Source organism: Leuciscus leuciscus (genome assembly GCF_965113295.1).
Source record: "Leuciscus leuciscus genome assembly, chromosome: 6".
Classification (NCBI taxonomy): Eukaryota; Metazoa; Chordata; class Actinopteri; order Cypriniformes; family Leuciscidae; genus Leuciscus; species Leuciscus leuciscus.
The window spans coordinates 11362024-11506202 of NC_138730.1; the positions used below are offsets into that span (position 1 = coordinate 11362024).

At 38.8% G+C, this 144179-nt stretch overlaps 4 protein-coding genes and 2 pseudogenes across 14 annotated transcripts in view; 3 read left to right on the plus strand and 3 right to left on the minus strand.

Moving 5' to 3' along the window:
- Window positions 1–15769: 15769 nt before the first annotated feature.
- On the minus strand, window positions 15770–17946 carry LOC309501769 (putative inhibitor of apoptosis; annotated as a pseudogene). The gene has a single exon. The product of its transcript is annotated as a putative inhibitor of apoptosis (transcript).
- Window positions 17947–22239: 4293 nt separating this feature from the next.
- Window positions 22240–24489, plus strand: LOC309501358 (putative inhibitor of apoptosis; annotated as a pseudogene). Its single transcript has 2 exons — window positions 22240–24372; window positions 24455–24489. The product of its transcript is annotated as a putative inhibitor of apoptosis (transcript).
- A 2144-nt stretch (window positions 24490–26633) lies between these two features.
- dhx30 (DEAH (Asp-Glu-Ala-His) box helicase 30) lies at window positions 26634–60723 on the minus strand. Its single transcript, XM_082173926.1, has 20 exons — window positions 60536–60723; window positions 60322–60449; window positions 58476–58586; window positions 55522–55664; window positions 54506–54614; window positions 53664–53813; window positions 50008–50160; window positions 47757–48227; window positions 45765–46148; window positions 45580–45655; window positions 39842–39946; window positions 34905–35080; window positions 34273–34479; window positions 34010–34091; window positions 31113–31306; window positions 30877–31027; window positions 29599–29756; window positions 29152–29255; window positions 28470–28609; window positions 26634–27911 (listed from the first exon to the last, which is right to left on the minus strand). Exons 1-20 carry the CDS (start codon window positions 60708–60710, stop codon window positions 27619–27621), a joined length of 3510 nt encoding a protein of 1169 aa, XP_082030052.1. The 5' UTR covers window positions 60711–60723; the 3' UTR covers window positions 26634–27618.
- A 1028-nt stretch (window positions 60724–61751) lies between these two features.
- Window positions 61752–80243, minus strand: LOC309501819 (SLAM family member 5). 3 transcript variants are annotated; one of them, XM_082174102.1, is made up of 6 exons: window positions 65876–66077; window positions 65470–65516; window positions 65172–65319; window positions 64679–64975; window positions 62937–63050; window positions 61752–62162 (listed from the first exon to the last, which is right to left on the minus strand). In XM_082174102.1, the coding sequence occupies exons 1-6, from the start codon at window positions 65913–65915 to the stop codon at window positions 62146–62148; spliced, it is 663 nt and encodes a 220-aa protein (XP_082030228.1). In that variant the 5' UTR covers window positions 65916–66077; the 3' UTR covers window positions 61752–62145. The 3 variants fall into 3 exon arrangements, with proteins under 3 accessions (XP_082030228.1, XP_082030227.1, XP_082030226.1); XM_082174101.1 differs by lacking the exon at window positions 65876–66077 and adding an exon at window positions 79545–80243 and having other exon boundaries at window positions 65172–65516; XM_082174100.1 differs by having other exon boundaries at window positions 65172–65516.
- On the plus strand, window positions 78872–86601 carry LOC309501803 (uncharacterized protein). 3 transcript variants are annotated; one of them, XM_082174076.1, is made up of 3 exons: window positions 78872–78930; window positions 83589–83815; window positions 84047–86601. In XM_082174076.1, the coding sequence occupies exons 2-3, from the start codon at window positions 83731–83733 to the stop codon at window positions 85012–85014; spliced, it is 1053 nt and encodes a 350-aa protein (XP_082030202.1). In that variant the 5' UTR covers window positions 78872–78930; window positions 83589–83730; the 3' UTR covers window positions 85015–86601. The 3 variants fall into 3 exon arrangements, with proteins under 3 accessions (XP_082030202.1, XP_082030203.1, XP_082030204.1); XM_082174077.1 differs by having other exon boundaries at window positions 78899–79019; XM_082174078.1 differs by having other exon boundaries at window positions 78904–78954; window positions 83586–83815.
- A 22352-nt stretch (window positions 86602–108953) lies between these two features.
- The window catches only part of LOC309501618 (uncharacterized protein), a 46951-nt gene continuing 11725 nt past the window's right edge, over window positions 108954–144179 (plus strand). For 2 of the 5 annotated variants that reach the window (XR_014206963.1, XM_082173757.1), the window contains exon 1: window positions 143590–143696. Coding sequence is in view for 1 of the 5 variants with exons in the window: in XM_082173756.1 (XP_082029882.1) it covers window positions 109192–109279; window positions 125169–125294; window positions 125452–126377 (1140 nt within the window). In the remaining 4 variants the exon portion in view is untranslated. Of the gene's footprint in view, window positions 109280–125168; window positions 125295–125451; window positions 126594–143589; window positions 143697–144179 lie in introns of those variants that run through there. The other 3 variants (XM_082173756.1, XM_082173758.1, XM_082173759.1) reach the window with 3 other exon arrangements.

Here is a 144179-nt window from a genome sequence, read left to right on the forward strand (position 1 = left end):
ACCCCCTGCTCTAAATTATTTGCTTTCTTGAGACTTCAGACAGACATCTTGAGACGTTGTGGATTGCGAGCAAAGAAAGCATTGTATTTGTGTGTATTTCGGTGCATGAATTTGTTGCTCGCATTTGTTTCAAAGAAACAGTTGGAAGCCCCTCATAAAAAAAACATAAAAAATTTAAAACACTATGCATTGCAACTTAACTCATTTGTATTAATGAATTTTTAGATCAGATTTCACTGGACAATTTAATTCGATTCCATTTCATTTAATTCAATTTCAAAACATATTATATCTACCATTAACCTTTAATAATGATGGTTCTTTAACCAGAACTATTGTTGTTACAAAAAGATTCAAGAACGAAAATAAAACCAGCATTCAATCATCACTGATTGGGTCACAGGGGTAAGATTTTATAGGAATTACAAATACAATATGAATACGGAAATGTTTTTTGTCCATGTGGGATTTTGTAATTTGTCTGTGCGTTGTCATTGGATAATATAAGAAAAACAAAAGCTTTAGTTATTAATAAATTGAACAGTATTTACATTTGTTCTTTTCAGGATCCCTGAAAATACACGAGTGAGTGCATATCGGACAGAAACCGAACCACTGCCCTTCATGTGGGAAGAGGTTCACCTGATCAATTCATCTACTGATTAATCGAGAAAAGTATTGCACAAACCAGTGCGTAAAAGACAAAAAGAGACATTTCACATCAGTCTAAGGGCGTTTTTAGACCTGTTGATCATTTGCTTTGTTCTGAAACAGGGACTTAATTTCTTATAATGTTGTATTTTCTTATTGGTACGGTTCGCTTTCACAAGGCAACCTTTTAAAGCGTACCAAAATGTGTTTATGCAAGTCACATGCGAGTACAACTGTCCTCTTATTGGTCAGACTCTGATAGCACACCGACATCACAGAAACGTCTATTTGATGTCTGCATTTACATCTGCTAAATGTATTTTCAAGAGTGTTTGCTCATCTGCAATACATATCTGAGACGTCTCCTGTCACATGTCATATAGATATCTAAAAGATGTCTCTAAGATGTTTATGGTTTAGAATGTATGTAAAACTGCTCTTTCTAAAGCCAGGGACACACTTAACGACTGTAAGTCCAATTATAAATGTAATTTGATATCGTTGGAAACCGTCTGTAAGTGTGTTCAGTTCTCTTAGAATGTTTCAGCTAGTCATTAAGTTTGTCCCCGGTGTTGTAAAGTTTTCTTTTATCGAAGCAGAGACCAGGAGACAGTTGGGATCACGTTCAACCAGAAGAGTTTCTTTATTTGAGCGCGGCTGCGGTTTCGTCCAACATAATCTAAAGTATGTAACGGTACATGGTATTTTATTGGCATTTTAGGAGGAGGGACTTTTGAAGGTGGAGACAAATTCAAACAAAGCATGTAAATGAGTATACAGGTTAAGGTAACACCCTAGACTGTGAGGGTCTGGCCAATCCTAATTCAATCAGCATAAGGCTCCAAGAGCCATTTGGGTCCGAAAGCCATTTGCAGAACAAAAGGTGAGATTCTCAGTGAATCATTCGTGTGCTAATCCCATCAGTCTGAGTGAACAGGAATTGCAACTTTGCTGAGATCTTAACCTTAAAAGATTCTTTACCATGATGTTATGTACGGAAGCATATTTGAAATAGATTCTTAAATTTGTAACCCTTCAGTCCCCCGTTTGAGAGTTCTTAAAAAAACTCCATGGCGCCTGAATAGCTGTGAAATCTGTTTCCTGTAGAAAACAAAGAAACGGCAGAACAGCAATATTCATGCATAGACTTCATTCTTCCATAAGTCATTTGATCGTATAGTGGTTTTAAGTCTAACTTTTATCAAAGTACACTTAAAAGTTCATTCTTGTAACTTGAAAAAGTTACAGGCACAAGCATGATCTGTGTTGTTCATCTGTAATTGCATGCTGACACAGAAACAAAACATGCAATTAGGGTCCGCGTTGTGTATTTTTTTCTTTTTTCTTTTGTGATAGTTCGTTCAGCAGTGGGTCTAGTTGTCTTCTTGAGGTTGTGGCTTCATATGCAGGTGAGACGTCGTTGCATATGGATTTTTGGAACCAGCCATCAAGTGGTATCTGTACAGAGGAAGAAAGAAAACAGAAAACAGAGCAGTATTTCTTCAAACACTAGGGTTGTATGGTTTTTATAGTCTGCTGTTGTTGTTTCATTCTTTCCCTATTTCTTAATTGTTTTGACACCTATGGACCAGTGAGGTAAGGATGGACTAAATGGGGAAAGGCCTATGAGGTAGTGTCTTCACCCTGGGTTCACCCCTGAAGCCTGTTGCGTTCAGTTCTTCCCAGGGCCACCGCACTGGTCTGTGTCCTATTCTGTCCCTGTTGTGTGCACACTGTACAGTGTGTGAGAAAATTGGCACATTTCCATTCTCCAGTGAAACATCAGTCCTAGTAGGCATCATAACAGAGGATGGTGTCTGATTGTAATGTTCTGCAGTATAACATTTGAGGCTGTGAGTATACTGAATGTCCCCCAAACAAAGGATGTGACAGTCAATAAGTCTTTCATCTTTGTTGTAAGTCACTGGGGAGATTAAGCAATCACAGCCTAAATGGTTAACACCTTATCAAGTTGCCCAATGAGTTTAATGAGGAGGGGAGGGGCTGCTTCAGAGTAGCAAGCAAGCTGAGCAGAAGCTGAGTAACCTTGTTAACTTCTTTAAAGTTCTTTTTGTTTTTCCTACATTCTTTTCCAAAATGTCCGTGCTTACCACAGTAAGAACAACTGGCTTCTCAAGGACTTTTGCGTTTCTTTGGCTTCTCTGAGTTGACCATAACAGAAACTGCTGCAATTCTTACTCTCTCTTTGACATCAGAATCTGTTTCCCAAATAGCTAAACTGTCCAAGTTGTCTTGCAGGGTTCTCGTACACCATGTGATGTTTAAGTAAGGCAACGACTTTCTGTGTTCTGGCCAAAGACAATGAAACCATGTGCGAACCAAAGGGCCATTATCACCTAACACCTTTTCTGGAGTGTCTGCAATTCCACTGTAAACTGCAGCTACCTGACAGAACCTCTCAGTATATTCACTCACAGTTTCTTCTTTCTCTTGTACACAGCTAGTAACTCTCGACCAATCGATTTTGGGTCCTAAGATATTCTTTAGGATTTTCAAAACACCTTCTCTCAAATCGCCTTTACTGACATGTTGCAGTTCGGAAGTAACAGCAGACTCAAAATTGTTGAATTCAGATTCAGTTAGAATTTGTGACATCAGCTGTGTGACTTCCGGCAACGACATGTCGTAAAGATGCATTTTACTGAACAATGCTCTTCTAAATTCAGAAAAATTTGTGCATGCTGAGGGTAAACTCTGGGAGAGTCTATCTATATCCTTAGGACCTAAAGATGTTTTGGCAACCGTTTGTTTTTGGACAACAGAAGAGTTCGGAGTAACACTTTTAGTTCCCTGAGATCTTCTCCTAGCCCCACAAACCTGCACTGAATCTACAGGCTGATCAGTTACTGATTGGATGGCTACATCTGTTTCAAAGAAAGCTTTTAAGTCAGGATAATTGTTATCAGGCTGACTAACTTCTTCCACATCAGTTTTTTCTGCATCTTTGTTGCGGTTTACTTTCTTAGTCAACGAAGATATTCTAGCACGGAGCTCTTTGATCTGTTTCTCTAGCTCTGAGTTGCGCTTAGACTGTTCTGTAGCTAGTGTTAAACCAAATTCTCTGTGACAACAGATAAAACTTTTCACACTGTTCTTGCGAATACTTTCTCCTAGTACCTTCTTACAATCTTCAATTGACCACACTTTCTCTGGATCAATGCCAAATTTCTTTGTTAAATTCAATCTGACTGGCTCAGTCACGATGGAGTCCATGTGCTCTGATAACAAAGACTTGAATTCACTATCTGTTAAAGGTGTAGCTAGTCCAGCTTTCTCAGTTGTGGGAATCAGTCTAGTACTTTTCCTAAACATTTTGTGAATTTCTATGTTACCACACAAACAAACACTAAACTTCTCTCTACTGTCTTACAAACAGAGGGTACAATCTTATTAGCACATGACGCTAATCTTCTCTAGCTTACAAAGGACAGGCCTTCTCTAGCAAGAGGATACACACAATATTAACATGTAACTGTTAAACTTCCCTGCCTGAACAACAAAGGATAAAGTTAATCTCTAAAAGACACCTTCCACCTTCCAAAACCCTGCAGCTGTTTGTTAACTTCTTCTCTGTCGTCGCAGAGGAAAACTATTTTGTACTGGTCTGCAAAGGTTCTTTAAATGGAGTGAAAACTCACCAGGTCTTTCGTTTGTAGAGAAAGATTCCGTCTGGAAAAAATTCAGTCTTTGAGATCTTTTTGGAGCTTGAAGTTTTCAATCTGGATTCAGAAGATTCAGTCTGGAACTTAGTCAGGCTTTGTTGAGATCTTTGAGCTTGAAGTTTCAAGATTCAGTTTCCTTTTTTTCTCCATCCGGGTCACACGGCACCATCTGTTGTAAAGTTTTCTTTTATCGAAGCAGAGACCAGGAGACAGTTGGGATCACGTTCAAACAGAAGAGTTTCTTTATTTGAGCGCAGCTGCGGTTTCGTCCAACATAATCTAAAGTATGTAACGGTACATGGTATTTTATTGGCATTTTAGGAGGAGGGACTTTTGAAGGTGGAGACAAATTCAAACAAAGCATGTAAATGAGTATACAGGTTAAGGTAACACCCTAGACTGTGAGGGTCTGGCCAATCCTAATTCAATCAGCATAAGGCTCCAAGAGCCATTTGGGTCCGAAAGCCATTTGCAGAACAAAAGGTGAGATTCTCAGTGAATCATTCGTGTGCTAATCCCATCAGTCTGAGTGAACAGGAATTGCAACTTTGCTGAGATCTTAACCTTAAAAGATTCTTTACCATGATGTTATGTACGGAAGCATATTTGAAATAGATTCTTAAATTTGTAACCCTTCACCGGCTTAATATGTTTATCAGATGTATTTACACAGCAGATGTTTTCCAGATCTCTAGCAGACATCTTACCTGTGCTATCTGGGGACCCAGGTAGCAAACAGACGTTGGCCCAACGTTGGCCCGACGTCTGTTGTTGTGTTGGGCCAACGTTGGGTGCTGACGTTGGCCCAATGTAATTTTGTCCGTTGGGTCAACGTTGGGCCAACCATGTTATTGGACGGCCAGCAGACCTTCTGCCAACCTAAAAATACCTTACCAACCTTCTGCCAACTTAAAAAACACTAAAACAACATTGGGCCAACGTTGGGCCAACCATGTCATTGGACAGCCAGCAGACCTTCTAACAAATAAAAAAATATAGCCTATTTTAACCATCTGCCAACTTAATAAATAGTAAATCTGCAAACTTATAAATAAATAGGCTTTACCTACCTTACACTAAAATTTTAAGATTGTGACATGGCCTATTCATTGTTGAATTGCATTAAGAGACGGCACAACAGACAAACTGAATTGGTTATAGAACCTATTTATTGGTAACAAAATGAACTTACTTATTGCAGTTTAATGCAGTTAACAACGTGTTGTGGTGCTGTTGTTGGAAAAACTACAGCAGTTAATAGATAAATAACACTCAGAAAACAAAAACAAAAATGTTAAAACATCTCCACAGTCCATTATATAGACATTATATACAGATACATTCTGAAGATTTTCATTCTGGATTTGCAACGAGTCGATCGACAAAAAAGTAGAAACAAACTACACAAAGGCAGCGGAAAAAATGCAAAGAAAAGTAAAACAAAGTCAAAGAAATCAACAAGGAACCAAAAAGTGACAAAAAAGGCGGCAAAGAAAATGCGGAAGAAGGCCAAAAAAAAACCCAGCTGAAAACTGAGAAAATGTGCAGATTCTCTTCCGTATTCTGCAGTTATTTTGCAGATTTGAAGCGAATTAGAGATTGTGTGTGGCTCTGATGATGAAGATGGAGCGGAGGAGGAGAAGTAGCAGCATATACTCCTGTAAAAAACAAACAAACATACAAACAACTTTTTAGAACATTTAAGATGTGTCGTTCTATTTTAATTACACAACCCAAAACAGAAAAAAAAGTTTTCTGCAAGAAATTTTCATCATGTTTGGGTAGCAAATTTTTATACATCTTAATGCAGTGTATGCCTAGTAAAGATGAAATACACCTCTGTTTAGTGGTGGGGGTTAGACAGAGGAAGAAAAAACAATCATTGGAAGACACTTATTCACTTTCACAGCTGCTGGAATCTGCTTGAGGCATCTGCTTTTCTGTGTTAAAGGGGTCATATAATGGTACATGCACTTTTACAAGTTGATTGTACTGAAGTGTGTGTTGGCAGTGCCTGTACACAACCATCATAAAATGATAAAAATCCATCCAGTGTTTTTTTAAAAATCTTCTTATATGTTTTCCCCTGTCTCAAATCAAGCCGTCACACGGTCGGACGCCCCTCCCACGATTGTTGATTGACAGCAGCGTTTCAACACAGATCCGCCCTCGCTCGTGAGCGAGCTGTCTGTCATCATAGCCCGCGTGTCATTGTTGATACTGGAGCACTGTCTATGAGCAGAATGGCTTCTAAGCGATTGTGGTGTTCTGTTCTTGGGTGTAATAAGGAACACAGCATCATTTTGATGTTCCTAAATCCAAACCGCTGAAGACGCAGTGGCTGAGTTTTGTTTTCAAAGGGAATATTCCCCACGATCAACAGCAATGCTTTCATGTTTGCGCGAATCATTTCACACACCAGACTGCTTTACAAACTAGGTCAGTATAAAGCTGGTTTTGCTAAGAAGCTGCTCCTGAAAAAAGGATCGGTACCAACTATTCGTGTTCCTGCTGCACCTCCAGAAGAAGAAGTGAGTGTAACGTTTTATTAACCTTTATATTAATATTAATCTTTGCAAATTGCTTGCAGCACGCTTCACGATGAATTTTACACTCATGGTACATTACATGGTACATGGCTGTTTACACTCAGGGTACATTACGGCATGTTTTCTATGTACGACATTCTCAATAATTCATAATCCCACGTTTATAATGAAAAACGCGTTATGGTTATTGTGTTATGGTTATAACAAACTGTGTACGCACAGAACAGAGGGGCGGGGTGAGCAAAGCTCATTATCATTTAAAGACACATGCACTTAAACGGCGTGCTGAAAACAGAGCTGTTTTTGACCAGGTAAAATTAGTGTTTTCTTACAATAATAATGAGAATTTTTAATTAAAGTATATTACAAACTTTTAATTTAGACCCTAAAGAATCATATTAGCTTGTACAAAAATGGCATTATGACCCCTTTAAAGAAAAAATATAGTAATTATCAAAATGTAAATTACTTAAAACTTATATATGAATATATATAATAATTAATAACATATTTGATCAGCCTTAACCCTAAAGGGCTTGTGTACCTTTTTCTGTTGCTCATTTTTTTCTTCCTCCATTTCTGTCTCCACTATACTTCAGCCAGGTTTTTATTTTTTCCTCGGCTTCCACCACTTTTGTTCCTTGTTTTTTGGCTGCATCTGTCAGCATGAAATTAAAGAAAATTTAACAGAGAAAGGGTTAGCAGACAGATCATATCTGAGGTGTATTTTGTTGAGTTCTGTATGATTAGTGGATTAATTGGCATTCTTTCATTGACTTGCATTGTATTTCATTCAATGACACATTATGTGAGACCGTAAATGGTTGTTTCCTCTTTTGCTATTTCAAAGGAATGTTTGAATGTTTTTTAAAACATATCACCTATGACAACTTTTGCTACTAAGAGTGTAGAAAATGGGCTCTTCTGTCCTCTCCCTTGCCAATTAAAATTGTTGGCCAACTCATTGGTTATTATTTCCCTCATGATTCTGTGGACAATGTCTTTGGCAGATGTTCCACCCAAGCTGGTAAGATATCTTGTCTATGAAAAAATGTGTTAAGCAGCAGTAAATCAGGTCTAGATCTCTACATATGTTAGTATTCTTTTACCAGAGAACGTTGTGTGTCTCTGTTTGACAGCCTATCCTCCAGATCTTTTATGCCTGTCATGCTCCTTAATGGAAACTGAAACTCCTCATTTACAACTTCAGCTGCATTCTCTCTTCGCATATTGGCCTGAAGGAGGAGTGTATTCTGCCTGACTTGACCCTTTATCTCTTCCAGCATCTGGTAGAGCCGGAGTTCTCTTGCTGAATCAGACAAACATACGATGAAACATTATAACTACACAGAATTGAACATATAAAGAGAGAGAGACTGCATCTCTTCTTTTATTGTCTTTATCATAACATAACTTTTCCAGCCTTTTGTTGAATCCATCCAAGCTTTTTTTTGAGATCTGTTGCTGGCATTAAATTCAAAATGTGCTTACATTTACCATAAAATAGTAAAATTTGACATTTTCAACATTTGATATGTTGTCCATGTCCTTTTTTCAGCTTTGGAATTTTGTTTTAATTTTGCATTTTACATAACGTCCCCAACATTTTTTTTTTAATTGTGGTTGTAAATCAAAGCACATTGATATTAAGGCTAATTGTTAAAAGCAGGGCTTAAAAGGGTGTATCATTTGAAAATAGTACAACTTAGCCAGCCGAAGTTGGTTTTATTCTCTTTTGGTTACATACATTTTATTTTGTTCCTTGAACAGTTTCTAATCCATGTTAGAGACTAAAAAGGTAATTACTAAAAACTCCTGTAAAAAAAAAAAAAAAAAATATTGTAAAAGGTTTGGAATAATTCTACGTACCATCTTGTCTTGGTTCAGGGACTGTCACAGCAGGTGCTGATGGTGCAAACTCGAGTTTCCTCTGCGTCATCCATCAATATGATTGACAAGTTCGCTCCACAAGCTTACTGTGGTTTATTTTTTAACCCTCGATAGACTACTATACGAATGTAGCCTTCAATCCTGCATTATAGGCTAATATAGCCTATACAATGCCGTTAAAGCGTTTGCAGTTGCTTCGTCGGGACAACATTCTTGCAATGAATCAGAATCAGAATCAGAATCAGAAAGAGCTTTATTGCCAAGTGTGCTTGCACCCACAAGGAATTTTTCTTGGTACTGAAGCTTCCAGTGCACATATACAAATACAAATACAACAAGAAACATAGTAATACAAATTCTAAGAATAAAATATATAAAAAAATAAAATAAAATAAAATAGTATAAAAAGTAAAAAAAAGGGGTCACAGTTGGGTTTAGTCTGAATAAACATTTACAGATTATGAACATATTTACAGTATTTTGAGAAGTATGAATAATATAAATATAAATATCACCTGAGTTAGAGAATATTACACTAGACAGTGGGAGTCTAGTGCATGTTACAGATTATGAACATATTTACAGTATTTTGAGTAGTATGAATAATATAAATATAAATATCACCTGAGTTAAGAGAATATTGCACTAGACAGTGGGAGTATTGCACTTGCAGGCATATGCCTTGGGGGGCATGTTAAGTGTTCAGAAGGGAAATGGCCTGTGGAAAGAAACTGTTCCTGTGCCTGGATGTTCTTGTGGCCAGTGATCTGTGTCACCGTCCTGACGGTAACAGTTCAAACAGGGGGTGTCCAGGGTGAGTGGAGTCTGTGATGATTTTACCTGCTCTCTTCCTCACTCTGGAAGAGTACAGGTCCTGGAGGGTTGGCAGGGGGGCACCAATAATCCTCTCTGCTGTCCGGACTGTCCGTTGTAGTCTCCTGATGTCCGATTTGGTAGCTGAACCAAACCAGACAGTGATGGAAGTGCTTAAAACAGACTCAATGACGGCTGAGTAGAACTGGATCAGCAGCTCCTGTGGCAGATTGAACTTCTTCAGCTGGCGAAGGAAGTACAGTCTCTGCTGGGCCTTTTTCACAATGGAGTCAATGTGATTTGCCCACTTCAGGTCCTGAGAGATGGTAGAGCCCAGGAACCTGAATGACTCCACTGCTTCCACAGTGCTGTTCATGATGGTGAGAGGGGGGAGTGCTGGGGATTTTCTCCTGAAATCCACAATCATCTCCACTGTTTTGAGCGTGTTCAGCTCAAGGTTGTTATAGCTGCACCAGACAGCCAGCTGTTCAACCCCCAGTCTGTAAGCAGACTCGTCACCATTTTGGATGAGACCGATGACGGTGGTGTCGTCTGCAAATTTCAGGAGCTTGACAGAGGGGTCTTTAGAAGTGCAGTCATTAGTGTACAGGGAGAAGAGCAGTGGGGAGAGAACGCACCCTTGGGGGGCGCCAGTGCTGATGGTGAGGGTCCTGGATGTGAGCTTCCCCAGTCTCACTCGCTGCTGCCGGTCTGTCAGGAAGCTGGAGATCCACTGACAGATTGAGGATGGCATGGAGAGCTGAGTCAGTTTGGCTGTGAGAAGATCAGGGATGATGGTATTGAAGGCCGAACTGAAGTCCACAAATAAGATCCGTGCATAAGTCCCAGGTCTGTCAAGATGTTGCAGGATATAGTGCAGTCCCATGTTGACTGCATCATCCACAGACCTGTTTGCTCTGTAAGCAAACTGAAAGGGATCCAGAAGGGGTCCAGTGATGTCCTTCAGATAGGCCAACACCAGTCTTTCAAACGACTTCATGACCACAGACGTGAGAGCGACAGGTCTGTAGTCATTAAGTCCAGTGATTTTAGGTTTTTTGGGAACCGGAATGATAGTGGAGCGTTTGAAGCAGCAGGGAACTTCACACTGCTCCAATGATCTGTTGAAGATCTGCGTGAAGACTGGGGCCAGTTGGTCAGCGCAGGCTTTTAGACAAGCAGATGAGATGCCGTCTGGGCCTGAAGCTTTCCTAGTCTTCTGTTTTTTGAAGACTCGGCTCACGTCCTCCACACAGACCTTAAGCTCAGGTTGGATGGCAGAAGGGGGGAGGAGAGGGGTTGCAGGAGGTGATGGTGGATGTGTGAAGTGCACATCAGAGCGGGTGTGAGGTGTGAGTCTGGGCTTCTCAAACCTGCAATAGAATGCATTGAGAGTGTCAGCCAGTTGTTGATTCTCCACAGATCGGGGGGATGGTGATTTGTAGTTGGTGATGTTCCTCAGGCCTCTCCAGACTGATGCCGGGTCGTTGGCTGAAAACTGGTTTTTCAGCTTTTCAGAGTAGCTTCTTTTAGCAACTCTGATCTCCTTTGTCAGTCTGTTTCTGGCCTGGTTATACAAGATTTTATCCCCACTTCTGTAAGCATCCTCTTTGGCATGACGAAGCTGTTTGAGTTTCCCAGTAAACCATGGTTTATCATTAGTGAATGATAAGAATGTCCTGGTAGGAATGCATGTATCCTCACAGAAACTGATATATGATGTTACAGTATCTGTGAGCTCATCCAGATCGGTGGCTGCAGCTTCAAAAACAGTCCAATCAGTGCAATCGAAGCAGGCCTGTAGATCCTGCTCTGCTTCGTTGGTCCATCTTTTTACAGTCCTTATTACAGGTTTAGCTGATTTCAGTTTCTGCCTGTAGGTCGGTATAAGATGAACCAAACAATGATCAGAGAGCCCCAAAGCTGCCCGTGGGACGGAGTGATACGCATTCTTTATCGTGGTGTAACAGTGGTCCAATATATTACTGTCTCTGGTAGGACATGTAACATGCTGTCTGTATTTTGGCAGTTCACGGGAGAGATTTGCTTTGTTAAAATCCCCAAGAATGATTAAAAGAGAGTCTGGGTACCTTTGTTCCATTTCAGCTATATGTTCAGCCAGCTGTTGTATCGCCGCGCTCACACACGCGTCTGGAGGAATGTAAACATTCGCGAGAATGAATGAGGAAAACTCCCGCGGCGAGTAGAAAGGTTTACAGTTTATGAAATGTGCCTCTAAATTAGGAGAGCACATCTTCTTCAGTGTTGTTACATCTGAACACCAACTTTCGTTAATGTAGAAACACAATCCACCACCTCTCGTTTTCCCCGTTAGTTCCGCGATGCGATCCGCTCGGAACAGCTGAAAGCCCGGCAGATGTAGTGCGTTGTCCGGTATGGCTTCACTCAGCCAGGTTTCAGTGAAGCACAGAGCAGCGGAGTTTAAAAAATCCTTGTTAGTGCGGGTGAGGAGAAGAAGTTCGTCCATTTTGTTAGGAAGAGATCGGAGATTCGCAAGATGAATACTGGGGAGTGCAGTACGGAGGCCGCGCTCGCGGAGTTTAACCAGCGCGCCAGCGCGCTTCCCGCGTTTGCGTCTGACCGCGCGTTTGAACAACACCGCTGCCCCTCCGACGAGAATGTCCAGTAAAACGTCTGAGTAATCAAAATCTGTAAAAAAAGTTGTCTGGTGTGTGTTTCCTAATGTCCAGTAGTTCGTCTTTGGTGAAACTGATAGGAAAAGAATGACTAAACGCAGAACAAACCAACAAAAACAACACAATAACTGGAGAGCTCCACACCGAGGCAGCCATCCGCGGCGCCATCTTGGATATTAGCAACGATGCAACGAATGCAATTACATAAAGAAACTCTTTTTAGTTTTCAACTGCGTTAACTAATGTGCTCACTCACAGAATCAGACACTGCTGTTTTTTATAAAACACATTTGCCATTGTGAATTGATACCGCTTGATTCAATGGTCCAGATTGCTTTCTCACCTCAACCGAACCGCTCCAGAGTTCTCTTGCAATCGGGCCGAGACCAGCTCGCTCAGGTTGTCTCAGAGCGATTGTTTTGGTGTGGATCCTAGCGCGATTGACATGTTCATAAATGCCCAAACAAACTGAAATAAGCGAGAAACGTACCAGGTTTCAAAAACACACGCTCCAAACGAACCAGGTGTGAAAGCGCCCTAAAATAATGTTTTTCATAGTAATGACGTTTGGGCTTGCTCCACAAAGACATACAGAAACCTTGTTTGTTACTGTAAAAAAAAAAAATTGTATAGGTTCTTTTTAATTTTGTAAGGTGCAATCTTACAGCATCATACATTTCTACATAGTTACAACATTGCAATGGTAGAAACAAATCTGTTGGGTCCTGAGTAGTTGATATGACGGACCACCTGTCAAAAAATGATTGATTGACAGGTACCACGCCCCTTCCGGTGACAGGTCCCGCCCCTTCCGGTGACATGTCCCGCCCCTTCCGGTGTCCCGCCCCTTCCGGTGACAGGTGTCCCGCCCCTTTTGACTTTTGATTGACAGTTTGACAGCTAGTTTTGACTTTTGATTGACAGGTTGACAGTTAGTATGACTTTTGATCATGTTTTGACAGCTAGTTTTGACTTTTGATTGACAGTTTGACAGCTTTTGATCATGTGGTTATTGACAGCTAGTTTTGACTTTTGATGTCTTTTGAAGGCTTTTGAAGCCTTTTGATATTGACAGAAAGTGTTATAACAATATGTGATGGTATCTGACAGCTAGTTTGATGCCTTTTGAACATGACAGTTAGTGTTTTTGAAGCCTTTTGATCGTTTGAAGACACTGTGATTAAATAATACGTCATGGCTATATGACAGCTAGTTTTAATTGTTTGAAGCCTATTGAAGCCTTTTGAACATGACAGTTAGTGTCTGTGAGTGTGTGTGTGTTTTTGAAGTTGGTATCACACACACACGATCCTCCCTACATATTCCTGAGCGTATCCGGGCTGTACTGTGAAACTGATAAGGGGAAAACTGTGTAAGTTTATCTCACACAAATGTTGAAAAACCATTCAGTTCTTTTAAAAGAATATAAATGAAATGTTTATAAAGATCTTACTAAAACCTCACTCAAAAAGTTTAAATAAAATGGAGTCACAAAAACAATTGCAATCAGTTAAATGTTTATAGAGTTAAAAAAAACAACAACAAAAAAAACATATAGGTTATGAAACAATCAGTTAAATGTTTAGAGAGTTGAAGAAAAAAACATATAGCTTATGAAACAACGCAATAAAATAAACGGGTTCACGAAAATAAAAAAATAAAAAATCATCTCACATGTTTAGATAACTAAAGCGCCTCTCCAGCACAGCCCCGGCCTGAGTGGTGCGCGCGCCCTCCGCATTCTGACATCCCCCTCCTTCTGCTCCTCCACATTCCAGAGCACAGTGATAGTGAGAAACAGAGATTTTATAAAATAATGTATATTTCACACAAATAATATAATATACAATAATATAAAATATCATCTTACATAAAACATTCTGTTCTTTAAAAGAATATAAATGATTATAAATAATATAAAATAAAGATCTTACTAAAACCTCACACAAAAAGTTGAAATAAATGTAGAACTATCCAGTTTAAATAAAATGGATTCACAAAAAATTGCAATGAGTTAAATGTTTATAGAGTTGAAGAAAAAAACAAAACAAACAAAACAAAAACAACATAGGCCTACATGTTATGAAACAATCAGTTAAATGTTTAGAGAGTTGAAGAAAAAACATACAGCTTATGAAACAACGCAATAAATGAAACGGGTTCACAAAAATAAAAAAATATCTTTATTAGAAATCAGGGCCCTCTGGCCTCTTTACACCAGCGTTTGACCTGCGGAGCTTTCAAAAAGCACCAGCCAAAGGGTGTGTGTGTGTGTGTGTGTGTGTGTGTGTGTGTGTGTGTGTGTGTGTGTGTGTGTGTGTGTGTGTGTCAGAGAGTCACACAAATTCAGTGATCAGGATATCAGGTGCTGAGTTTATAAGAAGTATAATCTTAAAAGTTTAAATTATATCTTTTAAAAATACAAGATTGTTTAAATGAAATCTTTAAAGTTTGAATAAATACACATCTTCTATTTATCTTTTAGAAGATTACTGTAATGATTTTGTTTAACGGTTATTAAACAATGTCTGTTCAAAAACTGTACTTAGTCGTCTTAAATCTCATTTATATGAAAAGATTTTGTCCGTGTGGAGTTTCAATTTTGATGGCTTTCCATAGCCATGATGATTTTTGTACCGTAACTGCATATTCGATCATGTACACCTAAACACGCTGATCTTTCTCAATTTATTTCAAAGTATAATCTTAAAAGTTTAAATGAAATCTTTAAAGTTTGAATAAATACACATCTTCTATTTATCTTTTAGAAGATTACTGTGACCTAAAGTATTATTGTTATTAATTAAACAATGTCTGTTCAAAAACTTTAGATGGTTGAAAAACCGTACTTAGTCGTCTTAAATCTCATTTCAATTCAATCATTCAATGAAACATTTCAAGATTCAATCAGCATTTTTTGTCCATGCGGAGTTTCAATTTTTGTGGCTTTCCACAGCCATAATTGATTTGTGTACCTTAACTGCATATTCTATCATCCCTTACACCTAAACACGCTGATCTTTTTGAATTTATTTCTAAGCATAATCGTAAAAGTTTAAATATGATCTTTTAAAAATGAAAGATTGTTTTAGTTTGAAGTTTAAATTTCTTAACTTTCTTGCTTGAAAAAATCTTTAAAGTTTGAATACATTCATATCTTCTATTTATCTTTTAGAAGATTACTGTAATGATTTTGTTTAAATTGAACCTAAGGTATAATTGTTATTAAACAATGTCTGTTCAAAAACTTTAGATGGTTGAAAAACTGTACTTAGTCGTCTTAAATCTCATTTATATGTAAAGATTCAATCATAATTTTTTGTCCATGCGGGGTTTCAATTTTTATGGCTTTCCATAGCCACAATGATTTTTGTACCGTAACTGCATATTCTATCCCTTACACCTAAACACGACCATCACAGAAAACTACATTTTCAAAAATGTAAAAAAAAAGTTTTAGCTAAATAAATATATAAATAAAAACACCTTACATTTCCAGAGAGGTGAAGTACTTCTTTATGCAACGATAAAAAACAATCCAAAAAGCAAATAGTTTAAGTTGTCAAACAAAACACCCCCAGATCCTTCAGAGATAAACTACAGTGTGAACTGAAGCTTCAGGATATAGGGTAACAGACCAGATGAGTCTCGGGGGACAATGTCACAGTAAATCTAGTCCGCGTTCCAGAGTACATCCAGAGTTTTATACTAAATTCATTTAAAAGCATAACCTTAAAAGTTTAAATTAGATATTTATATATGTCAATAAAAGTTTTATTAAAATCATATCTTCTATTTATCTTCTTAGAAGACTTATGTATTATTTTTACTAAACAGCGTCTGTTCAAAAACTTTAGATGGTTGAAAAACTGTACTTAGGCGTCTTAGATCTTATTTATACAAAAATATTTCAAACAGTATTTTGTCCATACAACATGTTGTCAAAGTTTGTCACAATGTTTTGTTGTTGCGTTATTTTTAAGAAATCCGAGGACTCTACGTTGCTCTTATTTAGACTAAGTTGTATCATCAAGTTAAATGTAAATTTGCAAATCCAAATGATAGGAAAACTTTATGATAGGAAAGTACGGACAGCGCCTTTGACCAAGCCTCTACATATGGGGCACTTGCGTAGAGAAGGCGCACATTCTTTGCACACAACTAGGTGACCACAGGGGATGAAGACAATGTTCACTTCCTTATCCATGCAAACTTTGCATGTGCGCTCCTCTTGAAGTCTTCTTAACTGTTCCTCCATAGGCAAGTCTGAAAGATCTTGACTCGGTGATGCAGCTTCATTTGTCTGGGCCATCAGTTCTCTCAGCAGGCAGACATCATTCTTCTTGATCCAGTTGCGGAAGACCTCTGCTGCTGCATTTCCTTTCGACAGGACTAACTCAATGAGCTGCCCTGTCTGCTGCTTGACTGTAGTGTAGTTACGAATAATGTCATACTCTTAATGTCTGGTCCATTAAGCACTGCACACTTTTTAGCCGCTGTGACACGGCAAGATGATGTTTCTTAAGAAAAGTAAGAAACTTACTTTCTCGCTCCTCCTCTCTCTTCTCATCTTCCGCACGTAGTAAATCAGACACCAATTCTTGAACGGTTTTGTAATTTTCTCCACTTGCGAGAATTTTGCTTTGAACGGTTTGCTTCACCACAGGATTGTTCATCATCACTGCATCTTCTCCAGGACCCAGGTGTACAGCAGCTGGATCAACAAATTCTCTTGAGTCGCTGTCTCCATTAGTCAATAGCTGTTCAAATAGTCTTGGAAATCTTGCTTGAATCTGATGAACAAACTCTTGGCCCTTTTCTTGCAACAGGTATTCACATCTTGGAAACCACTTAGCATGTTCTCTCCATGGATCATCACCAGACTCCCAACATCTGAGTCCACCATCACAACAAAAGCACTTCACGTCATCATTACGACCAACATAGTAAAAACCAGCCTTAGCCAATTGGTCTGGTCGAACAGTTATTCTTGAGGGCCAGTTGACAAATGTGAGCAACCTTTCTTCACACTGTTGCATTGCCGATCCATTGGAAAGGCCGCCACCAGATAAAGGTACATTATCTGCACGGTCACCTTGAACAAAGCGGCAGTTGGGGTAATGCCTCTGGTGCTCTGATGCTGCCCGATCTCCCGGTTCCCAGTTGCTAAGCTGGCCTCCACAACTGAAGCAAGCCACTCTGTCGCCCTGGCCAACGTAGTAGAAACCACTTTTGGCAAGCTCAGCTGGAGCTAATGTAGCAAGAGTCCAATTCTGAAAGGTGTCAAGGCGTTCCAGTTCCCGACGCATGCCAGGATTGTGACAAGTCGGAGGTCGCTGGTGAGACATATCCTCAACTCCACGGGAGGAAATGGGGCTGGAGAGGGCCAGGTTGCTGAATGCCGTGTTTAAGTAACCCACCTGCTCCTCCATTTGGCTTGAAAAAGATGCCGTGGCGGTTGATGTTACGGCTGTCGCAGGGTTGGAAAGCTGTAAGATGGCTACGTTGCGAAGCGGGGGAAAAGGCAGAGTGAGAGGACGACAGGAGGTTTGCTGTGGCGGGTAAAAATGTGACCACAGGGTGTGTCCACTCAAGCCCTTCTCTCTGCTGGACATCCCATGACTAGTGTCTAGTCGTCCATGACAGAACACATAATCTTATTAAACTTATTAAATACCCTCTATGATGCAGGAACCGATGCTAAAAACAAAATCAAACACCACAATTTCAAAAATTTAAAAATCACCACACAATTTCAGGTATTCACATCTTGGAAATGGTTGCCACCTCGGGAATACAGTCATTTAAATGCAGAAATCAAATATTTAAATATTTAATCTTTTAAATCATGTAGTATTTTTAATTATTCTAAATATTATTATTCTAAATATTATCATGTATACTATTATAATACTATTATTATGAGCTCAGACATTTTTTAACCAGATTTTTTTTTATTTCAACATTATACTTTCGAGTATACATTGAAGTAGTGAAGAAAATGATAGATCGGCAGTACATAAAGTAAAACGACGTTTACAGATGGTCTAACCAGAATAGAAAATCTCTGCAGGCTATCATGTTTTGCTCTAGGGTATAGTTGACCAGACTTGCAACTATTTCACCAACGTCAGTTTTTGCATTTTTTGACACCAGTGACATGCAGAGATCTGTTACAAAAGTCCATATAGCGAGTATCTCTGTGATTTCGAATTCGTCACAACATTCACGCAGCACATCCAGAACTTGTTTGAGGATTACGCCGTTCGGCTCTTTGCCGTTAAAAAACATGGGTGTTACATCAGGCCATGGCTTTGTCAAGCCTCTTACGACATCCATTTCATTTTTGAGATGTGTCACACGTTTGGTATCCTGCGCACAATCGTTTTTCATACCACACGCAGCATCGATGATCCTGTGCATCAAGCCAACCATCTGACCTCTAAAATGATCTTTAAACATAGAGTCTAGCGTAGCTCTTAAAGAACACTCTTTGCCCGTGGCGCACTCACACGCCGGATGATACTTGTTCTCCATCCGTTTTTGCGTCGCCATTTTTTCAACTTTTCGAATAGTCCACTATTCGATGATGAAAGATGCTTTTCGTTCCTGGAATGTTCCTGGAATCTCCTGAGCGAGTCCTTGCGGCACAGTCGTCCAGGGTTTGTGCGTTAATGCTCGGAAGTTTGTGTTTTGGGGTCAGAAGCGTAGTTTACGTCAGGTTCAGGCAAACAGGACTTTCAACTTTTTCCTTCAACCTTTGATCAATGAGATGATGTAGTAGCACAGCAGTCCGAGGCTAGTAGAGCTAGAAGTAGAGCTAGAGTGTGCAATGTCCTGAAATATTTATCAGGACAACGATTGGGGTCCGCCCCCTCGCCCCACTGGAGGGGTTGAATAGGGTGTCGTCATCAGGAAAGCCATAAATAACTATGTAAATTATAGTCACGATGCAACAGAAGTAGCATCATGGAGAAGTTATGCATATGCCACCAGAGAGAAGTTTATTATCTTCACTCATTCCAGTTACAAAATCTGATTAAACACTGTATTCAGTTGGCTTTAAGTTAATTTTACCGACTATGAAGATATTAAAGTTCATAGACCTTTAGCGCATTCAAATGTATTGAGTTAAAATCAATATCGCATTAAACACATCATTACTGTGTTTAATAACTTCAATAGTTATCAAGCACCAGCTGATTTAAGTTTTTCTTCAAACAAAAGTAATTTTCTGATAAATCATCGTACACCTACATGTGTGTTTTGTTGTATGCACAGATTTTGAGGGTCGCTTATAGAAAGATGCGTCCTTGTCTTTGTTTCGCGGTATTTTTAAAAACATAGAACCAGAGAACAGAGAACCTTGTGCGGAATTCTATATCCGCATAAAGGGTTAAAATATAAAATATACATTTTAGCGCTATTTAAAAACTAGGACGGTATAATAATAATATAATGTAAATGTCTCACGTGAAGATGATGGTTTAAACCATCATTTTATCAAATCAAGCCAATTCATGTGAATACTGTCGTATATGAACAAAGAGAAGACCTAGAGTTCACTAACACTACAGCTACAGTAACAGTAGGAAACCGATATCCGGGGGAAGGTGTAAAGAAAACGCCATACAAAACATTACAATCACACCCGGCAATACGATAAGTGTTACGCTAGTGATGTTAAAATTTTTTAAACAATTTCAAAACAGGGTGTTTCAGAAGAAATGCAAATAAATGTTACGCGTTAATATTTGGTCTTGTTTCAGAGTCGGTATGGTCCGGTGAAACTTTGATGAGGCCGAGAATAATAACTAGCGACAGTTAAGCTAATGAATCACAGTTGATACATGGTATTTTTATGTGAAAGGAGGGTTGATTCATTTTTTTATTCTGTACCCACCAATACTTTGAGTTTTAGGCATCTGTCTTTTAGGCCCGATCCAGAAAACAGCCGTTGTGTTTTATGTCTTAATAATTGTTCTGTTTTTTATGATCTTCTTTTTATTCGGCATAATTCCGAATGTTTTAATATATCGTAAATTTCAATGGTTAGATAAATCATCTAACTATTATTATATTTATATAATGCGCTGTGCAGTTTCCTACTGTTACTGTAGCTGTAGTGTTAGTGAACTCTAGGTCTTCTCTTTGTTCATATACGACAGTATTCACATGAATTGGCTTGATTTGATAAAATGATGGTTTAAACCATCATCTTCACGTGAGACATTTACATTATATTATTATTATACCGTCCTAGTTTTTAAATAGCGCTAAAATGTATATTTTATATTTTAACCCTTTATGCGGATATAGAATTCCGCACAAGGTTCTCTGTTCTCTGGTTCTATGTTTTTAAAAATACCGCGAAACAAAGACAAGGACGCATCTTTCTATAAGCGACCCTCAAAATCTGTGCATTCAACAAAACACACATGTAGGTGTACGATGATTTATCAGAAAATTACTTTTGTTTGAAGAAAAACTTAAATCAGCTGGTGCTTGATAACTATTGAAGTTATTAAACACAGTAATGATGTGTTTAATGCGATATTGATTTTAACTCAATACATTTGAATGCGCTAAAGGTCTATGAACTTTAATATCTTCATAGTCGGTAAAATTAACTTAAAGCCAACTGAATACAGTGTTTAATCAGATTTTGTAACTGGAATGAGTGAAGATAATAAACTTCTCTCTGGTGGCATATGCATAACTTCTCCATGACGCTACTTCTGTTGCATCGTGACTATAATTTACATAGTTATTTATGGCTTTCCTGATGACGACACCCTATTCAACCCCTCCAGTGGGGCGAGGGGGCGGACCCCAATCGTTGTCCTGATAAATATTTCAGGACATTGCACACTCTAGCTCTACTTCTAGCTCTACTAGCCTCGGACTGCTGTGCTACTACATCATCTCATTGATCAAAGGTTGAAGGAAAAAGTTGAAAGTCCTGTTTGCCTGAACCTGACGTAAACTACGCTTCTGACCCCAAAACACAAACTTCCGAGCATTAACGCACAAACCCTGGACGACTGTGCCGCAAGGACTCGCTCAGGAGATTCCAGGAACATTCCAGGAACGAAAAGCATCTTTCATCATCGAATAGTGGACTATTCGAAAAGTTGAAAAAATGGCGACGCAAAAACGGATGGAGAACAAGTATCATCCGGCGTGTGAGTGCGCCACGGGCAAAGAGTGTTCTTTAAGAGCTACGCTAGACTCTATGTTTAAAGATCATTTTAGAGGTCAGATGGTTGGCTTGATGCACAGGATCATCGATGCTGCGTGTGGTATGAAAAACGATTGTGCGCAGGATACCAAACGTGTGACACATCTCAAAAATGAAATGGATGTCGTAAGAGGCTTGACAAAGCCATGGCCTGATGTAACACCCATGTTTTTTAACGGCAAAGAGCCGAACGGCGTAATCCTCAAACAAGTTCTGGATGTGCTGCGTGAATGTTGTGACGAATTCGAAATCACAGAGATACTCGCTATATGGACTTTTGTAACAGATCTCTGCATGTCACTGGTGTCAAAAAATGCAAAAACTGACGTTGGTGAAATAGTTGCAAGTCTGGTCAACTATACCCTAGAGCAAAACATGATAGCCTGCAGAGATTTTCTATTCTGGTTAGACCATCTGTAAACGTCGTTTTACTTTATGTACTGCCGATCTATCATTTTCTTCACTACTTCAATGTATACTCGAAAGTATAATGTTGAAATAAAAAAAAATCTGGTTAAAAAATGTCTGAGCTCATAATAATAGTATTATAATAGTATACATGATAATATTTAGAATAATAATATTTAGAATAATTAAAAATACTACATGATTTAAAAGATTAAATATTTAAATATTTGATTTCTGCATTTAAATGACTGTATTCCCGAGGTGGCAACCATTTCCAAGATGTGAATACCTGAAATTGTGTGGTGATTTTTAAATTTTTGAAATTGTGGTGTTTGATTTTGTTTTTAGCATCGGTTCCTGCATCATAGAGGGTATTTAATAAGTTTAATAAGATTATGTGTTCTGTCATGGACGACTAGACACTAGTCATGGGATGTCCAGCAGAGAGAAGGGCTTGAGTGGACACACCCTGTGGTCACATTTTTACCCGCCACAGCAAACCTCCTGTCGTCCTCTCACTCTGCCTTTTCCCCCGCTTCGCAACGTAGCCATCTTACAGCTTTCCAACCCTGCGACAGCCGTAACATCAACCGCCACGGCATCTTTTTCAAGCCAAATGGAGGAGCAGGTGGGTTACTTAAACACGGCATTCAGCAACCTGGCCCTCTCCAGCCCCATTTCCTCCCGTGGAGTTGAGGATATGTCTCACCAGCGACCTCCGACTTGTCACAATCCTGGCATGCGTCGGGAACTGGAACGCCTTGACACCTTTCAGAATTGGACTCTTGCTACATTAGCTCCAGCTGAGCTTGCCAAAAGTGGTTTCTACTACGTTGGCCAGGGCGACAGAGTGGCTTGCTTCAGTTGTGGAGGCCAGCTTAGCAACTGGGAACCGGGAGATCGGGCAGCATCAGAGCACCAGAGGCATTACCCCAACTGCCGCTTTGTTCAAGGTGACCGTGCAGATAATGTACCTTTATCTGGTGGCGGCCTTTCCAATGGATCGGCAATGCAACAGTGTGAAGAAAGGTTGCTCACATTTGTCAACTGGCCCTCAAGAATAACTGTTCGACCAGACCAATTGGCTAAGGCTGGTTTTTACTATGTTGGTCGTAATGATGACGTGAAGTGCTTTTGTTGTGATGGTGGACTCAGATGTTGGGAGTCTGGTGATGATCCATGGAGAGAACATGCTAAGTGGTTTCCAAGATGTGAATACCTGTTGCAAGAAAAGGGCCAAGAGTTTGTTCATCAGATTCAAGCAAGATTTCCAAGACTATTTGAACAGCTATTGACTAATGGAGACAGCGACTCAAGAGAATTTGTTGATCCAGCTGCTGTACACCTGGGTCCTGGAGAAGATGCAGTGATGATGAACAATCCTGTGGTGAAGCAAACCGTTCAAAGCAAAATTCTCGCAAGTGGAGAAAATTACAAAACCGTTCAAGAATTGGTGTCTGATTTACTACGTGCGGAAGATGAGAAGAGAGAGGAGGAGCGAGAAAGTAAGTTTCTTACTTTTCTTAAGAAACATCATCTTGCCGTGTCACAGCGGCTAAAAAGTGTGCAGTGCTTAATGGACCAGACATTAAGAGTATGACATTATTCGTAACTACACTACAGTCAAGCAGCAGACAGGGCAGCTCATTGAGTTAGTCCTGTCGAAAGGAAATGCAGCAGCAGAGGTCTTCCGCAACTGGATCAAGAAGAATGATGTCTGCCTGCTGAGAGAACTGATGGCCCAGACAAATGAAGCTGCATCACCGAGTCAAGATCTTTCAGACTTGCCTATGGAGGAACAGTTAAGAAGACTTCAAGAGGAGCGCACATGCAAAGTTTGCATGGATAAGGAAGTGAACATTGTCTTCATCCCCTGTGGTCACCTAGTTGTGTGCAAAGAATGTGCGCCTTCTCTACGCAAGTGCCCCATATGTAGAGGCTTGGTCAAAGGCGCTGTCCGTACTTTCCTATCATAAAGTTTTCCTATCATTTGGATTTGCAAATTTACATTTAACTTGATGATACAACTTAGTCTAAATAAGAGCAACGTAGAGTCCTCGGATTTCTTAAAAATAACGCAACAACAAAACATTGTGACAAACTTTGACAACATGTTGTATGGACAAAATACTGTTTGAAATATTTTTGTATAAATAAGATCTAAGACGCCTAAGTACAGTTTTTCAACCATCTAAAGTTTTTGAACAGACGCTGTTTAGTAAAAATAATACATAAGTCTTCTAAGAAGATAAATAGAAGATATGATTTTAATAAAACTTTTATTGACATATATAAATATCTAATTTAAACTTTTAAGGTTATGCTTTTAAATGAATTTAGTATAAAACTCTGGATGTACTCTGGAACGCGGACTAGATTTACTGTGACATTGTCCCCCGAGACTCATCTGGTCTGTTACCCTATATCCTGAAGCTTCAGTTCACACTGTAGTTTATCTCTGAAGGATCTGGGGGTGTTTTGTTTGACAACTTAAACTATTTGCTTTTTGGATTGTTTTTTATCGTTGCATAAAGAAGTACTTCACCTCTCTGGAAATGTAAGGTGTTTTTATTTATATATTTATTTAGCTAAAACTTTTTTTTTACATTTTTGAAAATGTAGTTTTCTGTGATGGTCGTGTTTAGGTGTAAGGGATAGAATATGCAGTTACGGTACAAAAATCATTGTGGCTATGGAAAGCCATAAAAATTGAAACCCCGCATGGACAAAAAATTATGATTGAATCTTTACATATAAATGAGATTTAAGACGACTAAGTACAGTTTTTCAACCATCTAAAGTTTTTGAACAGACATTGTTTAATAACAATTATACCTTAGGTTCAATTTAAACAAAATCATTACAGTAATCTTCTAAAAGATAAATAGAAGATATGAATGTATTCAAACTTTAAAGATTTTTTCAAGCAAGAAAGTTAAGAAATTTAAACTTCAAACTAAAACAATCTTTCATTTTTAAAAGATCATATTTAAACTTTTACGATTATGCTTAGAAATAAATTCAAAAAGATCAGCGTGTTTAGGTGTAAGGGATGATAGAATATGCAGTTAAGGTACACAAATCAATTATGGCTGTGGAAAGCCACAAAAATTGAAACTCCGCATGGACAAAAAATGCTGATTGAATCTTGAAATGTTTCATTGAATGATTGAATTGAAATGAGATTTAAGACGACTAAGTACGGTTTTTCAACCATCTAAAGTTTTTGAACAGACATTGTTTAATTAATAACAATAATACTTTAGGTCACAGTAATCTTCTAAAAGATAAATAGAAGATGTGTATTTATTCAAACTTTAAAGATTTCATTTAAACTTTTAAGATTATACTTTGAAATAAATTGAGAAAGATCAGCGTGTTTAGGTGTACATGATCGAATATGCAGTTACGGTACAAAAATCATCATGGCTATGGAAAGCCATCAAAATTGAAACTCCACACGGACAAAATCTTTTCATATAAATGAGATTTAAGACGACTAAGTACAGTTTTTGAACAGACATTGTTTAATAACCGTTAAACAAAATCATTACAGTAATCTTCTAAAAGATAAATAGAAGATGTGTATTTATTCAAACTTTAAAGATTTCATTTAAACAATCTTGTATTTTTAAAAGATATAATTTAAACTTTTAAGATTATACTTCTTATAAACTCAGCACCTGATATCCTGATCACTGAATTTGTGTGACTCTCTGACACACACACACACACACACACACACACACACACACACACACACACACACACACACCCTTTGGCTGGTGCTTTTTGAAAGCTCCGCAGGTCAAACGCTGGTGTAAAGAGGCCAGAGGGCCCTGATTTCTAATAAAGATATTTTTTTATTTTTGTGAACCCGTTTCATTTATTGCGTTGTTTCATAAGCTGTATGTTTTTTCTTCAACTCTCTAAACATTTAACTGATTGTTTCATAACATGTAGGCCTATGTTGTTTTTGTTTTGTTTTTTTCTTCAACTCTATAAACATTTAACTCATTGCAATTTTTTGTGAATCCATTTTATTTAAACTGGATAGTTCTACATTTATTTCAACTTTTTGTGTGAGGTTTTAGTAAGATCTTTATTTTATATTATTTATAATCATTTATATTCTTTTAAAGAACAGAATGTTTTATGTAAGATGATATTTTATATTATTGTATATTATATTATTTGTGTGAAATATACATTATTTTATAAAATCTCTGTTTCTCACTATCACTGTGCTCTGGAATGTGGAGGAGCAGAAGGAGGGGGATGTCAGAATGCGGAGGGCGCGCGCACCACTCAGGCCGGGGCTGTGCTGGAGAGGCGCTTTAGTTATCTAAACATGTGAGATGATTTTTTATTTTTTTATTTTCGTGAACCCGTTTATTTTATTGCGTTGTTTCATAAGCTATATGTTTTTTTCTTCAACTCTCTAAACATTTAACTGATTGTTTCATAACCTATATGTTTTTTTTGTTGTTGTTTTTTTTAACTCTATAAACATTTAACTGATTGCAATTGTTTTTGTGACTCCATTTTATTTAAACTTTTTGAGTGAGGTTTTAGTAAGATCTTTATAAACATTTCATTTATATTCTTTTAAAAGAACTGAATGGTTTTTCAACATTTGTGTGAGATAAACTTACACAGTTTTCCCCTTATCAGTTTCACAGTACAGCCCGGATACGCTCAGGAATATGTAGGGAGGATCGTGTGTGTGTGATACCAACTTCAAAAACACACACACACTCACAGACACTAACTGTCATGTTCAAAAGGCTTCAATAGGCTTCAAACAATTAAAACTAGCTGTCATATAGCCATGACGTATTATTTAATCACAGTGTCTTCAAACGATCAAAAGGCTTCAAAAACACTAACTGTCATGTTCAAAAGGCATCAAACTAGCTGTCAGATACCATCACATATTGTTATAACACTTTCTGTCAATATCAAAAGGCTTCAAAAGCCTTCAAAAGACATCAAAAGTCAAAACTAGCTGTCAATAACCACATGATCAAAAGCTGTCAAACTGTCAATCAAAAGTCAAAACTAGCTGTCAAAACATGATCAAAAGTCATACTAACTGTCAACCTGTCAATCAAAAGTCAAAACTAGCTGTCAAACTGTCAATCAAAAGTCAAAAGGGGCGGGACACCTGTCACCGGAAGGGGCGGGACACCGGAAGGGGCGGGACATGTCACCGGAAGGGGCGGGACCTGTCACCGGAAGGGGCGTGGCACCTGTCAATCAATCATTTTTTGACAGGTGGTCCGTCATATCAACTACTGTCCTGATTTTGCAAAACAAGATTGTCTGTTGAGTTCAGTGCTGCAGGATGGTCTCTGTACATCTTTCATTGCTTAACTGACAAGAAATTAAGCAAAGTATTTTAGTATTATAGCGGCTTGATCGTATTTCCGTCTCTCAAACATTCAGCTTTTATTCTTCATGAAAAGACCTTTGTGCAAAGATGTTTTACATAGTATACTAGTGAGAAATGTCACTGTTCTTTTAACTTAAATAAGTTACTTAAATTAGTGCTATTCAAACAGTTTGAGTCAACATGCCCCGACGTGACCCGTATGGTTGTGTTCTGACAGGAGAGAGTTTGATTCATACTACACAATCTTTACCCAGACCGTCTTCATATGTACAGCTGTTTGGCTGGAATGGAAAAACATCTTTCTCAATTTATTTACAGTACCACGTGTCCATTAAAAACTGTCAGCCTTAACATCGTCTGTGGAGTTCAGACTGTTGTTGAAGTCGTCCAGATCACTGCTAGCTTCTGAGTCGGTGTTATTCAGAAGGTCCACTAATAAGCCAATAAGCTCACTGTCCTTCCGGCTGTCTGAGCTGGATTCACATTCAGACGGTCGAAGATTGCGGTGGATCATGGCCTGTAGGGAAGTGCGCAGGTCCCACAGCAACTCCCAGACTTGAGGGGAAAACTCCCATCGTATGAGTGTATGACCTGGTAGTGCCACCTCTACCCGATCTCCATGAACTAAAAAATAAATACAAATAATTATATATATATATATATATATATATATATATTACCACTGTATACACACAACTTTTCAGAGCAAACATGAATTGATAAATGAGCTTACATTATATTTCAGTATGAAGTGAATAATAAGGAAGATTGTTTCCACCATGGAATAAAGAAATATAGGTATTGAAACATCACTTAACTTACATCACTGTGACGCTATTTTCTTCTGGTAACAAACATTGCTGCATTATTTTCCTGTTATCTCTGTAAAGCTGCTTTGAAACAATCTCAAAATTATTATTTTCTCAGAATTGCGAGGTTGGAGAAAAAAACCCCCTCAGAATTGTGGGATATGAACACGCAATTGTTAAATATATACTTGGAAATGTGAGTTCTAAAGTTAAAATTGTGAGATATAAAATTGCAATTGCAAGAAAAAAAGGTTAGAAAGAAAAGTCGCAATTACAGTTTTTTTTTCTTTTTATCCGTGACGGAAACAATCTTCCATGGAATAATGATCAGAATCCTAAATCCAACTCTGTGGTGATGGCAGGCATTCATTACCTCTCTCGCTGAGGTCACAGTCTGTGAGGAGCAACAACGCTAGTGGATGAACCACCGAAGAGTCTCTGATGAAGACTTGATCATTTGATTTCATAGCAGAGAAGAACGTGAGCCAGCGACTCGGGAGATTCTGATTTCCTCTAAACGACACACAACACATGACTTCAAATGAACAGAACACGAATCATGTTTCTTAAACTCGGGCAAATTAATCTGCAATGTAGATTGTGATGCACATTTTCACCAGCACAGGCAAGGTGGTGACGTAATGAGGAAAGATAACTACTCTAAGCACGCGCTGCAGTTGTGTCGCGTGCCGCCTTAAATGCCCAAGATATTTAAAGCAGGATGGATTCTGATTGGCTGCCGTCGTTTTTTTCTTATATAACTAGAACATTTTTTGGGGGGAAAATGAATCCAAATATGTTGTTTCTCTGTGTTTTTTATCTTTATAGTTGTGGTGTGGACTCCTTGCCGTGAACAGGCCTTTCCTAATTTGGAATTGGTCAGAATTCAGGATAGGACATTAATTACAGAATAATAAATCTCTGCTGTAATGCCCAAAAAGAAATTTCCTGTAGAAATTCATATTACAACAATACAAACAATAAACCATCAATGTCAATCCATCCATTTAGCAATTTTATTAATATCTCTATCTGACTTTAAACGTTATATTCACCTGTTGACAGAGGAGCGGTGCAGCAGCACAGGGCTGCTTTCCATACGGTAGGAAAGACTTTCTGGACGAAATCTTCCACCTTTGGTCACTGTGCCTCTTTTCACCTTGGTAAAGTTCAGATATTGTATTAATAGATATGCACCTATGCAGATATTGTGCCAGATGCAGAAAGCCAGGGGTTATAATACAAATATTATTTACAAGTAATTACAAATATGTAATCCTTTGTCTGTTTTATAAGGAAATACAATTCACACAGTGAAACCATAAGCTTTGGGCTTGTCCACAAAAAATCAGGCATCAAAACGCAGTACTTTTCATACAATACTTTTCATGAATCTTAAAAAAAAAAAAAAAGTTTTTGAAATTATCTTCTTAGAAAATAAATGTCACATATGTCCTGCATATATTGAGTATCTGGAAGTGTATATGAACGGTGTGTGGTACCTGTATGAGGTTAGGATAAAGGCCAGCAACCAGCACTGCTTTAAGGAGCTGCTCCTGCTGACTGTACTGGTTCAGAGGAGACGAGAGACGCAGACATTCAGCAGAATGATCCAACAGTCCAGCATCAGCCAAATTTTCACTGAACTGTTGCATCAGGCCTGTTTAAGAGACAAAGGAACGTTTTTTTTTTTTTTTACGTTTTTCTTCTTACTATTGCTCCAAAATGACTAAAAGCAGCATCAAACTGACTGAGCATTTTACACTTGGTCTTCAAACATACCATTTATGGCCACTGCACAATTTATAAAGGCAGTGAAGAAATGCAAATTTACATTAAAGACATGTCTGTGAAGGTTTTTACTCATCTAGGACACTTCTGGCAAAATTTGGCTGAAAGCAAAACATGTTTTCGTTCTGCCCCAGGTTCATGATTACGTTTTCTTATTTTCTAATTGATTTTACGTTATGGTTTTGATTTCAACAATGGTTTTTGAGGTTTCGTGTTTTTTTTTTTTGTGGACCCTTTTCTATTTTGTTATATTGTAGTTTCAGTAACTATAGCCAAATAATTGGTTGAAGAATCAACAGTAAATTGCCAGAGTTTAGATTTATATCTAAAATGTCATTTAAATCACACTTATTCATTCAGCAGCCGCTTTTATCCACAGTGACTTACGACAAAGCGATTCATCGTAAGGAGGCAATAAGGAAGCCACATCTGTACAAATCATCTCACTCGTGGACAACATTGTATCATATCTACATATCTGTAGAAAACAAGACATGCCCTGATTCACAGAACAACAGCAAAGTTTAAGATGACGCTTGTGTATGTTCTGGTTTTGCGTCACATTAATGTACGAGGAAACATGATTCCTTACATGGACTCAGCATGCTCATAATGACAAATGAATTGACCAAAGCAAGTCCACCAACGTTACTCTATTAACTCTTCTGTCTGGTTTGCTTGTTGGACAAAATTGTGGATTCTTTGTTTTGATTGGTCAGATCGCCTGTCAATCAAACTACCAGCGAAGGGTGAATTGAGGAACTCATACACAACTATTGCGAAAGCTGCAAATATTCACTGATGCTCAAGAAGGAAGATGATGCATTAAGAGCCAGGGGTGTAAACTTATGAACACTTTTTTTTTCCATTTAGTACTGCCCTTCAGTACAATTTACCCTGATCATCCAATTTAAAAAAAGTATTAACATTTTGCAGATTCTGCGAGGGGAATGTAAACTTTTGAGCACTGTAGATGAATTATGTCTCACCATGTATAAACCGCAGACTGGCTCCAGACAGAGTATATTTGTTCAGAAACTCCTGTTTATTCTCCTTGCCTTGTTGCTCTTTCCACCTCTGAACAACTCGACTGAAGACCAGATAATCACTGCAGCTGGACCCACTCAGAGCGGTCTTGGCCTACAGAGAGGAACACTATACATTAGCACAGAAAAGAGAACTCGTACATGTGTGAATGCTACTACAGACAAACAGACTCTCTGACCTTAGAGACGAGGGCCCGGTTCTGCATGCTGTTATAGAAGGGATCTCGAGTCAAACAGGCTGCCACAGACAAAATAGGAAGAACGCAAGAAAACAGAGCCGAGAGAACCAAGACTTTCCCCAAGCGCGGGTCACAGGACATGCAGGCCACGCGCTGTCCCAGAGGAGTCAGATTCTCTGAGCCGTCCAGCACGCCTGACAGACACAGAGAGTGTGTGAGAGAGAGTCAGCTTAGCAAAGTCAAAGAGATTCAAATGTTCATTTGTACCATGTACTATAACTTTGCTTAGTTTAAATAGAAAAAGGAAAAGTTAGGTTAAGTTAAGGTAGTGTTTTTTTTTATGTACCATAGATGTGTATTTGTCTATCTTGTATGTGATGGTAATCTGCATTTCTATGCAATAGAACAAAGTGCCCCAAGGGGGACAATAAAATACTTTAGTATAAAAAAAAAAAATTTTTTAAAAAAAAAGTACTGCTAAAAGTACTGTTAAGATCAACAATTATACAAATGTGATGAGGTGTTGAATTGTGTGTGTGTGTGTGTGTGTGTGTGTGTGTATATCATTTATAGCATTGGGATTTATGGTTTTAACATGCACTTCAGCATTTCAAGCAAGGTTATTATCGATAACTAAAACCTAAACTAAAGCCATTAGTTAAATAAAATGTCTCATTTTTGTTTAAAGTTGAAGTACTAAAATGACTTACATTTTAAATGAAAACAAAAATGATCATTAGTAATACATACATACAATCCAAAAAGTAATATTTAAGAAATAAAATATATTAAGAAATAAACAAGAAAACTTATTTTGAATCTTTTTAAATAAAAAAATAAAAAAATCATTTATAAAAAATATTTCTACTAGGGAAACACTGTTACATTATCCTTAAAAATTTGATGTGGTCCACAGGAAATCATTTTCGGGTTGTCTATTTACACCATTGTTGGCAGAAGCTATTTGCTCTAACTCCGCCCACCATTGTGTGTTTGAGGCAGACAACATTAACAAAAGAAACCTGTCTGATAACAGGAGCAGTGGAGAGTAAGGCAAGTGACTACTATTTACACTCAGTGCAAAGAAAATACTTTTTGTTGCCATTTACACCGTGCAACTGCAAACAGCCGCTGCCGATCTTATTTTATTGTCCATATGAGCTGTGAACTAAAGTGTTTAAATCGGTTTAAATCTGCAAGTCAATGTAACACTGTCACACTGTAAAAGGCCAAATACAAACACATGAATCTAGAAACACCTCAGTATCAGAGCATGTGAGCGGAGTGGAGTGGGAGCGAGCGGGGAGCGCGAGCGGGCGGATCTTGGACAGAGCGGCAATTTCAAAAGGACGGAGCGTCGCACTATTTCCCGCTCCAATTCCGCTCCGCTCACGCCACGCATCAGTCAAAAAATGCGCCATGAAGAACAAAAAACATATATAGGCATAGCCGTCGCACTGGACTATAAGTCGCATTTATTTAGAAATTTGTTTCACACAAAAAAAACTAAAACAATGTTACAGATGGGACAGTTCTCCATTACGGACGTGAGCGCTCTGACAGCGGCACTAAAAGACTGCTTTAAAACTTTCACTGAGACCTCAAACAGAAAGCACAAAGCCTGTCTTTAAATTTAATTTCGTTTTGTATTAATTGTATCTTAATTTTGATCAGTGCTTCATCAACCAATTTTCTGGATTTAATAAATAAGTAAATATATTAGAAAATAGATAATCACGACACGAAGGCGCCGGCGGGTGAACCTGGAGTTTGTCTCATAAATGAACCGAAACTCAGCGTATAGCCTACTTGCCTGACAGACCTGAGACATATATATAAAGCCTGAAATGTCTACTTTTAAACAGAACAATTCAAAACGAAAGAAAACAGACTGCTCTCTTGAATCCGTATGAAATGTGCATTTCTCTCTGGGGCGTTCAATACTGCGAAGATCGCGAGTCAGCATCTTTCCAGCCACAGACATAAAAAAAAAGGTTTATTAGTAAACAATTAAAATGTCTCCTGCTATATTTTACATATACATAATCATTAATTTTGCCGGTTCGTTGTGACAGCTTTTAGGTGCGTTATTGACAGCGCCACCCTTATGTTACATGAACGCATCAGCACCGAAAACATGGAGATTTTTTTTCTTTTGGGGGCATTTTGTTTGTGTTCAGACTTTCAGTTGTCTTTAGGCGCGATGTTAGAGGACGCTGCTAATAAAGTTGCTAGTATGGCCTACACATATTGGATTCACGTTTATTATTATAGGCTATTTAAAAAAAATACCCCATTATTTATGCTGTGCGTATCATTTTATTTTGTTGTATTTATCCGCCACACCTTGGCCGGTCCGTGAAAATATTGTCTGATATTAAACCGGTCCGTGACGCAAAAAAGGTTGGGGACCGCTACAAGTGATATACATGTAGATTTTTTTTCCTTTTTTGGAGCGAGCGGGGGGCGATTTGAGTGGAGCGCGAAGCAAACTGCGTTGAGCGCTGAGCGAAAAATGAGCGGAGCGGCCTGATGTAGCTTTGAGCGGGGGAGCGGAGGGGTGAACAGTTCCGTGAGCGATGAGCGGAGATTCTCACCGCTCCACTCCGCTCATATGCTCTGCTCAGTATATCAGTCTATTGAGATGAAATATGATCATGCTGTAACTAACATGAATGGGGTTTCTCCATATTTTATTATTCCATATTATCTCCATATTTTGAGTATGAATCAAGTGTGTGTATGTGAATTAGACAGTCACACTGTTGTTGATCTTGAAAATATTGCATTCGTTTGGACCAGTCTTCTACAAATGCCGTTCAACAAAATGAACGAATTGCATGATTTAACAGATTCACTTTGACAGCTCTACTTTCAGCAACATTTAAAACCATTACCAATTTCCATTAGGTTCTTCACAGCAGCTTTCACTGCCTGCCTGTCTGGGGAGTCGAGCACTTGTGACAGGAAGTCCACAGCCTGCATGAGGAAGAATGACAATGTTTTCAATCCAATCCAACGATCTGATCTTGACTATGTCGAGAACTGACAAAATTAAGAGAACTTTACTGAATTTTAAAGCAAGTAGATCAAAACAGTTATTCTACAAACTGTAAACAGTGACAAGAAAGCAGATTTTAACATGGGTTTGCTCCCTCACTTTGCTGTCTGGACAGTGGATTTTGGCTTGTATGACCACGCTTTCCAGAGGGGTGCGCAGGATTTCAGGGATGGGAAACGTGTCCATGCTGTCGAGCTGTTTTCGTGGGTAGAGGTGGTAAGCATGTCCAGGTTGGCAGCGGCCTGCCCTTCCTCTTCGCTGAGTAACGTTTGCTTGTGAAATCCAGACCGTGTTCAGACCAGAGACCTGAGAGCACAAAGCAACAATCAGCTTTCAACGGCTTTACTTTTATTGCTCTCATAACTTTAAAGTCACATTGAAATCAAAATGGACAAATCTTGTTTTTTTGTTTTGTTTTTTTGTTTAATGGAATATTGCAGATTATTATAAATGATTTATCCGTGCACATCATTATCGTTTTAAATTTATGTGCATCAATCTTTAATCAAAATAACTTGCAGCTTCTCTGATAACGAGGGCGGAGCAACCTGTCACTCACATGAGATCAGCCAATAGCAAACCACAACCATCCAATCAATTCCCCACAGACAATATCAAGCCCCGCCCTACATTTGTTCTTGTTTGAGAAGCCGTTTTACTCGGATATACGGCACAACAGGGAAGGAAAGACGACTTCCGCTTCATGCTGACTTTAAAGCAGTGGGAAGGACCTTTGTTCTGGGGTCGTAGTTCTGCTCTTTCTGAGAGCCGGCGTCCACCACGTGCACGATGTCGTCTATGGTGATGGACGTCTCAGCGATGTTGGTGGCCAGGACGATCTTTCGCAGGCCCTTCGGAGGCCGCTGGAACACAGCTTGCTGATCCGCTACAGCCATACTGGAGTGCACTGCAGGAGAAACAGTCAAAGCGAGTCCTCAAAATGACTGGCATGCATTTCATTCACAGATGAATGGGTAGTCAAAGACAAATTTTAAGTAATGATTTGATTTAGTGATCAATCAATATACCAGCTACGGCAAATAACCAGACGACTATGGCTATGTTCAGATAGCAGGCAAAACAGATTTTTTCTCAAATCAGATATTTTCAGGCAGTGTCCGCACTATTAATTGCAAGTGATCAAATAAGATTTGTGTGTCCAGACATGTACATTTAAATAATAAAAGCAAACGCTATATTTTTTCACATATAATTTTCTTTCTTTGTTTAACAGTTACATATAATAACATATTAGATATGACTGTTAAACAAAGACCGTAAAGTTTAAACTAATGAAGAAGACAGATAATAACATATTAGATATGACTGTTAAACAAAGACCGTAAAGTTTAAACTAATGAAGAAGACAGATAATAACATATTAGATATGACTGTTAAACAAAGACCGTAAAGTTTAAACTAATGAAGAAGACAGATAATGTGAGTGCTGTGTGATCAGGCGCTGCCGTTCTCAGCGCCACCCGTCAAAATAAAAGTCCCGTTTCTAACATATCGGCCGATAAGAAAAACGTATCGGCCGATGCTGATATTTTAAGTTAACTTGAAAAACGTATCGGCTGAGGCGATATATCGGTCGACCACTAGAGGAGATATATATTATTATGTTCCGTGTTCTGTGCTGTAATCACGGGCAAAATCTTTGGACATGCTTGAATACCGTACGAGTACTTCCGAAATTTCCGTCACCAGTTTTGACGTTATCGTTATGTGTTTTGTTAAGAGTGACGCAAAAGACCATTTGAGATCCGATTTGAGCAGTCAGAGCGTCCAGAGTGAAAAGCATCTGTAAAAATCTGATTGGAATCGCATTTCAAACCACCTCCAAATGTGGTTTGAATCAGAATGTGGTTTGCTGTTCAGACTTTCAAAAACACATTGATGATTGATTGAACATGACTGATTGATATCATAGCCATAGAGTGCTGTAGAGATGACGTCTTTGGTAACACCATTTTACAGTGTCTGTTACGTTGCATGTACTTACAGTAATAATAACTGTAAATTATGCTAACCCTAACATGCAACTACCCCTAAACCAAACCCTAACCGCATGTTGTTATATCACTCAGTATATAAATAAATAATTACACTGTAGCTAAGACACCTTAAAGGGATACTTCACCTCTGGAAAGATGAATGTGTATTTAAAATAGATCATTTATGAAGAAGAAATGTGAAATTATTTTTGAATTTGGAGCTTTCTAGACTGAGAAAAGCCAGAAAATGTATTTTTGGCTTATGTGGATGAAAGACAACAACTCCCAGAATGCACTTGCTTCGCTGCCCTAGGGGGCCACTCCCAAGCCACACCTACCGGTAAGAGAGCGCAGTTGAAAACAACAAGGCTAGGCTACTAGTGAGACTCTGACGAGTTTGCCCGGGATTTCTAGATCGCCCACAATGTCCACGATTCGGTTTTTGCGTTCTACAGTCGCCATTCATCATGTTTACTGTGGCGAGCAGGACGAGGCTGAGGGCCGCGGGAGAATGGCGTGAGGCCGGTGGCGAGATTACTGAGACGCACCGATCTCCTATCTCTCACGGAGGTGTGGGAATTTTCTTAGCAATGTTAAAACGCACATCAACCGATCACTTGTTTAGCGTTCATGTAAACACTACAGTCAGATAAACCAATCGGAATGAATTCAGTTAGATTGAAACAAAAGGTGTGCATGTAAACAATGAATGGCGACTGCAGAAAGCAAAAGCCGAATCCCGGACATTTTGGACGATCTCGACGGCCGGACATGTCCGGGAAAAAGAGGATGGTAACCCCTACTACTCAGTTTTCTCCACAGAACAAGAGCCTGCTAGCTTAGCTTCCAAAGAAAGACTGCTGATACTATGTGTACATTCTGTGAGTGAGATCCCACCTCCTATGGGAAGGTTGAGAACATGCGGGACAGCCCCTCCTACTGGCTGTAGTCTTTAGCCTCTGGCCAAAAAATCCTCAGATGACGCAAAATTACGATTTTTGCGTCATCGGAGGATTTTTTTCAGATAAAAAAATACATATATCTCTCATCTCAGGGGGATATGAGGGTGGAAAGCACGGTAATTCGAAAATACTACAGGTTTTCTACTAATACAAAGCTTAATGCTAAATCCTGAAGTATCCCTTTAAAATAAAGCGAAATCACATATTTTTGTAGGCCGAAACCTAGAAACAAATTCACATTTTAACATTTCCGATTCCATCATTCTGAAGTCAATGTTTTTTTTTAATGGGTTTTTGGTTAAATGTCTGAAATAAGGTCTGTGGTGAACACAAGCTCAAGCTCAAGATATTTAAATTTTTTATTCATCAGTAATACTCCCTGGTGATATTTTTAAAGATTTTACTTGCCTTGAAAAAGGTGGTTGCTAACAAGAGGCTAAGAGACTATGGACCCTATCATAACACCCGGCGCAATGCAGCGTCACGCGCCGGAAGTGTTTTTTGCTAGTTTCAGCCTGAAGCAGTTATCATTTTCACGTCCTGCGCCCCGTTGTTTAAAGGGATAGTTCACTTTGAAATTAAATTTTAGTATGTTTTAGCTTACCTCAAGGGCATCCAAGATGTAGGTGTCTTTTTTTCCGCAGTAGTTTCAATTTTGATATTTTTAGGTCAAACCGTTCTTGTCTGTCAGTCATATAATGCAGGTCTATGGTCACTGTCTCAAAGAGCATGCACAGAGTCCAAATTAAAACAATTCCCCATCGTCCAAATTAAACAATTCCCCATCGTAAGTACACATTGATGGCCTAAGACACGAAACGAGCGGTTTGTGTGAGAAAACGAACAGTATTTATATCGTTTTTACCTCTTGTACACAGCCACGCCCAAGTGATCTGAGAGCGCGGGCGGGTATAGATATATACAATACGGCAACCGTAGCCAAGGCGACATCTAGTGTATATATCTATATATATAATGTGTACTTACCATGGGGAATTGTTTAATTTGGACGATGGGGAATTGTTTTAATTTGGACTCTGTGCATGCTCTTTGAGGTGGTGACCATCGACCTGCATTATATGACTGACAGACAAGAACGGTTTGACCTAAAAATATCAAAATTGAAACTACTGCGGAAAAAAAGACACCTACATCATGGATGCCCTTGAGGTAAGCTAAAACATACCAAACATTTATTTCAAAGTGAACTATCCCTTTAAATAGCAAATGCATTTGCGCCTATTTGTGCGTCCATGGGCTGGTCTGAAAACGAGGTGTGTTCTGGCGCATTGTTGGCGCGTTGCTATTTTGAGGCAACTGAAATAGACTGAGCCATTGACCAACAAAAACCTGGTCTAAAGACAATGGTGCAATATTTTTATTTTTATTTCAAGAGCGTGTTAGTAAGGTGCGCCTATAGGTGGGTCCACTACGCGCATACACTCTGCTTATTACACACACAGGGTTGTCAGCAACACACAAACATGCCAAATATTAAAAATAAAAGGATTACAATGTAAAAGATTAATAGTGTGTACACAAAGATATGGTGGAATGCGGCTTGTCCCATAGATGGTCTGCTTGTGCGGTTTCACCTCGCGCACGAGCATATCCGTTTGCGCTCTGGAGAAGCGTTCAGTCTTTCCACTTGTAAATTTCATCATGTAAATAGCAATCCACCAAGGAGCGAGCACAACTGGCATTTAAAGGTAGACTCTGGTTGGTTTATTTCACGTTATGCCCAAAACACACCCATTACTCATTAGGGACAACCCTTTAGACCATGCGTGCCGACCATTTTGGCCATCGTTAAACTAGCAAAAGTGGATTCGGACACACCCTAAGTGCAATTGCGCCCTGCACTTTAGACCATGCGCTTAGATCGTTAAAATAGGGCCCTATGTGTTCATTTGTGAAGATTATCATGATGGACAAAACGTGTAAGAATAAGAAGCTTTTGTTATGCCGGGTTCAGACTACACGATTTTGGCACGATCAGTTTGACGTAGGGTGTCATGGGTATTCGTAAACTACAATGGCCGTCGGGACTCAAGAATTGATCATTACATCTCGTATAGCGAGTCATAGTGGACGACAACTGATGCCACATCTGCGATGCTTCACGACGCCCAGACAAAAAGACTAGCATTTTTATTTATTTTTTTGGCCCTCCACGGCAGGTTCCGTCACATCTGTGACTTTGACCAATAGGAGCACAGAAGCTCCGTACACAGCTTTCAAACACGGCGAAATGAAAGAGAGACGATTGTATTGGTGCTGCTAGTTGGAATTATGCAATGGAGGAAAGATTCAGAGAGCTATGGCAACAATATTCCTGCCTTTATGATGTTTCCTCGAGGGACGACCATAACAGAGAGAAAAAAGAGAAATGATGAGTACTGGTGAGTACTGAAATTAGCATTAAGGTAACGGGCTGGCCTATAAAATACAGCATCACTGCAGCACTAGATTTGGCTATTATAAAACTTTCTGCATTGACCAATAAATGGTGTCCACTTGGCTGATTAAAAGAAATGTTAGCTCCTATGCTAAAGTATAAAATTTAATAAAAGTATATTCTTTTTGAGTTTATCACTGTATTTGCCATTATTAAATATTTTATAAAATGAAGGCATTGTACAAGTCATCATTCACCCTGCTCTATCAGCAGGATCTTCTATCAGATAAAGCTGCAGCTGATGTGCTTACATGGTAAAATCATCTGTGAGCCTGATCTGTAAGCCGCTCTCTCTTCCAGTTTCTGCTGTACGACTTTAATGTCTTGCCATCCTGGGAGGAAACACAACACAGCACCTGGAACAGAGCAAACACTGTTAGTCAGAATACAAGAGACCAGACAGAAGAGCAAAAGCTTGGGCAGACACATTTAAACATTTAACGTCTGCTATGGAAGAATGTGTATAAAAAAAAAAAAGGTTCTATATAGAACTCTAGGGTACTAGACTCAATTTTGAAGAACTCTCTATGCCAAAAATGTTCAATATAAGGAGAATGTCATTAATGATTGCACAATACTTTAGATAATTAACCATTTTTACCATTTTTAATAGGTAATTTCTGAATTAAATGTATAAAAACAACATTAATCAGTTACAACTAAATACATAAAATGATCCTATGATAAAAGGTTCTATATATGGCTGCCTCGGTGTTGAGCTCTCCAGTTGTTACACTGTTTTTGTTAGTTTGTCCTGTTTTATGTTTGTCATACGCTATCAGTTATACCAGGGACGAACTGCTGAACATTCGGCAGTGCACACCAACTGATCACCAACCAGTTTTTGATTCTTCTGGCGTTTTGCGGAACATTGTCGTCGGTTGCGCCGCTGCACTGTGGAAACAGTATAAGACGCGCAGGCGTGGGAAGCGAGCCGGCACACTCGTTAAGCTCAGGCAGCGCGGATTCAGAACGGCGCTGCCTAGCATCCATCTGGCGAATGTCCGCTCTCTCCCTAACAAAATGGACGAACTACTTCTGCTCTCACGCAAAAACAAGGACTTTACCAACTCTGCTGCTCTTTGTTTCACGGAAACCTGGCTGAACGAAGCCATTCCGGACAGCGCGTTACATCTACCGGACTTTCAGCTGTTCAGAGCAGATCGCGATATGGAGTCAACGGGTAAAACGCGCGGTGGTGGGACATGCTTTTACATCAACAGAAGGTGGTGTACTGATGTAACTGTGTTAAGGAAGATGTGCTGTCCTGATGTGGAAGTGCTTTTCCTTAACTGTAAGCCGTTCTACTCGCCGCGGGAGTTTTCCTCGCTCGTTCTCATCAGTGTTTACATTCCACCGCAAGCACACGTGAGTACGGCGCTGCAACAGCTGGCTGATCTGATCACAGAAACAGAACAACAACACCCGGACTCTGTTCTTATCATTCTCGGAGACTTTAATCAGGCAAAACTCACACGTGAGCTGCCTAAATTCAAACAGCACATTACATGCCCCACCAGAGACAATAATATTTTGGACCATTGCTACACCACAACAAAGGATGCATATCGCTCCGTCGCCAGAGCAGCTCTAGGACTTTCCGATCACTGCCTGGTTCATCTTCTACCAACTTACAGGCAAAAACTTAAAACTGCTAAGCCAGTAATAAGGACTGTAAAGAGATGGACCAACGACACAGAGCAGGTCTTACAAGCCTGTTTTGAATGCACTGACTGGAGTGTTTTTGAAGCTGCTGCCAGCGATCTGGACGAGCTCACAGAGACTGTAACATCATACATCAGTTTCTGTGAGGATTTATGCATCCCTACCAGGACTTACTTATCATTCAACAATGATAAACCATGGTTCACACCAAAACTCAGACAGCTTCGTCAGGTCAAAGAAGATGCCTACAGGAGTGGGGATAGGATCTTGTATAATCAGGCCAGGAACACATTGACAAAGGAGATTGAAGTGGCTAAGAAGAGCTATGCCAAAAAGCTGGAAAACCAGTTTTCCTCCAACGACCCTGCATCAGTGTGGAAAGGCCTGAAAGACATTACCAACTACAAGACACCATCCCCCAGCATCGACAGCAACAAGCATCTTGCGAACGAGCTGAATGTCTTTTACTGTAGATTTGAGACCCCTGATCAGACACCCCATACCCGCCCTGACCATCTCTCTACACAGCCATCAACACCTCCAGCCATCCCCCTCCCCTCCCTCCCTGCACTTCAGATCAGTGAGGATAATGTGCGTCAGATCTTCAGGAAACAGAAGAGAAGGAAAGCACCAGGCCCAGACGGTGTTTCACCAGCCTGTCTGAAAACCTGCGCTGACCAGCTGGCCTCTATCTTCTCACTGATCTTCAACAGATCACTGGAGCAGTGCAAAGTCCCTTTCTGCTTTAAACGCTCCACCATCATCCCAATCCCGAAGAAACCAAAGATCACAGGACTCAATGACTACAGACCTGTTGCCTTAACATCTGTGGCCATGAAGTCATTCGAAAGACTGGTGTTAGCATATCTGAAGGACATCACTGGACCCTTGCTGGACCCCCTGCAGTTTGCCTACAGAGCAAACCGGTCTGTGGATGATGTGGTCAATATGGGACTGCATTACACCCTACAACATCTGGACAAACCAGGGACCTATGCAAGGATTCTGTTCGTGGACTTTAGTTCTGCCTTCAACACCATCGTCCCATCACTGCTCCAGACCAAACTGACCCAGCTCTCTGTCCCTAGCTCCGTCTGTCAATGGATCACCAGCTTTCTGACAGACAGACAACAGCTAGTCAGAATGGGCAAAATCACGTCCGACAGCCGCACCATCAGCACCGGTGCTCCACAGGGATGTGTTCTCTCACCACTGCTCTTCTCCCTGTACACAAATGACTGCACCTCTAAAGACACCTCTGTCAAGCTCCTGAAGTTTGCAGACGACACTACTGTTATCGGACTCATCCGGAACGGTGACGAGTCTGCGTACAGACAGGAGGTGGAGCAGCTGGCTCTTTGGTGCAGTTATAACAACCTGGAGCTGAACACGCTCAAAACAGTGGAGATGATCGTGGACTTCAGGAGAAACCCCCCTGCACTCCCTTCACTCACCATCATGGACAGCACTGTGACTGCAGTAGAGTCATTCAGGTTCCTGGGCACCACCATCTCTCAGGATCTGAAGTGGGACACTCACATAGACTCTATTGTGAAGAAAGCCCAACAGAGACTGTACTTCCTGCGTCAGCTGAGGAAATTCAACCTGCCACAGGAGCTGCTCGTACAGTTCTACTCAGCTGTCATCCAGTCCATCCTCTGCACTTCCATCACCGTCTGGTTCGGCTCTGCTACCAAAACCGACCTCCGTAGACTACAGCGGATAGTTCGGACTGCTGAGCGAATCACTGGCACTACCCTTCCCACACTCAAAGTACTGCACTCATCCAGAGTGAGTAAAAGGGCTCGCAAAATCACTCTGGACCCGTCACACCCAGCACACTCTCTGTTTGAACTGTTACCGTCTGGTCGACGCTACAGAGCACCGAGCACAAAAACAACCAGACACAGGAAAAGTTTCTTTCCCCAGGCCATCTACCTCATGAACACTTAAATGTTCCCCTACTGTGGAACAAACATGTGCAATACTTCCCTCAGACATTTCATTATAGCACCTTATAACTTTATATATATTTATAATTTATAATCTTTTTATTTTATTTTTTCTATTTTTTTATTTTATTTTTTATTTATACCTGTTACTTGTCACTTGTCTTGTCACTTTGTATTGTATGTGTACTGGAAGCTACTGTCACCAAGACAAATTCCTCGTATGCGCAAGCATACTTGGCAATAAAGCTCTTTCTGATTCTGATTCTGATTCTGATATGAAGTGCCTGACAGAAAGAACACTTTAAGGTTCCATATATAACGTTTTTATTTCTAATGATGTGGTTTGTTTTCAGGAAACGCTGCCATTTATGTCCCTTTTAATTAATATTGATATAATTAATGGGGGAAAAACACTCTAACCACATCTGTTTAATAATGTGACTAATAAGTTCAGTGTCTAATGCAAATCACAAAAATATTATGTCATTTTTATCAATTGCAATTATTATTAATAAAAATACTTTTATGGGGTTAATAAAGAAATACCTTCCCATTGCAATAATGCTTATAATTGTACTGTGTATATGTATATATATTTTTTTTTTAATCAAGCATTTAATAATCAATTTATTAAAATACATATTATAATAAAACAAAGTATTAATAAACTTATTATTTTTAAAAATGAGTATGATATTTATTATTATTTCATTTAAATTTACAGAACAGTAAAATGAAAATACTACCATTTCTTGTCCTAATTTCTTTGCTTTCAAACTTTAAACCATTGAGCTTTTATTTTGGCAGAAAACCACGGGGAGACCGTGATTTATAACAGATTTATAAAGATTCTCATTATGAATTTGGGAAGATGGTTGGCACGTTGCGCTCCCAAATGCAAATTATAAACGACAAAGCACTTGCAGAGTAGCATTTACTGTGAATCTCAACTGAAAATGAACATGTTTCTTTACTCTGAAACATGCAGCGTGTCGGACTATATATTTATATAATTACATCACAACCGTTGCAATTTGATGATCACACTAAGCCATATCACACTCTCAGAACAACCACCCACTGTCAAAATTAATAAAATTATACCGGGCAACTAGCGAGTAACAGTTTCAACGCCGATCTTTACTCTCAGTTGGCGCTTTGAAACCTGGCCAACATGCTAATAGTGTCACACAGATGTTGCAGCGAGCTCCTGCAGCGCTGCTAGAAGCAATCCGTGCATAAAATAAATGTATTCGAAAACATAATATTTTGCAGTTTATTTAGTAATTGTTTAAGGCCATTCAGTGATTTCAATCAGCATAACCTGTCAAATAAAATTTTATTAATTCCAAATTTACTGTGGCAAATTTAACAATGCAGCAAGTTAGAAGACAAATAAAAGCCCTGATATATTCCAAGCGAAATCAAAGAACGAACTGGTATGACGTCATTTCGAACAAAGTCAGGCCAAAACGAAGTTTGTTTCAGGAGTTCAAAACAACATGACAAAGTGAACTTTGTGGATAAGTTTGCTCTGGCTGATAAACACTACCATTGGTCCGTGGTGATGATAAATAGGTAGGCGTGTCTTTGAGGCTCCGCCTACTTTGAATTGCTAGTAGAGTTTACCTTCCTACTTTTCAGCACAATGGTAACCATGAAAACTTCAAACTCTTTTGTTTGATTGTTAAAACAACACTTATTTTAAAATAACACTTAATTTCAACATTTATTCTCCTTATCCAGTCCTATGCAAAGCATGCTGGGAACTAGAAACCCACCGCCCAACTTCAAAAGTTAAAGACAATTTTATTAAGTTACTACAACAATTTTTTTGCCCCCTAACATCTATGCTGGTTATGGCCCTGGTACTTGAGCTTGAGGTGGGAAAATATGGTTTCATAAGAATTTCAACAATAACCTTTTTAAGTAAAATGGTTTTCCTGAGAACTGCTGGTGTGTGTGTGTGTGTGTGTGTGTGTGTGTGTGTGTGTGTGTGTGTGTGTGTGTGTGTGTGTGTGTGTGTGTGTGTGTGTGTGTGTGTGTGTGTGTGTGTGTGTGTGTGTGTGTGTATTATGGCTGTCAACAGATTCAAACTAAATGTTTAACACTGGTAAACGCATTTAACAAAGTGTTAATATACAGGACCTGTTTACACTTGACACTTCAGGTGTCTTCTCTGATTTGTTAATTGTTCCATTTCCAATTGGCCACATTAATGTGTCTCCACAAAACAATCGCACCAAAAGCAGCAGATATGAATGAACTGCATTTTTCTATCAGACAAAACACATGAAGTGGCCGAGTGTAAATACTGTAGGCCCAAAGATTATCACATCATCTGCTTTGTGCACCCTTGAAATCATCGTTACCTGGCTCTCCAGATGTGTGAATATGGCCTATCACATCAGCCACCAGATCTAGATCAGGAGCGACGTCTTTTTCTTCCTTGAGACGAAGAATAAAAGCAAACCTTTTTAACTGTGGTTAAAAATCCTTACAGCATGAACCACACAACCAAACCAGATGATACATCTCAGCCTTCATCTGAACGTACCGCCCCGTTCCTCTTCTCCCTGCTCTTCTCCTGTAGCGGCCGACCCATCTCGGTCATCACCTCTTCCAGGTACCTCGCCTGCACCGGGTGCATGAATCCAGGCACACGCACCACTGGGCATCCGCCGAAATACTCAGCCAGCCGGCGAGTGTCTCCGGTCGCGCTCATCAGAACCACTCGCAGCTCTGGGTTCTCCTTCAGGACTGAGAGCAGCAGGGCCAGAAGCAGGTCGGTGTTGACGTCTCTCTCGTGGACCTCGTCCACTATGACGTGGCTGATGCCCTGGAGACCGGGGTTGGACTGTAGTTTCCGGAGGAGGACGCCGACAGTGAGGAAGAGCAGAGCGCCACCACTGCGCTCAGGAGGACGAGATTCAAGACGCACCTGGAAGAGCCAGAGAAAATGCTGCATTTTAGGGACAGGTAACTTTTTATATCCCAAATGTGATGGACTAATAAAATAATATTCTCTAAGGCAGAGTTATCATAATTAACTAAAAAAAAACAACACTTCATTACTTGGAATAAAACGTATTTAAAAATAAATAAAAGATACCAAGGAAACATTTCTCATTTAGCTTGTGTACGAAAACAACTAAAACAAACGTTAATAAAACTATAGACAAATAAATAAATAAAAATCTAATAAAACCAAAATTACTAAATCTCTAAGAAAAATCCTAATGAAAAAAATATAACAAATAAATATGGTAAAATATTTATACAAACTAGAATAGGATCTCAATGATCTTATTCCTGTGTCAAATGTACTTTTTAGTTTATCATATTAAGTCAACCTTGTCCTGTTTTTTTTGTTTTTTTTTATCTAGTTTTAGTCATTTAAAACATTTTCGTCATGCTGCATAATGATAAGATTGATAATCACTATTTTGCTCAAAATTATAATAAATTATAATAAATAGAAATGTTTTTAGCTTTCACCTATAAGCACATTTCAAGAGAATGTGAACCCACATGGTTTATTTTCTAATTTATTATAGGCTATTTATAATATACTCTACTGGTAAAACAAGAAACTTGTCTAAAAAAAATTAAACAGTGAAATTCCTAGTAATCCAATCATTCCAAATTACATTAAAGCTTTTCTATTAAAACAACAGCAAAAAGACTTTGTATCTTCACACAGAGTAAGTGCAGTTATTCAGCAAACTCAGTCGCAAATATAGTCGAGATCCATGTTTGGATTTATAAGAGTTCATCACTGAAGGTTTGACCACAGATTTAGTCGCAGCAAACGGAGCAAGCGGCTCGAGACAGAACACAGACCGACTGAATAACACTTTCATTTCAGTTGCCAGATTGCAAATATTGAGTAAAACACGGTAGCAAACGTGTTCTTTTAACAGAAAAGCTCTGATTGGAGGATTTAAATTCTCGAAATCCGGCGACTAGAAGCATGAAAGCTCGTAGCGGCTTGTTAAAAACAGTCTGTAATGTTTCGTCTCCTCTTTTATTTAACAAAAACAAAGAGAGATTTTGGTCAAGTTTTTATTTTATTTTAAAACTACATTTTAGTCTCGTCTTGGTTGTCAATGATATTGCATGTTGATATAATCAGTTATCATTGTGTCGTCTCGTTTAGTCGTGGAAAAAAAAGGTCATCGATTTCTTTAACGAAATGAACACTTCTTCTGAAAAAAGAAAAAGCAGGGACTTGATTCTATCCTTAAATTGTTGATTGGATGTTGAGATGAGGTGTAGATAGTGAGAAAGGGGCGGGGCTTAAGCAGACTAAATGATTGGAGAAGTCCTACATATGTCACCAAAGAGATCTTCCGTTACACCGGAAGATCCAGTTATGACATTGATTAAAAATTCATGGTCAACAAATCACAACTCATGCAGTAATATCATTTGCATCACATAATAAAACCAATAACACGCTTTTAAAAAATAGATCATTTGACTTAAAGCAAAAAAGCACAGATTTCTGAACAGATTGAAAGGGCAGAAATGTTTTGGATGTTCTTGCCTGGTATCCCACACAGTGGCGGAGGGCAGGTCCCATCTCCTGCGCCACACGCTGCGCCACAGACACGGCACTGATCCGACGAGGCTGTGTGACCAGGATGTTGCATTTGGCCCCGTCTCCGCTCCTAACGCGCCCCTCCAACAGGAACCGCGGGATCCGTGTGGTCTTCCCGCAGCCCGTCTCTCCAGCAATCACGACCACCTGTGATGATTTTACGGCTGCGAGCAGGCTCTCTTTATAGGAGTCCACCGGAAGCTCCACCCCTCGCCCAGGCCCCGCCCCCATCCACAGGCCGAGCAGGTGGTCGCTGAGACTGTCCTCCTGCTCGGGGCGCAGAGGGCGGTATGGCTTATTAGTAATAGCATCTTTAATGAAGTCGTCATCATCATCATCTGAACTGATGGAAGACGACTGAACTGATTGCTGCTCCTCTTCATCCCACAGTTTCTGAACTTCAGCCTCCACTGGATGCTAAAACAGATATCAAAAAGTTATGATGCTACTCAGTTATTGAAATAATTGAATAAAAATGTATATTTACCGCACTGGTAGATTTTTCACGTTTCATGTTTATCAGCTAGATCCCCTGTTCTTGTCCATTTCTGGATTTTACATTATTCTTGATTTTTCAGTTCACAACGAATATTTTATTTTATTTTTTTAAATGTCAAGTAAGTATAATGCTCTAACTCTTTCCCACCAGCGTTTTTTTTTTCTTGTTTTTTTCTTAAAAAAAAAAATAATTTTCACAAATTTCATGGCCCCTGGAATATTTTGTTGTATGAATATCTGAACATACAATATCAAAAGAAAGAACAGACCCTCTAATAAAAAAAAAATTTTTTATTCTAGCTTCATGCATTCCTTTTTATCAACACTTGAATATGGGCAAGTTTCATAAACAAAGCAACATTTTGAGCAAAAAGCTGAGAAATTCACGTTTTTGTCAAAGACTTCATCCAGATCGGATTCAGATCGATGATCAAAACACAGATGGAGTAACCATCCAATCAAGTTCATATCAAATGAATTCAAATAAAAACTATTCGTAACACTTTATTTTAAGGTTACAGTTACATGTTACTAAATTTACTGTTATTACTAGTACGCAAGTATATAATGCATATTTACAAGTAACTAACCCTAAACCAAATCCTAAACATTACTATGTGGTTAGTTTATATTAATCAGTACCTTATTGTTCAGAATATAAAATGACCCTGATTAAAAGATTTCCCTTTTTGGAAAAAGTTAAGAAAATGCTTTTATTTGAAAATAACTTTCATAATGCATATTTTTCATGTTTTAATTTTTGTATTGAAAGTATGGTAAATACTGGTCAAATGCACCAACCATCACATTCAAAAATAAACACTTTCTGGCAGTTTCTACCATAAAAAATAACCTGTAACCCTGAATTAAATAATAATTAGGCTATCCATCTCATAGTGAAAACCATGTAGCCAACCAAAATTGTATTACCAGTAGAAGTGAAATCTTATTAGTTTTGAAATCTGGGTACCGTCTTATGTTTTAAAATCACGTACGGGGGAAGTATGGTCCCGTCAGTAAGGCACGAAAACATGACAGTCACACTCTTACCTCTTACCTAGGCTCTTAGCCGATAAGCTTTTCTTTGATTGTTTGCGTTTTTAATACTGTCTTTTTGTGCTCGCGATCTTAGAACATAACACTGACACCGTATTTCTTGGCACACTCGTTTTACGAGTATTTGGCGCCACCTATTGTTGCGGGTGTATTATTGACATGTTAAAGTCTAGACCCTGAACATAAGACGAGACAGTTTTTCAGATGCACTTCTAAAAAATTTAATTAAATAAAACTGTCTTATATTCAGAACAATATGGTACTTGTTTGAGTAAATACGATGTAACTAGGTCACCTTAAAATAAAGGGTTACACTTTATTTTAAGGTGTCATTGTTACAGTGTAATTATATAAGTACTGAGTAATATTAATTAGCAACATGTACTTACTATAGGGTTAGGGTAGGATTAGAATTTGGTTGAGGGTTAGTTGCATGTAATTATGCATAATTTACTGTTTCTACTATGGTAAGTACATGTAACAAATGTAACAAGGACACTGTAAAATAAAGTGTTACCAAATAAAGTGTAACCAAATTATTTGTGCTCATCTATTTTCGAACATCCATAATTATGAAATGTTTATCCATTATGTACCTAGTGCTAAGTGAAACACCGATTGGCCAAAGCCTCATGCATGTCACCTGTGAGAGGTACTCTTGAATCCTCTGTTCTAGATCCTTGGGTATTTCAACACGGCAGGGTCGTCTGTGCCTCTCGCCTGCTTCACGCACCTCCTGCTGATGGTACCTGGCGTGAGTCAGAGGGTTGTTCTGCTCATCCAGAAGCTTCAGTTCCTGTGGGCATAAACAAACCAGTCAGGTGGTGAATATCAGTGCTGGTGCTAGATGGCAAGCACACTACTTCCTATTGAAACGGGAAGTAAGGGTTACCAATAGTTACTTCACAACTATGGAAATTGATTTGCTACTTAAAACTGTTAGTGGTATTAGTTCAAGGACACATTCAAAAGCTGCGCTTCAGAGAATGGTGGTGCATTAATGACATCTCAGAAATATGAAAACTAGAAGTTCATAAACTCGATTACAGTTTTTTTGGATTGCTTACACACTAAAATTAAAAGTAGTACACTATTAACAAAACCTTACACTCAAAAAGCAAAACATCAGCCCATATTTGCACAACTATAAGCACATTGTCAACATCACACTTGTTGCAAAACTCTACACACAGTGATTTGCAAAACACTAAACACACTTAACATACACTACACACAAAAATCTATCATGAAGTCACTTCCTTGCAATACCAAAGCACTGACTGTCAAATTACCGCACCGTCCAACCAATTGGTTCAACACAGTCATCAGGTGTGCAAACACTTGTTTGCTTAATTGTAGACACACCAATCAGGTGTATAAGCACTATAAAAAGCAGCAGGTGAGTTCATCGGTCTTCAAGCACAATGGAAAGAGTCAGAGAAAGAGTAAGAAGAGGAGGAGAACGAGGAGGAGGAGGACGAGGAGGAGGACGAGGAGGAGGAAGAGGAATCAACAGAGGAGGAATCAAAAGAGGAAGAGATGGAGGCCATGCTGGAGGTAGAGGAAGAGGAAGAGGAAGAGGAAGACAAGAAGGTGCTCAAAGAGGACCGAATCTGACAAATGAGATCCGCGCAACACTGGTTGACCACGTTGTCAACCACGGCCTGACGCTGAGGGAGGCTGGACTGCGAGTACAGCTAAATCTAACCCGATACACAGTGGCAAGTGTGATAAGAACATTTCGACTGGAAAATAGGTATTGTAAAAATATCATCATATCAAAAACATCTGCACGGTTTCAGTAACTGCTTACAGTACTGTATTCTATGCACTATCAGCACTTCTGTTACCTTTTCCTGTGAAATTACTGTACTATTGTGTACTGTTTTTTTTTTTTTTTCTACATAGGATTGAGGGTCAGGAACGACAAGGGGGAAGGCCTCCTATGTTCACAGAACAGCAAGAGAGGGAGACCTGACGAGAAACACCTGACGAGAACACGAAGGAGGGGAAGAAACATCATTGGCCACAGGGCTATAGTCAATGTCCCAGGGCAACGTGGGGGTAATATAACACTCTGTGCAGCCATTACACAGAATGGGGTCCTCCACCGCCATGCCCATATGGGCCCTTACAACACAGCACTCATACTTACATTCTTGGACCAATTGCACAACATAACAGCAGCAAATCAAATTGATCATATGCAATACATTGTTGTCTGGGACAATGTGTCTTTCCACCGCTCTGCTCTGGTTCAGAACTGGTTTCAGCAACATCCACATTTCACCGTCCTATATCTTCCACCATACTCTCCATTCCTCAACCCTATAGAAGAGTTTTTCTCGGCATGGCGGTGGAAGGTATATGATCTCCGTCTCCAGGCTGAGGTACCCCTCATCCAAGCCATGGAGGAGGCCTGTGACCAGATGGAGGTAGCAGCAATGCAAGGATGGATTCGTCATTCAAGACGTTTCTTTCCAAGGCTAATGACAACATTGCCTGCGATGTTGATGAAATTCTCTGGCCAGATCCAGCTAGGCGAAGAGACAATGTCTAGTTTTATTTTTAATTTTTACAGTAAACTTACAGTACAATACGTAAAGTGACATTTTGTTACAGTATTATAAATCTCCATGTCAACATTTTGGGCGTGTTGAGAAATAAATGAGTTTCTTCAGTCTGCAACATTGGTATTGTGTAGTGTTTGGTGAATTTACATTATATTTGTACTTTGTTGATGGTAGCCTACTCTAATCATTATATTTGTACTTTGTTGATGGTAGCCTACTCTAATCATAGGGAAGTAGAAGTGCTAAAAGTGTTTTAGGTTTATCACAGCAGAGTGTAACTCGTGCAAACAGAGTATAGTAATGTGAAACGTGTGTGTTTCATATGGTAACAAAGTGTGGTTTTTAAACAGAAGTGTATAGTTTTTACAAGAGTGTTTAATTATGCAAAGGATCTGTAGTGTTTTGCTAATTGGGTGTGTGGTTGTGCTAATTGTGTGTAGTGTTTTGAAAACACGGGCCCTGTTTTGAAAATTGTGCTTAAGCAATCCAAAAAAACTGTAACAAGTTTGTTAACATAACTTGTATGTACACATTTCTAACAAGATGCAGCACAAGTGTGGGACGGATCAGAGCAGCGTTTGCTGAAGCGGCGGCAGGCACAAATAAACACACAGTGCGACCGGTGTAGTCGGATTCATGACCAAATGACTCTCGTGAGCAGACTCTCCAAAGCCTGTTCACCATCAAGTGGTGGCAGGACAGTTGGCCTGCTTTTTATATTCCCTATTTACCTCATCACATCATATTTTAGGTATAATTCACACTCTTAAACACTTAAATTTTTTTGACCAAAATCACCCAGAGAAAACCATTTTAAAATTTGACATTGTATTACTATGGAAATGGCACTTTAAGCGACAAAATTTTTGTGATACCAAAATCAAATTTGGAACCAGCATGGTTAGACATATGGCTTTGATTTTATGGCTTTTGATTTATGGCTTCGAGTCCAAATCTTTTTATAAAATATGCTTTTTAAATAAAATAAAAAAAGTGTGGGACACGAGAGCATGTCAGGGAAGGAGGCGCGGAGTAGGGCTAGTCAATGGATTTTTCTATATAGTTTATCTATGTGTAAATCTATCCATACAGCACAGGACTGCTTAAACACGATAGTGCAGCAAAGAAACAGATGAATGAGAAGAAAGAGCAGGATGTGCTTGACAAAAACCACAATAAACCGCGAAAGAGAACTGGATTCGGTACCGACAGGCGGCTTTCTGTGGCGCACATCCGAAGCACAAGACTGCTGAATTCAGTTCACTTTCACGGCTTATTGCGCTTCAAGTATTGAATACTTTGTAAGTATTCACATAAACACAGCCAATTGTGTCTAAAGTGAAAGTAAACAGTTGAGCGAAATTATCATTATATCGGAACCATGCATAGGGTCTTACAGTGACAGCAGCCTCATATAGGCCTGTCGTTAATGTTAATCAAACACCAAAAGAATAAGAAACTCCTTCACTGCTCTTGACTGAATATCTTCCAGAGCTTTATTAAGAATCTATGTAGATGTCATTCATACCATGCAGTTTAAATGGGGGGAGGGGGTGCAATCATGCATGTTGTGTTAGAAGGGAGGCCCGCTGTCTTTGACTTTGAAAACCCCTGCTTTACCGTAAACTTTAACTTCTTTACTTTTATACTTTTTTACACATCCATGTTTTGAAGCTGCTTTAACTTCTGCAATAATCTGCTGAGTGTCTGTCCTACACAAACCAACCTTAAACCGGAGACAAGCCAGTGCTGCTGCTTTAGACTCCGCTTCCACTCTACGCCGGCCGTGGGCAGTAAAGGTCATCTCCTCCGGCCAGCGCAAGGTCAACTCGCATGTCTTCACCGTCCCACCAGTCGTTCTGTACTGAAGCAGCTCCTTCACGCGGGAGAACGGAGAAACAGAAACACAGAGGAAAGAAACCAAACAGGAGAAAAAGAAAAATCAATGAGTGCGTTTACACTCTTAACTCGATTACTCGATTATGCTTAGGCTGACAATGCATATGGTCATGTAAATGCGTTAACCTTTTGTCTTTTATCGGAATAAACAGCTTAAGCGTAAACCAAACACAGCAACATTTTCTGCACCAATTTCCACGGCATATAAATAACCACGCTTCTTTGGCCTATTGAAGTGCACATGTGTGATATGTGACAGGAACGCATCCTTACTGTGGATTTAAGCGAGCGTTTCGCGGTAGGGGAGCAAGAAATATATAGCAAACTCTTGACCCAAGAAATAAAAAAATGGGTCATCTCATGCTGCCAAAGTAGTGGTTCAGTCTAAATACGGTTTAGAGCTTACTCATTTAACATCATATCTCACATAACAAATGGAATCATTCAGGCAAACAAATTATTAAGTTTTAACATCACTACCAGGGAATGACTTGATTTTTTATAAAGTCTTGTAAACACAGTTATTGGTTTGCATATAAACCACAACAACTGATTAATTCAATAAACTGAATTTTGGGACTTATCAGCGTATATCGGTCTGTATTGTAACATGCTTGTTTTGTCTTTTTGTCAGATGTGTGTGCTGGTCAATAACAGTTTCTAACTCACTCTGACTCTACAGGATGATGTGGCGACCTGAATGACACTACCCAGAAGTGCCCTCGGCTTTGGAAACATGGAGAGTGCCTCAGTCACTGTCGGATCCTCTTCTATTGGCCTATAACATATCAAATATCAGGTACAGACGGAGATCAGACCAAATGCACAGACATGTCCAACAATGATGCATCAAATAATGTGTCAAATCTATGCGAGTAATATATTGAATCATAGCATATGGAAAACTGGATTTCTGAATTTGATCTCCAAAGCATTTTTTCTGCCAGTGTAAACAAAGACCAAAAGCCAATTAGGACAGTAATTGTTTCTCATGAAGGCGTCTGTAAAAATAAATTTGCATGGTTACAAAAGATAAACATTTTACCTGGCTACCTGGTTGACTAGCAGATGTCGTACAAGCCCTAATTTATAAATGTACATAATAAATATTGTAAAATGTTATTGCACACCTGTTGGAGCCATAATAATGCCCATTTCAAAACTTTACATGATCTTGTTGTCTTATTAACACTTGAAGCTTTTCTTCTTGACAAATAGTGGAGCAGGGAAGTAATTTTTTTTTTTTTAAACAGTATCCAAAATGTTTGTAATAAAACTTCATACTTAAAATGCATGCACATTACTGTACAGTGCATGGCAGTGGTTAAAATATTTACAATAACATTTTTGTAATGATCTCTTCTTGCATGTAATTTAGCCAGGACTTTTTTGCGGGTGGTGGGAGAAAAATTACCCTCCAAATAGGGCTCAAGCCACATCTGCTAACAAAATGGTGTACCTCAGGGATCGCTGCTTGGCCCCATCCACTTTTTGAAATACAGAAAAATTACTAGAACATTAATTAGGCACATTGCTTTTTGGACCTGTAAGTATTTTATGATTTGGTGACTACAATCTCATTTGCATGTTTTTTTTTTTACACATCTATATACTTGAATATGACTGGAATGAAGAACATGAAATGATAAACTCAGGTGGAGTATTCGGGAAGAGTATTAGACTACCCTTGGGCTTTTTCCTTCCGTGTTTTCTTCTGTAAAGGCAGAGACTCATCATCTTGTTCTTCATCGTCCCAGACAGATGTCGGCCTCCCTTTCGGTCTCGTCTTTCCTGTTGGTTGGTTTCCTTGACCAAGGACTCCCAGCTCCTAAAGACACAATGCACAATTTTCAGGATTACTAAACCTACAAATAGTGTTGTAAATCATCCATCTTTGTAAACAGCACAGAAAGCAAACCAAATTTGAATGGTTAATAATGCTAAATGATATAACCAGAGTTGCAGCAAGCAACTCTTCATCATGGGCTACATATAGAAAAAGCAGCAAGAGACCATGCTGTATTTAAAAACAAAAATGTTGAATTTGAATAGGTCATTCGCAGATCTCTATGTCAGTGCTTCCCAAACCTGTTCCTAGAGGCACACCAACTGTACACATTTTCAAGCTACTGTTTTCCATACTGTTTTCATGAAATTACAATGAACAGGGAGGGACCAAAGTAGGGGTGACCCCGAATAGTCGAAGATTCGATGCTTTGATTGGAGGAGCCTGATTCGACTACCGATCTCACGGTCGAATCTTCGCAGAGGTGTTATGAAACGAGGATCATGCCACTTTGGCTATATGAGGGCGCTCAATGTCTGATTTCACATAGAACTACCGGTTTTCTGTCAATACGTTAATATTCAGCCTATTATGATAATGCTGTATATAAAAATGTGCAAAGAAAGAAGCTTTAAATAAATATTTTTTAACGTGCGTGAATAAATCCAAACACCCGTGACAGATTTAAGTTTCACTTTCAATCCGTGACCGACAGAGGAGCGTCTTGGCGGCAAGGATTTAAATCTTTAACAATGTCTGGGATAAGAAAATCTAAAGTGTGGATGTACACCATCATAAAGGATATTCTCCAAGGCTGGATTTAGCATCAGGAAAACCATGATCGCACTTCTGCCGGCCAACGTTAACAAGTTGGTTTTCCACGGGACATTCTAAAATGCTTAACGTGAAAAAAGCTTTTAAAACGCTTAAAAGGCACTTTAACGTGGCTTAATGTACACAGTAGGCTACACACTTTATTAAGAAACCGCACTATGTGCAGATAAGCAGATGAACCCAGAATATGAACGCAATGCGTTCCTCCTATAGTAAAGCGTTTTCATATTTTAATTTAACTATTTTAGGAGATTAAGTCACGTTAAACGTTTTTCACGTTACGTGTTTTAGAATGTATTTTATCCAACGGACACAGACAGAGTGAAAGACTGGATTTGTTCTCTCGATCAGGTATAGGGTACAAGTGGTTTCAAAACTTTTCCGCCGGTTCTAATTAGATTTTTGGATGCTGTGAACATTTTTAGCTAAAAAGACTGCCACTCCAGTTTAGCATTTATTGTTGTTTCTGAAGTTAAAAAGACAAAGTAGAAAATTCTGGCTATTATCGTTATTTTTATAATTTATTTATTTTAATTTTATTTATTGATCTGTCAGGGTTATCTAATTTAACTATTTGTGGCTTGTGTTTTGAATATATGTTCCCCTGCACTTTAGGCATTTTGCACACATTTGCTCCTCGCACAGGTAATTTAGACGATTTAATTTGATTTGCATGTGAAATGTAAATCCTGTCTGCAGTGTGGCCTTTCTGGAGTTATTTATGTTATTTCTTAGTTTTATTGATCCAAAATGTTTTTTATACATTTTCTTGTATATCTTTGTGTGATTTTCTGTACATCGCGGCTTTGAATTGTTAAAGCCCCGCCCCCATACACATGATTCGACTATTAGTCGACTATAGGCAAGACTTGACGATTCTGATTCGACTATGAAAATCCATAGTCGGGGACACCCCTAGACCAAAGCTTCTGAGCTTTAAACATGAATCAAAAGCACAATAAAAGAGGAAAAGTCCCCCTGTGGTGAAAATCAAGCTTTTAATGTTGTTTATACGTCTATGTGGTGTTATTAATATGTTTTAAGACAAACCATGTGCAAATTCATAAGTCTTCACTATTGCTGAGAATTTTCTCCTTAAAACTGCAGTGAATCAAAGACAGTCTCAAAAACACGGTTTGAAATCGCTGGTGTTTCTGACGTCACAAACGACCTTGTAACCAATCAGATCAACGTGTGATCGTCAACGAGTGGATCTCTGAGCTGAGTGAGTGAGTGGAGGCGGGGCTTATTTACATATTCATAGAACCACGTATACTAAATGAAGCAAGGGTGTAGAGTTACATTCAAGCTATTTTAAGGCATGAAGAGATTTTTTTTCCAAGAAAAAATAATTTTGGTGATCAAAGGACAGTTTTTAGGGATAAAATGATTGAATACAGGAAGACTTAAAGTCATGAACTGGGGAAGATTATCAGTGAATAGTAACATGGCTTTAATCCCTTCCTCATCACCCCCAATTTTGGCAAGTGCTGCATACATGACATACCCAAAATAAAAAGGTTACTGCTCATAAGTAATTCTGAATAGAAACATAACACACATACATTTAGAAAGCCAACCCTTGAGAGGTTATAGTTCAAGACTCAAAATTAACCAGACTGTTATTAATATTATTGAGATATATAAGCTCAAACATATTTTGAACTACAATAATCCGGGATCACCAGTGATCCCTGACAGGTAAGGGGTAACTTATATAGCGCACAAGTAGTATGGAGTAGTTTAATGAAACTTTGATGGTGCTTTTGCATCTCTTTTCATGGTCGTTACATGGAAAATATTGACTGGCGCAGTCTCCAGAATTTCTCCTTTAAGGCCCAAATATAATTCAAGTTAAATTGAAGATCAAACTGGTGACATCATTTCAAACAAAATCAGGTTGAAACTAAGTTCATTTGAAGGTCATTTCGGGAGGTCAAAACAGCTTGGCAAGGCTCCCTATTCTATGAGTATTTGCTATGGTGGAGGTGATGAAGTGACTCTACAGCTCACACTTACTCTGAGCTTACAGAGAGCTGCAGCTGCTGCTTGACGCTCGGCCTCCAGCTTACGAGACCCAAAGCCCTCCGCCTCCATCCTCACGGGCCACTGAAGGGTGACTGTTGCTCTCTGAAAGACATTGGGATAAAGTGTACAACAAATACAATGGTATCACCATATTCATCACACAGTAACATTTCATCAAGCTACAGAACATGCTTCTTTATATGAATGAGCTGTCCAGACCAGGGATTTTTTAGGGTGTGTTCACACTTGGAATGTTTGGTTGGATTAAAACGAATCCTGGTGCGATTGCTCTGTTAGTGCGGTTCATCTGAATAAGTGTGAACGCTGCCATCCGAACTCTGGTGCACCAAACAAACGGACAGAGAACGCAGAAAAGATGGGTCTCTGGTGTGGTTCGACTGAAATATGAACACAACACTGACCAAAGACATCAAAATGAACAAAAAAAACAGACATGATGTCACAAGATGCGACCCTAAAAAGGACAGAATGCTCAAGCATACCTGATTTTCCTCATCATATCGCAAGTTTGCCCATCACAGTTCGGTTCAGGCATCAGAACCGCGTCTCCTCACAGCAGATCTTGATTTGTGTGTGATGAAGGGATACCTGCCACTTTTTTGACTCCTTTACATATTGTATAAGCTCTCAGCTGGTCAAAATACCATCAAATGTAGGTTACGCAAATACAACGAGCGCATTTAGCCCAGAACACAACATTGTTCGGTAAGTTCCGTCTCAAAACGTCATAAAAGCCGACCGATTAGGTAGTGAACATCCCTGTGACGTCCCTGTGACGTTAGGTTCGGTCTTAAAATGCCAATCTCAATGCTAAGGACTAAATGTTGTTGTTTTTTTTTTTTTTGGTCCGGACCAAAAACAAACCAAGCGAACCGAACTACAAGTGTGAACACAGCCTATTATGCCACAGACCCCCTATATGATCATTCCATTGGCGAGGGACCCCATCCTAAAATGTAATAGGCAGCATATACATATAAATTATGCATAAAGACCCAATTTATACTGTGAAAAATAATATGTGTAATAGATTATGTGGAAAATATTTAGTTTACATTTTTACTCACTATAGCACTGTATTGTTTATTATTTGTATATTTTTAAATCTGATTTTAATTCATTTTAATATGTTTTTACTTTTATAATTCATTGTAAATTTGCTAATTTTTTATTTTATACAGTTACAAATATCAAACTTATTTTAAACAAACAATTATTTATTTTATTCATTTATTTATATCAAATTTACATTTTAATCTATTTTTTGTTTATTTATTTACATTTTTATAAACTGTTTTTCTTAAAACATTTCCCCGAACCACTGTTTTTTTTTTTTTTTTTTCTTTAAGACGGTTCATAACTTACAGACCTGAATTATTTCCACAGAGCAATTTTTTTTTTGTCCACTTCAATAGACATCACAACGAAACCAACATAAAAATCCTCATATTTTAAACATGAATGTGCATATAAAATATAAAAAGGTTGGTAACCCATGCCTGAAGCTCAATCAGATTTGGTTAGGGGGCGGTATCTTCATTGTGATTGGTTGATCAGAGACCAATCAGTGAGCAGGCATTGCTCATATTATAAAACATAAAAATGTTTTGGTTTACCCCAAAAACCATGTGATGTCCGTTCCAATGGCCGCAGGGTCTGAAGGGGTTAAGTCAGTTACATAAAAATGTAGATTGGTCTAATTTGAAACCGAAAAGTGAGAATGATAACCCCTAACTAACTGCTATAGTTAGGTCATACTAGCTCTTCTTTAGTCATAACTGCACTGTTAAAGCAACTGTCCCAGAGAGGGTCTAACCTTGACCTCCCCATCGCTGCAGCTGTACTGGATGTACTGGGACAGATCGGACAGACCCAGGGATTTGGACAGTGTGGTGTACAGGAGGCTCTTAGGTTGAGGAAACTCTCGGAGAAGATCAGGACCACCTGTACGCAAATGACACTGTCAGAATTATAAAAGCGCGTGCGTCGAGAATCATTAGTCTTTCGCATGATGATCTCTTGCATCTTACCTTTGTGAACAGTTTCCGGCGGAGAGTGGCGATGTTTATGGATGACACCGGTTTTAGTCCTATACTGACTTACAAAAGTCCAGTTTGACCAGATGTCTTTATTAATTTCAAGAGTTTTTCTCCTTAAAGCGACGAGTGCCCGAACCGGCATGAGTGCAGTGCAGGACATCGCCATGTCTATTGTCTTCTTCGCCGCTTTTGACGCGTAACCTACTAGCGACAGCGACACCTATACTGCAATGAGCGAAGACGTTGGAAAATAATGTTCAAATATGGAATTATATTGTTCATATTTACAAATACATAATAAACAAATAAATAATAGATCCACAATAAATGTAATTCAGGGTTTTTTTTTGTATACCGCCAAACATAAGTGGCCCATTGCTCCAGTACAAGTTTACTCAAATATCTATAATGGGCTCAATTGTTGTAACAAAGTGTACACTGCATTGTGGCATTGTACCTTAATACAGTATCATAATAAAACACATGAAGAGTTCAGATGCAAAAGCCTCTAAATGCCATCTGAAATTTTCTTATAGAATGATCATTTTTATCAAGCTTGTATATTTAAGTTCAGTAATTTCACTTAAATGACAATTAATAGGTAATCTTCATTGCCATTTAAGTGAAATTATTGAATTTAAATATACGAGCTTGATAAAAATGATCATTCTATAAGAAAATTTCAGATGGCATTTAGAGGCTTTTGCATCTGAACTCTTCACATGTAGACCCTGAATGTGAACAAAATCTGAAAGAGGTTCAACCAGAAAAAAGATCATGACAGAGAAAATGACCTTGACTAAAATGATGACCTTGTAACCTCACGTAAATCAAGTCTGTTTATTCCACAGATTCTCAATCTTCTTGTTTTCATTTTCTAAATCAGATGATGACTGAAATGTGTTCAAATACAGATTCATTATTAATCGGATTAATCTCAGCTAGGCAAAAATAACACAGAACAGAATTGATGACTGACACTGAATTATGAAGACAAAGTTCAAAGTTGACCAGTGTAAAGTTATGCTGCTTTGGTGAATCCAAATGCCGAGGTCAAAATGAAGCACACTTACATGCAGGTCACAGGATCATTTCATCAAATGACAAAACTGAAAATGTTTTGTTTTTTAAAATAATTTATTTAAAACAAATCCAAGCTTACAATGGAAATATAGACTGAGCTACTGAGAATTATACATTAATAGACAAACAAATATGTTTTCCTTCAGAAAAAAAAAGGAAAAAAAGCAGAAATATCCATCTGATGCATTTAAATGAGGATTAAAACATCAAGTTTCTCATCACAAAATTGAAATATAACAAATCACACTGCTATAATTCTTCAATGAGTGGCATTGAAAGCACATTTGTTAAGATCAACTGAAGGATTTTTAAAAACAGTCGGTCGGCATCAGACCACCATTTTCATCATGTCTGGACGGACATTCTGAGTGATGGTGACAAAACACACATGAACGGACTTCATTTAAAAAATTTACATAATAGACATCACACTAACCAGAGAGCTTCAGTGTGTGCAATAATATAGTCTCTCCATCTCATCTTTCCACACATTCTGCATTTCATCCTCACAGTTCTCTTCAGCAAGTTTCATCAGCTAGGTAAAACACACCAAATGTTAAAAGATAAAACATAAAAAATTAAAATTAAAAATAAACATTTTACAAAGCATTTTTTCAAACATTTTGCTAATATATAAAGCAAATTATACTAATACATTAATTATATTATTATATGAAGCAGCACAACTGTTTTAAACATTGATAATAATCAATGTTTATTATTGTTTCTTGAGCATCAAATCATTATATTAGAATGATTTCTGAAGGATCATGTGACACTGAAGACTGGAGTAATGATGCTGAAAATTCAGCTTTGATCACAGGAATAAATTACATAAAATATTCAAATAGAAAAAAAGTTATTTAAAATCATAATATTTCACAATATTGCTTTCTTACTAGGGCTGTAACAATATATCGTGTCACAATATATCGCAATACAAAAATGCAACAATATGTATCGTGGATAGTTCACCCAAAATGAAAATGACTGCGTGAGATAAAATTCAAGTTTACAGAGTTTTAGTGTCAGTACTACATTAAACTATTATATATAATGTTGAATATAATGTATAATAATGCAATGGGAGAATATTTGTGGGTCCTGATAATGTCAAATGTTACCAGTAAAAAGTGGCCAACATTATTTAAATATACATTTTTTGCATTGTAACCAACAGTAACATTTTTTTTTTACTTTTTATCATATGTCTTGGAGTATCGCAATGATATTTTCTTACTGTATTTTGGTCAAATAACTGGTGAGAGACTTCTTTCTTGTATGAAATGACTGTATGAGAAATACTTACTCTCTTGTTCTGCTTTCCTACGTTTCCTACAGACACACAATATCACAACAGTCAGCGTGAGAACTACAGGAACCAGCAGCAGGAGCACCAAACAGTAGAGCAACGAGTTGATGTCTGAAATGATAAACAGCTTGATGTCAAAAACACATTAAAAAAGATTCACAAAAGTATAAATGAACTTAAGCATTACTCCATGCAATCAGTCCCACAAATGAAAATTCAGTCATTTTCTCACCCTCATGCTGTTCTGTACTCGTACAATTTCCTTTCTTCAGCGAAACACAAAAGATGATGTTTGAAGAATATTTCAGCGGTTTATTGGATTTAGGTTTGTTTTAGGTCATATGTTGATAAACGAATGGAGTTTAATTTTCCACATTATTTTTAACATAAGATCAGTCTCGGCCATTTGTAACTTGAATTTGTGAGGCTTCCGGTGTCATTCGCTTCCAGTTATTTTACCAATACAAAAACACTAATGCTGCTTGATGTTACAGTCTGGTTGGTATTCGTTATCATATTTAATTTATTATCACATTCATAAACACACTGGTTTGTAGCGCACAGTTTTAACATTTATTGCACTTATTCTTAATGTGACAGCAGGTGCTATTGTGCTGCTTGATATTGCAAAGTGTAATCTTGTTTCATAACTTAATTTATGAACGCAGTCATAAACACACTGGTTTGTAGCGCAAATTATTTGACCATTTACTGCATTTTGTTATCCTTCCAGTTATTTACTAATGAATCAGAAAACAACTTACTTCTGTGTTGCTACATAAGGTGAATAATGGCTAATGAATTGGACAAAAACACCTGAACCATTCTTCAAATATCTTCATTTGTGTTGTTTCGCAGAGGGGAAAACATCATATGGGTAAAGAACAGCATGAGGAAATGAACTACACTCTTAAAAATAAAGCTTTCAAAAGGGGGGTTTCGTAGCGATGCTATAGAAGAAACATTGTTGGTTCTGCATAGAACAGTTCTTAAAGTCCCCCTGTGGTAAATCCAGCTTTTAATGTTATTTATATGTCTATGTGGTGTTTTTAATATGCTTTAAGACAAACCATGTGTAAATTCATAAGTCGACACCATTGCTGAGTATTTTCTCCTTAAAACTGCAGTGAACCAAAGACAGTCTCAAAAACACGATTTTAAATCGCTGTTGTTTCCGACGTCATAAACTACCTTGTAACCAATCAGATCAACGTGTGATCGTCAACCAGTGGATCTCTGAGCTGAGTGAGCGGGTGGAGGTGGGGCTCATTTGCATATTCATATAACAGCATATCCTAAATGAGGTAAGTGTGTAGAGTTAAATTCAAGCTATTTTAAGGCATAAAGAAATATTTTTTTAATGGAAAAAAGTTTTAATATGTAATTTTGGTGATCAAAGAGGAGTTTTAAGAGATACAATTATTGACAACAGGGGCACTTTAAAATAACCTTTTTTTATTATTATTATGAATAACTAATACTCTAATAATCTAAAGAACATTTTTTCCACTATAAAGAACCATTTTTGGAATGGAAAGGTTAAATATTCTTCTTGTTAAATATTCTTCATGGAACCATCAATGCCAATAAAGAACCTTTATTTTTAAGAGTGTAAGCTTTCAAATGATGTGCACAACAGTACAAATGTCTCTTCTAAGCTTTCAGTAACAACAAAGTACAGCTGAGTCTGGACTGAGAAGAGTCAGTCGTGCAAAGGAAAAGAGAAGTCGCTGACATACCTGGAGGTGGCTGGCAGAGATCTGAAACGTTAAGCAGTGCCGTCTCGTTGCTGAAAGGGTTGTTTACCACACAGCTGTAGGTGTTTTCATCGAAGTACTCCATTTCCAGAGGTATAGACAGTGTGTTGCTGAGATCAGAGCCACTGACACTGGAGACTAAAGCATTGCCTCTGTACAGGGAAAGAGTCGCCCGTGTCGCATTCTCCACAGAACACATCAATACACACGCTGGACCTAAAGATCTTTCTGACGCCGAGTTCTGAGAAGCCCTGCTGATCATGGGAATGGGCAGAGGAGCTGGAAGTAAAAATCAGACCCCATTAGTTACATGTTGACATTAACACACGCCTTAGAAGTTTTTTTCATTGTTAGTTCACCTTAACTAATGTATTTAACGGACTAATGTTAATAAATGGAACCTTACTGTTACCAATAAACAATTATCTCAGAAAAAGAGACTTAAAGAGAATAAAACGTATTGTTTATTTCTCACCGTAGACTTTAACACTGAAACTCCTGATGGAAGTCTTTCTGCCGTTGACGATAGTTAATTTATAAACTCCAGAGTGTTCATATCTAGTTTTCTTAATGGTCAGAGACCCGGTCTGATTGTCCAGTTGCAGTCTGTCTCTAAATGGCACCTGTTGACTCATATATATGGAGAACATGTAGGACCATTTGATGATTTCAGCTATAAGGATGTGTGGACTGTCAGGTCCAAACCTCCACAAAATGTCATCATTTTTCTTAATTTTTTCGATATCAGTGTGCAGAGTGACTGAATCTCCCACCATTACTGACACTGTTTCAGTGTTATCCCTCTCTGCACCAAACACACCTGCAGAAACACAAACAGCGCGTTATGAAATCACATTGTCATCAATGACGACTTAATCCTAGCTGAGGAAACTTGCTTTTTATTAGGCTACTTTATTAACTTCTTAATATTAAGCTTCAACACAGCAATGAGTGGTTGAAGATAATTTGGTGGAATATGGCTACAGTTTGTTAACTGATGTTTGATGTCATTAAAAACTACAGAAATTGGGAACAGAGAGAAAGATATTTAAACTTAAATTTTCAGAATTGCTCCAAATTCTGAAACACTCACAACACAGTTAGTGGGGGGAAAAACTAGACCAGATCCCATTATTATTGTTAAACTATTAAACTATTATTAAAAACTCTTCAACTTACCGGCTAGTAAACACAAGATAACGACAGTCTTGAAACGCATTGTCCTCTACAACTCCAAACAGTCTCTGAAAACTGAGCTCATGTGTGCGTTGAGAACCGCTCCACACTTACTAGAACTAGTACACTGTTTGTCGAAATGTGGTTCGTGGCTCGCGCCAGTGGCTCATCGACTGAGCCACAAAAAATAAAAAAATTTTTTAGAGGATCGACTTCGATTGTAGCGCGTTTAAGCTGAAATGAATCAATACACCCATCGTCGCCACGCCCACTACCTTTCGGCACGCGCACGCCCATAACTGCAAGTCTCGAGAAAGAATGTTAAGAGTACCAGGTGGCAAACGTTTCAACCTTTAGTGGTTTATAATTACTTTTAAGGCACAAACTTGGCTTCGCGTTAGGGTTACGATTTTCTAAACATTTCTACTATTTCAAGAGGGTTTTAAATGGCTGTTTTTTGCTTTTGAATCCCATATTCAGATGTTCAGGAACTTTATTGGATCCTTCGAAAGGTTATGCAGAGATGCGTTTTTTCTTCCACAACCAGCAACGTCTTAAAGGGCTAATTCGACCAAAAATTTAAATTAGCCCATGATTTACTCACCCTGAAGCCATCCTAGGTGTATGAAATTATTTTTTCAGACTAATAAAATTACAGTTAGGCTATATAAAAAATGTCCTGGCTCTTCCAAGCTTTATAATGGGAGTCCATGGGTATATTTTTTTGAAGTCCATCAAAGCGCATCCATCCATGAAAAAAGTGCTCAAAACGGTTCTGGCGGGTTAACAAAGGTCTTCTGAAGTGAAGCGATGCGTTTGTGTAAGAAAAATATCCATATTTAAAACTTTATCGACTAAAATAACTAGCTTCCGGCAGACGGCTGTACGCAAGTCGACTTACGCCAAAAGAGTAACACTTGAACTTGACACACAACGTAATGACGAACACGGTTGACCAGCCCTGTTTGTTTGAACCACGAGAGGTGTCAAAGCTTACGCTACTCCTGCATCCTACATCGTCAAGTATTACTCTATCCCTATGAACTATCCCTTTAATATTTAGTCAACATCAATGCTGTCAATGGAGGGGCAGAAATTACTCAGATTTTATTACAAATATCTTCATCTGTGTTCCGAGGTCTTACAGGTTTGGAATGACATGAGTAATTGATGACAGAATTTTCATTTTTGGGTGTACTAACCCTTTAAGAAAACTTCAGTGACTGCCTCATTTGCTGTGAGCTGGGGCGGATCTACCGGAGTGACAACTGCCACCCTAAGAAAAAGCTTTGCCACTGAACTGAACTGAACAGAATTATCACAGAATAAAATATAATTGTAAGCAGTGTTTTAAGTACTGCTTTTCAGCAGTGGTGCTTCTATGTGATGACATAAAATTCACTATTTTATGTACAGTAAACTGTACCACATGTTGTACACCCTCAAATGTGTGATTGTCAACTTTATTTGTAGCCTTTTTTGGTGTGTGTACTGTATTTTTGCAGAACTGAGAAATGACTGCCTAGTCTTGTGTCAGAATACCAAGAAATTGCTATAGCTGTATACTGTAATGAAATTTGGACAAATGTGCAGAGGATGCTTAATATACTTTTTTTTTTACTGTACTGTTATTGACAGTATACTGTATTGTGGAGCATACCAGTCTCTGTGCTTTGATATTGTATTTCTTTCTAATGTTAGGAAATTCAAAAGTTTTGCTGTTTAACTTGCCCCAAAACATGTGATTTATTCCTTCCAAGCAGCCTATGTGTCACATCCATAAGAAGACAGACAACAAGGTAGAGTGTAACAAACAAACTTTATTAAGTGCAGAGTGAGCGATGCAGGATGAGATGAACAATGAAAGCAATGCTGATAAGGTGAACAGTGTCCAGAGCCCGGAGAGGTGTGATCCGAGTCCAGAAGGGGTAGGCGACAGGATTTTGGTACGTATATACACCCTTCTGGACCTCCCGGCGGAGCAGGTTCAGTTTGCGTGGCTAGGCGAATGTCTTCGTCTATAGACCTGAGGATGGGACTGACGATCATGGCTGGAGGGAGAATGGTTTCAGGAGTAGTGGGTTCCAGATCAGGTTGATGAAGACGAGAGAGAGCATCAGCTTTGGAATTCTTGTGTCCAGGTCGGTAAGTGACTAGGAAGTCAAATCTTGTGAAGAGGGACCATCTGGCTTGACGAGGATTGAGATGGCAAGCTTCTCTGAGATATTCAAGGTTTAAATGGTCGGTGATTACTTCAAACTTATGTTTGGCTCCCTCCAGCCAATGTCTCCATTCCTCTAATGCAAGCTTGATGGCGAGGAGTTCCCTGTTGCCGATGTCATAATTCTGCACCGCCGGGGACAGCTTTTTGGAGTAGAAGGCACATGGATGGAGTAGTGGGGGTTCCCCTGAGGCTGCGAAAGTACCGCTCCCACTCCTGTAGATGAAGCATCCACTTCTACGGTGAACGGTAACTCAGGATTAGGATGGGAGCGGTGGCAAAAGCTTCTTTGAGGGTGGCAAATGCAGTGGTGGCTTCTGGGTTCCAGGACAGAGACTTGGGCCGGGTTTTGAGGAGTGAAGTCAGGGGAGACTGTAGTTGTGAATGAATCTATGGTAAAAGTTTACAAATCTGAGGAATCTCTGAAGTTCTTTGATGGTGATGGGTTGAGGCCAGGTCCAGATGGCTTCCACCTTCCTCTGGTCCATCTGGATGCCTCGTTGGTCTATGATGTACCCGAGAAAGTGGACAGTGGAGGTGTGGAACTCACATTTCTCTAATTTCAGATTGAGATGTTGTTCTCTGAGGTGCTGGAGGACCTACTTCGCATGTTGACGGTGTTCGGTAAGGTTCTTGGAGAATATCAGGATATCGTTGATATAGACAATAACAAATCGATGAAGGAAATCTCGGAATATCTCGTTCATGTAACCTTGGAAGACTGAAGGAGCATTGGACAGACCATAGGGCATGACCCGGTATTCGTAGTGCCCAGAGGGCGTCACGAAGGCCGTCTTCCATTAATCACCCTTGCGGATAGGAATTAAATTGTAGGCACTTCACAGATCCAACTTGGAGAATATACAGGCACCACGTAACTGTTCCAAGGCAGAGGGGACCAGAGGAAGGGGATAACTGTACTTGATGGTCTGTGAGGTGAGTCCAGTAATCAATGCATGGCCGCAAGCATCCATCCTTCTTTGCCACAAAAAAGAAACTGGGTGTGGCAGGGGACGTTGAAGGACGAATGAAATCCTGTCAGAGTGCTTCCTTGATGTACTCCATCTTCTTATCGGAGTGTCATGGTGGGGAGAAGTGACAGATACGACCATGACCCAGCGGCTTACCCAGGATGGTGTGAATCTCTAGGTTCTGGGGACAGCGTTTTCTCTTGACATTGAGCCTTTGTAGGAGGTTGTGGGAGATGAAGTTACTCGCTGAGCCGGAATCGATGAGAGCTTGTGCTGGAACAGTTGAACTGGACGTTACAAGGGTTACTGTGGTACAGGTCAGAGATGCAATTTTCAGAGAAAGTTGGATGGTACTCAACCGCTGGGCGTGGAGGTCAAACGGAACAGTTGGAGATGATGTGTCCTTCTCCCCCACAGTACAGACATAGATGATTTAACCACCTCCTTTGACACTCCACTGGTGTAAGATGGTAAGTATCTACCTGCATGGGTTCTGGTGTTGGAAGGGCAGCAGATGGTACCTGAGGCGGAGGATGCAAAGCGGGTTGGAATGATGTTGCCAGTAAGTCGTTGGGCAACTCGGATAGATTTCTGGATGAAGTTCTCTAATCCCATATTATCATCGTGAACAACCATTAGTTGACGAATCTCAGGATCTAAACCTTGACGATAGGCTGTGAGAAGAGCCGTTTCATTCCATCCACTTGCCACGGCGCGTGTACAGAACTGCAAGGCGTAGGAACCCACCGATTGTTTACCTTGTCGAAGGTGAAAAAGTTGATCATGAACGGATAGAGTGGACATAGTTTGACCGAAAACTTCTTTGAAATGTCTTAGAAATGCAGACAATGACTTAGTAACGGGAACTTCGGCTTGCCATAGCGCTTGAGCCCACTGAAGAGCACGACCGGAGATCAGATCACAAACGCTATGCGCGCTCGATCGGTGGTGTAAAGATGAGGTTGCATCTCGAAGTGTAAGTTACACTGAAGAATAAATCTGCTGCAATCCTCCGCCTCACCGCAGTATGTCGCTGGTCGGGCCATGGGACTGGCAGAGGCAGCAGGTGAAGTGGTGGGTGGTGGAGGAAGTGACAGACGAACTGCGTTCACCAATTCAGCGAATGGATCCGTGACAGCGGTGCTTGTGCTCTGCATGTTGTTGGTCTGGTCTTCTGTCACATCCATAAGAAGGCAGACAAGGTAGAGTGTAACAAACAAACAAACTTTATTAAGTGCAGAGTGAGCGATGCAGGATGAGATGAACGATGAAAGCAATGCTGATAAGGTTAACACTTAACTGAACTTTTAATAATATCTTTGCAGGTGATAATGATGGCGATGACAATGAAACACAGGGCAAGTCAACGATAGACAGAGATGAAGGGAAACAACTGGACTTCATGTAAGTAGATCCACAGGTAGGTAATGCAGGTTTATAATTTATATATAAAAATATATATAAAAAAAAGGCTGAATCATGTAGAGACCAGACCAGACACTGAGGTGCAAGAAACAGTGACTGATAAAGGGAGTGCAATCATGACATGCAGGTGCAGGTGATCAGAACTCAGGTGACTGTGATCTGGTGGGCGGAGTGCAGTGATCAGGTGCAGTGGGCGGAAGTGATGGCTCTGTTGACTCCGTGACACTATGTAATATTAATAAAACTGCTTATCTTCTTTAGTGATACAAGTTTAGAAACATTTAGACTGTTGATGTTTTTTTATATAGATTATCTTGACTTGGTGCCATGATGGATATTGAAATTTTGCTATTTATTTTTCATTTTAAACAGTAAAGATGATTACTTTGTGGTAATGCAATATTTGTGAACAATATTTGTATGTCAGGCCATAAATCAACAAAAACAATGCACAGGCACTTGCTTTGGTGTTGCCACCCCTCAGAGACCTCATGCCACCCTATCAATAATTTTCTAGAACCGCCCCTGGCCGTGAGGATATAGCCAGCACTGCAAGAAGTCTCACGTCACCTGTATCCATCTCTCTTTCTCTCTAATACTGTTTTTTTTTTTATGTTATTAGTAAACGCTTTCAAAGATGTCTGGAAAAAAATCATTGTTGTTAGCATTACACCCTGTACAGCAGGTAAAAATGCATTTATTCTCTGTATGATCTAATAAAGTAGCATTGCCTTGGCACTGCTTAAAGCTACACTGTGTGATATTTTCCCCCATCTAGCGGTGAAATTGTATATGACTACCCAGTGAATATTAGTTTCTGTTCCTTTCAATTTTGAGGGCGTTTTAACTCCTACGGTGGCCGTATTATTCCACGATTAACATGGCTTCCAGTTCGACTTCGTCCAATTGCGCCTTTAAAACTATCACCTGTGATCCGTCGCAGCACAGATTTATGTTACAAGGTAAACAATACTTTTTCACCATTGACGTGAGGAAAAGTAACGCAAGTTATACTAGAGGTCGTTCTGGCGTTATGCACAACCATGCTATGGTTAGACAAGCAACTATAACACTTTGAATTTACACAAATAGGCTGGATTACCTGCCGAGAAGAAAGCAGGCAACTTCGGCATCCGTTTTAAAATCTTTGCTCCTCGTGAGGTCTTTCCATCTGGGAAAAGTTACTCCAGTATTGACTTTGGTCTTGCTGATTTGCCTGTCGCGTTGACGTTTTAATTCTCTCTTTCGCTTCCTTGGCGACTCTGCTACAGGTCCTCGAAAATAGGCGTGATCCTCCATCAGCAATCTTTCAAATCTGCCGGCAGTCGCGAGTAATCTCCCCCTCGCATTCATCTCAAGCGGGAAGGAAGTCGACCGGAAGTTGAAGCCGGCCGCGTGCCACCATCTTGTAGCAGAACTTCACCTGCTGTTAGCATCCCATTGACTCCCATTCATTTTGGCGTCACTTTGACAGCGAATAACTTTACATCTGAGGCATTTGAAGACTCCATTTGTCCATTATTTATTTCTAAAGAAACACGACAATGTATAAAATGCTCCATTACCTTGTAGCTTACGTTATGGCCCCGTAAAAACAGTTTTTGTAAAAGTAGGCTAACGATTGCGTCATAACCACGCGACTCTCTGTCGCACAGTAGAGAGATTACCGTATTGACGGGAGGAGAAGCTCGCGGGCAATCGGGGAGACGTGGAGGCAAAATGACAAAATAATTAATCAGAATACCTAGCAAAAGTTTCTCCTGCTCCTAGCTCATGGACACCTCCTACTCACGATCTCCGTCTCTGCAAGATTCGGAAGGGAATGATTCAGATTTCTCATGCCACAGCCACTAGAAGACAGACGGGTTGCTCACGTCACATCTACGTCGTCAAGCTCAGTTTGAGTCTGCGCGTCAGGAACGGAAGTCCTAAAAAATCGCTGAAAATGGGCTTCACTTGCCTCAATTGAGTTCCAATGAGATGACTCTGTCCATTTCTTATACTGTCTATGATTCGTTTCTGTGTAAAGTGTAAAGCGCCAAAGGCGAAGCTTGAATTTACAGGTATGTCCCTCTTTGGCTAATGTAGTTTCAAGATGGAGGGGCAACATGACCGGCATTTGAACCCCTCGCCCGTATGTACTTTCAATGGCAGATTATAAACTTACGAGAATACTTTATTACTTGAAAGAAGTAAATATACATTAATGAGCATATATATTTTTGAAAGAACTAAGTGTTTTTTGCTTAGAATCAAAAAAAAAAATTACACAGTGTAGCTTTAAAGCTGCAGTCCGTAACGTTTTTGGGTAAAAATGTTTTCAAAAATATTTTTTGAGCAAGTAGCCTTACATAACCAGCCAGTGTTCAAAACTATCTGCTTGCCTTAGCTCGATTCAAAACGGTAAGCTTGTAAAATAATGTTTTTAATTTCAGAGGGTAATCAATTCAATTGAGTAATCTTTACGTAATTTAATTTAATAAATTGTACAATCCTTAATCAATTTTTGAATTAAATTCAATTAAACTATAAATTGAATTATATAAATACAATTTTATGGAATTTTACTATTAATTAAATTGAGTTAAAAAAAAGGCTTAATTTTTTTTGAGTGTACATAGCTTAGCAAACAATGGCTTTTATCTGTTCAGAGTTGATTTACCCCTCCTTCACTATTTGAACTGTCTTTAGGACAGTTCACACAAAAATGGAAATTCAGTCATTATATACTCACCATTATATACTAACACGAGAAGAAATAAAAATAAATCCTTGCTCCTGCTTTCATGTAGTTAGTTTTATATAATTTTTTAAAGAGGTCTTCAAACTTATCATAAAATAATCCCATCCAAATCGTGCCATATATTCAAAGTGTTCTAAAAGGTGTTTGACGAGAAACAAACCTATAATGTAATTTATTATTAAGGGAAAATCTTGACCTTGCAGTTGCAGTCCTGCACATGAAAGTGTGCAGAAGTTCACGCCAGGAAAAGTTATTTAGATAGGATTTCAGCTATCAATTTTAATAAAACAAGGCCGATAAACCTTAGAAGATTATGTGTCTGACAGTCAGAATGACAGTTCTTGCGTGAACATTAGAGCAAACAATGTATAGGCTAGGCCTATATACCTGTACAGTGGAGAGCGAGCTCACAGTATTACACAGTATACATATATATATCAAATAATTGTATAATTGTTTTAAAATTATGAGAGTTAGAGTATCAGCAGGTACCTTCTTGAGCCACGGCACAACATTCATGTAAAATGGGCCATCTGTTCGGTTAAAATGGGCCAATACACAGGTAACACAGGTAATTTTATTTTTACCAGTAAACACAGAAACACTTTTTTTGTAGCTACTGTAGGTCTTAACATCACACTTAGTCAGGCCAGTTAGAGCTTTTACTCCATTTCCTTCAAAGGCAGTCTTTGCAGATATAACCATCTTCATCACAGATGCCATTATCCTCTCCACCACAGCTCTCGTGGTGCCATGAATTGCACTGACAACAGCACACCCAGTCCTCTGTGGCCTTTGGGTCATTCACATCACCATACACTCTCTGGCAGGCTGCGCTGGGGTATTTGCTAATCTTGCTTTGTGCTCTATTCCCTTTTTGATTTTTTCCCTTTGTTTGTTTTTTGTTCTTTTTGGTAGTAATGCAATTGATGTGGTCTGTGCTTGTTTAATGGTAGGTGGGGGGCCTGGCCCTTGTTTCTAGGCTCATTTCACATTTTGGAATGGGTATTAGGTCAATGAAGGTTACTGGTCTTGTGCTGACCTCTACAGAAGACCCGGAAGATGAGGGTTGTTCCTCCTCCTCCTGATGGTCTGAAGTATCTTGCTCAGGGGGTAAAACATGGAATAAGGACCTCTCCATATCCTCCTGGGATGTGATGATTACTTCTTCATACACCAAATCCTTACTGACAGTGTCATGAGTAATCATGATCGGTGTATCCTCTACCACAGCCAGTTCCGTTCCTGTGGGTAGTAGAGCTCTCTCTGTTCTGATGCTTGGTTTGTATACATTATCAAGGATTATGTTTTTGTTAACAGGAAACATCCCTGTGCCCCTGAATCCAGCCTGGACGTTTTAAACTGTCGCAGTCTTCTGCCAGGCCTGGTGAACCAGACTTTTGGGGAGCAGACCAGACCAGTTGTATGATTTGTATGACAGTATCCAAATTACAGACATGGCTACTGTGGCCATCCAACAGGAGAACATGGGGCCTTTGGTCATCTTTTGGCAGCAGCTCTGTAAACATCTGACCCCACTCCAGGAACAGGTCACTGTTTATCCAGCCGTTGTCAGAGACCCTAACTGCAACAATTTCTGGTCAGCCTTAAAGCCACTCACACCTTAGTCGCTTGCCTTTAAAAATGACCATTGTGCAACTAAATGTTCCCGCTGCATTGAACGCTGCAAGAACTGTCGTGGTTTCTCTTTTCTCCCCAGCAGTTACCTCTACACAGGGCTTATCCACCTCCCCAACCACACTGGTAGAGCAAACGGGTCTTGCAGGCCAGATTCATTGGAGTTCCAAAGATGTGATGGAACATCTTTGATTGCAAGTTCCTCCAGCAGGTCCTAAAACTGTTGAAACCACTGTCCTACCACACTAGGGTTCAGCCCTGCTGCTCTTGACATCTCTTTTGGTAAGGGGGAAGCTTCTTTTGGAGAGGAGCTTGATAAGACTGGCCAGTTCTTTCTCAGATTCCTCTGGCAGGTATTGTTTCCTCCCAGACGCATAGCCAGAGCCAGCAAATTTGCAACTAATGCGTCTTTGCAAAGTGGTCTTTGGAATGTTCCAAGCCCTTGCTAAAAAGCTAACATTAACTGTCCGCCCTCTCCCAACTATCTCCTGGTATTCATTAATGACACCCCTCATTCTGTCATTTCTCCACTGGTTGTACTGACATCTTCATTTCTTTCCCTTTCCCTTCTCTCTTCTTGTCTCTCTATTTCCTTTCTCTGCTTGTTCACATTCACAGACAGCGCATTCTCTTTTGTCTTGTCGTGCTTGAATATAATATAATGATAATGTAATGCTAACCAAAGGATGACAGAAAAAATGGATACTGTGTTAATTGCATTAAATATTTGACAGCCCTAATATTTACATATATATATATATATATATATATATATATATAAGGCTGTCAAAATTAACGAGTTAATAATGCATTAACACAAATAAATTTTAACAGCACTAATTTTATTAACTCGCAATTAATGCAGCGCACGTTTTCTGTTTGGCCCATGGCCTAGCCTTTAGTTGGAGAAAAGGAGATGCAAACCGTAAACAGAAATGTTATCTAACGATAATACATATGAACTACCTTCGAGAGCCACCGTTACAAACAAGATTCACAACTTCTATGAAGAGATATGCGCCCTTGATGAGCACATTTGCTGAGCGCGCACTGATGCAAGCTCCACTGCAGACTTCTTCCTGACAGTTTAAGCAGCGTTACGTCATGAAAGTGTGGACTCGTAGGAAGACTGCGAGGGTTTAGGGTGCCATTTGGGACAGAGCCAATATACAGTATGCGGAGTTTCGATTCGTTTTTGTAACATGCTCCACTAACTTCACCTAAAGGAAACCGGGATGGCAGAAAGCGGCATCCTGCTTGTTTTCTTTATTTTACAAAAGCACACTGTTTTGTTTTTATTGTGAGTGTACACAAATAAAAATAGACCCTTTACAGTTTTGAATGATGTCTTTGTTTGCAAAGTGCAGGCAGACAGATGACGATCAGGATTAAAGTTCAAAGGCAGAGTTTAATACACATCCAACAGGTACAGTGTAAGACAGAATAAACGCTAACGGAAACGAGACCGGACTTACACTGAGTGAAGCTGAGGAACTAATATACACATGGTGATGAACTAAACCACAAACAGCTGTGATGAGGATTAGTGTTCATGGAAACAGATGGAGTGGAGAAACTCAAACAAAGGAACACATGTGACTAATGAAAACAAAGTTGGGGTCCATGAAAATGAAACTAACAAACACACCTGATATATTGTGACAGTCTTACTTTTATTTGTATGACCCTAAATGACTGACTATTTTAAGTTTCCGCTGTTATAATGAGACAAAATAATTTGGCTTTGTGTCGTGTAAGTCTAAGTACTGCTGTCCAGTGATGAAATATGCGTGTCCTGGAAATGGGAAGCCTCACACACCGTCTCCTCGTGGAAAAGTGAAGAAGGCTCAATTGTAGATGCCACTTTTTCTCCTTGTGGAATGAAAAGAAATCTAGCATTGGGGATTTATACCGAACTCGTATCGAACCCCGAAACCGAGGTGAACATACCAAACCGTGTCTTCTGTGTACCACTACACCTCTAATACATATATATATATGAACAGTCTTTCAATAAATTGTTAATTTTTAAAAAATATTAGTTTTTTTCTATGATGAAGTTCAATATGGACAAATATATACAAAAATATATTAGTATTTAAGGTATGAACTATACAAAACGTTCTAAAGTTATTTAAAAAAAAATCTCTCAACATGGTTGTGATTTGAAATGAATTTAGAAAAGCAGAGTATTACCAGAGAAAGTCTAATGAGGGGAGAAGTGCCACTCAATAAACTTCCGGTTGCAGTTCCACTCTTGTTCCACATGAGGGCGCTCACAGGACGAGTGCAGAATGAATGGAGGTCTATGGCACTATACCCCTCAAAATCCACTTTTCTCAGGATATAATTTTTTGTCTAGTATTTTGAATGTTGTATTCGAAAGGGGATGCAAAGAAATTACACATTGCTTGGTGTTAGATTTTTTAGAGTCACTTATTTGCTTTAAAAAGTCTTTCAAAGTGTCAATGACGTCACACACATCGTACGACCAGAGATACTGCTTTACGGCAATCCTTCAGTCGCGTTGGTGCTTTCGCACTCTGCACTTTCTTTTCTCTCGAGGCATCGACAACACAGCTGACACAGGTAAACACACAACACAGCTGACACAGGTAAATACACGTGCTAGATGAGTTTTTGTTTTGTTTGTTTCTAGTCCCGCTTCGGATGCCCCGATGCCATCAAGCGGTATCTCTGGTCGTAATCAGTCCTTCACTGACCAATCAGCGTTCCTTAGCAGAATGCTAGCGTGTTATGGGAAACAACAACTCAACCTGTAAGAAATCGAAAGGACATAAGTACTCGTTCATTCAACTTTCGACCTATAACCCATGTTGAACTTGCAAAACCTACAATCAAATCTGAGATTTCTCAACGGCAATCGGGTGAAAGAGACAAATTTAGCCGTCTAGCCCCATAGACTCCCATTCATTCTGCACTCATGGCGAGCGCCCCCAGTGGAACTCTGGTGGAACTACAACCAATAGGACTTAACAGGGCGTTGGAGTGAACAGGCTTTCCGTAGACGGGCTTTTGTATTACAGTTAAATCACATCTTTAAATAAACTCTCATAAACCATCAAAAAATCTGGTATTTTTATAAGTCCGAAGGAGAGTCGAATTCAATAAGAAGTAACGGAAGATACATTGGAGCTTTTATGAGTTTTATTTATGATCGAGACTTTTATTTTAGCTTCACCGAACGACGTCAGGATGACGTCAGTCACGTCACAGGAACATGGATGTTTTTTTTGGTTTTTTTTAACAAACTTTATTATGAACAATGCACAGGACAATAGGTACAGATACTGTGCAACCTGCACAACAAAAAAAGGATAATAACATATTAATTAATAAATAGAAGGGGAAAATAAAAAATTATGCAGTTCCTTCAGGAGATGAAATGTTCTTGTAGCCTTCATATTTTGCATGTTTTCTATTGTTTTGTAATATGATTTAAAGTCCAGATGAAATACATTAAAGCAAGGTTGTGAATTAGACCATTTACATTTGTGAATATGGTATTTTCCAAAGATAATAAACAGTTGAATAACAAAAAAAATATTTTTGGACAAACCACATAAATCAAAGTATAACATGACATCAAAAATATTGATTCTGACGTTTACATTCAATTTTGTGATTATAAATTCTTCCAAATCAGACCAAATTTTTTTTGGTGTACATACAGTGATAAAATAAATGAAAAATAGTTTCCCTATTTGATTGGCAAAAGACACAAGACTCTTCTAGGAACAAGGATGTTAGGAAATTAAAAATATATAAAAATAGAAATAAGGGAAAACACAAGTTGTTGTTGTTTTTTTTTTAACATGGGAGCTGAACACGCAGTAGCCAGAAATACAACTTAGGTGAACCCGAAATAATAATAAATATTTATATATAAATAAATAAAGAATATGATGACGTGACCGTCATCCATGTACGAATAAAAACAGTAGGTGGCGGTACGTGCCTAAGGTGCGGAATACGCCAGAATTCCAAAGAAGAAGAAGAAGAAGAACATGGATGTCTGCTGTTATTCAGCCGAGGGAAGGTCTGTGTTTTCAGCGCTTCAGTTGTTCATGTGTGTAAAGCTATATAATACGGTTGGAAGTTTTGACATTTAGTGCTCCCGACCACGAGGTATTAGCCTATTATTGAAGACATTTTGCGTTAGTAATGTGAAACAAATGTAGATAATTGCCGAATCTCATGATATTGTAATTTTTTTAGGCCTGTTTACATCAACTATGAAGTAAAAACGGACAGAATGGGAATGTTTAATATAATTATGCTTTATCTACATTTTATTACAGAAGCTGCGTATATTATTTCTTGCAGTACACTTTATAGTATATACTTTACTGTCATTGTACAGTACTGTGTTACTGTGTCACTAAAGCTAGTGAAATCTTTATTGTTATGTATCTTATAACCGTTTTTGTTTTAAAGTGAGTCGAGTTTTGGGAGTTTTATTCTGCAAGTGAATGATTGAAGTGTATTTTGCTGGATACGACTGACACCTGTCATCATTTTTCACCAAGCCAAATTTTAGAACCATTAAGAGTTTTTGCATTGTGACATTAATATCCACCGTTCAGCATTTATCCTCTATCATTTTCATACATTTCCTGTAGAAAAATGAAAATTATCCCATGATTTACTCACTCTCAAGCCATCCTAGGTGTAAATGACTTTCTTCTTTCAGCCAAACACAATTAGAGTTTTAGAAAATATCCTGCCTCTTCCTAGCTTTATAATGGGAGTGAATGGTAACTGAGATTTTGAAGCCCAAAAAAGTGAATCCATCCATCATAAAAGTATCCATACGGCTCCAGGGGGTTAAAGGGCATATTGCAGGTCAGAGCCCCCAGTGAGTCAATGTATGACTTGATGTGCAGTGCCTGACTTTGCACCCAGGCTTTGAGGCCTGTATGTGCTACCATGTTGAACCCAATCATATCGCCGGGATTATAATCCTTCGGTCTAAAGTGAACGCTACACACTACCGTGTTTTTCGAAGCAGATGCAGAAGTGAAGTCCCGTCTCTTCACCTGCACAAAACACACCCAGACATGGAAGATAGCACCGTCCTTTATCTTGTTAGGAAACCTGTGGACCCTGTCCTGACAGGCTGGAGTTTGTGCAACCTCCACGAACACAATCATTTATGACAACGATAAATTGAAATGAACAACTACTGTAAACACGCAGAGCAAACGACTCCCTCTTGTGACGTAATTATATGACGCGATGTTGGGTGAAAAAGCGTTTTTAAAACGGTCAAGGAACTTGTCACTTTTTCTACAAAATTTGTGCCCTCATGTCTTGTAAAACATTTTAAATTCTGCATTGACATTTCATATGTTATTTCCCCCCCCCCAATATGCCCAATAAAGGGCTTCTGAAGTGATGCTTTATTTGTAAGAAAAACATCCATGATTATAACTTCATAAACTGTTATCACTAGCTTCCGCTAACGGCCGTACGCACGCTCACGAGAGAGTCGAGTTCCGGCATATGATGTAGAGTAGCGTAAGCTTAGAACCCTCACGTGGGTTCAAACAAATAGAGCTGGGCAACAAACTCAAGCTCCTCTTCTCTTATGTTGAAATCCTCCGACGTTTCTCTTTAAAAAATCTTGTTTTAGACTTCTAATTCGTGACCAGTGTTTTGTTTTGCTCTATCCTCTGCGCTTCTGCATTTGTCAATACATCACGTGTCAGGTCAGAGGTCACTCTTCAGCCGGAACTCGACTCGCGGACAGCCGTGACCGTAAGTCAGTCATTACAGTTTATAAAGTTATAAATATGGATATTTTCATAGCTTCGCTTCAGAAAGCCTTTATTAACCCCTTGGAACCATATGAATAATTTTTATGATGGATGGATGCGCTTTTTTTGGGCTTCGAAGTAGTTCTGCTCGATTATTGCAAAAATCATAATCACGATTAGCCTATTTTGTTCAAAATTGAAATCAACATTATTTAACACTTTTATAGGTGGGTGATCTAATCAAAGTCTTATTTCATGATATGAGTCATTTTAAATGTCAGTGAAATTTCACAATTATCAGTACTTCAACAAAAACTAAAACTAGGTTAATTAATGCAAGTAAAAGTCCTCAAAACAGTTACAGTACAGAAGACAAGTAAACATCAGCAATACAATAAGAAGAAATAAACTAAATTACAAACTATACAAATTAAATAATTAGTGCTCTAGGTTTTTCAGGAAGATGTTACTTATTCAGATAAGTAATAGCCTACAACAGAAACTGAATAACGTAATCAAATGTAAAATAACACTGCTGTATACATTAAATATAGTCTGATCCTTATTAAAACTACAGTTTATTCATTCACGAGCAGTGAGTGATTTTATCTTTGCCTTTTGTTGTTTGATTTACAATAATGACTGCAGCAGATTTATTAGGCTGCTGTCACTTTAAGAGTTTAATGCACGGACCCAATATACTGTTACACGCGCTCTTTCTCAGTGTTTGCATTTCAACATATGTAGGCTATTTGACTGTTTTGGCACGTATCTGAAACCCACAGTAATACTTCGCTTATGCGTCTTCCGCCTAGTCTCGGAGCGCCTAGGGAACCATATAGTAACCCTGTCGAGTAACCGTCAAAATATCGGAAGTGCGCTTTCCACACACGAGAATCCATGAACCGCATTATTACACCATTTTATAAGGCTACGCAATATATTTAATACCATAATATAGCATAGTGCTATTCTGAAATCACAAAGTATACGATTCATTAATATGTGCGCTGTTTTTTTTTTCACAGAGAAGCACGGCGCTTTAATTATTTACATGCGTGCAGATTACATGTTAAAAGTACCTCAGCTCCGTTCACAGTAAATGCTGCTCCATGCAAACTCAGTCGCTGCATGCTGTGAGTTTGGGTTGCTTATTCACAAGATTCGTAACGTAAATAATATATAACCTACGCCAACACAGGAGAATACATACATATGTCTCTAAATATGCTAATTGTTGTTCATTGCGATTTTAAAATAAAAGTTTAAACCATCGCTCTGAGTTTACTTGTTTTGATGTGCACATGATCTTGTTCTAGAAATTATAGCAGCTGATGCATTTCTATCGTATAGAAGTGACCAAATATCAAAGATTAAGTGGACTTTTGAAATAAATGTTGTTTTGGTCAATGTTAAACAAGGATTTGATCATGCCGTAGTGTAACAGTAACTAACACCAGGCTGTTGCGAGCGCCCTCTGCAGCATTTGTTATAATACATAATGTACATAAGTTATGTTTATATTAGTTTATATAATTTATTTTACAGTTTTTCTTAACAGTTTTGTTCAATAAAACCCATATGATTAGGGGTGTGAACCGACACTGGTCTCACGGTTCGGTTCGATTATGATTATTATGTCATCGATCCGGTTCAATTCGATATCACGATGCATCACGATGCACCGCATCCTCAATTTTAAATTTTACTTCAAAAGTGATGTGTGCGCGCATGTGCTCGCCTGTTCGGGAAGTTGCAGTGACAGAAACAGTGACATTCCAGTTTTAAGTTTCAAGGGATTAAAGCTTGTTTATGACACTAAGAAAAGGAAAATCTGTCAAAATAAATTTTGTTTTAAAGAAATGTTCATTTAAAAGCAGCGCTCATTAATCAGTGTATTATGTTACCATTAAAGATGCGCGCATCAACCGTCGCCGAGTCTGCTGTTGAAAGTGACGATCATCCATTTATAATCACGCGTAACAACACAGAATAATTGTAATTTGACCATCGGGTGCGGATACTTAAATCAGAGAAAGTTATTGGGGCGGGTGGATGATTTGTTTTTGGCTGCGGATTCGGGTGACGGAGCTCATCCACTTACTCTAAAGCAGTCAGACTCTGCCGGGCGATAACAGCTCGGGGTGAAAACGGCTAACGTGGTTTATCAAGTTAGTGGTATTACCTCCTGCATATTCTATTTGTGCGTGACATGAGCGCACACAGCGCGTGTCTTCTGCAGGTCGTGCTTACCACGTTGTTCATAAAAGCCGAAATGTGCCCAGATGTTGGCTTTTAAAGTAGTTGGAGCTTTTTTAATTTTCTCTCACTCGCGTCTCACCTCCCTTTGCCATTGTATGCTACCGCAACAAAGCACGTACGCGACAAATGACGTAAGAAAAGCGTCAGTACATTATAACCGGTTATGGTCTATTACTGAACCGATACCGAATCGTCCTCGTCTGCATCGCGATGCATCGTAGAAACGATCAATTTTGACACCCCTAATGATTACTTTCTTTGATACTTTATTTGAACCAATTATTATTTATTGTTCTTATACATTTGTATTGAAAGTCATTTTAAAGGCTGTTGTTCACTTGGATCTATTTTTATTAACAAAAATGTTGATCCGATTAATCGACGGAATAATCGGTAGAATACTCGATTACTAGAATAATCGATAGCGGCAGACCTAGTCGGAAGTCAAATAAAAAAATCTATTAACGATTAATCGCACAGCCCTACTTAAAAGTCTCAGTTACTATTCACTCCTATTATAAAGCCTGGAAGAGCAAGGGTATTTTTTTATGTAACTCTGATTGTGTTTGGCTGAAAGAAGAAAGTCATATACACCTAGGATGGCTTGAGTAACTGAGTAAATTAGGGGATCATTTTCATTTTTGGTTGAACTAACCCTTTAAATTTGACTTAGCAGATTTGGACCTCCATACCAGTGAAGCTGCTCCCAGAGATGGGAATATTTCAGTCATTCTACAAGTGAAGAAGCCACGTGGATTCAAACAAACAGGAATAATTCTGGTGTGACAACCAATCCTGCTTAACACATCATTGAAACGATGGAATTCGTCAGAGTGGTGATTGGGGACGTGAGTGATCCAGAGCCATTCAAAATATTAAAGGATGACTCCGAAGAACAAAAAGGTTGGTCCCCAGTTTGATCAACTTACGGTAATTGCAGGGTCTATTTATTTATGTAAATCTATTGACATGGTATATGTTGATATTGTACCATATTAAAGTAACATTCCTTCAATCACAAAGTAATTTTTAAGGTAAAAAGCAAACCAAAGTGCATCATCACTGCAGCAATGCCAAGAGTGTGAGAAAAATGTCTTTTTCATTTTTATATATTCTATTTTGTGTTCATTTTAGACCTGGTGGAGGTGAAAGAGGAAAGTCAAGAGTTGAACGAAGTGGAGGAGAAATGTCAGTTTGAGGAACCTCATGCATTCATAACTAGTGACAAATCTTTGAGTTGCTCACAGACTGAAAATAATTGTGCACAGAAAAGCGCTCTCATCTGCCCTCATTGTGGAAAGTGTTTTAAACAAAGAGGACACCTTGAGGATCATATAAGGACTCACACCGGAGAGAAGCCTTACACATGCCTTCAGTGCGGAAAGAGTTTCACACACAAAGGAAACCTTAAGGATCACATGAGAATTCACTCTGGAGAGAGGCGATTCACATGTCAGCAGTGCGGGAAAAGATTCACGCATAAAGCAAATCTTACGGATCACATAAGGATTCACACCGGAGAGAAGCCCTTCACATGCACTCAGTGCGGAAGGAGTTTCACACATGCAACGAGTCTGAAAACTCACCTGCTCACTCACTCCGGAGAAAGGCCATTCAACTGTGATCAGTGCGGTCAAAAGTTTATTTTGGCGGCGCACTTAAAAAGACACCTGAAAATCCACACCAACGAGAGGCCGTACGTGTGTTCTTTTTGTGGGAAGAGTTTTTTATGGCTCTGCTATTTTAAAGACCACCAGAAAAAACACACCGGTGTGAAAGCGCACGTGTGCTCCGAGTGTGGCAGTGCTTTTACTAGAGCCAGCGAGTTGAAAATGCACCAAAGAATCCATACTGGAGAAAAACCGTACACGTGCTCGTACTGTGGGAAGAGCTTCGCCGAGTCTGGAAACCTGAAGAAACATGAGCGAGTGCACACCGGAGAGAAGCCGTACCAGTGTCCTTCATGCGGGAGGGGGTTCAGCCAGTTCAGCCATCTACTGAGACACTTAAAACAGCAGAAGTGTCGCAAATTACCACAGTTCATCTTCAGGCCCCAAGACGAGCAGAGTGCATCCCCAGGTGCAACACTTTCAACTACATAGTGTGTAGTTCAGTTGAATCAAAGACTCCCAAAATAGCAATGACTGTGATGTATTTCCAGAGAAAACTGAGGTTTAACATGCTGACATCCTTAAAAATAGTTTTAAACAAAGTCAGTCCAGGATTTAAAAAAAAGTCAATATATTACTGTATCTGTTACTGTATTATATATTTAAATAACCTAGATTTCACAATGGGAATACTGTATCTAGGGCTGTCACGAGTCCTCGATTAAATTCGAGTACCCGATTTAAAAAAAATCCTTGATTGCATTTTGCTCGTGTCGAGTAACCGCTAAAATACCGGAAGTTGCGCGGACGCATTATTAGACCGTTTTCTAAGGCTGCAAAATGTATTAAAACCATTCCCAAAGGCTGCAGTTCATTTAAATAGCTGAAGATATATACATCTAATATATATGCGCTTTATTTATTTTCATGTGTGTAGGGTTACGTGCGCTTCAGAGCAGCTCCGTTCACACTAAATGCTCCACATGAACTCTATCATCTACACGTGTGGCGCGTCTCAGAATCTCTGCATATGCTGTGAGTTTGGATGGCTTATGATGTTTATCTGGGAACCTAAACCTAATTATGTTTCTAAATATGCGAACTGTTCATTGCGATTTCAGAATAGAAGTTTAAACCCTTGCTCTGAGTTCACATATTTTGATGTCCACATTAAATGTTGTTTGTCCAGTATTACATATCAAAGGATTTGATCAAGTTACATGTGTAACAACAACAATCACCGGGCTACATAATACATAATGTACATAAGATGATTGTTTATATTATGTAATTTAACTGTTGTTTTATAAAACCATATTATAACATTATTGCCTCATCATTATAGATGTATATTAAGTCATTTAAAAGCTTAGGTCTCTGCTAAGGTCTATTTTAATTACCACAATTTCTTTTAACTCGATTAATCCTCAAAATAATCGACCAATTACCAAAATAATCATGAGTGACAGTCCTAGAAATATCCTTAGAAGCTGACATGGCATTCAAAACTAACTGGGAGATGTTTTAAGATCCGTTACTTGATGAAATATAGTACAGAGTAGTAGGTTGCTGTGAAGTGCCATGTTTTTAGAGGCGTGTTTCATATGTTGAAGTAGCAGTAGTTAAAAAAAGTATATTGATGTGGGACGGTTCACTCAGAAATGAAACTTCTGTCATCATCGCCTGCCTTGCATTTCTTTCTGCTGAACACAAACGGAGATATTTAAGCCTTATATCTGCTCTTTTCCACACACTGAAACGTGTGATTCTGACTGTCAAGTGCAAGTACATTAAACCACTCTTTCCAAAAATCCTTTTGTTTTCATGGTAGAAGAAAGATGTGGCGTTTTGAGCAACATTGGAAACTGGATTGTGACAAATTCGCATTTCATTGTTAACTGTGCCTTTCTGTTTGGAGGCTTAACCAGTCAAATAGTAGAAAACATGACACTATCAGTACCAAACTGAGCTTGATTTGATCAAGTAACACAATTGTTGATCGAATGTATAAGTTGCTTTGGATAAAAGTGTCTTTAAACTGAATAAATGTTTAATGCTTGTTCACCTTTAGAAACACTACTTGTGGATTAAGTAATTTTTTTGTGTATTTAGTTTGCAAACATCAGTCAAGCTTGGGTGTATACTAGCTTTCTCTTATAAAAAATGTACACAAAGTCAGATTCTTCTAATAATTAGGCTAGTGTTACAGTTCACATTCCTGAAATATTTTATTTCTCAAAGAAACCTCTTTAAGCCTCATGCTACCACCAAAAAAAAAAAAGTTTTTTAATGTGAGTGTTTATATTGGCATATAGAAACCATATATGAACTCTGTTGTCACTGTCAAAGATCATTACACAATGGTGACTAGTAAAAAACATGAGGTTTCAGATATGCAATCATAGCTTCAAATCTTTTGCAGTAATAAATCATAAGTGTCCATGATTTTCCTCTTTTGGGGACTTGTGTAGGTTACTAACACAAAGCATGGGAGAACACGTCTTGATATTATTGCATGTTAAATTTATTTGTTACCAACCCTTGATGTGAGGATCATGTCTCTTATTAACTCCTGTCACCATTACAAACTGGAGATGAGTGGGACTGAGAGTGTGCGTGTTTATTTATCGCCTTAGTGAAGTTACATCAATATTTCTACTTGATTTGTTTCATTTATTCAAAAAACAATTTAATCAAGGCAGGAGAAATGGTTTCAATGTCGCGTCCTGCTGAACATCCCTGAATCTCAAATTCATCTGGACAGCATTTCTGATTGCATGAGAAACTCTCATCCTCAAAAACCATCAACAGATCTATGTGCAGTAAAAGACAATACATCCTAAACTGTGTTAATGTTTGCCTTGCAATGGGAGTGCATGATTTGTGCCAACCATAATATCTGTATGCATTTACAAAATCAATTTTACTGTTCAGCTTGTGTTCATAATTTTGCATATTTTTTGGGCTTATGCAGATCATGGTGACATTAATACTTTTCTGTGTTTGATTTGAATCATATTTTCTTTAACGTTATGATACAGTATGATAAACATTGCTGTGCTGTGTTGGGTTGATAATATCCAATGTAAAATCTGGGTCAGCAAAATGAGTTGCGAACCATTGACGCATAGCAGGCTTTTCCATCATTTAGGACACACAGCCTGCCTTCTGCTTGTCTGATGTGAACTCGCGTCTCCACACCCCCACCTCATCTCAAAACTGATTAGAAAATGCCTGCTAACACCACTGACATACTACTTGAACCTTATAATAAAGGTTAAGTACCCAAGCTATGTGCATTTTGATATATACAATATAGACCTTAAAAATTCTGTGTAATAATTAGACATTCTTTCAGCAGGGATACTTCAAATTGATCAGAAATGACAGTATTTTACATTGTTACAAAACAATTATATTTCAAATAAATGATGTTTAAACTTGATCTGACATGAGGTGACACCCTGCACTTTTAATGAAGAGGTTACAAATGTAGTTGTGCTGGTCCTAACTCAGAAAAATGCTTTCAGATGGTGAATCATTTCCTTGATTGTATCCCATTTAGCCCCATTTTCTGTGAGAATATTCCCCCGTTGATCAGCCCTCTCCATCACTCCCATTTCCATACAAACATGTCATTTGAATTGTCTGCACAACACAATGCACAAAAGGTTAATCACAGTAAAATATCAAGGTAAGATGGCTCTCTTTTTCTGACCCTATTTTTCAGGGTCCTGTCACTTTGCTTGTTCTTGTTCTTCGTTTTGTGACAGAGGCACATCATATACAAGCAAAATTCATGTCTTCACAGTAAAACAAATGAACAGCAGAAAAACTTAAATTAAAGGAATAACTTTATACTTTAGGCTGTTTGCTAAGTTTCGAGAATAACTTTCTATACATTTTAAAATACCAAAGTTTGAAGATTAACTTATGACTGCCAATGAAACCAACAAACTCTAATGAATTCTTTGCACTCTCCAAGTGTTTTGGTGCGCAAAGTCTTTCACTGCCGCTTTAATGTCGATGCTGTGAGCATGGGCATCAATACTCAGAAGAGCTAAACTAGATAGTCTTTTTTGTGACATTGTGTTCCAGAGAAATGTCTTGATCACTTCCAGTATCGAGAATGAACTTTCAGCGTTTGCAACCATTACAGGTAAGCAGGGGCGGACTTGGTGAAAAAAATATTTCTCTAATATGAAATATTGACTGTAGCTGTGGATGGATTGAATTTATATAAATTCAACTACTTTACATAAAAGGAAAATTTCAACCAAATATATTATTGACATTCTACAGAACATTAGTTCAGTAAACTTTTGTAATGTCTCGTTTTGGTTATGAAAGTGCTGCAGTTCAAGGTTCCTTATATGACTTTAGGGGGACGTTCTATTTGGGGTATTTTATGGTCACATAGCAAACGTTACAAAGAGGACATTTGGGACGTTAACAGAACGTTCCCATACGGTTCTCTGTTGGTCATATAATAACGTTCACCGATATGACTTTAGGGGGACGTTCGATATTGGTTATTCTATGGTCACACAATAACGTTACAAAGAGGACATTCGGGACGTTAACAGAACGTTCTCGCATGGTCCTCTGTTGGTCATATAATAACGTTCCCAATGTGACTTTAGGAGAACGTTCCATACTGGTTATTATATGGTCACACAACAACATTACAAAGAGGACATTCGGGACGTTAACAGAACGTTCCCATACGGTCCTCTGTTGGTCATATAATAACGTTCCCAATGTGACTTTAGGAGAACGTTCCATACTGGTTATTATATGGTCACACAACAACATTACAAAGAGGACATTCGGGACGTTAACAGAACGTTCCCAATACGGTTCTCTGTTGGTCATATAATAACGTTTCCGTTATTACTTTAGGGGAACGTTCGATATTGGTTATTATATGGTCACACAACAACGTTACAAATATGTATGAAAGCATCAAATTAATGAAAGCAAATATGTATTAAATGTACATCTAATTCATGAACATATTAAATAATAAGTATTAAACTTAAAAATAATAACATTAGTTAACATGCTAGCCAATTTATTAGGTCCTCTCTGCTAATTCTGTGGGTAGGATTTGATCTTTTTTTACTTACAAATAAAAACTATGACTTCTAAAAACCTTAAAATCTAAAATCTAAAAACCTTGATGTGTGCATAATCCCTTATTAACAAATAGACATACAAAACAATACAATGTCATAGATCAAGGCAACATGAAAATAAGCGATGCATAAGTGATGCAGTTACATTTTTCACCACAGATTTAGCCTACATTGGAAAATTGTGGAGTTTTGTGGAGCTCTGTGTCACAGTGTCTAGTTTGTGTTTCCCCAGGTGTCCACTAGAGGTCTCTTCCCCATACTGTCACCATTCACTCTGGAACTGCATTTCCCTTAATCCTTTGTCTGTTCTCATCACTCGTGATTGCACTCAGCTGTTCCCGATCACATTGTTAGTTTCTGTGTATATATACCCTGTCTGGTCAGTGTTTGTCATGGAGTCGTTGTTTAAATGTCACCAACACTTCTGAAGTCTGTTTCCTTGCCTGTTCTTGTTTTGGTTCTTGTTTATTTATTTATTGGACTGCTAAAATGGATTTTGACCCCTGCATGGATGACTACGAGTTGGATTGCCCTGACAATAAATATGCTACATTTGGATCCACCTGTTTCTCTGTGTGTTCCCGTGACACTCTGACACTGTCTCCTAGCCTACATGCTGAAGTCGTGCGTTAAATTTGAATATATCAAGCGCACTTTACGACTTGATATAGTCTAAAAATACTTACCAACATTGCTGCAGAATGGTGAACACATTTTTATTATTTTCTATATAAATGTCTATAGGGATCTCCCAGTCACGTGACCCCTAGCCGCGTGTCAGCCATTTTGACGGAATACTATTGCACAAGCGCACATACATGAGAATGCGGATTATCACGTTTTATTGCTGCGAATTGATTAAAATAATGAATAATGGTCACTGTATAATTATCTTGAGCCTGCTGAAATGTTCCTATAAATATATTTTCTTTCCAACTGTGCAATCTTAATAATAAATAGGCTAAATATATTTATCCACTAAGCTGCAGCAGTCTATGCTCGTCTTCCCATTAAGTTTTTTTTCTCTTTCTGACATTTCATACCTGTTGTTACATTTTTTTTTAAATTAAATTGACTATAAAAAAGATTGCTTGTGTGTGCTGGTGTTCATTCCAGTCTTTTAAAATAGTTGAATGAATGAATGCTCGCGAGGTGCCTGTAACGATTTTAAATAGGCTAACGTTAGGCTATTTAATCAATAATGTACACAGGGTAGAGGAGAACGACAGTCAACTACTTTGAATATTATAGCATTTGGGGCATAAACATGTAAATAGTGAAAAGACTGACATTGAAAAATGACACAGAATGATTAAAATTTAATATTTAAATATTTAATCCAAATAAATGTTCGTGGTTCGCACTGATGTTATTCATTTGTTCTCACACACTTCAGCGTCGCGGTCACTGGCCACTATCTATTATTAGCGCAGCGGCTGTCAGCTAACTCTTCACGTCATGTCATCATAAAAAGAAATATACAAGAGGAAGATAAAATAATTAGGAATCATAGATCTATATGAAGCACCACGAGTTCTTTTTACAGGCATTAAATGTGTAGAAAAACTTCCTGACATTGAGTTCGGTGACATTTACAGCTACCTTATTCACTTCCCATCACGCTACACCGGAGCTTCATTAAAAGCATACACAAGCTTAGCAGGCTATCGGTATCACGAGTCCGGATGGGTCAGCAACTCTTTGATTTGGACGCCAGCGGGGAAGGTTGGTAAATAGATGAATATTTCGCGACGAGCTGTATTATCACCAGCGGTTTAGCATTTTCTATTCCGTCAAGATGGCTGCTCCAAATGGCGTGACGTCACGCGGGACGTCCCTATACATTTACGTATAATGATAATTTACGTAAATGTATAAACAATACATTTGTTTTACTTTAATATACATTGTGTGGTAATCGCTTTAGAAAAGCAATAAGGTACTCAAGGCTAGTGCTGTCTCGTGAATAAGTCACATCTGAAGGGGTTGCAAGCACTCCGGTTCGCGTCGTATTCACAATACAGCACACCCTCTCATACCTTATTGCTTACATGTACGACGCTGTCTAGACCGGACGCGTATGGAACGCTAAAAGGCTCACAATGTGCCACTTTCCTACCTCGTTTTGTTAAAAAAACGGCGTAAAAAGCGCTGTTTGAACGGCCGGGACGCCGCTTTTTACGCCGCCAAAAAGCGAAACGCCGTAAAAAGCCATAGACAGTAAAAGAAATGGACTCAGCGACCCCATTGGATTCAATGGAGAAAAGTGAAGTCAATTAGAAGCTCTCACTTCCTGATGGCTGACCGTACTGCGCAGACTCAAACTGAGCTTGACGACATAGATGTGACGTGAGCAACCTGTCTGTCTTCTAGTAGCTGTGCCAAGAGAAATCTGAATCATTCCCTTCCGAAACTTGCAGAGACGGAGAGTGTGAGTAGGAGGTGTCCATGAGCTAGGAGCAGGAGAAACTTTTACTAAGTATTCTGATGAATTATTTTGTCATTTTTCCTCGACGTCCCCCCGATTGCCTGCGAGCTTCTCCTCCTGTCCATACGGTAATTCTCTACTGTGCGACAGAGAGTCGCGTGGTTATGACGCAATCGTTAGCCTATTTTTACAAAAACTGCTTCTACGGGGCCATAACGTAAGATACAAGGTAATGGAGCCTTTATACATTGTCGTGTTTCTTTAGAAATAAATAATGGACAAATGTAGTCTTTAAACGCCTCAGATGTAAAGTTATTCGCTGTCAAAGTGACGCCAAAATGAATGGGAGTCAATGGAATGTTAACAGCAGGTGATGGTCTGCTAATCAATGGCGGCCCCCGGGGAAGCTTCAGTTTTTTCCGAAACATTGGCCCCCTGTAAAAAGCGGCGTGGAATTGTGTAAACAACGGCGTATTTTTCGTCGGTCCAGAGGCTCATGTATATGCTCATGTAACGGCGCTTTTTACGGGGCACAGTGTCCCCGATGACGCGTATCATAACGCGTCACAAGACGCGTAGTGTTAAATGATAATGATCTCCACCCTGTCTTTTCCAAAGCCAATAAATTTGAACTGGTATCACCCAATCAGTAAAGAACAAGAACAGACCACATTAATCCAACCCAGCACAAGGATGAGCTTCCATGCCTCAGCTCACTGAATGTATACAGTATACTGAATGTTGCTGAAACTGAGAGAGATGGTTTAACTCACTGCTAAAGTTACCGCCTTGTAAGGCAAGTCTTTAGGCATATTTTATTTATCATTATAATAGGCCCACTTTAATCTTTTATTTCTCTATGTTCTGTTACCGCACATTCTCTGTGTTTTTTCATCTGATTATTTGTAAAGCACTTTGAATTGCCACTTTATGCATTGTGCTTTATAAATAACCTTGCCTTGCCGCTACTCCCCTTACACATTTGTTTGTTAGACAATGCCATTGCTTGGGAACAATGACTGTAGACAGATAAATTGTAGCTTATACAGTCGTATTGTTTCCCCCAACATATATTAACATAATAGAACTAATCCAGTTGATTTGAAAAGCACAATCCAAACATAACGCAAGATCTCCACTAGGTGGTACTCACACACTACCAACATTACAGCCCTGTGTTCGTGGACAAATGTGGGCACAGAGGTCTCAGGTGTGATCCAAATTATTATTATTTTTTAAAATAAATGTTATATCACTATCTTCGATAAAATAAAAACTTTCATCCAGTAAGTTCTGAGAACCAAAACCTAAAAATGTGGTGACTTTGTTTTGCGACATCTGGTGTCTTATGTTGGTATAAAATTAACAAAAAAGTAATAATATCAATAGCCACCAGATGGCTGTGGTACTCAATGGCTGCATATAGGCTGAACTCTAAAAAACACTGTTTTAACAAATTTAACCTCTTAAGTTTTTTACTTAATCACAAGTAACAATGGTCATTTAAAAATATATATATCTGTGTTAGGTGAGACTATAAAAAGATGCTTAGACAAATATGACCATGCTATAAGGAAAATACAAAGTAGTAGATCATGTGTTTGTTTGTGTGTGCATGGACAGGTGGTTGATTTGAACATAAAAAAAAAGTTCAGTCATTGGCTTATTCAATTCTTTTTTTTGTATGTGTGAGTGACTTTTTATATATATATAAAAAAAAGCAGCTCTGTAATAGGCTCATTGAATGCTTTGTTTGTGTGAGTGTGAGTGTTTGCCACATTGAGAATGTTGTACAGGATCACCCCTCATTTGTGTGTATGTATGATATGCATTGTGTTGGATCTATTGATTTTTATTTGACAAAAAAAAAAAATGCTCTGAATTACAGTTTTTCCCATTCATTCCTATGGGTGCCCATTTTTGTCCACGAAGGCGGGATTAAGGATTTTTTTTTTTCACCCACTTAACATTGTAGAATAGAGTAAAAAAAAAAAAATTGTGTGTTCAGGTGGCAAGCGTGGGAAAAGTCACCAAGTCTTGTACCGCTCAGATTATGGAAAGTATTTTAAAAAAAAACAAAAAATTTAAATGATTTTGCCCACATTTGGCTCCAGCCGCCCCTTTCACGCAGGCTGCAGGACCACCAGGTCAGGCTCCAGCCGTCCGTTTCACGCAGTCCGCAGGACCACCAGGTCAGGCTCCAGCCGTCCGTTTCACGCAGTCCGCAGGACCACCAGTTCAGGCTCCAGCCGTCCCTTTCACGCAGGCCGCAGGACCACAAGTTCAGGCTCCAAACACCACGTTCAGCCTGGCTGCAGGTAATTTATTTTATTATTGATACTGCAGATAAATAGAAACTAGGGGTGGGACGAGACACTTAACCCAAGAGACGAGATAGGGTTTGCGAGATAACTCTACGAGAATCTAAGGGCCTTTCCGAAATTGCTTGCTACCTTCCGTGTGCGTTCATGCGGAGGGTCCGCCACATTGAGTGACATCCGAAACCAATGAGGGTGGAGTGGTAGTGGGTTGTTAAACCCTCAAATGCAGAGTGAGCACCGATGTTGGCTTGTTGAAGGTGTGTAACACCCTTTGCTGCACGATGGGCGACATTTCTTTCAAATGTGAGTTCCGTGTGACTTCGCCAGTAGGATTTTTTTAACTCCGAAACAACAAATGGGGACTCGACTTGAGACTCTTCCTCAAAACACTTCAGACTTGACTTGGACTAGAGGTGCAGGACTTGTGAACAATGTTTATTTTTGGGAAATGTCTGATGAGCTTGCTGTTATTCCCCTTCCTCCGTTATAACCTGCCTACATAACACAGCTACGTATCAGCTGCGCGCGGCCACGCGTGAGAGGACAACAGACACCGGCAGCTGCTGTGCCATTCATCATAAACTTTGGCTTTAAAACTTCATACAACAAGGCCCAAACAAAGAAGCGCTGAACACAAAATAGGTTAGTAACCTGAGGTTAGTAAACATGTTTAGCTCAGCATTGTCCATCTAACGTTAGCTTGCTTCTTGCTTTAGCTACGACATACGGGAGGTTAAGTCCGACTGTCATTTGTCATGAAAAGATGAATGAGCGTTTGTTTACTTGCCAAACTTGTGGTAGTTGATTAACGTAATCTTTTACGTCCCGCTGGCTGCCATCACGTTAGTTAACGTTGGCTGCAAACAGGTTACGACCAGAGTTCACTCCGTGACGGAGTGAAAGTGGCCAGGGTCTAGTTTCGTAAAGGCCCTTGTCAGTGCAGCCCTCAGTCATTCTGTGCTGGTCTCAGATTAGTTTCTCCTGTAGATCAACTTATTTAATATCATCCCTGCTGAGTCCTGATTTTAGTCTTCCCTCCTCTTTTGTGTCTTTGTTTGGGGAAGTAACCTCTTTAAATGTACATGTGGCACCTTTTCACCTCAGTAATAAATGATGAATTTTAACTCAGTATCTCACTTGGTCCTGGTTACATTCTGAATCACACTGAATCAGAACCGTAGTAATGTTATCCTGGTGTTGTGGCAAAAATAATAATTAAACAGTAATCATCACTGCATAAGAGACACCAAGAATCAAATCATATTTTTAAAGATATTTATTCTCTTGCAAGAGGCTTAGTCACAAAATCACAGCAGCTACCCCGTGATGTGAGCAAGACCTGACACCCAGCCCAGGAAATTCCCTTCTTATACTCCTTCTTCAAGGTCTTTCCTCTGTAGTTTTCCACTCACCCAGCATGGCCAAATCTAGCTGAACCATTTGTCTTACTGTGTGTGTCTTGCTTACGCCAGGTCCACAAACATACATATATCCTGTTCACATTCCACAATATAGACATGTGACACATTACTTTGCAATATATGTTGAAGATCAATGGAAATCAAATTTTTCCATTACAATTCCCCCTTTTTATCATTCTCTGATAAACGATTGGTTTCATTAACACTACATTAGTACTGATTATAACAACTTAAAACTCATGCTTGTTTATAATGCTAAGAAAACTCATACACGATTATAATTTCACTCAAGATCAAACTCATAAATGATTATAATTGTTTCAAGTCTTTACATCACAGTTATACTCTTCATGTCTGATTTTCGTATACCTGATCGTATACTTGAACCTTCTACTTGAATCTAAAAGATTAAAAGGAAAAAGCTTAGGCTGTTTTTGTAAGGATAGGCCCTTAATTTTATAGCAAGCAAGTAAAGCTTTATCTGAAGCCGGGCTGAATGAATAAGCACTGTTATTGCACCCCCGACCTAGGTCGGACCCTCAGTCACCTCAGTATAAACAAGAAATAGTATCGATTGTATTAGTAGGAAAAACATGTCAATCAGCAGCCATATCACCCTGTAGCCCAAGACTGGATGCCCACTGAAGCTAAGCAGGGCTGAGCCTGGTTAGTACCTGGATGGGAGACCTCCTGGGAAAACCAGGTTGCTGCTGGAAGAGGTGTTAGTGAGGCCAGCAGGGGGCGCTCACCCTGTGGTCTGTGTGGGTCCTAATGCCCCAGTATAGTGATGGGGACACTATACTGCCAAAAGAGCACCGTCCTTCGGATGAGACGTTAAACCGAGGTCCTGACTCTCTGTGGTCATTAAAAATCCCAGGATGTCCTTCGAAAAAGAGTAGAGGTATAACCCCGGCATCCTGGCCAAATTTGCCCCTTGGCCTCTGTCTATCATGGCCTCCTAATCATCCTCATATACTGATTGGCTTCATCACTCTGTCTCCTCTCCACCAGTAAGCTGGTGTGTGGTGGGCGTTCTGGCGCAATATGGCTGCCGTCGCATCATCCAAGTGGATGCTGCACATTGGTGGTGGTTGAGGAGATTCCCCCCTTCTATGTAAAGCGCTTTGAGGTCTCAGAAAAAGCGCTATATAAATGTAACAAATTATTATTATTATCAATTCAACACCCCTAGTTAATTCAACAAGCCATATAGAAATAAAAAAAATAAAAAGTAGATAAAAATCCCTCATTTCAAACCCTGTCCTTGTACGCCACCTCGTAACACGGATGACTGCTGCTTTTAACCCTCTTTACAGTACATATCATCGTCCTCAGAAAATAAGAAAAATAAGAAAAGAAAACATACCCCAGTTCACCACATTTCACTATAGCTTCCGCTACTTCCATCATCTTTACATTTGTGTTCACCATTATCATCATCAGGATAGACTGTCATTTTCACCAATTGAACAGACATCCCTGCTCTCACCAGTCTCTGTACTGAGCTGGAAACACATTTCATAATACATGGCAAGCATAACAATATCGCCAATCCTACTGCTAAAATTGGCAGTACGGTTTGAATCACCCAGTATGCCCACCCTCCCCAGAGAGTCATGAACCAACCAACCCATTTGTCATTCCCATACTTCACATCATTGAATAGATTTTCTACTTTTCCTGAAAACATTTGCACCAATCAAATCATTAGATCTATATCAATACTAAGCCCTAGTTTGATTTAATCAAATAAAATCATCAAAATCGTCACAAAACAGATTCTTCTGCTAAACTTAAAGGGATATATTCCCTTTAAATGTATGATCTGAACTGCCTGTAGCATGATTTCTTTTAACATCTCTATGTCTATGATTTTCAACTAAAACACTGTGCCTTACTATAAATAGCTTATTATCACTTATGACACAGGCCCAGATAACAGCTTTTTAGTTGACATTGAATGAGAGAGACTCTGAGGCATTCAGGACTGGTACTCTGCACTCTCATCAACTTTTATCATAGTTTCATTTTACTTTCTTTTCGACTCTAGCCCAACTTAATATATTTGCCAGAATTTACATGTATTTTCAAACAACCACCTTTTATATTTGTCTTTTGCCCACATCCGGGAATTTAGACATTACAAATTTCCACTCAGATCGTGTCTCTGTCGCACTGGCCGTTTCAGCCACAGCACACACCATTATCAGATAAGCAAACTGTTTCAGCCAATCACAAGCTTATCTTTTGAAAGCAATCAGCTTCTAGTTCTTTCATGGTCAACACTATTCCTCCATGTTCAAAACACTAACAAGCTGTTTGTTTAATCAGATGCCTTTCTACACATTTTACATTTAGCAACTGTTAATCCAGTAATACTGCTTCTGCTTATTTGATCAATTCACTTATTCTTTAGACGAACATTTTGATATCGTCATTTAAACACTGATCTACTTTCAAACCCACATTAATACCAGAAATTTCTGTTACTTTCACATTTTCTCACCTTCTGAGTGGCCATTTACAATTACTGGCTAAATAGCCCTGCTGACCATAATTACAACACTCTCTGTCATCTGGTGGGTTCATGTGTCAGCCTCAACAACAGCAACAGACATCTTGCCTATAGTTTGATCATTGAGCTTGCAAACGGCTCCAACTTAATGCACACCCTTGAAGCAGTGTGTCCCAATCAGGAATGTAAACAGAGCTACTGATAAGCAGTTCTCTGTATTCTTTTACAGTCCACCAGTGGCGGATTCAATCACAATAGCAGAATCATAATCTTCATCATTATCATTGTTTTTGTTTAACTTGAATCACATTTGTCCAAGGAAATGATCCCCGACCCATAATTACATTTACTTGCTTTTTATAATCATCGGAAGCAATACGAGGCTAAAAATAAAATAAAAATCAGTTTCTTTCTTTCTTTGTAGCCAGTCAAGTTGTTGTTAAAATTTCCAAACATAATCAAAACCCTGACTACCCATTTTCTTAATAATTTCTGCACATTTCTTTGAAGTCAGAGCTTCAGAGAACAGCTGCTTACAGCGTTTGCTCTCTTCTGTCTCACTGTTTGTTTCAGGACTCTTCATAAAGTATAAAATTTGTACTATATGTCATCAATTTCATTAAAACTGGTTTGTTCTGGTCTGCAGATTCAACTCAATGTTATCATTATTTTCTCAGTCCCACTTATCTCTGCTGTTTCACAAAACCCCAAATATTATATTACTCATATCTCAATCCCTAAATTGCACAGACAGCCATTATAGCTGCTTGCTCCTTCAACTCTTGTTATGAAAATTCTCTAGACATCATTATTTTACCACTAAAATATATAATTGTTCCCCATTCTGCTTAATAAAACTAATTTGTTCATTCCTCATCTTTATATCACTTAATTTGACTTAACAGGTGTTCATAAATAGTTCCATAAATTCTATCAGAAATGTTATTTTCATAACATACATTTTCCTTTCTCATCTTTCCCTCTTTCCCTACATGCTAGTTCCTTCTGCATCCTTTTCCTTTCTTTTCGCTCTGCCTCATCTAACCAGTACACGATTGTTTGCTTACAATCCACACACACGTCTCTCACCGCTGTCAGCCTAGTGACACTTAACATCCCCTCCCTTGGAAAACCATGGTACTTGATCAACTTCTTGCATGCATTTTGCCCTTAACTCTTTCATTTGACAGAAAACTGGTGTATAAAAATTATCGAGCTTACTGTGAGATGACCCCATACTGGCTGATTTCTATCTCCCCTGGATTTTCCTTCGACACGTGTCTTACCAATCTGTCAGACGTCTCAGACAGATCCGATTTTTTTAACCCAAAATTGGCCAGGTCTGCACTTTCCAGCGCTCGATTGATTCCGGTTCACCAAATTAATCAGGTGTGGCTCTTCCGTCCACTTTTTGCCTCACGGTAACTTTCTATACCCGCACCAAGGAAACAGTCTCAGCCACCATGGTTCACTCACAGTCATACCAAAATTACACCACCACACAAAACAAATTTGACTGTCTCTTACCAGAGATGCTTCTGTTGCCACCGGTTTCTTTCTGATTCCAGTGGAGTCCCTCCTGGCCCTGATAGCAGTTTGCTCTTCTCTCTCAATTTTGCGAGGTAAGACTAAAGCCTGGTGCTTCAGGATGATCAATCATCAATCCGCTTTACTCAGGACCAGAAGAAACTGCCATGGAATCCCAACTTCTGACACCAATTGTTGTGGCAAAAATAATAATTAATCAATCATCATCACTGCATAAGAGACACCAAGAATCAAATTGTATTTTAAAAGATATTTATTCTCTTGCAAGAGGCTTAGTCACAAAATCACAGCAGCTACCCCGTGACGTGAGCAAGACCTGACACCAGGAAATTCCCTTCTTATACTCCTTCTTCAAGGTCTTTCCTCTGTAGTTTTCCACTCACCCAGCATGGCCAAATCTAGCTGAACCATTTGTCTTACTGTGTGTGTCTTGCTTACGCCAGGTGCACAAACATACATATATCCTGTTCACATTCCACAATATAGACATGTGACACATAACTTTGCAATATATGTTGAAGATCAATGGAAATCAAATTTTTCCATTACACTGGCAATTTAGAACAGATTGCTGACGCAGGGGGATATAACCCTGTATGCGCAACATCATTCTGACATCAAGTCACGCAGCAAAAGAAGCATTCTATTCTTTCTTAGAACAAACAGGATCACACAGGAACAGATTGATATCTGTGCATGTAATGCACATAAAATAATTCTGATTTGCCACTCATTCACAGGACCACCAGTCCAGGCTCCAGCCACCTCTGGTAGCCATAATCCTGAGGATATGAGGTTTGTTTGTCTTGGTTTGAAATATTCATGGTAAATTTGCCGAAAACAGTTTGTGTGCTGTTGGCTAATCCCAATATCTGAACTGCCTATCCTAATCATCATATTGCATCTTCTGTGGGACATAGGCAAGACTTCTACATGGACTCCTCTGAATCAGAAGTTGAAATTCTCTCCATTCTCCAGTCAGGTGCAACAGCCTCAATGTATGCAAATGTGGGATTTTATCTAAATTTGTATACCCTATATGGCCTGATTATGCATGTGTGGTCATTGTTTTATTTTCTGTGTTCTCAGGATGTCAGATGTTTGGCTGACATTTTGAAACACTTTCAAAATGACCATCTAGATCTCAGTTCCATTATCACAGTCATTGCCAGGCGCAAAAACATTCTTCAGAGTGCATGTGTTGCTCTAAGCAGGAGCTATTTTGCCTGGCATAAACTGCCACATATCGAGTTTGTTGGGGAGATGGCAGAGGACTACGGAGGTCCAAGAAGAGAGTATTTCAGGTTAATTCAAAATTGTATGCATCCTGCTCAAAAGGTTATGGGATCATTGGTACCTTTTCAGATGTACCATATATGAGATGTTTTGTGTTTCTGTTACAGACTGCTCATGATTGAACTGCAGGAAAAGATGGGCATTTTCCAAGGAAGACCAGGGCGACTGCTTTTCAGCTATGACCAATGGGCATTGGCACAAAACAAGTTTTACACTGCGGGAAAGCTGGTGACCTGGTCCATTATCCACAATGGACCAGGAATCTGTTGCCCGAACAAAGACCTATTTCTGCTCATGTGTGGCCAGAAGCCTGAGATGACCTCCTTTGATCTGGATATTTTCCTGGAAGAGGAGTTGGAGATTAAACTTGAAAAGGTACCTTAATAGTTTCTATATGTTATAGTCTTGTTTTAAGAGTTTGCTTTATCACTTGCATTACAATCTTGAAACATTGTCTAAACAAGTTCTGTCCACAGTAACCTAAACTTATTGACTGGTCTGCTCAGGTTGTGAGATGCGGTACCAATGAGGAGCTAGAGGAGCTCAAATGCACATTGGGGGACTGGATAGCTGACTGTGGTGTGCCAAACATTTACACAGCCTCTGTCAGGGACCTGCCTACAATTCACGGGCAAATTGTTACTCATTACTTGTACCACAGGTAATAAAACAAAACAAAAAGGGATGGGGTTTCAAGCACACATGAAGTAGTGGTCTACTGTACTGCATAGCTGGATTTTGAACACAGTGCTTCAAACCAAACACTTTCATGGAATTTCATTGTCTTCTGTCATGTAAATTGTAGGAGTTACTGAATATTAACCAGTGAATATTGTAGTCATGTTGACAGCCATACTGTTTGGGACGATTTACTACTGAATTTGTTATTGATATGAAAATATTGATATTAATTTATGTGTTAAGGGTGGCCAGTATGGGCCAACAGTTCATTGCCGGGATGAATTAATGTGGCCAGATGTGGGAGATAGTGGCGATGAACTGGAGAGAGTTCCTCCCACTTTTCACAAACGCGCAACAGAAACTCTCCAGGAATGACATCAGGAACCTCTTCACAATATCCTGGAGTCCACAGGGCAGCAACCACAGAGAACAGGAGGAGGAGACTGTCTTCCAGTGGGAGTGCTGGCTGATGTCCATTCAAGGTGTGTGATACGAGCTGTTTGTAGTAATTTAATATTTTCTATGCAATGACTTTAGTGTTTTTCTGCTACCATAGAAAAATTATGATCTTGATAGTAATTTTTAAGAGGCACTGCATTCATCTTTCTATGTATGGATCCCTCTCACACACACCTTGGAAACCACTGAATAGTGAATGTACATTCTCTTGAAGTTCTTGCATACAACTATAACTAGTTCCTTTAACGGCCATGTGATTGTACTGTATGTGTGTCAGCAGAAGAGGACATGGATATTTCTTTCGAGGTCTTGCTGGTGTTTGTGACGGGGGCCGATTCTGTCCCCCCTCTTGGGTTCCCGCAGAAATTCCAGCTTGACTTCTATAATCAGGAGGATGGGAGCTGCCGCATTCCTTACTCCTCAACATGTAGCCTTTGCCTCTTCCTCCCGAGAGGGGTTACAGAAGAAGAGGAGTTCAAAAGACTTATGTTCCTTGCCCTGAAAGGGTCTCTTGGTTTTGGAAAGGTGTGATGGAAAACAAAAAATTTGAAGTAGGCATTGGCTTGTTTACATCAATAAAATGTTTTGAATGTGTGCATTTGAATCTCTTTTTTAAACTAGCATGATAAACAAATAGAATTGAAGAAGTGTGTGTGATGAGCTTTGGTGATTTATATTCTGATGCTGTTTATCTACATTTCGTAGCTAAAATAAACAATGTAGTCCAATAGCCTACTTATGTTTAGTGATGGTGTGTTAGTGCCACGTAGAGGTTTGATTAGGTTAATGAAAGGAGCAACAACTCAGATGTAGTTTATTACTTTAATATGTTTTAGGATTAAATCAGAAAAGCATCCCCATATGCATTAAACTGCCTCATAAAATCACCTAATCTTGGTTTCACTTAGACCGAAGCACAATAGTGAAATCTAAAAAGATAGGATCTGGACTGTTTGCTTATGAGTGTGGAAAGTGAATGAGACCTAGCTGTGGTAGGGCTGCGCCTTTCCACAGGACAGGAAGTCCATCCACAATGTCATGAAGATGGCTGAAAAGATAATGCTCTTCAATGCTATTTGTGGAAAAGTTGTACCAGACCAGGTTTCAAGGTGCATCATGTTGGATGGACACACTTGCTTTTCTGCAACTCCTGTGGTCTGATCGCCCGTTCTGCTGTGCTGCCAAGACCTGCAGATTCAAAGCTTCTATAAACAAGTGCATTTGCAGAACAGTCAGTAGCACACACCAACCAACCCTTCTTTCTCAAGCTTGCAGATGTTGCACCTTAAAGCAAGCACAGTCAGTATATTAATGTTGGATCGGTTCTATTCGGTTAATAAAATAGATGAAAACACAAGGTTTGGCTGCCTACAACTTAAGTTTACCGATTGCCATTCTAATAGAAAACAGACTGTACAAAAAGATAAAAACCTCTCTCAAATAACAGGATGTGAGTGGTTGCAAACCCACGACCCACAGAGACATGCCTTACAAGGCGGTAACGTTAGCAGTGAGCTAAACCAGCTCTCTCAGTTTCAGCAACATTCAGTGAGCTGAGGCATGGAAGCTCATCCTTGTGCTGGGTTGGATTAATGTGGTCTGTTCTTGTTCTTTACTGATTGGGTGATACCAGATCAAATTTATTGGCTTTGGAAAAGACAGGGTGGAGATCATTATCATTTAACACTACGCGTCTTGTGATGCTTTATGATACGCGTCATTGGGGACACTGTGCCCCGTAAAAAGCGGCGTCACAGGAGCATATAGAGAGTCGTTTTTTTCGCCGCCTCCGGACCGACGAAAAAGAAACCGTTGTTTATACAATTCCACGCGCTTTTTACGCCGTTTAATTTTTTGCTGGCGTAAAAAGCGCCGTCCTGGCCGTTCAAACGGTGCTTTTTACGCAGTTTTTTTAACAAAACGAGATAGGAAAGTGGCGCATTGTGAGCCTTTTAGCGTTCCATAGACGCGAGTGGTGCAACGCGACCCGTGAAATCCCCAACAGCACACGGATTCCCCATCCTATTTCTGACTTAGTCCCTGCTCTTTGCAACAGTCGCTTCAAGCACTGTGTTGCATCCTGTCTGTGTAGACACGGTGGCATGCTAAATCATTTTACACAAAATATACTTTAAAACAAACACCAGAGACCGCTTAGACAAATGTCTCACGTGCTGAGAACGCTAACCTAACATATGAACACAAAATCATTCATGTTTAAGAATCACTTACCTCTGGGCGATTCATGATCAGAGTCAGAGAGTGGCAACCTCTTGAACCACCACCACATTCGCGCTGGAAAACTACTGCAGTCCTGTAACTGGCCGAAATGCTCTATTCGACTTTTCTGAGATCCTCTACTCTTCCATGTGGATGACCTGTGACCTACTTTCTGTAAGATCTGGATTTTCTGTATTTTTAAAACGGAATATTTGAAGTCTAAGAATTCAGAACAAAAAAATTGCTGTTTGAAAATACACGTCTATAAAATTCAGCCATAAAAACATTTCAATTCGTTAAATTTCAAATGTTCAATATTCGTTCAAAGAAATCAAATTCAGAACCATTTAAAATACCACATAAAATTCATTTTTGTTAGATTACACTTGTAAATAATTCAAATTTACACAATTCAAATTCAAATCATTTTGTCATATTTTCACATAGATCCATATTTTTACTACTGAATTATTAGCTATCATACTAGCTCTACAGTGGATCGAAGAAGTTCAACCAGAAAGAACTGTGATATGTAGTGACTCAATGGCTGCTCTAACCAGTCTACTAAGTGGTAAATCTGAAGCTAGACAAGACTTAGTATTTGAAGTTTTACAAAGTTTGTTTAGAATAAGGCAGTTATGGATAGAGGTAAATTTCCTCTGGGTGCCTGCATATGTGGGTGTGAATGGAAATCAGGAAGTAGACTTGCTAGCTAAGAAAGCATTAAATCATCCACAAATAGAAATTAAGTTAGCTTTAAGTAAAGCTGAATTCAAGAGAATTATAGCGTTTTAAGTAAGAAATGGCAAAAGTTATGGAATAATGGGTCAAAAGGAAGACATCTTTTTCAGATTCAGGAGTATGTTGGAAACGAGAGAAAAAGACTTGGAAATAGGAAGAAAGATGTCATTATTTCAAGACTAAGAATTGGACATACAGCATTAAACCATAGTCTTTATAAAATAGGTAAGCATGAATTGGGAAAGTGTGACAAATGTGGAGAATTCGAAACCGTGATGCATATTCTTTTTGAGTGTCCTGCATTTGAAAGGAGAGATTTCAATTTAATACAAGAATTAGGATGGTTGGGAGTTAATAATTTCTTTAAAAGTATTGTTAGGAAACGGGTCAAGGCAATAAAGAGTACATGAAATATAATTTAAATAGGCCTACCTGAAAAACACAGCAACAATAGGATCTAGGAATGTGTTGTTGTTGTTGTTGTTGTTTCTTCCAAAAAACATACTCCACACTCCAGATCAGTAGGTGGCGGAAATGCACCTTTTTCGTTGGTTTGCCAAACCGCCATAAAACACCAGAAGAAGAAGAGGCTTAATTTGCCCATCCCAAACAGGGAACAGGGAACAGGGAACAGGATCGCGAAAACACAGATATCTTCCTTCCTTACACAGAACAACCTCTTGGGCAACAATCAGTCTGGTTTCAAAAGCGGACACTCAACTGAGACTGCCCTGCTCTCAGTAATTGAAGCTCTGAGACTGGCAAGAGCAGCTTCCAAATCCTCAGTTCTCATCCTGCTGGATCTGTCAGCTGCCTTTGACACAGTTAACCACCAGATCCTCCTGTCAATCCTAAAGATGAAGGGCATCTCGGGAACCGCACTCCAATGGTTCAAGTCTTACCTCTCAGGTAGGTCCTTTACGGTATCATGGAGGGGTGTGGTGTCTAAGACCCAACATCTAGCTACTGGAGTGCCTCAGGGCTCAGACCACTTCTCTTCTCCATCTACATGACATCACTAGGATCTGTGATTCAGAAACATGGCTTTTCCTATCACTGCTACGCTGATGACACACAACTCTACCTCTCATTCCAGCCTGACGATCCAACGGTAGCTGATCGTATCTCAGCCTGCCTGACAGACATTTCTGGCTGGATGAAAGACCATCACCTTCAACTTCAACTACTCGTGGTCCCGGCCAACCCAACACTTCATCACAACTTCACCATTCAGCTAGACTTGTCATCCATAACTCCAAGGTCAGCCAGGAACCTTGGTGTAGTAATTGATGATCAATTGAACTTCACAGACCACATTGCTAGAACTGCCCGGTCATGTAGATTTGCCTTGTACAACATTAGGAGGATCAGGCCCTTCAGAACATGCTACACAACTCCTTGTCCAGGCACTAGTGTTATCCAGATTGGACTATTGTAACGCTCTCCTGGCTGGTCTTCCAGCTTGCACGGTCAAACCTCTGCAACTGATCCAGAATGCCGCAGCTAGAGTGGTCTTTAACGAGCCGAAGAGAGCACATGTCACTCCTCTCCTCACAAAATTGCACTGGTTGCCAGCTCCCGCTCGCATCAAATTCAAGTCACTGACGTTGGCCTACAGAACAACCACTGGCTCTGCTCCCTTTTACTTAAACTCATTACTTCGGACTTGTACCATCCAGAAACTTGCAAGCGAACAACGTCTTGTGGTGCCATCTCAAAGACGCACAAAATCTCTTTCTCTGACCTTTACCATGACTGTTCCCTGCTGGTGGAATGATCGGCCTAACTCAACCAGAGCATTAAATCATCCACAAATAGAAATTAAGTTAGCTTTAAGTAAAGCTGAATTCAAGAGAATTATAGCATTTTAAGTAAGAAATGGCAAAAGTTATGGAATAATGGGTCAAAAGGAAGACATCTTTTTCAGATTCAGGAGTATGTTGGAAACGAGAGAAAAAGACTTGGAAATAGGCTGAGTCCATAGCCACTTTCAAGAAACGGCTGAAGACACTTCTTTTTCGACAGCACTTGATCCAGTAATACTAACACTTTCTCTTCTCTTCTATTCTATAATAAAAAAATTAAAAAATTACTGCGTTAGATTAAACTGAGAAGGGTCATAGCACTTGCATATTGTTGTCCTACTGTTAGTTTAACTGCTTCTATTGTTCTCATTTGTAAGTCGCTTTGGATAAAAGCATCTGCTAAATGAATAAATGTAAAGGGACCAAAAATGCAGTGGTAACACTATCAAGACTACGCAACGAAAGCAAAGGAGAACAGCTTAAATAGGCAAATACAAACAAGCTAATGAACCACAGGTGGAAGAAATCAAATCCTAATGAGTCTGTGCAATGGATTATGGGGGATGGAGTTCATGATGAGATAGCACAGGAGACGGCAGGAGTGCCCTCTGGTGGCGATCATGGGCACTACAGCTGGTGGATGTGACAATGAAAATTGCATTTATTGATGCCAAATATATAAACCTGGTAGTGTGTCACAAAAATGTATTTTATCAGTAACTTACTATTACAGAAACCCTACCTAATTTATGTATGACTGACAAATATGCATCACATACGTTTATTAGTTTGCTTATGTTAAAACTTATTTTGTATGCAATTCAAATACATAAATCTTAAACTCAATTTACTGCAAATGCTTAAACCTGGGACATGTGAATGCTTTCAGCACCAAGGCCAGATCACAGATTGGGACCTGAGCGGTTGAGATGAGCTCAGCATGAGGGGCGAGGAAGACAGACACATCTTCATGGACGTCATCCAGGTGGTCATCATGACTATGATTCTGAATAGATGATGCATCACTCTGCTTATATGTCCTTTTCTTTCTTGACAGTGCTGCTGCTGTTGTAATCACATTGTTTTTCATTACTGGAAGATGCTTGGGTTGTGATTGTGTGCATAATTCTGCAAACAAACAAAGAAACAAACAAAGAAATAAATTAAGCCGTCAACTGGAGGTAATTTATCCTCATGTCACCAGGTAAGCTTATTACTGTAAATTAATGTTTTTGAGTTTAATACAAAATTAAACCAGTTAGGGTTTTTAATGTACCTAATTGAAATTAAATAAATAAAAATATTATATATTAAATTAAATAAACCTAATTTAAATGTGACCACATGAAACACAATTATAATTTATTTAGGTTTCCAGACAAATTCACAGACTGTGATGATTCATTTCCACAACTATGTCAGAGTTATGAAAAGGGTCAGGGGCACCAAGGAATATTAGTCTGAATTTAATTTGGTCACTTTAATGGGTCAGAATTTCTAAATAATATATGTTATTGTTTGCATTACATTTTGACAAATATCCTACAACTCTTCACCAGATACATGCATAAATAAAAAATTACACATGCAGAACCGCAAAAATAAAAAAAAGTGGTGATAGGTGTTAAATAATAAATAAACAATACATTAATACAAGTTATTAACTATATTATTAATAATGTAATTTATTATTTAGGCTGGATGATTGTTGTACACATAGTAATGCCAAAATGATAAGATAAGAATAAAATAATAATAATAATACTACAATGAATTACACAAATAGAACCGAACAAATGGTCATATTATTTCAAGCTTTTTTCCCCACGCCTATAAATCTGCTTTCTTGTACTACAATATTTCCCATAATCCCTTGCTCCACGGAAGAGCACGGTTTACGACAGCTGAGCCGATGCGGATGGAATACGTATATTTATCTCGGTGACAAATCAGTACGGATGTAATGATATACTTTAACAGTGGTTTATTTAAGTGGGGCAGTAGAGTTATTCAGAACAGTATCTGCTGAGGGAATTCACATCATCTGAAACGCGACGAAGACCGCTTCAAAACAAACAGCTGAAAGTTGCATACGGATGGAGTTCATTAAAGAGGAGAATAATGATCTAAGAATTTCAGAAGCATGCAAAGCGAAAGATGAAGAAGATGCTGAGGAACAAAGAGGTTGGTGTCCATTCAATCATTAATCACTGCCGAGGAACAATAACGTAAAACAATTAAGCAATTGCTCATAACGTTGTAGTTACTTAACATGTTTGACAGCATTTACGTGACAGAAGTGCATGACAGAAGAAGCATTTTGCAAAGACTTAGGAAAGTTGGTTTTATATTCGCACATTCGCGGACTTCCGCGTTCAATAACTCGTGAACTAAAAGTTGTTACTACACAAATAACACCTAACACATAACTACACATATAACACCTGCAGCTACAACCTAATTTTCCTCAAAACGAGCTTTCCTTCGCAGTGGAAAAAATACATTGATCTCTATGCGCAGGCTGCTGAGAAGGGACCGTCTGCAAAGTGCAAAACCCGAAAAGTGTTACTACAATATATTAAAAAACTTCACTGTAATTCTCTGTATTGTTGAGATGACACATCACTGCTGTCCTGCTGGTTATATAACAAGACTTTGTTTTGGATAAATGCAATACAATTGTATAATTGTATAACAATGTCTGATTTGGCAACAAATTGAGTGTTACAAGTTTTTGAATATTTTTCATAATAACAAATCATAAAAATAATGCAACTTTTTTTTTACCCAAAATAAGTGTAGTAGTATAACCATCAGGACAGTAGTGATGTGTGAACTGAATTCAGTGACACTATAGTGTGTGTTTTTGACTGTTACTGACTGGTCCCTTCGGATCTGTCTCTCAGCCGGCCAAGTAAATTTAATTTTAGCTTTGATATTTGCTGCATATTCACCGAGGCTGCTTTAGGGACCGTACAGTACACACATTTTTTATGTAAAACTTACAATAATTCACCAAAGGGATATTCCAAAGGTTGTAGAATGTTCCTAGTGACCTGACTGACTTACTACAGGTGAGATATTGACAATACCACCCTTAAGGTGATGATACACAGGGCAACGTTTTGAGCAAAGTTGTTGGGCAATCTTGCCGAGCGATTGTTGCTTGGGCACTTTCACATTGAAAATGGGCAATACATTTCTATCTGGATAATTTAGATGGGTCGTGGGCCTTGTGTCTCATCTGGTTGCCCGTTGACGGCAACATTGCCCAGCAACATTGCTTAAAAAGTTGCCCTGTGTATCATCACCTTTACTGTATACAGTAGGCCTATACAAATATTTGTTATGAAAAATGTAAAGAATTTACCAAAAGGGGTTTTCCTTCTTCCAAATGTTTTTAGTATTTTTATAGTGACCAGACTGACTTAGTACAGGTGAGATTTTGCCAATACCTCCCTTACTGTACGTTATACACGTGTAGTAAGTCAGTCTGGTCACTAGGAAAGCACTACAACCTTTGGAACATGAAAAAACACTAGGCGAATTACTGTAATTTTTCCATATGGATTTTTGTGTACTGTATGTACAGTAAGGGAGGTATTGTCAAAATTTCACCTGGAGTAAGTCAGTCTGATCACTAGGAAAGTACTACAACCTTTGGAATATATAAAAAACACTATAGGTGAATTACAGTTTATTACATAAACATATGTGTACAGTATGTGCAGTGAGGCAGGTTTCCTATCCCATCATTATAATGCACTTTTTATTGTTGCTAAAGGACAATCAATAGCATTAGAACACATAATGTGAGAGATATTTGCTGGTACAGCTGCAGTTGGCTAAAATGTAGTTGTCTGTTTGCACACAATGAAAAAATATTATCCCTATCTTGGTTACCACACTACATTGGACATTCAGTGGACATTCGCAAGTTAGTATGCCATTAAAACAATACTTGCCCATTTTGATCGATTGTGGAAATTGTAGTAGTTGATCATCTTTGTTGTCCATATCATGTAGCTTCTTAGAATTTGCAAAAATTAGCTTTATTGCACATATAATTGAAAAAGTTCTTAAACGCAAATATAAAACCAACTTTACCTAAGTTTAGCAAAGCCACTGCTTTAGCCTTTAAAGCTGCATTACGTTTTCTGCCAATATGAATTAATTGTTTTTTGTATGGCAAAACTTTGACCGCAAAACATGTTTGCATGGTCAGACGTAGAAAACCCCTGCAGTGCTGGAGCTGAAAATACAGGAAGGTGTGTTTGTTGAAGCTGAAGTCTGCAGGAAGGTATATCTTCAGGCTATTAGGTTAAGTTTTATTTGTAGCCTACCAGGGGGTTTCAGTCTTTCAGGTGCCACCCACCCATGGACCCTCGAGCATCCTGGAGCGAGCCCCATCCTAAAATTGAAATGGCAGCTATATTAAAGGTGCTCTAAGTGATGCCGGGAGTGTTGACATTCGAATTGTTGTCAAACAAAACGGAGGCTAGCTAGACCCTCCCTCCTCCTCATCCCGTCTCCTCCCTCCTCCCCTCCCTTCCGGCATAAAGGAAAGTCAAAGTAATCACTAAAAACAAAGTTAAGTTTTACTGATACTTCATTCAATGTGTAATGTCACCAAGTTAGATAAATGCTTTTATATATTGCAGAACAGAATGCAGAAAAAGAGAAACATTGTCTTAAAATCGTTTCGCCACCTGAGGTTATAACTATAACTATTAGTTCCCATACAAGGACGCAATAATAGCAAGATAACGTTAGCTTCGCGTTTCCCAGTGAGCATAAACAATGGCGGCGGCGTAAACAAATTTAGTCAAAGTTGTCAATAGCCTATAAATGAACATTCAAATCCATAACAAACCGTGGGTGAAAACAGTCATTCACACAAATTGTCGCCCTACTGTGAATTTGCTTGATCATTTACAATAGAGATTGATCGCTAGCTGAAACATATATGTTGTATTCACCAAAGCTAACGCTGACTGCATAGTTCTAGCTAATTACATCCTTGTGTTGGTTTGGCGAACATGAACGTCAATTTAGAAAGAAAAATGGATTTACCTGTTCTGCAAAAACAGAGCAACTGAATGTCGGATTGGAAGCCCTTCTGCCGGCGGAGTTCTCGCCACCTTTCGAAGGTTTTTCCGATGTAAATTCGGGACTTTGCGCGTTCCTTATCCTTGTCCCTCTTCTTTGCAATTTGTTCATCGGAACGTCGTCTCTTTAGTCGTGTGTCGGCCATCATTCAAACTTCCCTCTTCATGCTTCTCTCTCCTCCACACACCCCCTTCATGTGCACGCGCACTAACCCCCAAACCACACCCCTCAAATACTTCTTGTCGGTGATTGGCTGGAGCACTGTTTGTTGTGTTTCGTGGTGGGGGTGAGCTCAGTTTGTTTTTGTTGCCGTTTGTGGAGCCTGTGGTGTCTACAGAGACCGCGTTTTTTTACAGTGTGTTCAGGGGAAAGGCAGCTAGCGGATAGTGAGGAGATGTTTGCTGTATGTGACAAAAAATGTTTTGGCCTAAAAAACGCGTGACATCACTTAGAGCACCTTTAAGTAGCCTAAAAAGACCCAATTAATACTGTGGAATAATTAATACTATAAATGTGTAAAATATTTAGTTTCTATGTGTGTTATATTAAATACATGTTTTATTAATATATTTGTGATCAAATATTTTAAAATATTTTTCAGATAATTATCAAATGTATTTATTATTTAGGCTATCAGATAAAAAAAAAATGTATAAGTGATTTAGTCAGTTTAAACTTATTAACTGATTAATTGAATTTAAAACACTAGGCTACTTAAAAAAATATAGGTTTTATTTATTTATTCATTTATTTATTTAGTTTTAAATGTAACGTTTAGAAGTTTCAAATGTTTTTATTTATCTATTTAGTTAAATATAATTATATTTATTTATTCTTATTGATTTGTCTTGGTCTACTGTATTTATTTATTTATTTATTATTTATTTATTTATTTAAAATATACATTATTTCTATATCTAAGTATTTAATTTATTTAGTTAGTTCAATATTATTTTTATTTATTTATTTTTACTTTTATTTTACACTGCTTTTCTCCAAACCTTTCCACTGACCCCCTAGCACTCCCTTGCAGTCCCTGGTTTGAAAACAAAATGGTGTAGACATTTTCTCTCAGAAATTAATGGTAAATTTCAGAAATAATCAGGGGCGGCTGGCCAATAGAGGGCGCTAGGGCCAGATCCAGCACGGACAGTACTGAGGGATATGAAGCACCTGTCGGAGAAAGTAACAAAACAGTTTGAGTTCAATTTCAAATGCAAATAGAAAGTTTGTGCAATTTGTTTGTTTTTCTGTAAGAATCCCTCAACCTTTTAATATTGGCATTAAATAATTACTTACTTTTTCACAGAGCACTGGTATCCTGCAGTTTGTATTGTGTTTGGGAGGTGATTAATAATAATAATGTTTTTTTATTTTATTTATATAGTGCCTTTCCAACACCTATGGTCGCTTTACAAAGATAGGTTAAGGCATTGGTTCTCAAACTGGGGTACGTGAGGTGACAGAAGTACCGCGAACAAAATGCTGAATTTTGCAGTTCATTTATTTCTACCCCACCTTAAAATAACATGAGCACGTTATTAAAATAATACTGAGCATGTATTTCTATCAGGTAAAATGCCATAAATGCATGACATCCGATCAAATTACCTAATCTTTTGCACAATTTGCAGTCAAAATTGACTGCATTCACACAAGCTTTGTGCATACAGATTGCGTGCAGTTTAGGCTGCCTTGACAAATCACGCTATACTGCCGTTCTCGACGTACCTTTGTAAAAGTGGGGATTTAGGCTAGCACTTACTAGCATGAACAATACACAGTAGACACAGACTGTGGATAGAGATCACTTTAAGATTCAGTTTCTCTTCGATACAAAACATACCCTGTGTGAATTCCTGTGTTTAATGTTGATCACATTATATATCCACACGATTGCAAATGTGACATTGATTTTATACAACAGTTCAACAAATGAAAGGTATTAATATTAAGTGATGTTCATTTTCAACACAGTATTGTCAGTAACAAAATAATAGCTCCAACGAAAGCCACAGCAGAACTGCAGCACACAGCAGTGTTTGTGAACGAATCTGTGGCTTTGAATGAATCGTGAGAGTCAATGATTCATTCATAAATACAGCCACTTGCTTCGTTACTGTATGAATGAATGACTCGATGACTCACTAATAAAGACCATGACTTGCCGCCACCTACTGGTGATTTTAATAAAAAAAAAATGTTTTACCATCATTGCATATTTCTCTATTGAAATTTTTTTTTTCTTTCAAGAATTATTTATTTTATAAAGGTATTTGTAAAGGTAAAAAATGCTCTGGAAAAATCGATTTAAGGGGGCAAATATTGTATTGTCCCTTACTGAAAAAGGTGTGACTGCTGAGAGGGAGTAGGCCTATGTAGAAGGGTGTTAAAAGCCTCAGGGGGTACAACACTCTAAAAAGTTCGAGAACACTGGGTTAAAGGAATAGAACAAAATAAACATCAACATCAACGCACAATACATATACCAAGGGCAGAAAGTAATACAGAGGTCACTTGAAAAGTTAGGTTAAAGATACAAACAAAGAGGGATTCAAGCAAATAACAAAAAGGTATAATTTACAGACTGTGAGCTGAAGAGTAATATTCAGAGAAAAAAATTGTTTTTGAAGGAGAGAAGGGTGGATGCTTGACGGATGTCTTGAGGAAGAGCATTCCACAACCTGGGAGCCACAACGCTAAAAGACCTGACTCCCATGGTTTCCAAACTATTGAAACTGACTTAATATGGCACAGCATAAGTCTAAGATATTTTTCACCAGCTGCCACTGCAAATAATTACAAATAAACAGCTAGTTTCTACAGAAAAACAGATTTATTACAGGCCGATCTCGAATCCACCTTTTCTGTCAAAGATACTAGAAAAGACAGAATCCTAACAACTATGTTCCTTTTTAGAAAGAAATGGTATCTGCGAGGATTTCCAGTCAGGATGTAGACCGTACCATAGTACCAAGACAGCTCTCATTAGAGTCACAAATGATTTGCTCTTATCATCTGATCGTGGTTTTATCTCTCTATTAGTGTTTCTCGATCTTAGTGTTTCTCGATCTTAGTGCTGCATTTGACACTATCGACCACAGCATTCAGTGGAATTGCATTAGCATGGTTTAAATCATACTTATCTGATCGTTATCAGTTTGTAGCAGTAAATGAAGAGATGTCTCATCGATCACAAGTTCAGTATGGCGTACCACAAGGCTCAGTACTAGGACCGTTGCTGTTCACTCTGTACATGCTACCCTTGGGAGATATCATTAGATAAGCATGGCATTAGTTTTCACTGTTACGCCGATGATACTCAGCTCTATATTTCTTCACGCCATGACTAAACTTACCAATTCACAAAATTAACAGAATACATAGGTGATATAAAAAAAACTGGATGACTAGTAATTTCTTACCACTTAATTCTGCAAAAAAAAAAAAAAACACAGAGATTCTAATTATTGGACAAACTTCCTCACGTAATAACCTAGAATACTGTCTAACACCTGATGGATGCTCTGTCAAGTCTGCGTCGTCAGTTAGGAACATGGGTGTGCTCTTTGATACCAATCTTTCATGGAAAAACAACGTAAAAAAAAAAAAATGTACTCTTGCACCTTGGAACCTATTTCAAGGTTTGCGTTCTTGAGCCACCAGGCACTGTTGTCGTGCAAATGAGCAGGGCGGAGCACATTAAGGGTTTTCTGTTAGAACACTGTCGTGTTAGCGGCCCCCTAAGTTAATAAATAATGATCTTTGCAACGGAAGTGAATCAATCAAAACTAACTTAAGATGGACAATAACTTTATTATAGAGCTTCTGTAAAGCCAAAACTTCTGTGATGTACGTAAAAGGTTTCTATATTTACAATGTGTTTTTGAAGCATTGATCGTTGTAGCCAATCACAGACATGTCTATTGAGCATGTGAACGCAAGGTCAATCGGAGATTAAGTTAGAATCTGTTCAGTTTTCATTCACTGCACACTTCATAGTTTAGCATGCTCACAAATCATGTCAAATTATTATTACCAACAAAGTGTAAACACGATGTAAATATTGTGCTTAGGGATGCACCCATTAGAACTGATCCGATCCGATACTAAAAATTCTGAGTATCGGCCGATACCGATCTGATATCATCACAGTTTTTTTTTTAATCAATGTAGAATTTCTTCACCTCTGTGTTTTGAACTGATAATTACTCTTTTGTGTGTTAAACATCATTTTAAAGAAAAACAACAAATGAATTTATTTATTTTTTTATAATTTATGACAAAATACTTTTATAAACTAGATTAGTGGAAAATTCAGCAGCAAAAGTTACTCTAGAATCATAAGTGCACAATAATTGTATTAAACATTTCACTAAACATTTAGTTAAAAACATTTAGTATCGATGGTGAACCAATAAAAGTAAATAAGTGTAGCACTAAATCTGTTAAAATGTTACACATTGTTCTTCTTTGTATTGTTGTAAAATACACTCATGAAAAACCAGTAAATATACTTATTATTTATATAATATAATATATACTGTCAAATTAAAAGACATTAAGCGCAGCTGTTTGAGGCAGCAACATATTATAGATAGCACAGAACAAAAAAGGAAATTAATAATCTTTCATTGCACAGAAGTATTATATGCTCCTATACAGAGCGGCTGGCAAATCGCTTATGCGCATCCCGTGCGCAGAATGATGCGCTTGAAGCAACATAGAGTCACAGCGCATTGAAAAGTTCAAAGCACAAGGGGAAGAGATATTGATGCATAGTATATTATATCAATGCAATAGTTTATTAAGCCTTTTCTTTGAACAATTTTAAATTCCAGTTATTGTGCGTGTGAAGAACAATTCATAGTGCTCTCTACTCCAGTGTTGCGATCTAAAAGACACCTGGGAGAAAGTTACGTGAACAGAAATAAACTCCAGCCAGATAAAGTCAGATAAAGCAAAACCATAGACCTTTATCTACAGATAAAATATAATAGGAACAATAGCCGCGTTTCCACTGTCGGGCCAGGGCCGGGCCGTGCTAGTGCGTGCCAGGGCCAGTTGCGTTTCCACTGTCACTTCCGGGGCTTGATTGGGGCTTACTCTGGGCCAACGGCCAGGATTTCTGGCCCATCGAATACCTTGGGCCAGCTCGGGCTAGAGGCGTGGTCAAGGTAAAAGGCGGAGTTTATCGGTGTTAGGGAAAGTTATGGTCTGCGGCAAGATGCACATTTCACTTTTTTATATCGCGAAAATTAAACGCTGCTCGAAATGGAGAATCGCCTGCACTGGTCTGTCGAAGATACCAAAGCTCTTCTGAGCATTTGGCCAGAAGAAAGGGTACAACGTCAATTTGACGGCGTGTGCAGAAACGAGGACGTTATAAAATACATCGTTGCTGAACTTGCTAAGCTAAGCATTCAGCGAACAACGCTTCAAGTTGCGGGCGCAGTACAAGGCGATTAAAACGCACAATGGACAAAGCGGTGCCCAGAGAAGGAACTTTCCATGGTTCGACTTGATGGACGGTGTGCTGGGTCACCGTCCCTCTGTTAGTGGAGAGACAAGTCGGGACACTATGGCAGCTGCGGACGGTGAGGTAATACATGCTTCTTCTTAAGCTCTAAGGTTTCTAACTTCCTAACTTCCTGCCTGAATGAACATCATAATTCCCGCTGAAATGGATGGGGTTGTATGACGTTTGATCCAGGAAGGCGTGTTAAGGGCGGGGTTTAGGGCAGCGCTGCAGGGCTAATGGCCCGGCAGTGGAAACGCAAGCCCGGTGCTTGAGGCCTGAGGCCACTGGCCCGGCTCGGCTCGGCTCGCTGTTAGCCCTAGCCCGGCCCTGGCCCGACAGTGGAAACGCGGCTATTGAATCAACTTGGAGAGAGTTTCCTCGTGTTACTGTCGTAACCGAACGCGACACGCAGTTTGAGTGCTGAGTGGGGAATGACTGACAGCCGCAGCGGAGGGATGCACCTATGTGAACTTGAATTTAATGACTTCAATATTCATCTGTCACATTAAACTATGGAATGGCTTTAGGACACTTATAATATAGTGCGAAAAAGTGATGCTGCTTTGTTTTTGTGCCATTTGTGGGGCTTAACAATAACACAGAGTAGTATACGCTCAGCAGTATCGATAATTATAATGACCTGCATGACTGTAGGTATTGATGCCATTTCAGTTCTCAAACGAATCTTGACAGCTTCAACTCTGTCGTCTTTGATGTTCTTCAGCTTTAATCTGGGATCGATTACAGAAGCCATGTCAAGCCACTCTTGTGTCTGTGGATCATCATACTTCTCATTCATGTAGTCCAAGATCTTTTCTCCCTCTTTTTCTGCCAAGATTTTATTTTTGAACACATGAAGAACAGGCTTCACATATGATACACTTAACATATTTCTCTCCTGAAAAAGCATCAGTGAATTCACCAAGAGGAGAAAGGGAGTTGTTGACTGCCTCAAGGACTTCTATATCCTGCCATGTGGGGACAAGGTGTCTGACTTTTTTTGTCCGTGGAGAGAACACAAGAAATGGCACTCTGTTGTTCCAACACCCTGGCAATAATTGCTTGTTTTGATCCCCACCTTGTTGGACATACAGTCTTGAGCTTGTGCTCAGGTAACTTGAGCTCTTTCTGGGCCTCGGACAACTCTTCATCTCTAGGTATAGGAGAAGCACCCCACCACCTTTTTGCAGTTGAATCAGGTATTTATTAGTTAAGGAGTCCTCTAAAACTTTCTGGGAGGATGGTGTCCCCAGGACTGGATTTGAAAACCCCTGGTCTACATATTATTAGACATGTACATATGATATTGCAATGGCATAATAATGAAGTGTTTATTTTTTAAGATAAATAAAAGTTCTTAAGTAATAGCAGGCTACTCACCAATTGCTAGGTGCAGCCTGTGCCCAAAACACTCTGGTCCATTTATTAATAGCAACTGCGTTCACTTTATTTGTTTCGTTGTCTGTAGTTAAACAGATTTGTTGCTCCTCCTTTAAACCCCAGGCAGCCAGCATCTCTTTCAATTTTTGAGCAATCACATTCCTAGTGTGATCTTGTGGAAAATAGGACGTTTGCAAGCATCTGGTTTGAGTTTGATCAATGTAATGAACTGTTAGGCTCATATATGGTTCCATAGTTCTACTCGACCATTAATCAGTCGTAGTGGAATAGAACTCTGTATTTTGCAGATCTGATTCAATGCCTTCTTGGCATTTTGAATAAAGTGAAGATAGCGCAACTTGAAAGAAATAATTGCGGGAGGGGATGACATATCTCTTATCCAGTGCGTTTATTAGTAGTTGTATAAACCCCGCTGCAAACAGTATATCGGCGCCATGTCTTTTGCAATGAACTGCGTTATTGCTTCAGGTATCTCCATTTGCCTTTGAAAACCTGCCAGGTACGGCGAAGCACTAAATGATTTCATGATGAGTGTCTGAGTAACAGTTCTCGCACTCGCATTTCTTTGTGCTTTTGGCTTCACGCTAAGACACTCCTCGTATTGCACTCTGCAGTTGAATTTTAAATGATTGAATAAATTCATGGTGTTGCTTGATGGTGCAGAAGCAGTTGTTCGACATAACTTGCACAGAATAACACGCTGCTCGATGTCATCGCTAGAGAATCCAAAATAATTTCACACCACTGATGGGAGCTTTTCTTTTTTCGGTTCTAATGCTTGATTCTGAGCAACACTTTGCAAGTCGTTGGAATTGGATGCTTCTTTATCTCAGCACACGTTCACGAAATTAACATGACATGAGATAGACATGTGGCAGTGGATAATCAGGTCTTAATCAGGCCGTTGATAAGGACACGCCTAAAGTGGATAATCAGGTCTTAATCAGGTCGTTGGTAAGGACACGCCTACAGACTAGTATTAAAAGTTGCGATTCGCCTCTCACAACGTAACATGCTCTAAACACTTAAGTTCGCAATTGTGGCATCCGTAATCGCGATTAGAAATTAGATTAATTGTGCAGCCATAACGTAGGTCATGTGCAGTGAATTTACTCACCTCAAATCATTAAAGATACAAATTTACTGGTAGTAAAAAATGTCACTGCTAGAGCCCTACTTCATAGCGTTTGAATTGTGCTTCACTTTTGACTTTTTTTTTTTTTTTTTTTTTTTTTTTTTTTTTTTTTACAATTTATTATATCCATTTTAGACCATAAGGACGTGGAAGAGGAAAGCGAAGAACTGCATGAAGTGGAGGAGCAACATCAACACCAGAAACCTGATGGCGAAAATTCATTTTTGTTCTCCACGCAAAGAACAGGAGGGAGTTTTATTTCCACCTGCCTTCAGTGTGTAAAGACTTTCACACAAAAAGGAAATCTTAAGAGACATCTAATGATTCACACAGGAGAGAAGCCCTTCTCATGTCCCCAGTGTGGAAACAGTTTCACATATAAAGCACACCTTGAGAGTCACATGAAGATTCACACCGGCGAGAAGCCGTTCACATGCCATCAGTGTGGAAAGAGTTTCAGAAGAGTAGCGGATCTCAAGGATCACGAGCGCTCTCACTCCAGAGAAAGGCCATTTAACTGTGAGCAGTGCGATAAAAAATTTACTTCATCATCTATTCTTAACAAACACATGAAAGTTCATGCACAAGAAAAGCCTTACTTCTGCTGTTATTGTGGAATGAGTTTTTCACGCCTGAACTCTTGTAAAGATCACCAGAAAATGCATGCAGGTGTGAAAGCCTATGTATGCTCTGACTGTGGCAATGCCTTTACTAGAGCCAGGAACTTAAAACAGCACCAGAGAATCCATACTGGAGAAAAACCATACAAGTGCTCACATTGTGGACAGAGTTTCGCTCAGTCAGGAACCCTGAAAAAGCACGAGAGGACGCATGCTGCAGAGAAGCCTTTCGTCTGCCTTCCGTGTGGGAGAAGTTTCAGCCAACAGAGCTCTCTCCTGGCTCACGTAAACAATCGCTGTCCAAAGCTGTCAAAGTGAAGAGCAAAGTTCATCTTCAGAAAACGTGCAGCAACTTAATTTAAGAGCAATTTGCTATGGTAAATTATCTTAAGTGGTGACTTAAAGGGATAGTTCACCCAAAAATGAAGATTAGCCCATGATTTACTCACCCTGAAGCCGTCCTAGGTGTATACGACATTCTTCTTTCAGACGAATACAATCGGAGTTATATTAAAAAATGTCCTGGCTCTTCCAAGCTTTATAATGGGATTGAATGGGCACCATTTTTTTTAAGTCCATAAAAGTGCATCTATCCATCATAAAAGTGTCCCAAACAGCTCCGAGGGCTTAATAAAGGCCTTCTGAAGCGAAGCGATGCGTTGGTGTAAACTTTATCAACTAAAATAACTAGCTTCCGGCATCGATTTACGTCAAAAGAGTAACCCTTGAACTTGACGCACAACGTAATGATGAACGCGGTTGCCCAGCCCTTTTTGTTTGAACCGCGAGAGGCGTCAAAGCTTACGCTACTCCTTTCGTCATATACTACGTCATACATCGTCAAGTGTTACTCTTTTGCCGTAAATCGACTTGCGTACGGTCGTCTGCCGGAAGCTAGTTATTTTATTTGATTAAGTTTTAAATATGGACATTTTTCTTACAAGAACGCATCGCTTCGCTTCAGAAGACCTTTATTAATCTGCCAGAGCCATTTGGGACACTTTTATGATGGATATGATGCACTTGTATGGACTTCAAAAAAATTGTGCCCATTCACTCCCATTATAAAACTCGGAAGAGCCAGGACATTTTTTTATATAACTACGATTGTATTCGTCTGAAAGAATGTCATATACACCTAGGATGGCTTCAGGGTGAGTAAATCATGGGCTAATTTTCATTTTTGGGTGAACTATCCCTTTAAGGCTCCAATATACTCGCTGTGAAGTTCTTGTTTGTTCTTCGCATAGGAGTAAAAATAGTTATATTAGCGAACATACTGACGCTGCCGATATGAAAATATAAATCTGTACTGTGTGTTTTCCTCTCAATAACAAAATAAACACATACACAAAAAAATAACAAGTGGTGTGAAAACAGCAGTTAAGAAAGCATCTGATTATAGTAATGTAGATGGTTGCACCAGCTCTGCAATTCGGCACTTTAGTCACATTACATCACGTTTATTTATAAACCACTTTATACAATATATTGTTTAAAATCAAGCAGCTTTACTGTAAACATGAAAAAACAGTGTCAGTGTTTCAATTAGAATTACAACTTCAGTTTCTACTATAAAGCAATTCTCAGTGTGTTCATGTTTTTACTTGCGTCTGACATCGATGGACTGAACAGAAGAAATTAACCGGAAAATATTTCCACATCAAAGAAGGCGGAGCCTCAGAGCCACACCGACCTATTATGTCATCGTCACACAGACCAATGGTAGTTTGAAGGTGTTTACTTTTCCAGAAAGTTTACTTTAAGCTGTTTAAAACTGCATGAACTCTAAATGAACTTCACTTTTGCCTGATTTTGTTTGGAATGACATTACACTTTAGCTTTAAGTATATCAGGGTCTTCATTTCATAGTTGTTTGCTGTGGAAAGTTGACGTTTGAAAAAAAAAAACTGAAATGCCTCTCCGGCACTGTCTACTACATGATTATTCTGTGTTGTAGCTTAAACAGTTAACAACAACTCTTTAAATTAAAGTATATGTGTGGTAAAGCAACAATGTCATTTATTGTGTCTTTAAATCAGTTCCACTGATTGTTTAATGCCATGTGTTGTATAGGCGACTGTTTCTCAATGCTGGTTCCCCACTCCCTTATCAAACATAGCCAATTCAACTCATTAGCTAATTAGGCCAAACTCCAAGGCCAGATAATGAAGACATCCAAAGTAGTCGGGGTCTTCAGGACCAGGGATGGGAACCACTGGTGTAGTGTAACGTGGAAATACAAGAAATAAAAATGATGCTAATCATTGTATCTCAGTCTTGTTTACTGCATGATTCTGCTGAATAATGTGCAACAGATCTTTCTTATTTCAGACTTAAATACATATTAATTTCTCTCATAATAGTTGCTACAACTAACAATAATTTGTATTATTGTTTAATCTGTAGTTTTTCCAAACATGTATCATTTTATTCAATGTCTGGCTAAGAGATGTTAGGCAGAATGTTAGCCTTACCATTTGATTTTGAAGATATTATACATATTAACAATATGATTTTCTGCATTGAAAATGTATTGTGAAAAGCACTAAATAAACAAACTTGACTTGACTTTTTTTTTTGCATACCGTTAAGATTTTGTTATTATCTTGCTTTGTGTTCAACAGACAAATGAAAGGCATAATTTTAATATTTGGGCTAACTAGCCCTTTAAGTAAAGCTGAGGCTCAAGACATCATAAAAGATCAAACTCAAAAAATATGACTGGAAATTGAATATTGGGATATTAAAGACCTCATGAAATCAAAATGGACCCTATTTACTTGGTTAGTGCACATTACTAGTCTTGTGGTAAACAATTAATCCTTGCAAACATTAGTTTGTTGTGGTAGCCTAATCTTTAATCAAAAAATCTAATTTGCTTCCGCTCTGGAACGACGTTCCTTCGGCTTGGGTTGAATATCCTTAACCACTCCCCTCCAACCGTCAGTCTGCTATGCTTCATTGCTTACCCTGTGGTTTGTGTGGGTCCTAACGCCCCAGTAAATTGATGGGGACACTATCCTGAAACAAGCAGCGTCCTTCGGATGAGACGTTAAACTGAGGTTCTGACTCTCTGTGGTCATTAAAAATCTCAGCATGTCCTACGAAAAAAGAGTAGAGGTGTAGCCCCGCATCCTGGCCAAATTTGCCCAGTGGCCTCTGTCCATCATGGCCTCCTAATCATCCCCATATATACTGATTGGCTTAATCACTCTGTCATCAATAAGCTGGTGTGTGGTGGGCGTTCTGACGCAGTATGCCTGCCGTCGCATCATCCAGGTGGGTGCTGCACATTGGTGGTGGTTGAGGAGATTCCTCCTTCCATGTAATGTGCTTTGAGTGCAGAGAAAAGCACTATTTAAATGTAACAAATTATTATTATTAGTGGTGTGCATCAACGACCATTAACTCCAGTCTGTACAGCTTTTTGCTACGTGGATTTCTCAATTTCAACTGGCATTTGCCTTCTGGTTTCAGTGTACTTGTGTTGTACATCACAAGTACCTGGTCTGTTTTCTCTATTTGAACGTCTTGATTCACAAAGTTTATGGGGATAATGTTACACGTTGCCCCACAATCCAACTGGAATTTGACCAGGTTGTTTCCGAGCAGCATGGCAGCAAACACTTTCCGTCCAGACTCTTTGTGACTTTGTCCACAGACTCAGTTGTGATGCTCCAAATGTCACTCTCTGTTTCTGTTACATTATTCACAACTTTCCCATGCACTTGTTTTAACTTTCACGAAGCAGTGAAATAATTGGCTTTTCCACATTTCCTACATCTTTTCCCATGAGCTTAACATTTTTGTTTATCCCTTTTGTGCGTCTTTCCACCGAATTTGCAAGTAACGAGAGCTTTTCGTTCGTCATCCTTTACTGTTTTATGTGTCGTACCGATTTCAAAGATTGAATTTCCTCTACTATTCTATCAGGACCACTATCATCAAGATGATTGACATTTTAGCATACAGTTTGAATTTGCGGTATATTTCTGTTGGGCAAGAACTCCCTGCCCATCCATGCAGCCTAGCATGGATAAGAGCAGGGAGAGCAGCGATAGCTCAGAACAGAACCAACTTAATTGTCTTGAAGATATCATTAATGTTCAATCATTTTTATTGTACACATCGAGAGTTAGAACATCTGTTGTCGCACATCATTAGTTCACAAATATTATCACCAGTACAGTATATTTGTGAATGACATTAGAGAACTAGGGAATAACCCTAGTATGCAACCCTAGTATGGAGTAATCTATAGCGTAATCACTTTTCTTTTTTCAGATCTGGTTCTCCATACCACAATGAGCTGTGACGTTGTAAAGATGGAGTTTATTAAAGAGGAGAATGACGATACAAGAATTTCAGAAGCATGCAGAGTGAAAGATGAAGATACTGAGGAAAAAAGTGGTTGGTGTCCTTTCTTGATTCTTGACTTTTAACTATTTTTTTTACTAGAATCATAGGCTATTACAAATTTATAGAACCAACAAAATGAAACAATAAGCTAAAAATAATAGTTACAGATTTGAAAATCACATCTGACAGTTTTATATTTTCATTTTAGACTTGAAAGTACACAAGAAAATTGAAGAATTACAGGAAATGGAGAAGAAACATCAGAATCAGGAACCTCATGATGCTTTAAAAGAACAAAGAGCAGAAGCCAAAAAGTCTTTTACCTGCCCTCAATGTGGAAAGAGCGTCACACGTAAACAAAGCCTCAAGGATCACATAAAAATTCACACTGGGGAGAAACCTTTCACATGCCTTCAATGTGGAAAGAGTTTGAAATGTAAAAAAGGCTTTAGGATGCACACAAGACGTCACACGGGTGAGAACCTGTTCACATGCCCTCAGTGTGCAAAGATTTGTTTAAGTAAAAGCAACCTTAATACTCATATGCGTATTCACACTGAAGAGAAGGCATTTGCATGTGATCAGTGTGAAAAGAGTTTCAAATGGTCAAACAGTCTCAGAGTTCATAAGCTCACTCACTCTGGAGAAAAGCCATTTAATTGTGATCAGTGCGATAAGAAGTTTTTTCAGAAATCAGATTTAAAGGGCCATAGGAAAGTTCACACAAAAGTGAAGCCTTATTTGTGTTCTGTTTGTGGAAAGGCGTTTTCATGGCTGGACCGTTTTAAAGACCATCAGAAAATACATGCTGGTGTGAAAGAGTATTTGTGCTCTGATTGTGGTAAAGCTTTTACTACAGCCACTCTGTTGAAAGTGCACCGAAGGATCCACACTGGAGAAAGACCTTACAAGTGTTCATACTGTGAAAACAGTTTCAAGCAGTTAGGAGCCTTGCAAGGACACGAGAGAATTCACACTGGAGAGAAGCCGTATCAGTGCCATCAATGTGGCAAGAGATTCAGCCATTCCAGTGCTGAACAGATTCACAGAAAGAAGCATTGCCCAAAATTAAATGGAAAGTCAATACGTTTGGAGAAAAGAGACCATAAGAGCACAACAATTAATAAGTGCTGAATTATTGCCCCTTGTTTTACTTTAGCTTTTTTGTGAATCAAAATGTGAAAAATGTCCTAATATACACAAGTAGATCATGCAGTCATTTACAGAATGAAAATTAATGATTGTTCATATACTTGCATTGTAGTATATAATGGTTAATGGGTTCACTGAAACCACTGAAAAGTGACCAAATGAGATTGACTTCTTATTAAAACGAATATTTCACCATGAGTACTGAATTCGAGCCATTCTTTACAATCAAACTTGAAATTCACCCTTCTGGCCCTGAGGGGGGCATTTATATGAATGCATCCCTGCTGCTAACTGTCTTCAAACGTTTTTTGTTTAAAACTTGTTTAAATTACTATTCTGCTTAGTTAAAGGCACAATATTTAAGATTATTTGATTAAGATATCCAAAAACCACTAGAACGATATTATATATTTTGTTGACTTGTGTTACTTACATTATCCCAAATGTTTCCAAGAATGTTTAAATCCAGAGAAATAAGCAGTTTTAACCAGGAGACGGACCTTTTCCGTGCGTCGCCTATCAATGACATCATACCCGCGTTACCCTCGATTTCCATGGAAATGGAAACACCAAAGACGCTTTAATATATTATATGTTTTATTAGACAGGTGAGCAACTGTTTGGATACATTCATTGACAGAAAACTAATTGTTATATAGCTCAGCACAGTTAGACTTAATGTTTAAATCTCATTTTCTTGATTTACCGCGAGTACCATGTTTTACCATGCCTAATATCGATGTAGCTCACTGCAGTGTGCAACAAGTGTCTCATAGTAGCCGCATAGTAGCAAACGCACATTAAAACAACTTTCAACTTTCCACGAAATCACGGCGTCATCAAACTACGCCTTTGTTTTGAAAAGGCGACCTCTAGCGATGAAAATGACATATTGTGCCATTAAAAGTAACAAAATGGTTTGGAAATTAAAATCACTTTAACACATATATAATTACTACAGTAACAACACAAGCAACAGCAATAATTAAAGGGGGAAATTTTATGGACAAGAATAATTATGAAGAATGTATATTTTTCACATTCCTGACTAGCAGACTTACCTTGGAGTTGATGGACAAGAGCTATGATGTGAAAAAAATTCACAAATCTAGCAGGTCAAGAATGACACTGGTTTCATGTCCCAAGTTTTTGAGCTATACACATTATAAAATTAAGACACTATCACTATAAAAAAAAATTTAAAAAAGGATTTTGGACCAGAGGACCTAAATTTAGAAATCATGAAGAATGACATGCAATGTTATTTGCATGTCTACAACAGTGCACTGCAGATTTGTAGCCGAAAGAAACCTGAATTTCAATCCGTTAACTCTTTACTGCAGTGTTTTGTTTTTTTCATACCAACTGTTCATTTTATAATGCGGTAAAAGTTGGTTACTTAAAGGAGTCATATTATGCTATTTTAAAGTTATATAAAAGTTATATATACTGTATATATAGCGATAGTGTCTTAATTTTATAATGTGTATAGCTCAAAAAGTTGGGACATGAAACCAGTGTCATTCTTGACCTGCTAGATTTGTGAATTTTTTTCACATCATAGCTCTTGTCCATCAACTCCTAGGTAAGTCTGCTAGTCAGGAATGTGAAAAATATACATTCTTCGTAATTATTCTTGTCCATAAATTTTTTAAAGTTGTATATTGATTATTGGGTGCTATATAATTGTTAACGCTTATTTAAAATATATATATATATATATATATATTTTTTTTTTCACATACTGTACAATATTGCAGTACCTCTATATTCCCAGCCTGTCTGAAACGTGCTGATTTCTTCAAAGCCCCTCAGTTAATAATGTTGTCGGATTTACCGTATCAGTTCAAGCCAGACTCGGATTCGATCGGAACCAACAAGTCACAAGCACAACTTGAGCAGAACATTTGACAGTGGTAAGTAGTCTTTGTATATAGTCGACTCAGCTTTGTACTCTCCTAGTTCAGGAAGCTGTCCTCTGTAAAATGCGCTGTGCACAAGCAAACTTTTGGGTTGTACTGCTCAGCAGGGGCGTCATGGACCTACTTTTTTAAGGGGGCACTGTGTGCACAACACACAGAAACATGTGCCCACAAATACAGATATTAAAAGGAATGTAATAGAGGAATCTCTTACAATTAATCAAAACATCACACAAACCTATGGACGTATTTTACCAGAGTGGTTTTATTGTATCAATTCGCATATTTAAGCCCTCAAAAAAAAAGACAAAAATGTACACACAATCATAAAGATATAGAAGCATACATCCTACTTAATGTCTAACGTCTCCTAATGTCTTTCTCCATGCCTCCAAAATGCATCCCTCACTGTCTGCAGGTTCACAGACTGCGTTAGTTCTGCCTCAACTGGTGTGATCATTAGATCAGACATCCGATCCTGTTGTAACACTCCACTATATTATACAGCAGAGTATATACAAAATAAATAAGAACGCCTGTTCCCGTTTCCTAATCCACTTACAAGTCGGAGGACTTAAGACAGTCACAAACTTCATTGATCCTGATCACAGACTTGACATTGTTACCGGTGGGACTGATCTGAACTTTGGGTTATACACGCTGGACTAAAAGACTTTGCGGACACGACACCCACCCGCACTTTGTAAAGCTTTATGGGATTTGGGTACGTTTGTGTGGGTTTTGTAAATACACTTGGATTGTTTGATTATCAGATCGTGTTGAAGTGGACTAGGAAACAGGAACAGGCGTTCCTATTTATTTTGTATATAATAATTATAATAATTATAATAATTTGTTACATTTATATAGCACTTTTCTGGGTACTCATAGCACTTTACATGGAAGGGGGAATCTCCTCAACCACCACCAATGTGCAGCATCCACCTGGATGATGCAACGGCAGCCATGCTGCGCCAGAATGGCCACCACACACCAGCTTATTGGTGGAGAGGAGACAGAGTGATGAAGCCAATCAGTATATATGGGGACGATTAGTAGGCCATGATGGACAGAGGCCAATGGGCAAATTTGGCCAGGATGCCAGGGTTACACCTCTACTCTTTTTCGAAGGACATCCTGGGATTTTTAATGACCACAGAGAGTCGGGACCTCGGTTTAACGTCTCATCCGAAGGACGATGACAGTTTTAAGGACCCACACATACCACAGGGTGAGCGCCCCCTGCTGGCCTCACTAACACCTCTTCCAGCAGCAATCTGGTTTTCTCAGGAGGTCTCCCATCCAGGTACTAACCAGGCTCAACCCTGCTTATCTTCCGTGGGCAACCAGTCTTGGGCTACAGGTTGATATGGCTGCTGGCTTATATACTCTGCTGTATAATATAGTGGAGTGTTACTCTGTAACATGGTGGTTCTCAGTTTGTTTTTGATTAATTTTAGAGAAGAGAAGCACCTTTCATTACTGCAGGAAGTGTGATAATGAGTTGGTAAAGTCTGCTGAGTTCAGGGTATGCCATTAAATAATTCTTTTCAACCATATAAATGAAATGATCCATTAGACTGCAAGGACATTGCTGTTCTCTTTGTAATCTCTGAATTAACATCCTGTACTCAATTTCAGCTGTTCCTACATTCACATCTCCACCGAAAAATCCACACAGGGATTTCAAGTGTGGAACATTTTCAGATGAAGGTTTTGTCAAACAGTCAGTATCTTTCAGGAGAGGCAAGGTTTCACTGTTGAATCTGTCAGTGATACTTTGTATGCTGAGGTCCAGAGTTGCAAAACAAAAACTGACTTTCATCTCATCCTTCTGACAAAGCAGAGTTTGGCTTTGCCATCTGTCATCCATCCTTTATGAAACTTTTCTGGCTCTCTTGTTTTCCTGGAATTCAACTTTAATGGTTGAGGCTAGTTTCACTGTTTCAGTCCACATTTCTTAAAAAAATATCATCAGACCGCATTGAAACTTGCTGTTCCCTACAGTCTTCAACCAGCAGAGCAGATGTACTAATGTACGTCTTCTTTTTGGAGATATTTTGAGAGAACACCTGTTACCTGCAGAATTCTACTCAGTGCCACCAGATGCAAGCAGAACTCAAAATCAATGGCTTTGCTGAGTGCCATTGCATTACCTGATGACTCCTTGTCAAATCTATCACCTGTCTGAATGTGCTCAAGGGTCTCAATCACAGAGGGTAGGTTTTACAGAAGAGCTCTGCAGTTGTCTGTTCTTGCTGACCATCTTGTCGTACTTAATGATTTCAAGGTCTGGGGTTTTCTGTGGCCTTTTTCACTTTAAGCTTCTGTTGAACTTCAATGAAGAGGCAATGTCTTTTAGCAGATCCTTCCATGAATGAGTTGCTCAACCAACCCCAAAAAGTTACGCGTGGCTGTGTTTTTGCAGCACATGTCAATGACAACAAGGTTCAGGTGATGAGCATAACAATGTACAAAGTATACTTTCTCACTCCTCTGTTTTATGATTGCCTGAACACCTTTGTACACACCTGACATGGAAGCACAACCATCATAGCCTTGTCCTCTTATATTTTTCACATCAAGCCCAAACTTCTCTAATGTTTCCAGCAGATAGCTGGTTATGCCAGCACCAGATGTGTCTTTTGCATGAATGACATCAATCAAGCACTCATGAATCTTGGCCTCCTTGTCAACAAACCGGAGAATGATTGACAGCTGGTCCTGTTTAGAGGAGTCAGGAGTTGTGTATAGACAGACAGCACAGAATGTAGCTGCTTTCACATCATCTATGTTTTTTATCCTGACTTCATTTCCTAAGCAACTGATCATCTCATTTTGGATTTTTGCTGAGATGTAGGATGGAACTCCTTTTGGGGTTTTCCGTGATGACTCAAGATGAGTTTGTAGCACTTTGTCATTTCTTGCTACTAGATCAGTTATTTCCCTGAAAACACTGTTTGTTGAATCCTCTGACTCATCATATCCTCTAAAAGGTCTAAGTCGGGCTAACGTGGAGGTTACATCTGCTAACCTAAGCAGAGCATCATATCGGTTTTCCCTCTCCTTTGTTTGAAATGTTATCTGATTTGCTTTTTGAGTAGAACGTTTTTTTGTTTATTTTTTGAGTCATCAACAGGTGTTGTTATTAAATGCATATGCCATTTTTTGAAGTTCTCAATGTGATGCTGACTTGCATTGTGTCTAGAAAAGCCTCATGTGTCTAAGTCGGGCTAACGTGGAGGTTACATCTGCTAACCTAAGCAGAGCATCATATCGGTTTTCCCTCTCCTTTGTTTGAAATGTTATCTGATTTGCTTTTTGAGTAGAACTTTTTTTTTTTTTTTTTTTTTTTCATCAACAGGTGTTGTTATTAAATGCATATGGCATTTTTTGAAGTTCTCAATGTGATGCTGACTTGCATTGTGTCTAGAAAAGCCTTTCCCAGTCTCTAAAGCAGATTTCCAGTCCCTAAATCCTTCCAGTGAAAATTTTCTGTCAAACACTGAGGGACATCTAAAAACTCTGCAGGGAAAACAATACGCTGTGGATCTGTTGTATTCTAGCCACTGGTATTTTTCAAACCAGTTTTTACTGAAGCTCCTTTCCTTTCCTTTCCTTTCCTTTCCTTTCCTTTCCTTTCCTTTATTAAACGTTGTGGATAACTTTCTAGTTCTTTCTGAATGGGACCTCTCTTAATGTAATTCTGCCTGGCCAGTTGATCTTTTGGGATAATGAAGTAATAATAATAATAATAATAATATATTTTATTTATAGGCGCCTTACATGACACTCAAGGACACCTTACAAACAAAATAAAACAATCAACAGTAAACAAATACTCATTATTACAGCCTGGATACCAGTATTAAAATGTAAAAGTAATCACATAAAAGCCTGCCGAAAAAGATGGGTCTTAAGGCGAGATTTGAAAACACGAAGACTTCCACTGTTTCGCACATCCTGTGGCAGCAGATTACATAAATAAGGAGCTGCATGACTAAAGGCTCAGGACCCCAATGGAAGTAGTGCGAGTTCTAGGGAGAACAAGTGTGAGTGAAGAAGATGATCTTAAAGTCCGAGAAGGAGTGTAAATATGAAGAAGGTCAAATAAGTATGAAGGGGCAAGATTGTTGAGTGCCTTGTAAGTAATATAAGAAATGATGGTCTGTTCCCAACAACTTCCACTCCAATATATATATATATATCAAAATGTTCCTTCACTTAAAAGAGCTTAATTATCATATAGAGACAATTACATCCAATTTCAGTAATATGTAAATAGTATCACAGAGGGCAACCAATAACCATCTTGATTACAGGGACTTCAAATAGCTTGTCACCTTAACATTTAACCCGTTCTATTTTAACAGAAGATCAAAGATGTGACCACTACAGATAGATCTTATCACCTTAACCTTTTGCTGTTCTGATTTCACAGAACATCAAAGATGTGGGCACAGAGGAAAGATCCTCAATTTACATTTAAGACAGAGTTTCAGCCTCATACTGAGAGGAAAGACGAATCTGTTATTCTTAAATTACACTTAAAAACAGAGCTTCATTTACATGTAGAGGGGTAAGACAAACGAAATAGAGGATAAATGTTTGAGCTGAGAGGATGAGATTCATTCTGTGGGACTCCGCTGAATCCAAGGTGCTTTGTGTACCTTGCCACTGCTATGCTGTAATAAACTTCATTTTTGAGATCTTCGACGTCCACTTCATTTTTTCTTACATTGGCGAGCCAGACCCAGGAATCGACGGATTTCCAACAAAAAAGGGAAAAGGTAAGAAAAAGCTGTTTTCTTTCATTTATGCTGTTTTTGTCAAGGAATTCCTCGGTTTAAAAAAAAAAATCTAGAAAAGAAAAATTAAGGACAGAAGAGATCGAATTTGGTTTATTCAGTATTAGCAGGAGGAGTTTTAAGCCTATTCCGTACATTTTTGTTAAAGATTCTAACGTAACTGAATAAGCCCGAAGCAGTGTGGTGGCAGACTTGTATTGGAATTGTTGTTTCTAAAGTAATTGAAACAAAGTGCTTAAGTGTAAAGTTTCTAAAGTAACTGAAATTTGGTGTTGGTCTCTTATAATTCTGTTAAGATTCTAAAGTAATTGAATAAACCCGAAGTTGTGACAGAGTTATTTCAGATTGGTTGTTTCTAAAGTAACTGAAACAAATGTATATGTTTCTAATGTACTTGAAACCGATTGTGAAGTTGTAATAATTCTGAGGAAATTCTAAAGTAATTGAATAGACCCGACGCAGTGTGGTCACAGAATTATTTCACAACTATTGTGTGTTATAGCATAGGCTAGACTAGTGAGTCTGATGTGCCGTGACTTTGTGAAGTTTAAAACAAAGAACCCGAAGCAGTGTGGTTTTGCCCGACGTACTGTGGCATTGTTTTAAAATTCATAAATATAGTTTGAACCCGAAGTACTGATAAGCAAGCTGTTTTAAGAAAATAACATAAAAACCCGACGTAGTGTGGTTGTGTCCGACGTACTGTGACAGTGTTAATTTTTTTGATATTGTTTAAGCCTGACGTACTGTACGTGGCCAAGTTGTTTTAAGAATATACCATAAAACCAGACATAGTGTGGTTTTGTCCGACGTACTGTGACAGTGTTGCATTTCTTAACTGTTTTGCGTAACGAAATTTAAGGACCAATGGATTGTGGCTGTGGTTAAAGGAGAAGTTCACTTTTAAAATGAAAATTCTGTCATCATATACTCACCCTCATGTTGTTTCAAAGCTGTATGAATTTCTTTCTTATGCTGAACAGAAAGGAAGATATCTAGAAGAATATCAGTAACCAGACAGTTTTTGGGTCCCAATGACTTCCATAGTAGGAAAAAAATATACTATGGAAGTCATTGGGACCCAAAAACTGTCTGGTTACTGATATTCTTCTAAATATCTTCCTTTCTGTTCAGCATAAGAAAGAAATTCATACAGCTTTGAAACAACATGAGGGTGAGTATATGATGACAGAATTTTCATTTTAAAAGTGAACTTCTCCTTTAAGTTTAGAAGCCTCAGGTAGTGTGGCTATTTTGATCATTTGTGTCCGAAGTACTGGAGCTGTGAATAATTAGACTAACAGATATCTTAAAGGAACTAGATAACGTGTAGTCATTTAAATCAGACTTTGTGAATAGCTATTAGATCACGAGATATTTTAAAGCCCGATAAGACTTTTGAAAATGGAAGAAATTATTGTTAAATACATCGCTAAACACGGTTCTCAGGGAATGTTTGACGGAATAGAGAATATTGTTGATAAACCGTACAAGTGGGCTATCTCTAAGTTTGAAAATGATCCCAAAATGCCTAAGAACAAAAATGGGAAAATTGCTAATGCGCTTCAAGCACTTTTTGCTTCATACAAAGTAACTAGGAGGAGAGTAGATGAGTTAGAGGCTGAAAATGAGCGACTCAGTGTTGGGGTAATTTCTACAAAAAATTACCTTGCTAGTGAAACGATATGGAAAGAAGAAAAGGTCAAGATGCAGAATGAGATTGTACTTCTTAGAACTAACAATAGTATGCTTAAATCATCTGTGGAAACATTGTCCAACAATTTGGAGGAGGCGAAGGCGGCTTGTCAGTTTATGATAAAGAATGGCACAACTGAGAAAAACCATGGTAAGACATTGTTAGGTGTCACATTGTGTAACCCAGTTCCAGAAATGCCAGATTTACAGGAAGACAGGACTGAGGGTTTGGAAAAAGTTTCTCAGTCATTAAATAGCCAATACTCTGACTGTAGAGTCAGATTTCCCATGGCACCAGTCCATGCTACTACGACTATGCGTGCTAGAGAAGGAAGGGAAGAACCAATGACTTCTACCATAGTCCGAGGATTTAATCCAACTGAACTAGAAACTGTGATCAAGAATATTGGTAAATTTGATCCTGCCAAACAAGATGCATTAGATTTTCTGAAAAACTTGGAGGAATATGCTGAAGTTTACAATTTAACAGATGGTGATGCATGCGTATTGCTAAGAATGTGTTTGCCTGACACTTTGTCTGGAGCATTAACTCAGAAAGTGAAGAACAGAACTGCTACTAAGTCAGAGAGGAAACAGGCACTGCTGGATGTCCTAGGTGTGATGTCAGTTAATTGGGATAGGATATCTGAGATGCAAATGAGAAAAGGGGAACACCCAGCAGCATTTTCAGAACGATTATTGGAGACATTTAAGACTTTCAGTGGCAATCCTGATATTACTAAGAATGATGTCAGTTTCAAGTCTGCCTTGATTAACAAATGTGACCAACTCACCCGGTCTGCTGTGACAATGCTAGTGACACCACTCTCTGAATATAATGACATTATTGCTAAAATGACACAGTTTTACAACAATAATGCTAATGCAAATAGTCAAATGAAAGCTGCCAAATCTAGACATCCAGTTGCTGCCTTTGGCGAGAGAGAATGTTCTACATTGTCTAATGGTTTCCATCATAGACCAAGGAGATTTGCAAGAATAAATTCAGAAGGTGTTATTCTTTGCTATGCATGTGGAAAAGCTGGTCACATTGCTAGACATTGTCAAGACAGTGAGAGACCTCTTAAAAACTTTGTCTGTCATGCATGTGGGAAGGATGGTCACATTGCAAGGCACTGTTTGGAGAAAAGAAAGGAAGATCAGGAAGTTGTTTGTTTTGCTTGTGGAAAGATGGGACACAAGGCAAGACAGTGTCACTTTTCACACAAAAGAAAGATGGGCTATAGTGGTTTGCTTAAGAAAATAGGCAATTTAGAAACCCAGTTGGCACTGTTGGAAGGAAATAAAGAAGTCATTCACACCTTGTCAAACATATCACTACATGAGCAACATGACTGTAGCTCAGTCACAAGCTAATGCTGATGCAAATTAGAATTAGTTTTATGATAGTAACACATTGTAGAAAAAGGTTTACTATCAAAAGGGGGGTGATTCTTTATGATTTATGAAACATGTTTTATTAGCATTGATATGTAGTGGTAATGTATAATAAATGTTTTAAATACATTATGTTTAGAAATAATTTTTAACATGTTTTGAGATGAAACTTCTGTGACTTTGATGTTTGAATGTGAAAAGATGCTTGTGGGGGAAAGGGGGGCAACCTCTTCTTTTGATTATAGTTTCAGATATAAGCATCGAGATGTTTGCCTGAAATTTGTAACCTCCTGGAGAAAGGTGATCTGGTCGTTTGAAGGACGAGAAGGAAGTGGAGCCAGGGGGATTTTCTCAAGAAAAAGAAAATAATAGAGATTTCCAGACCTGCAAGATCCAGAACTCCAGGCCTAAAAGACCTAGAAACCCTGAGACCCACCATGGGATGGAAGGAACTGATGAAGAGGCACAGACTTGAACAACACCAGTGACTGCTTCTTCTAGAAGGACTTGCGCTCCAAGTGGAAAAAAAAAATGGACAATGAGAAGTGAAACAAGAGGAGATTTCAGAAACAAACCATTTCAGAGACTATGGACAGCAGTTTTTCAACATAGAGGGAAAACAAGTCGATAAAGGATGTCCACACTGAGAAAATGGACACAAAATGACACACACACACACACACACACACACACACACACACACACACACACACACACACACACACACACACACACACACACTCACTATATTGTCTATTGATTGTTGATTATTTGAGTTATCAAAACTAATCAATATGCTAACATCACTGATGTGAACACCACTTTGAGAGCCCAACAAGGCCTTGAAGAAAGACAAGATTTTTGCAAAACAAATGCATGATGGAGATATGGCCTATTCTAGTTTAATTTGGAATGTAACCTTTAAAACGGCTGTTTGTGTATGTATCTTTCTTATTATCGGTCAGTGCATTATGTTATGCTGTATGTGTTCCATGCTGAAACGTAAGATTATAGATAATTCCATGATCAATATTGAATGTTCCAAGTGGATATGATGGTTCTTGGTTACCTCGTATAAAAAAAATACATTTCATTATCACAAACTATGATAACTTTGCTCAAGTGAAGTAGAGCCATAACTCAGTGTGCAGGAGGCGTAGATCCCGAAGACGGGTAAGATTCTCTGATGGCCATAGATGGGAACAACCTAAGCCAGGGCTACGCCGCCACTGGGGCACCTGCCCACCAGGTTCGGGAGGTGTTATCTACGAAAAGAGAGTGGTTGTGATGCTACTTTGGGCCAAGAGCATCAAAGGGGGGTCTATAAGAAATGATGGTCTGTTCCCAACAACTTCCACTCCAATATATATATATATATCAAAATGTTCCTTCACTTAAAAGAGCTTAATTATCATATAGAGACAATTACATCCAATCTCAGTAATATGTAAATAGTATCACAGAGGGCAACCAATAACCATCTTGATTACAGGGACTTCAAATAGCTTGTCACCTTAACATTTAACCCGTTCTATTTTAACAGAAGATCAAAGATGTGACCACTACAGATAGATCTTATCACCTTAACCTTTTGCTGTTCTGATTTCACAGAACATCAAAGATGTGGGCACAGAGGAAAGATCCTCAATTTACATTTAAGACAGAGTTTCAGCCTCATACTGAGAGGAAAGACGAATCTGTTATTCTTAAATTACACTTAAAAACAGAGCTTCATTTACATGTAGAGGGGTAAGACAAACGAAATAGAGGATAAATGTTTGAGCTGAGAGGATGAGATTCATTCTGTGGGACTCCGCTGAATCCAAGGTGCTTTGTGTACCTTGCCACTGCTATGCTGTAATAAACTTCATTTTTGAGATCTTCGACGTCCACTTCATTTTTTCTTACAGTAAGAAGAAGAATTTTAAAATTAGTACAATATTTAACCGGGAGCCAGAGCAAGTGTTGTAATATGGAAGTAATGTGTTCAGCTAGGGGAGTTCTGCAGATGATTCGAGCAGCTGAGTTCTGTACTAGCAGGAGTTTGTGGAGTACCTTTGAAGGCAGTCCATAAAAAAGAGCATTGCAATAATCTATACGGGAAGTGAGCCGGACGAAGTCGGTTAATATTACGTATATGGAAATAAGCCAATGACACTGTTTATGTATGCTTCAAAGGAGAGAGTACTGTCAAGGATGACCCCCAGACTTTTAACTTGTTTAGACACAGACACTAGTAAGTTGTCAATATTCACAGATGAACATGTAGATTTCGTCAGATTTTGAGCCAACAAGAAGAATTTCCATTTTACTGGTGTTAAGTTTAAGAAGATTTGAAGTAAACCATTCTTTAATCTCTGCTAAACAATCTGAGAGGACAGATGGAGGAAGATTAGAGGTAGGTTTGGAGGACAGGTAAAGTTGGGTGTCGTCGGCATAGCAGTGGAATTGAATACCAAATTTCCTAAAAATATAACCAAGGGGTAAAAGATAAATAATAAATAAAAGAGAACCTAATACTGAGCCCTGCAGGACACCTGTATTGATATGAAGGCTTTGAAGAAAACTGCTTCAACTGCACAAATTGAGGGCCCGTCCACACGGAGACGCGTTTCGCTGTATACGTATACATTTTTTATCGTATTGGTGTTTCATCCACACGGATCCGGCGTTTTCGGAGACTGAAAACGCTATTTTTTGAAACCGGGTCCCAAGGTGGATAAATCTGAAAACGCCGCCCTTGCGTTTTCGTGTGTATGGCCAATCCGTACATTTTGTGAAACGATGATGTCATCACACCAAGTGTCAACTAGTCAGACACCGTTAAGTCACAGCAACTACATTTATGGTTTTTCATATTGTTCAACAAAGTTCTTGATTAAAAAAGAAAAAAGAAAAGAAAAAAAGAAGCTACTGTGCCTAATATTATTGTTGTATACAGCGCGCAAGGTTTATGCCATAGACAGTATATAAACTATATAAAGTATATATAGCAAGTATATAAAGCAAAGTTTATTATGCGCGAGCTCCAAGTCTTCTTCTCCGTTTTTAGTGTACTGTATGTCTGTGGCAGAATTACAGCGCCACATACTGGTCTGGCATGTATACTACATCGTTTTGAGTCGGTTTCAGTGGTTTCGTGTGTACGCAGATATTTCTTGAGACGACGCCGTGTTTACGGAATTTTTTTTTTGAACGGGGAAAAAAAAATATCGGATAGGGAAAGCTCTGGCTTCGTGTGGATGTGGCCTGAGTAAGACCCGTAAAGTACGATCGCAACCAAGTCAAGGGGGTACCAATAATTCCAATAGACTCCAATCTGTGCAATATAATGCTGTGCAAGATAGTATCAAATGCTGCACTTAAATCGAGCAGAATTAGTATAGATAAAAGTCCAGAGTCAGCAGCTAGCAATAAGTCATTAGAGATCTTAACTAGTGCAGTCTCAACACTATGATAAGGACGAAACCCAGATTGAAATTGCTCGTACAGACCATTATGAGAAAGATGATTCTGGACTTGGGTTGCTACAAACCTTTCCAATATTTTAGAAAGAAATGGAAGATTTGAAATTGGGCGAAAATTATCAAAGTTACTTGAATCAGTCCCCGGTTTCTTAAGTAATAGCAATAGGCTATATTGCATAAAGTGAAGTATCTAAATTCTACTGGACAAGTTATATTTTTCTGTCAAGTTATAACAAACTTTTATTTTGACGGGTTACTGTGAAGTCCTTTGAGTTTCTGTGTTTATGATGGGTGTTTCTCAAACGGAAGGTTCCTTCTTAGTCCAGTCCTTCTGTTGTGTCCTCCTCAGAATTAATCGCTAGAATGAGACAGTCTACCAAGTGCGCATGGCTACGTCACACGTTTTCGCCCCCCCGCGGTCACGTCACGAAAATACTATTTAAACTTAATTTTGGAAAAATACGAGAGAGGCGCGCAAAGAGAACTGTTCAATTTAATATAAGAAACTGCTAAGATACTGATTTTAGCTGGTCTAAATTTCGTATTTTTGTAAAACAGAAAAAAAGTTGTTTGTCAATTATTTGATTTTCAATTAAATAAGCATTGTATATAAGGAAAATAAGTTTGTATGTGAATATTTTTTCACCAGCCTAAAAACGAATAAAGAAGAAAGCATGTTTTTCGTTTTTCAATTATGAGTTAAAAAAGGAAAAAGGAATGGACTCAAAAGCACACGGACCTGTATTGCGCATAATTGTACTCATTCCCACAGATTCTCGAACCCAAAGTACTCACACATAAAGCGGCCTCTCAGTAGGCTACTAAATTGAGTTATTTTTCTGCTGCTTTTTCCTCTGCTTATTGCACTTAAACAGTGAAATACACACAAATTTTTTTCAAAATGCCAGCCTTGGCGAGTATTTGCGTAAACACAGTCAGTTATGTTTTAAGTGAACGTAAACAGTTGAGAAAGAAAATGCAGGTATAACAGTATTATGGATACGTGTGTCAGATTTTAAAGTGACAGCAGCCTAATATACCTTCTGCCAAATTTTTTGATAATATTGAAAATATATATATGGCAGTTTTTCCCCATGGTATCGATGTCAAAATTTTGACCACTGAAAACGTTGAGTGCTAGTAACTTTGGAAAACCACTAGCCACAGTGGCTGATAAACAAAAACGTTAATGCCAAAGTTAGGTGTCAAAAGACACCTTTATTTTCACATTCTCCACTATGAAGGTAAAAGAGTAGCAAAATTCAAGAGCGTGTAAATGTGAATTTGAGAACCAGCTCCAATGTGAAAACCTGTAAAAATTTTAATCTGAAGTTGAATGTTGTGATTTGCATTCGCTGACAATACTCACAAACCTGTATTCTGAATTTGAAGTTGCTGACAAGTAGTCACAAATGTGTAAAATGCCATTCACAGAAATAGAGATACAAACTTGTAGTACATATTAGCAATTATTCTAACATTCACATTCGCAGCACTACAGCAATCGGGGACTTGCAACTTCTCAAATCTGTCACTGCAATTTTAAATGGTTGCGCCTTGACTTTTTGCAACAATTTTCGTGATATATCTGATGCACAACTAACTTGTGCTTTGCAAACTCAGTGGCGCGAGAGAGAAGGGCGGGTCTGGGGGAGAGTACAAAGGAGTAATTTTATTGGTTGGTGCCTAGCCAATGAAATGGGACTTCTTTTGTACGCGATGATGTCATGACACCCACTGCCTCACTAAACCTGTCTGTGTTTTATTAATGATGTATAATGAATTTGATATTTTTTATAACTGTTGGTCCATTAAGCCCCGATCATTAAGTGTGTTCTTGGTTTTCAACGGGAAGAAAACGCTTAACGTGTAATTAAACGTTGCATTCGTATTCTGGGCTCATTTGCTTTTCTGTAGGCTACATGCTTTATTAGTATGGTGTTCACAGAATTTTGTCTTTTAATATCACTGTCTTAATAAATTTATGCAAAATAAGCACTAGTAACTAAGCACTATAGCTAATAAATAAGTACATAATACCAAATAAGGATTGCACAGACTAGTATTAGAAATCTTTGAAATGTTGATTATTCGACTAGTCGACTTTGATGCCCTGCCATGACGCTTTAAAGGGGACATATCATGCTAAATCCACTTTTTTAGCCCTTAAATGCATTTTGTTGTATATTTGGAGTGTTTAGAAGTACAGAAAAGTTTAAATTATTCTGTTCAGGTGCTTCGTTGATATCTTTATATTCTGTTTTGGTCATATTTTTCAACCTGTTCCGATTTTTCTGTTCTCTATGACGTTTTTTGATCTATTACGTCACAGTATTTGCAGCGGAACTGCCAAATAAGGACATTGACTTCCGGCCCAACACTTCCAGCAATCCGCCATTTTTATTTCTCGCAGCAATTTTGTAGTCCAAGCTAAAGGATGCAGAAGTTACGAAAGGGTAAGTTAAAATGTTCGGTTGTTGGATGTAGTAACCCACACGCTTCATTACACCGTCTAATGTAGATGAACTGCCGCGCTTGTGACAGGGCACATGTTTAACTGAAAGAACGAGCAGAGAGAGAGACACGGTCACGCGCGCGCACTCTCTCTCTTCGGAGCCAGGCGAGAGTGTAAACAAGACTTCGCCGTCTCCAAACTAGGCGCTGTCTTGCTCTCTCTCCCTCGCACATATTAATCAAAATAAATCGACACGGTGGTAAAAGGTCGGAAGACCAAAGTTTCATGTGTAAATACAGTAACACACCATTGCGATACATCCATATGAAGACGTTGTTCTGCAGGTTCGTCGTCTTCATTTTCATCTCGCTCCGGCTCCGACTCTTGATCGAACATGTAAGGCTGGCTGGACAAGTCTTCCGTTGTTGACATTTTGTTAATAACGTGTGAATAAAACGTTTCTGTGCCGCTAGATAATCGTATCTCTGCTATCAAACTACAAAAATGGCAGAACGGGGTGGAGTTGAACCGAGTGTCACTGCTACAACCTGGAGAGGGGGCGGGGTATGAAGTGTCTCAATTGCATTTAAAGAGACCGCACCAAAACGAGTTGCTCTCAGACGCACATTAGAAAAGGGGCCTGTGGAGATATAATAATGTGGAATTCAGACCCAAGCATTGCAGTTCTGCTTTATATAGACTACAAATGTATGATTTATATGTAAAAAGGAACGATTTAAAAGCATGATATGTCTCCTTTAAGTTTGACGTCGACTGGTCATGGCCTATAGAGGGCGGAACAGGATAATTAATCTTTGTCAAAAGTTAAAATGACAAATAAATGCATTCTCTGAGAGCACTCCACAAGATACGTTTGATTATACCATCTGGATGTATAACTGTATAACCAAATGTATAACTATCTGGAACGCCCCGCGTTTGAGTCTCAGCTCAAGGTTCAGTCTTATTTGTTCATTAATGACGTCAGCAGTGACTAGTCAGCGTCGACTTGACTTTCATCACATAAATGTCGACTTTAAAAAATCTTCAAACAGTAGGATACCTAAGATATTAGTGTCTAAAATAAACCAAGTAGCCCATTAGTAGCGTGAAAATAGATATAGGGTGAATTCAGGTTGATTGGAACACTTTTTCCCAGTTATCTCAAAGGCAAAAACTATCCCAATCAAATTGAATTTACCCTATGTTTTAAGTATTAAATGTTAAAATGGCTTGCAATAGTAGGCTCGTTTGTATATATATAAACAAGGGTCCACTAGAATGAAAGCATCTATTTCATCTGGAAATTAACTAATATCTTTTACACACCAAATGTTTTTCATATCTTCCCTGTCCTCGATGTGATCATTTGTGTTGCAACACTTTCAGTGCCCCCCCCCCCACACGAGTCAATCTCCACACTACAGTTCAGTAGGGGGCGATAATTCATCTTGCGTTTCTTTGCCAATCGCCAATAACAGCACAAGAAGAAGAAGAACAACAACAACAACTCCTCTTTAAGTTCAGCCCTCTGTTCTAGTTGTACGGAGCATTTGGTAAGTGCTGGTTGTAGTTCAATTAATTATTGTTAATATGGTTTCTTGATTTTGGGAGTAATTTTAATGTCTTATATTTGACTTTCTGTTACTGAAGTGGACTCAATGACAGACTCAATGTGTAACGTTACAGTGATTTTACGAATTCACTCCTGTATATAACTTAAGTATTTATTCACTACAGAAACTTTGGAGTGTGCACGTGACTGTTGGTGTACTTAACAGCATGACAAGTTATGACTTTTATGCAAATTCTGAATAAATTACATACGGAAGCGAGCGAACACAGGGATGTGTGATATTGACAAATTAAATTACTTCTCCATATTATCTGGGATTTTGTCGATAACGTTTTAATATTGAACGTTTCTGTGTGTCTTAAAAAGTCTTATTTCGCCCTTCCACAAATTAAGACCTTAAAAAGTTCTTAAATCAAAGCAGAGAGACTAAAATTCATAAAGTAGTGGCAATGTAACGTTATAA

Excerpts from the sequence above, each read along its gene's own strand:
- LOC309501803 (XM_082174076.1), top strand. The coding sequence starts at position 83,731 with ATGGAATTCGTCAGAGTGGTGATTGGGGACGTGAGTGATCCAGAGCCA. Across the intron at positions 83,816-84,046 it reads TGACTCCGAAGAACAAAAAG|ACCTGGTGGAGGTGAAAGAG; the intron begins GTTGGTCCCCAG and ends TGTTCATTTTAG.
- LOC309501819 (XM_082174100.1), bottom strand. The coding sequence starts at position 65,915 with ATGCGTTTCAAGACTGTCGTTATCTTGTGTTTACTAGCCG. Across the intron at positions 65,517-65,875 it reads TATCTTGTGTTTACTAGCCG|GTGTGTTTGGTGCAGAGAGG; the intron begins GTAAGTTGAAGA and ends GTGTTTCTGCAG. Across the intron at positions 63,051-64,678 it reads TCTCTGCCAGCCACCTCCAG|ACATCAACTCGTTGCTCTAC; the intron begins GTATGTCAGCGA and ends TTATCATTTCAG.
- dhx30 (XM_082173926.1), bottom strand. The coding sequence starts at position 60,710 with ATGGCGATGTCCTGCACTGCACTCATGCCGGTTCGGGCACTCGTCGCT. Across the intron at positions 31,028-31,112 it reads ACCGGGCCCTCGTCTCTAAG|GCCAAGACCGCTCTGAGTGG; the intron begins GTCAGAGAGTCT and ends TCCTCTCTGTAG. Across the intron at positions 29,256-29,598 it reads TTTATCCTAACCTCATACAG|GTGAAAAGAGGCACAGTGAC; the intron begins GTACCACACACC and ends AACTTTACCAAG.